This window comes from Miniopterus natalensis, chromosome 12 (assembly GCF_054644295.1).
Source record: "Miniopterus natalensis isolate mMinNat1 chromosome 12, mMinNat1.hap1, whole genome shotgun sequence".
NCBI classification, from domain to species: Eukaryota; Metazoa; Chordata; class Mammalia; order Chiroptera; family Miniopteridae; genus Miniopterus; species Miniopterus natalensis.
This window is the reverse complement of record NC_142092.1, coordinates 5769873-5913465: the sequence shown is the minus strand read 5'-3', so window position 1 is coordinate 5913465 and position 143593 is coordinate 5769873. Positions and strand designations below refer to the sequence as shown.

Here is a 143593-nt window from a genome sequence, read left to right as displayed (position 1 = left end):
CCCTTATGAAACCATAACTAGCCTGAAATTGGCTGAGGTGGAGCACTGACACCACAGACCCCGAAAACACTGCTGATCTGGGTTTGTTTGTTTGTTTGTTTGTTTTCCAGGAAGCTGACTGTTTAACAGTATCAGCATCCTGGGGCGCGCCGGCCACTTCCCAGGTGGCTTGTCACAGTCTCTTCGCCATCCCAAACTTTACTTCTCTCTACTCATAGAGTAGGAATCATAATTCCTATCCCACAAAACCGTTTTTTTCTAAATGATGACAGTGAACGTGAAAGTGCCGTGTAAACTACAAAGCAATGGACAGATGCCTGCATTTGTTTCACACACGCCCTCCTCCTTCCAACAGGCCCGGATGCCCTGCTCCCCTGTGTCTCCTGGACGCCAGAGTTTCCCTGCAATCTCTCTCTTTCTTTTCAAACATTCATAGCCCTAGTTTTAGAGTTAAACTGAGGACTGTAGAATTTCTGCTCTTTCCTTCATGAAGAGTGTCGGGGTGAGGAGACAGGTATTAAAAATCGCAGGACAGGCTCGAGCCCTCCTTCCATTTCCTGGGTTCTTTGCCAACGGGACTGAGTGGCCACCGAGCGTCACCGAGCAGAACTAGAGGAGGTCGCCATCCAGGGCCTTCGGGCAGAACAGCGGGGCAGGCATGAGTCCTCTCTGGGAAGGGGACCCACCACCACCAGGCCATCAGTCTTCCCCGCGTGGCCACCCCATCTTGCTCCAGGAAGGTTTTGCCCCCATTTGTTCACAAGTCCGAAGTTACTGCCATGAGATAATTACCACCAAAGAGAGGAGCCCTTGGAATTGTTAAACTCTGCTCTCCTTTCTGAAGTGTGTAGCCTCCCTTTGCGGAGCACAATGCTGCGTGCGGATGGGGTGTGCGTGGAGGCCATGGCCCCGCCTGTGGCCGTCTGGGCACGTGGCAGCACCAGCAGTCCCCTCCTTCCCTCCTTCCCCACAGCGATGTGTGCAAACCCCTCAGCCTCCGTGGGAGCACTTTCATCTCAAGGCCTTCACAGGCTTGGACAATGCCCGAATCTCTCCCGCGCTGGCACAGGGCTGCGACAGGCACTGCCGGTGGCGACCCAGGCCTTCCCCCGGCGCCCACGGCCCGTCTGGCTGAGGACTGCGGGGGGTGTGTGTATGTGCATATACGTACAGTTCAGCCCTTAAAAAGAAGGAAGCCCTGCCATTTATGACAAAACAATGACCCAGGAGGACATCATGCGAAGCGAAATAAGCCAAGCACAGAAAGCAAATGCTGCATGACCTTACTCACACGTGGAATCTAAAACAAAATAGATTTGGTGGTTGCCAGGGGCTGGGGGATGAGGGGGTCAGTCGGGGTTGGTTACGGGTACAGAGTTTCAGTTCTGCTGGGTGAACAGTTTCTGGAGATCAATGGACACCAATGTGACCGTAGTTAACAATTTGGTGTTGTTTACTTGAAATTCGCTAAGAGGATAGATTTTAAGTGTTCTCACTGGAAAAAAAATGGTTAGAAAGTAAATAAATTTAAAAAATAATAACACATCCCTGGCCAGGTGGCTTAGTTGGTTGGAGCGTCATCGCACACACTGAAAGGTTTCGGGTTCGATTCCCAGTCAGCTCACATTCCTAGGGTGCAGATTCAATCCCCCTTCAGGCCAGTATGGGAAGCAGCCGATGGATGTTTCTCTCTCACATTTACGTTTCTCTCTCTTTCCTTTCCTCTCTCTCTAAAAAAATCAATAAAAACATATCTTCAGGTAAGGATTTTTTCAAAAGAAAGAACACGTACACACAAAAATATGACTGGAAAATTCTTTGGAATCACGTAGCAAGAAGGATTCTAGAATACACTGTTGCCAGGTTGTCATTATTTAAATTACTCAGGACAAGCTGCACTATTTCTTTAAAGATTTGTGAGGATTAAGATTTCCAAAGATTCTGTAACTTCTTTTGTGACTTAAAAATTTTATTCTAAAATCATCTGTGGTCAAGAAATTTTTCCTGTAAAATTCTCATTGCCAACTTAATTTTATAACAATAGAAATTCACTTAAATAAACTATAGTGTATTCACATGCAATAATATTATACAATCTTTAAAAATTATGACAGCCATTGTTTAATATAATTTTATTAAATAAAAAAGCATGTTACAAAACATTACCTACTCTGATCTCAAACATTTAGAGCAGTATATACATAGACATGTGCACATAATGCATATTATAAATATGTAAAAATGTTAACAAATTTTTGCTACATGAAAAAAAAAACACGTTACAAAGCATGATAAACTATGCTCCTGAATATGTAAATGTTGTGCAGCATATATGTGGTGAGAGAGGCAGTTCTCTCTGGCTCCTACGTGTCTTTCCAGGTGTCCCCGGACTTCAAGTCCTCAGCTGCTCTTTGCCCAGCCCTGTCTCAGCAAACACACTGCAGGAGGAGGGGGTGCTCACCCCCGGGGCAAAGACCAGGCTTGTTAAAAAGCAGGGGCTCCTCCAAGCTCGCACTTCGCTCCTGCAGTGCAATCACCACCCGCGCCCGGGTGCCGCAGACCGGCTGACGCTGTGCTGAGTGACAGTGCTCTGTGTCTGCCCCCAGGGTCTCAGCCTTGTGTCCATCCGTGAAGAAGCGAATTGCAGAGGCCCACATCTGTCCGCATGGATCTCACGCAGTATGTATATACAAACGGACATGGCCATCTCCAAACTAGTGTCACAGGCGATAGCTCATTTCTGTAATAACATGTATATTTGCAACCAGAAACAAAGCAATAAATTCAGTTTTAAAACTATATGTAGAGTGATTTCAAGTACGTAACCTTCATTAAACGCATCTTACCGTTTTCTGCATTCGCTCCTCCGTCCCGGTGCAACCAGCATCGTCTCTGGTGGCTGAGATATCGTGGTGGGTAAGCTGATGTGAGTCTGTCTCATGAAACTCCCCGAGAACCTCCTAGAAGTTATATTGAAGGAAGGGGAAGCTGACATTTAAACAAATAGGGGAAGAAAAGACAAAGTTAGAAGGAAATATTTGCACACCACATATCCCGCAAAGGACTGGTATCTATAATATATAAAGAAATCACAAGGCTCAACAGTAAAAAAGCAAACCATACAATTCGAAAATGGGCAAAAAACACAGACATTTCACCAAATAAGATATACAGATGGCAAACTCACACACGAAAAGATGTTTGACGTTATTGGCCATTAGGAACGTGCAAATTAGAACCGCAGTGAGGAACTGGGCCACTCGCCCATCGCTGGGAGAGTGTAAAACGGTACAGCCCCTCGAGAAAACAGTCGGCCAGTTTCTTAAGATACTGCAGATGTAACTCTATGACCCAGCTGTGCACCCCCGAGCATTTTTCCAGGGGAAATGAAAACTTACGTACTCAAAACCCTACACCTGAATGTTTAAAGCAGCTTTATTTTTAACAATGGCCGAAAACTGGAAACAACCCAGATATGCTTCAGCAGGTGGGTAGTTAAGCAGACTTGGTTCATCCACACCTGGAACAAGGCTTGACAATAAAAACAGGTGAGCTATTGACCTACACAACAAGCCGGTGAACGGCCAGGTAACTGCTGGGTGGAAACGCCAGCCTCTAACGTTGTATATGATTCCACTTAGATAACGTTCTTGAAATGACAAGGTAATAGAAACAGAGCAGATTAGCACTTGCCAAGAGATGAGGAGGGACTGGAGGAGGGTTGTGGCCCCAAAAGGGCCACTGAGGGGTCCTGTGGAGCCAGCAATGCTCTGTGTCGGTGTTAATATGGGTGGAGGTGCCTCTTGCAGCTCTGCAGATGTTATGCTGGAGGAAACTGAGTGAAGGGTCCAGGGGATTTCTTAGTATTATTTCTTATGACTGTATGTGAGTCTACAATTATCCCAAAGCCAAAAACTTAATCAAAAAATTTAAAAATTAAACGTAGACAAAAATACAAATTAATTATTCAAAAAATGCAAGCTATGAAAGAGCGTATCTAGCACACCACATTTTGATTAACAAAAGAGAGGAAATAATTTAAAAATAAGTATGTGATTACAAATTACAACCGGGCTCTAAAGAACACAGAAGGTGCGAGTGGCCCGAGAGGACAACAGGCAGTGCTGAGCTTACATTGGGTGTCCGACGTCCTTTCTGAGGGCGTGACACTGTGTCTGGGCCCGGAGCCCACGAGCACTGCTGGGTGAGCGTGGAAGAAAAGGCATGGTAGGCGGCAGCCATGGGGCAGGGGGGTAAGGTACTGTACTGACCTGAGAGCTGAGCGAGAGAGGCGGGGGGGGTGGTCAGGGCGCAGGGCGGCTCGAGGGAAACCCTGCGGCCGGGCACTGATCTTGGACTTTATCCCGAGAGTCGAAGCAGCTGAGTGTGAAGCGGGAGCGGGAACATGCCAGGCTCCCACCTGCGTGCTGGGGCAGCCCTCTGAGTGCCGGGGGAGAAGGGACCGCTGGGGGGAGCCAGGGGCCGGGAGTGGCGCTGAGGCTGGACTGGGCAGCAGAGGAGGGGAGAAGGGGCCGTTTCCTCCCGTGCTGTGGGGCCAGAAGCGGGCCGGGTAAGATGAAAGGGTGGAGAGCTGTTGCGTTTACCAAGGTGAAAGTCGCAGGAAGAAAGGGCAGGGCAAGAAGATCAAAGTCGGGTGTGCGTTTCCCTGAGGCCTCCGCGTGCAGCTGCCCAGGGGACCTGGGACGCAGAAGAGAGGCCAGGCTGGGGTTGCCCGAATCACGGTGGTGTTTAAAGACCCCTGAAGAAGAGCAGTGTCCCCCTGAAATCTGTCACGGAGGGAGGACCACTGAGCCCACAGCCGAGGCTTGCGCAGAGGCGGAGGTGAGCAGAGGCCCCAGGCTGTTGCAGGGGTGCCTCGAACCCTATTTCTGCGGCTATAGGACAATGTTTTCAGCGGCGCTTTCCTTCTCTGCCTGGACCAGCACCATCCTGGGTACACGACTCCCCACAGCCACTGCAGTTTCCATTTCCCAAAACAACAGAGCTTTGCAGCCCAGAAGTTCCTGGAGGTTGTGACAAATCCCTTCCAGAATTTTCCAGGGACAATTGCCTAGGGTGACACCTGAACTTGACAATGCATAGCTTTCTCAGAAGACTCCAAGGGGTCCCTTTCTCTAAATGTTCACAATATTAGAGACCAAATGGCGCCCACACTGACCACAGGAGACACTAAGGAGCTGAGTAAGCCCGTCATTACTCCACCAGGCGTTCCCGGGGCCATGAGTCACAGTGGGGGCTGGGACCTGGACCTTTCCATCCCCGTGTGCTGCAGAGGGCACCCCATTTGGCTTTGGATTTTCACTTTCTCTTTGCCTGAAAGTTATACTTTTCTATACAAACACCTTTCTATTCCCAGTGTGGATTAACCGTCAGAAACTACGGTTTGCTGCCTGCCTCTCTGGTTCCGGAGAGCGAGGTAAAAAGGTGAAGGGGATGCCAGCCAGGAGAAGGGGGGAGGCCTCGCCAGCGGGCAGGTGACGGGGAGGGACACCCCACCCAGCGGGCACAGCTCCCAGCAGGAGGGAGAGCTGGTCCTGCGGTGAAGCCGCGCTGGCAGTGGGCTCTCCGCCGAGTCCCACGCCCCTCTCTGTGAATACTTCCTCTCCCGTGGGGTGGCTGCTCTCAAGAGCACAGGTGGACACTGATCCGCGTGGGTAAGGGTGCGGAGAACCGGAGTCCTCGCCCGGTGCCGGGGGGAGTGTAAAATGGTGCGGCTGCCATGGAAACAAGTGTGACAAGTCCTCAAAAAATTAAACATAGAATGACCAGGGACCCAGCAGTTCCACTTCTGGGTACATCCAAAATAACTAAAAGCGGAGACTCAAACAGACATTGTACACCCATAGCAGCAGTATCACAACAGCCAAAGGGTGGAAGCAGCCCAAGTGTCCATCAGCTGGCGAGTGGCCAAACAAACTGCGGTGTGTACACACCGCGGCGTCCCCATCGTAATTAGTTAGCCCCGATGGAGGCGAAACGGAACCTTTTCCTTGGGATGGAGGCAGATGGGACCTTGGAAACACAGGGGTTTAATTCCATGCAAATAAATATCGTTCATTCTGCCGCGTGAGTCTCAGAAAACTCCTTTTCTAGTGACATCGCAAGAAGCCCGCTTCCACCAGCAATAGGTGGGGACACAGAGACGCCCACTTCCACAGCAATAGGTATTCCACCGATAACAAGAAATACTATTCGACCTTAAAAAGGAAGAAAATTTTGACACATCCTACAACATGGACGAATTAGAGGACATCATGCTAAATGAAATCAACCAGTCACAAAAGGGCAAATACTGTATGATCCCACAATATGAGGTCCCTGGCATCACCAAATGCATAAGAAAGTAGAGTGGTGGCTGCCAGGGGCCGGGAGAGGGCGAAGTGAGAAACTGTTGTTTAATGGGCTGAAGGTTATGTTTGGGTCGATAAAAACATTTGCGGAATGGATGGTGGGGATGGATACAGAACATTACGAATGTACTTAATTGTACACGTAGATGGTTTAAATGACCAATTTTGTGGTATGTATATTTTACCACAATAAAAAGTTTTAAGAGTTATTCTCTTGCCCTGCTGCTGGCAGACATGCAGAAAAAAGAAATTGTCTCAAGCATCTTCTTTGCAGCCTAGAGTGATGTTTAACTGACCTTCTCTGTAACATGTCCATAGGCCTGCACCCAGCTTCCAGACTCCCTGAAGAAAGGGCTCCAGCCACTGACGAGTCCAGTGAAAATGCCATCACCACCTGATGACCAGGTCTTGACTCCAGGGCAGGCCTCGTTCCTAGAGCGAGGTCTCTGTGTTCTGTGCTCTGATGACAGAGCCCACAGGAGCTTCGGGAAGCCTGCGGACCCGCACCCTCGGCCCCGGCGCACCTGCCGTCATGGTCCTGGGCTTGGCTCTGCAGTGCTGTGCTCACTCCGCGAACAAAACCCCACACCCAGGGCCCCTAAATGTGCGATGGTTTCCATTTATTTGTATTTTCTGCACAGTGTGAACATGATGCTATAATCTGAAAGTTATATTTTTAGATGTTTTACTCATTACTGTCTTAACATAATGTATTGAGTCTAAGGTCCTGTGCCTTAGGAGGATCTGGACATAGTTACATCAAAATAGATGAAAATGATGACAGTAAACTAGAATGGCACTGTGTGGGGCTCTTCACTGGGTGCCCACCCAGGCACAGTGGAGCAGGGAATCCTGTCCCAGCCAAGTGGCTCTCCCTGCCACCACCTTCCAGGGCAAGGTCCCTGGAAAATTGCCTTCAGAACTTAACACCAGCATTGATTTTAAAATGGTGTTTTCATGGTGAGCACTGCAGTCTCCCATGGAGCACCACCCTTCTCGAGTTCAGAATTAGCCTCTCTGTGTGTCAGATGACCTGTATGGGTGGTGCTTTGGTTTTCCTCCTTCGCTCAGAACCCGCTTCTTTTGCTTTGTCTGTTGAATGCATGTCACCATCTACTGTCCCCACCATAATCACTAAAATGAAAACAAGGCACATGGCTAAAAATAAAGACATCAAGGGAGGTGCCAAGCCACTGACGAGCTCTCTGAGGGAGAATTCTGGGAATCTTTATATTTGTCTTTGTGCTTTTATATAATCTCTAAAAGTTCTACCAGGAACACATATACCAGAATGAAGGCCACTTTATAAAAATGAGGCCCTCACTAAAGAATCTTTAGAAGCAATTTACTGAATGCCGTTTCATTATTCTTTTAGCTCTGATTCAGGGAAGCACCTGATGTTTCCTACACAGAAACAAAATCTCTCGCAGCAGCCCCAGAATTCCTCACATGATCAGATATTCGGGAGGTGCAGTCTCAGTCACAGTGCTGACATAGCCCCCAAAAGTGATAATTTATCATCAATAATATTGAACAAAAGCATAAATGGCATATAGTCATTCAGTTAACAAGAAATCATATCCAATTTTTAGTGCACTTGTAATAAAAACGAGTTTCACACAGATCCTTTCTGCCTCTCACACACATAACCAGGACCCTCCTGGGACTTTCATATCTGGACAGACATTTAAATGCATAGGACACTCTGGATCCTAGAAGTAATAATTGATCACCAAGCATTTCCCAAAAGTGGCATTTTAAAAATACAATAGTATTTAGATTTAAAATAGTAAGCATTTGTGCTAAACTCATCGGATGCAAGACTGTCACGAACGTGCTTTGAAAAGGAAAATTAAGAAAGAACAGTCATGGTGCATTCATTTCTTAAGCATACTGAAAACTACTGTAATTATTTCAATGAGAAATTCCTGCAAACTCCTGCTCTTGCTTGCCTCCTCTTAGCCGGTTACAATGTGTTCCCATGGCAACCCTGTTGCTAAGGGGGACCCGTGAGCATCAGCGTGTTATCTGCACTTTGGGATGCTGTTAGCCTGAGCGGCTGGGCTGGCTGGAATATTGAGATTTAATTTAGGGCCATTTTTTTTTCCGTATTCTCACAGGGAATTTGGCAGAAACTGTCAGAGGTCGTCCCCGTGGGAGGGAGAAGTGTGGCTACTTCTGGGATGGCCTCTGAGATTCTGTGCCCTTTGGATTACAGCAGCCTTCCTCTTAAGACCTTCTCACCAGCCTCCTGTGACTTAAATGCTAGAATTCTAAGAAAAAACAATAATCACAAGTACCAACACTACTAAATGGCACTTGGGACAGGTTTTGTGAATGTTTATAAATGACAGATACAACCAAACATAAGTTGTTGGAAATAAACATCATTTTGAATCAATAATCTGAAAGACTTCAAACATTAAATATTTAGAAAACCCCAAATGAAGCAAATCAAAATATTTTTGAGGTTTCCCTCTGAATGTCTCCGAAATCATCTTCTGGCAAACAGATTGCAACATTTCATCAGAATCCTGATTGGAATCCAGAATCTCCCACCAACCCAATTGTTATTGAAGGTTTTATTTGCTGGGGATAAGTTGTATCATTGTAAGCAGCAATTCCTTGAAGTGGCCCAAGTTTCCTGATTGACTTTTTCAGCTCCTGATCTGTGCACCCTGGAGGGCCTTTCCAATGGCCCCAAGGGGATTGTCCTTGGCCAGAATGAGGACTGAAAACCTATGCACCTCTGGCCCAGCCCAAAGCGGGGAGCCGGGAGCCATTCTGCTGCCTGACACCCACTGCCCAGGAGCCGCCACGCTGAGTCCAGCCTCTAACTCCCCACCACTTGCTCCGGCAGGAGGGAGACTACGGCAGCCAGCTGCTCTAGGCCCGCTCCACACGCAGCACTCACCGCCCTGGGGAATCTCACCCAGGGGCCCTGCGTCGAGGCCACTGGTGAAAGCTGAGGCTGGGCTGGCGAGGCCAGGAGGGCGGCCGGGCTGGTGGGGGCCCGTCTGGGCGGCTGAGGAAATGCCAAGATGGGTGCAAGCACCAGGCCTGAAGCAGGCCCAGAAGGAACTCCACCTCCCGTGGGTCTGCCCCGCCCCAACTCCTGCCCAGGGGCTGTCTCGGCTCCAACACCAGCCTGCTCAAACCAGACATTTATTCCTCATGATTCTGGAGGCCAGCATAGTGTGGAGCTGGTGAGGGCATCCCAGGCCTGGAGAAGGCCATGTCCTCACAGGAAGGAGAGAGAGGAATAGCTCCAGGGCACTAACCCCATGGTGGGGCGCCTTCCTGACCACATCTAACCCTAACTACTTCCCCACCTCCAAACGCAATCCCATTGGGGGAGGCATACGTTCAGTCCACAGCTGGACCCGCACCCGCAGCCACAACACGTCAGGATAAGAAAGGCTGGCCTCGGGGTCAGCGGCCTTCCCAGTCTGCCTGAAGCTGATCCTCCGGAGGCACTTCTGATTTTATGCTGCTGAGCATGTTCCTGCCGGAGGTGACAACGTTATCAGGGCTGGCCTCACTTCTCAGCTCAGCCTCTCCTGTCCCTGTGCAGTCGCCCCTCAATTCCACTCAAGGAAGTCACCTCCAGACTCAGGTCCAACTTAACGTTCGTGCATTTTACAAAAGAAAAACGGGCATAGGTGGGAGTGGCAATGAATTGCCTGCGTATTTCCCTTGAATTCACTGTCCCTTTCTACCTGAAAGGAAAATACTTGACGGAGGAGAGAGGCGACCAAGTCCTGATGGGAAGAAAGGCTGTGTTGAGGGGCCCTCTCAGCCTATGTCACCAACCTTGAAAAGAAACCCCAAATTAGCCACTACTTGCCATGACTACCTCAGGGAGTTCTCACAGACCCAAAGGGCTGCCGCGACTCCAGGGCCCCAAGCAGACGCGGCTGACGGAAGCCAAGGAGCCCCGTGAGTGTGAAGCAGCTGGGGAGGGGGCCGCGGAGAGAACTGGGGCCTCTGACTCTCGCTGATGCTCTTGCCAGAGCACAGGACCCCTGAGCCCCTCCTTGTTACCTTGTCCCCAGGCACCGTCTCCATGTGCTGTGAATAGTAATTGTTAACCATCCTGTGCCCACCAATGTAAAGGAAGTATTTGTCTCTGCATTTTACTTTTTACCCAGTCTCAGAGGTTTCCCCACGTGGCTTTCTCCCGCCTCCCTAATCTGCACCATGAATTTCATGGAAGCCTCCTTATGCAGCCTCCCCTTATTGTAATCTATAAATAAGGTGCAGAACTACCCTTCTATGGAGCATTTTCTCAATCCATTGAGATTTTGCTTCCTGGCAATTGTCACTTTGGCTCAAATAAACTCATAAAATTTCAAAAAAAAAGGAATTAACTATCCTCTGTGACAGTCAGTCATTTATAATGTATATCATACATAATTACAGTGTTTCTCACCCTCCCCTTAGAGGCAGCCTTCACCTTTCACCGGGGCCTGCCTCCAGCTGCCTCCTCTCTCCCTCATTTTTTTTTTTTTTTAAATATATCTTTATTGACTTCAGAGAGAGGAAAGGAGAGGGAGAGAGAGAAATAGAAACATCAATGATGAGAGAGTCATTGATCGGCTGCAGCCCGCAACCCGGGCATGTGCCCTGACCAGGAATCGAACCCTGATCGCCTGGATCCGAGGTCGATGCTTAACCGCTGAGCCACGCCCGGCCGGCCGGGCTCTCCCTCACTTTTAATCCATTCGGCCTGAGGCTACCTAACCTGCCCAGCCAGGACTTCTCTGCATGTTGAATCCACATGCTCAGAAGGAAAGCCAAAGGGCCTCCCTACAGAGCAGAATAGAAGATGGCGCTATTTCTCTCTCCCTGGACCACCACTGTCCAGGCGGCGGGCAGGCACCGAGGTCCAGCGGAGCCCTCCTCCTGAGGTGGCCGGCGAGCAGTCCTGTGCAGGCGACCTGCCGCAGCTGATTCAGTCAGCCAACAGTGGTCCCAGCCCTGCTGGGCGGCTTCGTGACTTGGAACATGCACACAAAGCAAGCGGCCAACTGTCCATAGCCCTGGCCCCCCGCTTCCATCCTGCAGCGTGAGACAGACAAGGCAAGGGGGCCTCCCCAACCGCTGGAGCATCGTCTGCACGACAGGGCACAGCTGGTGTGCACCCTGCAGGCCCCAGCCTCCCTGCGCTGTCCTCCCCAAGTCTTCCTGGACCTCCGCCTTCCTGGGATGCTGGCCTTCCTCTGAGGGGCTCAGAACCAGGCGTGCGCTTCATCTACACGTAGCTTTTCAATTCTATAACCTTCAGCATGAGGGAGGGGCCTGCTGCCAGGGAAGCCTAGCAGGTGCCTGCCCAGCGCAGCCCACCTCCCGCTCTGGCTCTCATCACTCCTGCGGGCCTGAAAAGTCCACGTTTCGCCCTCCTCGCCTACCGTCTGCCTCAGCTCCTCTCCAAAGCCTGCTGACCTGCCGGCCTTTTTCTGAATCTGCTGGTGGCCCTTTCTGAGTTAACTTTGGAATATCTTTCCCTCCATCAGCACAGTGCATCCCCTTCGGATGTATGCTGCCTGGCTGAGACTGGCCCAGAACTTTCACGAGTATGAGTCCAATTAATTTAGTTCCATGCCTTTCTAACTAACGAAAGTCACCAAAATCTGACCTCTCTGTAAGAGGCTTACTGTGAGTCAAGCATTGCTAATAACAGCAGGGAAGGTTAAGGGATGAAACGATACCAGTGACAAGCATGTGCATAGGCACTCGCTGCCGCTTTTTCCTGAAATGTCAGAAAACGGGAGCCCCCGCTTCCAGAACCAGAGCATGCATCACACCCACGAGCACTCCTGGGGGCTCCAGGCCTCACACTTACCTGACCCCTGGCTTACCTTGAGCCTCGGGGTCAGCCCTGGTAGCCATTCTGAGAAATCCACTATCTTTTAAAAACTCCAAATCATTAACTAGAAAAACATGGGACACATATCATTGAAATGATTAATCCAAGTTTTTAAAACATCACTTGCAGACTTCCGGTTTTGGAATAGGATGAGCTAGACTCACTTTTCCCAGCTCCTCTCTTCTAAACACAACTAAAAAGTTGGGAAGTAATTCAACAGTCAATGAAAAAGGGCTCTGAAAGCAGGAATAGAGAAAGCCTCTGACTGTGGGCTTCAGGATTGAAGAATGACAATACAGGGAGTTCCATGGGTTTCCTTTTTATTTCCCACATGTCGCAGACTAGATGCCCAAGAAGTCTGCAAGCTGGACCAACAGTCCTAGACGAAAACAAAAGCAGGGAAAGCTCACTCTCTCTGGCCAAAGGACCAGGAAAGGAGAGGCCCAGCAGGGACCTCTGTGCCATCAGCGGGCTGATCTCTACAAAGTGGCCACCTCAAAGTCACAGCACAGCCATGCATGACCCACCTCCGTGGGCCCCTGGAGTTCCTGTAATTATACCTTGTGGACGGAGCACCACTCACCCCACCACCTGATGTAGCTCTTGGAGTCTGTGGAGAAATAAACACTCGAGACAACTTCACCTAGAAGGGGAGGGAAACTGTGCCCGCCTGCGCCCCTGGCAGCAGCCCACCCGCAGCCCAGGCTGCAGGCCCTTCATCCTCTGTTCTCACCTTGAGCATTTCCTCTGTGCCTTCCCTCCTATCTTTAGGGGGGTAGGGTCATGATGGGGTAAGGAGTGCGAGGTGGGCATCCAGCTGGGGCAGAGCTGTGGACAGGAGGCTCCTGGAGAGTCAGGGCCCCTCCAGGGGTGCCGCTGTGCTCCCTCTGTCCCAGAGGCCCCCTGCTCGTTCAAGTCTTAGCTGCCCATTTTCGCCTCTCCTAGCCTTGGTTGATTCCTCACTCCACGCGACTGATGATTAGGAAAAGAGTTATTAGTACCCTGGGCCAAGGCAACTTGGAAAAACGGCCGACTGGACGGCCAGAACCCGAGGCCAGGCAAACAGGGGGTGGCTGAGTGTCAGTCCCCATCTCTCCTTCTGCCAGGTGCCCTTGTGCGGTGGGCAATTAGCCGACAGCTCACGGGGGCTCTGTCCTCAGGAAGAGCCAGGTTTCCAGGCACCTTGTCCAGAGCAACCTCTGCCAAAGCTTGCATCCTGTGGCGAGGACCTGCCTTTGCACCCTGGTTCTCGCCCTGCATTCACCAGAGGAGGCCTTTGCAGGGCCTTGAGCACCTTGACGCCTGCCTGCCCGCCGTGCTCAGGTCCTGAGCTTAGCAGCTCCTTTAAGCCCCCCCAGTTGCTACATCAGTACCTGTTACTCCTAATGAAATTTCAAGGGGAAAAACAGGTCTTTACCCATACGAGTTCTCAGTATGGAATCTGGCTTTCAATATCACCACATACTTGAAGTGTATTTGTTTGTTTCTATCATGCGAATATTCTCCTAAGTTGTTTTTAATATCGGTCCTCCATCTTGCGAAAGGCCACGGGGTGCGTACATCCCAGCGCAGAGGAGGGTAGGGCCGAGAGGAAGCTGGGGCCTCCGGGACTTGTAGACTAGGTTCTTTCGTTTCATTGCTTGCACGGTGCCCTTGTGGCCATATGTTCTTAGTCATCTTGATTTAGTTCCCCTAACACACCTTACACCTCACTTAAGCATCTTCATGGGAAGCAGGTTCAAACCATTTGCTCTAAGATTCGGTCTACTCTCTGCAGGTGACAGGTCACCTGAGCCACCCACAGCTGCAGGACTGGAGGCACCACTACATTTCCACGGTGCAGTGTATTTTCTAAAAGCACTGTGAGTAAAACTTAAACCAACCCCAGAAAGGCAAGTGTTGGATTTCAAAAATTCTTACATATTTCCTAATAAATACTTTTTAAAATCTGTGTTTTGCCTCTGTTTTTAAGGGTGCTCTGGTTACCTGTACATAAAGGTCTCTGCACACACAAGTGTGTTTGCAAAGAAGCAGAACACTTTGGGGAAGGTTAGGCCAGGGTAGTATTGAAAAATTAAAGTTAGCTAAAATTTAACACATTTTTTCATATCACATTTAAAGACATTATAAATGTTTTTATCCAGATTTTAGAAAATGATCTATTATCTTATTTGAAAGATTTTTGTGAGATGAAGAATTTTTAAATCTTCTCGCATATGAATGAACAAAAAAAGCCACAAAAATTAAGAGAAAAGAATGGAAATTTCCATTCAATAGATGCTGATCCTAAACATAGAGGAAGGGCCCAGGCAAGGGAAGCCATGTGGCTTCCACATTCTACTCATACGGGTTCAATTTTATGTGAATTACACTCATTTTATTTAATCTATCACTTATTTTCTTTCAAATAAACTAGCTTCATGATTAAAGTGAAAATGTTCTTTAAAATTACAAATAATTCAAAAAGCTCTCTGCTGCAATGTATCCTAACACTGTTATATTGCACATGTTTTTAAATACATTCACTAAACAATTGTCTTGCATTTCAAATCATTGTTGAATAGGTTTTACAAACCTTCTCAGAAAAAAGTCTGAGGCTGCAAGATAGTGAAATTACTTGTAAGAAACTGACCTGCTTAGTCCGGCTCGAGGCTGCATTACTCCCTGTGTATAAATGTGCACTGGTTTCAGGATACTAATTACCCTTCAGTGCAGGGCAGGAGTGGGGAGGGAGCCAATGTCTATGTCTGTGCTATTTTTCCTAATCTTTGCTAATACGCACCACCCCATGGCAGCCAATTAAGGCCATACTGCATTGGAGAGACTTGACTTTTTTTTCATTGCTGTGCTGTTATCTTCTTGAGGTGTCACTGCTGGTGCGATAGTGCAAAGCGGGCTATGAAATGTTCCAGCTCTTGTCATTCCACCTTCACTGTCAGAGGATCAGATAAGTTTCGCTTTTGCAGAAAAAGGCTCACCCAGTTTTCAAAGGGTCCCAACTCGCCCGGTCCTTGTCACTTAAGTGGCAAACCTCCGCCACTTATACACACACCCAGTTCCCCAGACCCACTTTGATTGGGTTTTTATGGAAATTGAGCCTCCCAGGAAGGTTAGCCTGCTGAGTGGACCGTTAACCTGTGCAGTAGTCCCCAGGTACGTCCTGTGCCCAGGGTGCTCAGAGGGTGGGCGCACACGGCTGCTAGGGCGTGGGGAAATTTAAGGTGCCAGGCATTGCTCTGACTGCTGTCGTAGGAACCCCCAGCACCATAAATTTCATTAATTTTAAACACCTTAGGTACTTGACAAGTAAACAGTCAGTGCTTGAGGAATGGTGATAATGCATTACAAAATTAAGTATGCGGATCCTAAGAAACATCAGTTTTCCCTTGGGATTTTGAACCACAAAGGCGGGAATGTTGGGCGGGGGAGGAGAGGGGCGAGCAGGATGCTGCCAGGAGGGACAGCCCAGAGGGCAGGGGGGGGGCTGTGCTGACACACCGAGGCCTCGGTCTGAGGTTTCCATCTCCTGGATTTCTGGTCCCACCCACCTTGTCCCCACGTTGCCTGAGTTGGCCCTGTTCACCTTAATTCCACAAGACAGAGCAGGGATTTCTCAGAAGGAAGGTCAGGAAAGAGGAAGCGCAGTGGGGGAGTTTGGAGGGAGTCCTCTGGAAGCTTCACTCCAAAAGGGCGGCAGCCCTGCTGCAGCCTCCATGCTACCTCCGCAGCAGCCCCTGGGACCACCTCCCCTAAATATACTGCACCCCCCCCAGGGCCTCAGGGTCCAGCCTCCCAGGGAAAACGGCATTTTCCTGGGACTCACCTGGGTCACTTCCTCCTGTCTTCCTCGGAGGCCTCCTCAAATTGCTTGTCCACCCCTAAGGACATCTTCCCCAGTCCCCTTTAATGACCCACTGACCTGTCTGCACGCCCCTCCCCCGATGACAGGAACCGTCTCCCTGCATCCCATCACTGCAGATGTGCGCTGTCGAGTGAAAATAAAAACACTGCACATAGAGGGCAGTCACGGGGAACTGTCAGAGGGAAATCATTCTGACAGACACTGCTGGGCATCACTCTGCGAGCCCCAGGTAGACCGAAAACACCTGCCAGTGCTCCTTTGTGTGTGGAATACTAGGCACCCTTTTAAAATGTATGTTCTGCCCATGTTTATAAAGTACGACAGCCACAACAAGTTTCACATAAAACAAATGCAACTTTATTTTACCATGTAACACAAATGCAACTTTATTTGCATTCCGTTTGCTTAAAAATGTGCCCAGTGGGGGACTTACTCACAGAGGCCCAAAACTTGTCCAATTAAAAAAAAAAGAAATCTTATGTCATTCAAAGTGGTGATTCTCACTTGGAAGCTCCATGGCCTCCGGAGCTGGGCTGCGGGGAAGCCCACCCAGCCCCCTCTTTCTTGCTCACCCCCACCCCACGCTGTCTCTGGGCTCGGCGGCAGAAAGGAAATGAATGCACAGAGTCCTCGCCTGACAGAAATGGTTGCAGGATGCCTTGCCCTTTCTGGGACCCGGACTGACAGATGCCAGCTCCTCTCCCACGCACCGTGGCACTGCCCCCGCCAGGCTCCTCCTGCTGCAGCTCCCAGGTGGGGCAGCGCACCTCCCTGCCCAGGCCCAGGCCAAGCGCCCCAGGCTCCCGCGCTCCTGCCCGCAGCAGCCACTGCGTTGGCCTGCACCCTCACCTGGCTACTATTGCTGCAGAACAGAACACCCCAAAACTTAGTGGTATCAAATAACAACCATTTTATTATTATTATAACTTTGTAGGTTAGAAACAAATATCCCAATATAAAATGAGCAAAATATTAGAACTGACACTTAACCAAAGAAAATATAAAAGTGGAGGGACCAAGTCCTTCTGATCGAGACCCAAAGGTAGGGAAGGGAGAAAATATAAAAGTCGGAAATAAGCACATAACAAGATGTTCAATATTATTCATCCTTAGGGAAATGCAAATTAAAACTCCAATGAGATGTGCATACACACCTATTCAAATGTTTAAAATTAAAAAGAACAAGCACAGAAAGTGCTGGAGAGGACATGGAGAAACTGGAACGTGCAGCCCTGTTGCTGGCAGGGATGGAGGACAGGCAGCCACCCTGGCGTACAGTCCAGCAGGCATAGCCCGTGGGCCCAGACACTCCGCCCCAGGGATTCACGTGAAGGGAATGAGAGCAGGTGGCCGTACAAGCTTGCACAGGAGCGTGCACACTGGCCACACGCAGCACAGTCAGGGCGTGGTCAGGGAACGTGGCGTTGATCCCTCAGGGCGTGTCCAGCCTTTCCCTGTGGCCTGGCAGGTGCTCAGTTTCATCACTCCCCTACACATGCTAAAAACGGCACAACCACAACAGCACTTAGTACAGAAGTTGGTGAACCACAGCTATAGGCCACGTGCAGCCACCTGCCTGTTTTTTGCAGATAGAGGTCTCCTGGAGCACAGCCCTGCCCCTCATTTACATAGTGTGTGTTCCAAACTACAACTGCGGCTGTGTAGTCACGACAGAGATTGCATGGCCTGCAGAACCCCAAATATTTGCTACCTGGCCCTTGTTGGGATGGAACAAACTTTCCTCTACCCTCAAGGTTTTCTCGCTGGTCAGGGAATCAAATAGACATGAGACAGATTAGCAAGAGAAAAATAACCAAATTTAATACATACATATGCATGGGAACCCCACATGCAGGAGAGAGTCAGAGACCCCACATGCAAGAGAGAGTCAGAGACCCCACATGCAAGAGAGAGTCAGAGACCCCACATGCAAGAGAGAGTCAGAGACCCCACATGCAAGAGAGTCAGAGACCCCACATGCAGGAGAGAGTCAGAAACAGGAAAGGGGCATGGGTGTAGAAGACATCCTGAGCCAGGGACGAGGTGAGGGGCCTTCGGGGCTTCAGAGGGTCCTGCAGGATGATAGGAAGACAGACATTTCGTAAACAGAAGTTTGGATCAAAAGAAGTTATGTGATAACCTCTTGAAGGCAAGTCCTCTCACTCAAATTCTTCTAGACAGTTAAGTGGGGAGGGGGCAGCAAATGTTTCTCTTGAGCCTGCAGCTAAAGTTGCCTTTAGCTCAAAGCAATCTGCCTGCCACAGAGGCACATCTTGGGGCGACTCCTTCCGGACCTTCACACCCTTTATAGTAGAAATTTGCCAGCCCTTTGGTCAAGCAGAGAAGGGCTTGGGCTCCGACATCAGATGAGCTCAGGTTCCGCTCTGCCTCTTACAAGCTGAGTGATCCTGGACCAAATATTCAGGTCCTGGCCTCAGTTTCTTCATGGTCTGAATCAGCAGGGGGTAGTCGTGCCAAGCATTTAGAACGCTGCCTAGGACACAGCAAGCTCTCCACAAGTGCCAGGAGTGTTAAAAACAAAGCTCAGCTGAATAAATTTAAGGGCCTAATTGTGTTATATCACCTAGCAAACAGGACGGAGCTCCAAAGATCTGTCCAGCACAGAGGATTTCTGTCGGTAGAAGGTGGAAGAAGCAGGTTATTAGCAAAGAGCGCGTGTCTCGGGCAAGGTCACCTTCTCCCGGGGGACGGGAGGGGTCCGTCAGGTCCCTCACCTCACTAGTGCAGACCTGGTCTCTCTGGAGGGACGGGGTAAGGGTTGTGTCCTGGGAGCGGCTGGACTGCGGGAGGGTCAGGGACGGGCCTTGCTTTGCTGATGTGGGGCCGGGCGCTAGGGCCTGCATCTGGGGCCTGCTGTTTCTTCCCCAGCAGCAGTTACTATTACTGGTTTCGCACGGGAGCCTGGGAGTGAGCTTTCTTCCCTGCTTTTGGCTTTGCTCCCCCGTGCTTCTGTCCTTGCTGAGGTTAGTCCGTCCCACTGGCCTCCTGCCTCTGGAAGAGGCGCACTCGCCCCGCTGCCTCGCAGGTGCGCCCCACGGGGGAGCGTTGCCCGCCTCGCGGGGGAAGATCGGCGTTTCTTTATCATTAACTTAGTGGCCGTGTTTAATCTTAAAATTGTTTTTCAGAGCCTCGTTCATGGGAAAGGTGTCCCGCTACAGCATCTTCACCCTGGCCGCCGTGAGAAAACGCTGCCGATCGCATCCCCGCCTGCATTTCTTAGCTATTGTGTTGTAGGTCTCTCTCTTATCTCAAAACTTGGTTTCTTGTTCTAAATGAAAATTCCTGTCTTTTATTAGATGTATTTGATCTTTTCCCCTTTGTTGTGATTACAGGTCTATTTGGTTATTTCTTTTACCTGATTTAGTTGTCTGTTAACCCTACTTTCTATTAAATTGAGGTTTTCTTCAGATCCTTTTTCCTCTGTATTAATTTAGAGGTTATATTCTCATTTTGCTGAGACAGACACAGAGGAGACATATATATATATATTTTTTTTTAAATAGGTAACACACCTCAAAGATTGAAAAATTCGATCCTGAATCAGTGCCTCACCCCGCAGCCTCCCTCCGCAGAGGCGCCGGCTCTGAGCAGCTCCCTCTTGCTTCCCAGACACTCTGCGCTGTGGACGGTGATCTGAATCCTCACCCTGTCACCCTTCAGATCTACCTTCTCTCTCCCCCTTACAACAGTCCTCGTTATCCAGTCTTCCTCCCACCCTTCCAGCCTCCTGCCAGTCTCAGGAGAAAACAGGCAGAGGCGAGAGCAGAAAGCAGCGCTTGGAAGTGAGGGAAGGAGACGAGTTACCAAGGAAACTTAAAGCTCAGAAGGAAACGCTGACATCACTGCTCCAACCGAGTGCCTGTGGGATAACACAGTGTTCGGTCTTTGTCCCGGGTTCCAGGCAGAGCTCCTAAACCTCTGGAGCTTCCAGAGAGACAGGAGTGCCCTTTGTTATTCGTGAGAGCCCCATGAGCAGTCCTGAGTTTATGTTAACAAGGTGACCGGGTCTCAGGGCAGCTTCAGCATAAGGTTGGTGACCTGGTGACCGGAAAGACAAGCCATGTGGTTAGAGGGTGGGACTTTCCCAGACCTGAGGTGAACACGGGCAGCTGGAGGTTGGGTTGTAAAAACCCTTGAACAAGGTCTGCAGAGCTTCTGGGGTAGTGAACACATGGGTGTTGTGGGAGGGCGGTGCCCGAAGAGGGCCTGGGAGCTCCGCACCCCACCCCGCGCCTGGCCCTGGCCTCTCCTTCGTTTGCCTGTTCTGAGTTGTATGCTTTATAGTAACCAAGATATGTAAGTCTAGTGTTTTCCTGAGGAACCTGGGAGTCTTTGACCATAGCCGGTGGGTCAGGGCACAGGTGACGCCTGGGCCTTGGGACAGGTATCTGAAGTGGGGACAGTCTAGTGGGGCTGAGCCCTTAACCTGTGGGGTCTGTGCTACCTCCAAGAGCCAATGTCAGAATTGAATTAAATTGTGGGACACCCAGCTGGTGTGAGAATTGGAGAACCGGTTAGTGTCAAAAAACACTCCACATATGGTGTCAGAAATGAGGCACCACAGTTGGGGAAGAGGGAAATGGGAGTGACAGGCATGCAGGACGCCGAGCTGTCTGTGTTGCCCAGCGCACTGCGGTTACAGAGGTAACGGCCTCCAGGAGGACCTGGTGCTCCAGCCAGCCTGCAGCCTCCCCCAGGACCCTGCCGTCGGGGCCAACCTGATGGCAGGAGCAGAGAGCAGAGGGCGCTTCCCGGGGGCGAGCAGCAGGGTCCGATGTGAGAGGACCGCTGTCCACTTCATCACATGCATCCTGTGGTGCATTAATCCCGTGTGGAACGGACACTCATGATGTGCAGGGGTCTCCTATTTATTGGTGAGGTTTTCCTTCTGAGAAAGATCTTTTACTAGGATTTTAAAATCTGATCATCTAAACTTTGATTGACTGGGTTGTAAGAAGATTGTCAAAAGGAATATCTTTAAATTATGTAAATTTATTTGTTAAATGGGATAGGTTTTCCATTAATAAAAACAGAAAAAATATAGCATGCATACATTGATAGATATACACATATTCTTAAGCTACTCATGCTGCTAAACTACTTACAATCAAATATGGTATATTTTTCTGTTGCAAGTGGCAGAAAAGAATTCAAAACTAAAAAGCTTAAAAATCAAAGACCTCAACAAATGGAGACAGCCCGTGTTCATGGGTTGGAAGACTCTGGGCTGGGGGGATACTTTACCCTCAAGGTTCCTTCAGCTGGTCTAATAATCAGACAGACATGAGACAGATTAGCAAGAGAAATTAACCAAATTTAATACATATATGTGGAAATCTCACTTACGTGAGACAGTCAGAGACCCCACATGCAGGAGAGATTCAGTGGAAAAGGTAAACCACGTGACTGAGACATCCTGAGCTGGGAGGAGCTAACGCACCTCGGGCTTCAGAAGGTCACTGCAGGGAGAGCACGGATTCAGTCAGTAGTTCGCCCTGCCCCGTAAGGAGGCCAGGAAAGGCTACTGTTGGTAGTCTCTTATTGTGGGCAAGGCCCCTCGTTCAAGTTCTTCTAGGTAGTGACGGGAGGGGCGGAAATTTCTCTATAGCCCTCAGCTAAAGTGCCATTAGCTCAAAAAAATCCTCATACCACAGAGGCACATCTTAGGGTGACTTGTTCTGAACCCCCACAACCCACATGGTAAAGGTGTCACTTCTCGACTTGACCTATAGATTTAATGCAATCCTATCAACTTCCTAGGAAGGTTTTTTTGTGTACATGAGCAAGCTTATTCTTGTTAGGCTTGCTGAGGAGGTATACACAAGGCCAGATGAGAAGGTGAAGGCGATTTTACTAGGGCATCTGAATACAGGTGGGCTGAGCTCCGAGTGACATCAGCCCGGAGTGGTTGGGGAGGAAGTCCCTTTACAGGGGGTAGGGCAGGAACTTTTTGGCGCTCATGGTTTTTCTGAGCGGGAGTGGAAAGTTACCAAGCACAAGGAACAGGTTGCTGTTTGAGTTCATCCAAAAGTTACTTTCTCAAGCAGGGGAAGGGTGAGCCCTCAGGAACTTTAAGTTTTTATCCAAACCTAACAATTCTAAAATTTATATGGAAGAATAACCAAATAATTTTTATAAAAAATAAAGTGGCAGCCCGGCCGGTGTAGCTCAGTGGTTGAGCATCGACCTAGGATCCAGGAGATGGAGGTTCGATTCCAGGTAAGGGCACATGCCCGGGTTGCAGGCTCCATCCCCAGTGAGGGGCGTGCAGGAGGCAGCCGAGCAATGACTCTCATCACTGATGTTTCTCTCTCTCTCTCTCTCCCTCTCCCTTCCTCTCTCTGAAACCAATAAAGATATATTTAAAAAAAAAAAAAGAATAAAGTGTCACCCCTGGCTGGTGTGGCTCAGTTGGTTGAAGTGTCAGCTGGTGCACCAAAAGGCTGTGAGTTTGATTCCCCGCCAGGGTGTTACAGAGTAGTAAAAACTAGAAAAATCCCAGGACAAGTGGAACAGGGGAACTAAGACATAGTTAAACAGCAGTTTGCAGCCACCTAGTAAATCCTATCTTCCCTAAACCAAGGACACTGTCCAAAGTCTGTTTTTCCTGGGGTCAATAAATTCTTGCTTGCTTTTCTACACTGTCTCTTGATTGAAATCTTTCCTTCAAGAAGACAAGAACCAAGGTCTCGTCATCTCACCAGTAACAAGTGCACATGCCTAGGTGGGGGTTCAATCCCTGGTTCGGGTGCTTATGGGAGGCAATTGATCAATGTTTCTCACATCAATGTTTCTCTCTCTCTCAAGTACAGAGGTTGCTGAACCCAGGTCTGGCCTAACACTCCAGCATAACACCTGGTGCTGTTCCTGCCACCAGCAGCAGCGGAATCACTATTTCCAATTGTTATATCCTTCCAAACTCATATGTTGGAGTACTTTTTTTACTTCATTTTTTAAAATTTATCTTTATTGTTGAAAGTATTACAAATGTCTCCCCTTTCCCCCCATTGATTCCCTCCCCCCTGCACCCCTCCTCCAGGCCTTCACCACACTATTGTCTGTGTCCATGACTGATGTACATATGCATATAAGTTCTTAGGTTAATCTCTCCCCACCCACTCCTGCCTTCCCTCTGAGATCCCTCAGTCTGTTCCATGCTTCTATGTCTCTGGATCTATTTTGTTCATCAGTTTATTTTGTTCATTAGAGTTCACATATGAGTAAGATCACATGATACTTGTATTTCTCCAACTGGCTTATTTCGTTAGCATAATACTCTCCAGGTCCCACCATGCTGTCTCATAGGGTAAGCGATCCTTCTTTACAGCTGCATAGTATGATATGGTGTAAATGTCTGAGAAGATGCTTGATATGATTTCAATCTTCTTGAACTTGGAGAGACTTGTTTTGTGTCCTAACATGTGGTCTATCTTTGAGACTGTCCCACATGCACTTGAGGAGAATGTATGTTCTGCAGCTTTGGGAGGAAATGTTCTGTAAATGTCAATTTAATCCATCTGATCTAGCATGTCATTTAGAGTCACCATTTCCTTGTTGATTTTTTGACTGGAAGATCTATCCAGTAAAGCCAGTGGGGTATTAAAGTCCCCTACTGTGACAATTGCTGTCCATCTCTCCTTTAAAGGCCTCCAGAAGTTGTGGGGTTTTTTCAGCCTGTTCGAGTCTTTTGTTCTGAGGTGGGTTTCTTGTAGACAGCGTATATTTGGGTCATGTTTTCTTATCCATTCAGCTACCCTATGTATTTTGATTGGAGCATTTAATTCATCTATATTTAAGGTCATTATTGATAGGTACTTATCTATAGCCATTTTATTTCTTTATGCCAATGTTTTTTTCTCTCTCTATTTCAACTTCTTATTACAGCAGCCCCTTTAACATTTCTTGCAATGCTGGTTTGGTGATGATAAACTCCTTTAGCCATTTTTATGTCTGGGAAGCTTTTTATTTGCCATCTGTTTTGAATGATAGTCTTGCTGGATAGAGTAGTCTTGGTTTCAGATCCTTGTTTTGCATTACCTTGAAAACTTCATGCCATTCCCTTCTGGCCTGTAGAGTTTCTGATGAGAAGTCAGCTCACAGCTTTATGGGAGCTCCTTTGTAGGTAACAGATTGCTTTTCTCTTGCTGCCTTTAAAATTCTCTCTTTGTTTTGAATTTTTGGCATTTTAATTATGATGTGTCTGGGCGTGGACCTCTTTGGGTTCTTCTTGCTTGGGACTCTCTGTGCCTCCTGAACTTGTATGACTTTTTTCTTAACCAGATTACGGATGTTTTCTGCCATTATTTCTTCAAACAGGTTCTCTAACCCTTGCTTACTTTCTTCCCCTTCTGGCACTCCTATGATGCAAATATTGTTAAGTTTTATGTTGTCCCATAGCTCCCTTAAACTGTCCTCCTGTTTTTTATTTTCTTTTTGGTTTTCTGATTGAGTGGGGGTTTTTCTACCCTGTCTTCTAATTTGGTGTTCAAATCTTCAGCTTCTCCTAATCTTCTGTTCATTCCTTCCAATGTTTCGTGTGTGTTTTTAAATTCCTATTATGTCACTCTTAATTTCCTTCATAGTTTCCATTTCTTTCCTCATGCTGTTGAGCATCCTTATGATCAGTATTCTGAACTCTGTATCTGACAGACTGCTTATCTCCATTTCATTTAGCTCTTCTTCTGGAGAATTCTTTTGTTCTTTAATTTGGGGTTTGTTTTTTTTGTCTCCCCATTTTGGCTGCCTGTTTGGATTTGTTTCCATGTAGTAAGTAGATCTGCTAGGACTCTCAGTCTTTTGGGGTGAGAGGTTTTCCACAAAGTGGGGCAATTGCTTCCACCCCTCCACCCCCAGGCAAAAGCTGCTTGGACAGTAAATGTTTGCTTGAGAAAGATGTCCTCTGCTGTATGGGGAAATGACTCAGCACATGAATCCAGATGGCTACCCTCTGAGCTCTATTCCCCAAGCCAGCACCCCTAGGTTCTCCTCACACAGCTCTAGTCCACTCTGCCCTCCCTCTGCTGGAGCCCAAGGTGAGTGGCTGCACATGAAACTTTGTGCATTGGCCCTTTAAGAGAGTGCTTGCATTTCCAGCTGGCAAATAGAAACCATGCTGCTTTTCACAGCCAGATGTTATGTGGGCACCTTTCTCAGTTCTGGTGTTCTGGGCTGGGAAGCCCATCTTGGGGTTTAGACCCCAGAGTTCTCAGTGGGATCCCCCCACATCTGAGATATTCCTCCGTAACTTCAGCTGCTGCCTGTGGGAGCCCAGCCAGCCCTCTCATGCCTCCTCACTTCCTACCAGTCTCTATGTGGACTCCACTTTTCCTCCTTGGTTATGAGGGTGCTCTACAGCTAGTCTTCAGTTGCAGTTGATTGTTCAGGATGGTTTTTCTATGTTTTATTTGTAATTCCAGTTTGGTCCTGGGAGAGTGTCAGTGTAGCTTCCACTCAATCTGCTGCCATCTTGGAATTTCCCATATGTTGGAGTTCTAACCCCCAACACCTTAGAATTGACCTTATTTGCAGGGCCTTTAAAGTGGTAATTAAGTTAAAATGAGGTCAAGTAAATCATGAACTTAACTGTAAATCATAAACCTATAAAAATTTTAGGAAAAAAAATAAGACAAAATCTTTGGAATCCAGGACTAAGCAAAAAGTTCTTAGAAGACTTGATACCAAATATACAATCCATAAAAAAAAAAAAAAACAGTGATACATTGACCTCATCTAAATTAATTTTTTTTTTTTGCTCTATGAAAGGCCTGTTAAGAAGATAGATAAGCTACAGCCTAGGAGAAAATATTTGCAAAACACATATCCAACCAAGGACTACTATCTAGAATATATAACTCAACTCACAACTCAACAATAAAAAGTAATTTTGATTAGAAACTGAGCAAAAGGCATGAACAGACACTTCACAGAAGAGGACATACAGATAGTAGATAAGCATATGAAAAATGTTCAGTTTCATCAGTCATCAGAGAAATACACATTAAAACTTTAATGAAATATCTTTACACACCTATCAAAATAAAGATTAGTAACAATTCCAAATGCTGGCAAAGATACAGAGAAACTGATCCCTCACATATTGTTGGTGGGAATATAAAATGTACCTGGAAAACAGGTAGGCAGTTTCTTATAAAACTAAATTTGCAATCACTATGTGACCCTTAACTTACAGTCTCAGGCATTTATCCAAGAGAAATGAAAATGTGCATACAAATATTTATCACAGCTTTATTAGTAATGGCCAAAATCTCAAAAGAGCCTGGATGTTCTTATACTGTGGCACTTGTAGTGTATTGTGGGAATTTTTTTAATGAACTATTTTTTTAATGCACTACTGATACAAGCAACAACTTAGATGAATCTTCAGAGAATTATGATAAACTAAAAAGCCAATCCTAAGGAATATAACTGTATGGTTCCATTTTTATAACATTCTGGAACTGACACAATTATAGAAATGAAGACTAGACTAGTGGTTACCAGTCATTAAGGACGGTGGGAAGAGGGAGAAAGAGAGAGGGAAGTAGGCTGATGTGACAGCACGAGGGATCCCAGTGGTGAAATTTGACTGTGATGGTGGACACAAAAACCTACATATGTGATAACATTGCATAGAACTAACCACACACATGAACAACCAATGAGTATGTGTAAAACAGAAAATCTGGGTAAATCAATGGATTATATCAGTGTTAATATCCTGGCTGTGGTATTGTACTATAATTTTTGCAAGATGTTACCACTGGGAAAAACTGGGTGAAGGGCATATGTGATCTCTCTTTATTGTTTCTCACAATTGTATGTGAATCTACTATTATGGTAAAAAATGTGATAATACACCCATATTGGTAACAACACATTCAGAATAGCCAGAAAGTGGAAGCAACCCCAGTGTCCATCAACAGATGAATGGATAAACAAAATGTGGCATATACATACAATGCCATATTACTCAGCCTTTAAAAAGAAGGAAATTCTGCCCTGGCCAGAGTGGCTCAGTGGTTAGAGTGTCACGGGTTCAATTCTGGTCAAGGGCATGGACCTGAGTTGCAGGTTCAAACCCACTCCCCCCCTACCCCACCCCTGTCGGGGCAGGTGCTGGAGGCAACTGATAGATGTGTCTCTCTCACATCAATGTTTCTCTCTCTCCCTTCTTTCTCTCCCCCTCCCCCCTTCCCTTACACTTTCTCTAAAAAATAGTCAGCGGAAAAAATATCCCCACTCCTTGGGTGAGGGTTAAAAGAGAAGGAAATCCTGACACATGCTACAATGTGGATGAACCCTGAGAACATTATGCAAAGTAAAATAAGCAAATTATGAAAGAACATACACTGCATGATTCCATGTATATGAGGCCCTGGAACAAGCTCATGGAGACAGGAAGTGAATGGTGGTTTCTGGGAGGGGGGAGGGGAGGCTGGGGAGGGGGTAATGGCCCTGGAGTTCCAGTTTGGGGCTACAGCAGCCTGGAGAGGAATGGCAGCGATGGTTGCACAACACGAATGTACCTAACGTCACGGAACTGTACGCTTAAAAATTATTAAGATGGTAAATTTATGTTATGCGTATATTAACAGATGAAAAATTGTTACAGTTTAACTAAAAAAAAATGATGACTAGCTTAGGGAAGGCAAACGGGAAGTGATTCATTGGCTCACAGAGCTGAGAACCCCGGACATGAGCCTGGGCCCAGGAGGGGCTGGCCTCAGAGCTTCGCATGGGGCAGCAGGACCTATGGGCGCTGTGGTTGGGCCTGCCATCCTCTGTGGCATCCATCTCAGGCGGGCTCTCTCCACCTGAGAGCCAAGCTGGCCTGTGGCAAGAGTAGGCTGATGCTTTTTACAGTGAATGACAGCCAGAGAGAAGAGTGGAGCCTGTCCCCCAGGAGCCACATCAGCTGCAGAAAAGCCCGATTGGCCAGCCCAGGCTTCACGACCCTGCCCAGTGCTACCTGGCGCAGACTGGGGATCCCCTTCCAGAAGAAAGGTCTGCGGGCACGTCCACCGCAGTGAGAGTGCAAAATTCACAACCTTGAAGTTGTACAGTGACTTTTCCCTGAGTAACTAGATCCTGGGACGTCAGCACACAAAAACCAGCAAAATGGTACAAATTTATAGAAACTATTCTCTGATGATAACTAAATCACTAGAATTATGTAGTATTAAGATTTTATACTATGAAGAAAATGAGAACTTATAATCAGTGGAGATAAAGAATGGTTTAAAATTAGGAACAAAAGTTTTTTTGTGCTTTAATAGCATTTGGCAGGAAGCTTCATTTCAATTAAGTTTCTTTTAGTGTTTCTAGAAAACCCCTTGGAACAGGCTGCAGGGATCCCCGGGCAGGGACGCGGGGTGCCCACAGTGTGACACCATTTTAAGCCTACTTTACAAACGCGATTTAAGGTGCTGCTTTGCAAAGAAGGGGCTCCTGCTGAGCTGGCATGGGCTTCCCGGTGAGGGTAGAGATTAAACACAGTCAGGGGGCTTTCAGATGGCGGCGGAGCCGGGGGTCCTTCTTGCACCTCCTCCCAGAACCAAACTGGAAATAAAAATTATTGGGGAACATGCGCCCTGGATTCCCAACTGAAGACTAGCTGTTTACCTGGGAAGGGCGGAAACGCCCAGAGCCTGGTAGGAAGGAGGGGAGGGGCAGGCGGGGGTGGGGGTGGGGGTGGGGGGAGGCGGGGGTGGGGGTGGGGGTGGGGGTGGGGGGAGGGCGGGGGTGGGGGTGGGGGTGGGGGTGGGGGGAGGGCGGGGGTGGGGGTGGGGGGAGGGCGCGCAGACCCGAGCCGCCGGCCGGCTGGGGAGGGAGGCGGGAGGGAGACGCGGAGGGGGGGGGGCAATGCGCGGGTGGCCCGGCTCTGGGGCAGCAGCGCGTTTCCCCGGAGCCGGGACAGGCGAGTACCCGCGCCCAGGACCCCACCTGCCCGCTCCGCACCCCGACCCCGCGGAGGCCGCGCCTACTGGCCGGGCAGGGGCGGGGGGGGGAGGGGGCTCTGGGGCCGGGGCGGGGGGAGGGGGGCTCTGGCGGCCGGCCGGCCGGGGCCGCGTTCCTCCCGCGTCCTGAGCCTGCCCGCGCTGCCCCCTCTCCAGGAGCTGAAGAAACTCGCGGCGGAGCCCACGGGACTGCAGAGGGGGCTCCGCACGCCGAGGTCGGGAGACGCGCCGGAGCGGCCCCGCGTGGCTCGGGTGGGCGGGCACCGCACTGTCCCTGAAACCTGAGCAGCACCTCCGCTCGCAGGAGGCCCGGAGGTCTCACCCCCATTCTGCCAAAAGCCCGTTCAGAGGAGCCTTTCCGGCGACCGACAGCTGGCCACGGCGGAGGCGGCGGGGCGATCTCCAGGTGCCTGTTGCTGACTCGCCCATGGGCACCAAGCTGCTAACGAGCCTGCAGCCCCCCCCCCCCCATGCAGCGAGCCCTGGGGAGGCAGCTGCAAACTGTGGGTCCCTCCAAGCTTTGAAAAGGTTGCAGCAACCAAACGTGGACGGTTTCTGAGGGTAGCTGGCACCAAAGTACCTCCCAGGAGGCCCAGAGATGGCAGACCCAGCAGCCAGCCTCCGCCCCGAGAGAGCGGGCTCCAAAGGGGCTCCCAGGAGGCGCGAAACGCTGCTGGACAAACCCCACTTCACCTTTTGGTGTGTTTGTTGCATTATTTTCTTTATTGTTTTGTTGTTATTTTTGTCTCTTTTCTTTCATGTCTCTTATTTTTCCCTTTCCTTTCTTACTCCATTTTTTCTTTTATTTCTCCCTTTTTCTCTGCTTTTTCCTTTTCTTATTTTTATGCCTTTCTTGTTTCTCTTCTTTTTTCCTTGTAATGTTTTCCTTCCTCTTCTCTTTCATACTGGTTTCCTTTTCCTATTTTTTTTTTTTTAATAATTTGAGAGAGAGGAAAGAAGAGAGAAACATCGATTTGTTCAACTTAATTATAGTCATTGGTTGCTTTTTTTTTTAATTTATCTTTATTGTTGAAAGGTGTCCCACTTTTCCCCTTAGTAACCCCCTTCACCTTGCTCCCACCCCCTCCCCAGGCTTTCACCCCATTTTTGTCTGTGTCCATGGGTTATACATATAACTTCTTTGCTTAATCTCTTCCCACCCCGTACCCCATTTCCTTCTTCCCTGTGAGATACATCAGTCTGTTGCATGCTTCAGTGTCTCTGGGTCTATTTAGTTTGTCAGATTCTTTTGTTCATTAGCTTCTTCTTAAAGAAGACCCTTGTACATTTCCTGTAGTGCTGGGCTGCTGGTGATGAACTCCTTTAGCTTTTTCTTATCTATGAAGCTCTATCTGACCTTCAGTTCTAAATAATAGCTTTAAACCACTGCACCCAGTTCCCAGTTCCCAGTTTCCATGATTCCACCAGATTCAGCCCCACATCTCTGCCCTTCCTACCAGTCTTGGTGTGCTTCTTCAATTCCCTAGTTGTAGGACTTCTGCTCACCTAGATTTCAGGAGGTTCTGAATGATGGTTGTTCTGTATTTTAGTTGTAACTTTGATGTGGTTGTGGGAGGCAATGGGTAGCATGGTTACCTACACCCCCATCTTTTTGTCTTTCTCCAGTTGCTTCTTGTATGCACCCCAAACAGGGATCGAATCTGCAACCCCAGCACATTGGGAATACGCTCCAACCAACTAAGCTACCCAGCCAGAGCCCTTCTTCTATTCTTTATTCTTACTTTTTTTTTCTCTCCCTTCCCTCCTTTCATATATTTCCCCTTTTTTTCTTCTCATATTTTTTCTTTTCTTTCTTTTATTATTCTTGTTCTATTTTCTTTTTCCTAATTCTGTTTTCTTTTGTGGTGTTTTTGTTGTTGTTGTAAGGGTCCTTTGTATGTTTTTGTTCTGTTTCTTGTTTTGCTGTGTTTTGTTTTGTTCTGTCAGCACCAGCACAATAGCTCTAACAAAGTAGTAAGGATTGAGCCTCACAGTCAGCCAGCCTGAGGAGAGATCTCACTCATGAATGGGACAACAGCAATCACAACAGGAGAGCCCTAATAACTCACACAAGGTACATTCCTAGAGCATCCAGCTCAGGAGATCAAAGAGACTGCACCACTGGTCGCACAGGACACTTACTACATAAGGCCAACCTACAAAGAATGGGATGCATAGTAGTTCTATCTAATACATAGAAACAAATATAAAGGGACAAGAAAAGATGGGAAGACAAAGAAGCAAACCCAAAATGTAAGTAAAGAAAGAAGCTCCAGGAAAATTGCTAAATGAAATGGAGGCAAGCCATTTATTAGATATACAGTTCAAAGTAATTATCCTAAAGATACTCAAGGAACTTAGTGAGAATTACAAGAAAATTGCTGGGAACTACAACAGTACAAAAAAGAAAATAGAAACCATGAAATAGAAAACAGATATGAAGGATATCATGTCAGATATGATATCCTTCATATCTGACTGGTTTTTGTGATTTGAAATACAAAGTAGGAAAAAAACACTCAGAGCAGCAGAAGGAAGGAAGGGAGGGAGGGAGGGAGGGAAGGAAAGAGAGAGAGAGAGAAAGAGAGAGAGAGAAAAGGAAGGAAGGAAGGAAGGAAGGAAGGAAGGAAGGAAGGAAGGAAGGAAGGAAGGGAGGAAGGGGAGGGAGGGAGGAAGGAAGGAAGGAAGGAAGGAAGGAAGGAAGGAAGGAAGGAAGGAAGGAAGGAAGGAAGGAAGGAAGGAAGGAAGGAAGGAAGGAAGGAGAAAGAAATTAAATGCAAACTTTGGGACAACATGATACATAACAACATCTGCATCATAGGGGTACCAGAAGGGAAAGAAAGTGAGCAAGGAATAGAGAACCTGTTTTTAAAAATGACAGAAAACTTCCCTAACCTGGTAAGGAAAAAGTCACACAAGTCCAGGAAGCAAGAAAGTCCCAATCAAGCCCAGCCAGGCGTGGCTCAGTGGTTGAGCGTCGACCTAGGATCCAGGTGATCGGGGTTCAATTCCCTGTCAGGGCACATGCCCGGGTTGCAGGCTCGATCCCCAATGACTCTCTCATCATTGATGTTTTTGTCTGTCTCTGTTTCTCCTTTCCTCTCTCTGAAATCAATAAAGATATTTTTAAAAAAAGAAAATCCCAATCAAGATGAACCCAAAGAGACCAACACCAAGACACATCATAATTAAAATGACGAATGTTAAAGACAAAGAACCTTAAAGGGAACAAGAGAGAGAAAAAGTTACCTACAAGGGTGCTCCCATTAGACTCAGCTGATTTCCCAACAGAAACACTAGAGGCTAGAGGGATTGTCGTGAAGTATTCAAAGTAATAAAAAGCAAGGACCTGGATCCAGGACTAATCTATCCAGCAAGGCTATCATTTAAAATTGAAGGTGAACCAACCTGGTGTGGCTCAGTTGGTTGAGTGCTGTCACATGCACCAGGAGATCAGCAGTTCAATTCCCAGTCAGGGCACAAGCCTGGGTTTCGGACTCATTCCCCAGTAGGGGGCATGCAGGAGGCAGCTGATTAATGTTTCACTCTCATTGATGTTTCTCTCTCTCCCACTCCCTTCCTCTCTCTGAAAAAAAAATTTAAATAAATAAAATTGAAGGTGAAATAAACAGTTCCAAGACCAAAAAAAAAAAAAAAAAGGCTAAAGGAGTACATCACTACCAAACCAGCATTGCAAGAAATGTTAAAGGGACTGCTTTAAGAAGAAAAAAAGCCCCAGGCCGGTGGTGCTCAGTGGTTAGAACATTAACCCGCCCACCCAAGGGTCAAAGGGTTGATCCCAGTCAAGGACAGGTATCTGGGTTGCAGCCCCAGTCAGGGCATGAACAGGAGGCAACCCATCGATGTGTCTCTCTCACATCACTGCTCTCACTCACTCTCTCTCTCTCTCTCCCTCCCTCCCTCTCTACTTTGCACTCTTTCTAAAACTCAATGGGAAAAATATACTCAGGTGAGAATTAGTAAAATGAAGAAAAAAAAGGAGGAGGAATTGAGAGACAGAGAGATGAATAGAGGTGTAAAAATGGCAATAGATAAGTACCTATCAATAATAACCTTAAATGTAAATGGATTAAACACTCCAATCAAAAGACATAGGGCAGCTGAGTGGGTAAGAAAACATGACCCATATATATGCTGTCTACAAGAGACCCACCTCAGAACAAAAGGCTCACACAGGCTGAAAAAATTGAAGGGATGGGAAAAAATATTCTATGCAAATGGAAATGAAAGAAAAGCAGGGAAAGCAATACTTACAGCTGACAAAATAGACTTCAAAACAGAGGACACAACAGAAGAAAAAGAAGGTCACTACGTAATACTAGAGGGATGATTTCAACAAGAGGATATAACCCTGGTAAATATGTATGCACCCTATATAGGAGCACTTAAATATATTTTTTAAACTCCTGAGGGACTTTAAGGGAAAGATAGACAGCAATACAGTCATACTGAGGGAACTGAACACCCCACTGACCTCACTGGATAGATCTTTGAGACAAAAAATCAGCAAGGAAACAAGGGCCTTAAATGACACACTAAATCAGATGGATTTAATTGACATTTACAAAACATTTTACCCCAAAGCTGCAGAATATACATCCTTCTCAAGTTCACACAGGACATTCTCAAAGACAGACCACATGTTAGGACGAAAAATAAGTCTTAACAAATTCAGAAGAATGAAATTATATCAAGCATCTTCTTGGATCACAACAGCATGAAACTAGAAGTCAACTACAATTTTAAAAAAGGAAAGCATTCAGTCACATGGAGGCTAAGTAGCACGTAATTAAACAATGAATAGATTAAAAATGAGATCAAGGAAGAAATTTAAAAATTCTTGAAAACAAATGAAAATGAATACACAACCACCCACAATTGATGGGACACAGCAAAAACAGTCCTATGAGTGAAGTTCATAGCAAGAAACAAGAAAAAGCCCAAATAAAAAATTTAACCCCACAATTAAAAATATTAGAAGCAAAACAACAAGAAAACCCCAGAGTAAGTAGAAGGAAGACAATAATAAAGATCAGAGTGGAAATAAATGACATAGAGACTGGGAAAATAAATAAATAAAAACAATTAAACCAAAAAGCTGGTACTTTGAAAAGATAAACAATATTGATGAACCTTTAGTCAGACTTATCAAAAGACAAAGAGAGAGGACCCAAATAAATGAAATGAGAAATGAAAGACGCAAAGTACCAAACGACATCACAGAAATACAAAGGATTGTAAGAAAATACTATGAACATCTGTATGCAAACAAACCGGACAACCTGGGTGAAATGGACTAATTCCTAGAAACACAATCTTCCAAAACTCTACCAGAAGAATCAGAAAACCTGAATAGGCAGATAACAACTAATGAAATTGAAGCAGCAATAAAAAAACCTAAACTCCCAGCAAACAAAAGTCCCAGACCAGATGGCTTCATAGACAAGTTTTACCAAACATTCTAAGAAGAACTAATATCTAACCTCCTCAAACTATTCCAAAAAATTCAAGAGGAGGGAAGATTTCCAAGATCTTTTTGCAAGGCCAGCATTATCCTAATTCCTAAACCAGATAAAGACACTACAAAGAAAGAGAATTACAGTCCAGTATCCTCATGAACAGAGATGCTAAAATCCTCAACAAAATATTAGCAATCACATCCAGCAATACACTGAAAAGATCATACACCTTGACCAACTGGGATTTATTCTGGGGATGCAAGGCTGGTACAATATTTGCAAATCAATAAACGTGATACATCACATAAACATAATGAAGGACAAAAATCACATGATCATATCAATAGACGCAGAAAAAGCATTCGATAAAATCCAACACCCATTTTTGATAAAAACTCTCAGCAAAGTGAGAATAAAGGGGTTATACCTCAACATAATACAGGCCATATACAACAAACCTACAGCCAACATCGTACTCAATGGGCAAAAACTAAAACCATTTCCATTAAAAACAAGAACAAGACAGGGGTGTCCACCTTCACCACTCTTATTCAACATAGTACTGGAAGTCCTAGCCACAGTGGTCAGACAAGGAGAAGAAATAAAAGGCATCCAAACTGTAAAGGAAGAAATAAAGCTGTCATTATTCACAGATGATATGATATTGTACATAGAAAACCCTAAAGACCCCACAAAAAAACTACTAGATTTAATAAATGAATTCAGCAAAGTAGCAGGATTCAAAATCAACACCCAGAAATTGGTAGCATTTTTATACACCAATAATGAACTCTCAGAAAGAGAAACTAAAAAGACAATCCCATTTACCATTGCAACAACAAAAATAAGATACCTGGGAATAAACTTAATCAAGGAGGTGAAAGACCTGTACTCGGAAAACTATATGACATTGGAGAAGCAAATTCAGGAAGATACAAGCAAGTGGAAGCATATACTGTGTTCATGGATTGGAATAATTAACATAATTAAAATGTCCATACTACTCAAAGCAATCTACAGATTCAATACAATCCCTATTAAAATATGAATGGCATATTTAACAGATATAGGACAAATATTCCAAAAATTTATATGGAACCAAAAAAGGCTCCAAATAGCAGCAGCAATCTTAAGAAACAAGAACAAGATTGGAGGTATCACAATACCTGATATCAAACTATACTACAAAGCCACTGTAATCAAAACAACCTGGTACTGGCATAAGAACAGGCATGTAGAACAATGAAACAGAACAGAGACTCCAGAAATTGATCCACACCAATATGGTCAGTTAATATTTGACAGAGGAGGCAAGTGCATACAATGGAGTAAAGACAGTCTCTTCAATAAATGGTGCTGGGAAAATTGGACAGGTACATGCAAAAAAAAAAAAGAAGAAGAAGAAAGAAACTAGACCACCAACTTACTCCATACACAAGAATAAAGTCAAATGGATATAAGACTTAAATGTAAGTCATGAAACCATAAAAATTCTAGAAGAAAACATAGGCAGTAAAGTCACAGACATCTCACATAGCAGTATTTTCACCAGTACATCTCCTAGGGCAAGAGAAACAAAGGAAACAATAAACAAATGGGACTACATCAAACTACAAAGCTTTTTCACAGCAAAAGAAACCACCAACAACATGAAAAGGGAGCCCAATGAATGGGAGAACATATTCGCCAATGATACATCTGATAAGGGGCTAATTTCCAAAATATATAACTCATACAACTCAACACCAGGAAGACAAACAATCCAATTTAAAAATGGGCCAAGGACCCGAATAGACACTTCTCCAAAGAGGACACACAGATGCCAAGAGACATATGAAAAAATGCTCAACGTGGCTGATCATCAGAGATGCAAATTAAAACCACAATGAGGTTCTACCTCACACCTGTCAGAATGGCTCCATCAACAAATCAACAAAGGACAAGTGCTCTTGAGGGTGTGGAGAAAGGGGAGTCCCAGTGCACTTTTGGTGGGAACACAGACTGATGCAGCCACTCTGGAGAACAGTATGGAGTTTCCTAAAAAATTAAAAATGGAGCTGCCATTTGACCCAGTGATCCCACTCCTGGGAATATATCCTAAGAAACCTGAGACACTAATCAGAAAGAACATATGCACCCCTATGTTCATAGCAGCACAGTTTACAATAGCTAAGATCTGGAAACAGCCCAAGTGCCCATCAGTAGATGAGTGGATAAAAAGCTGTGGGACATTCACATCATGGAAAATGATGCAGCTGTAAAAAAGAAGGATCTCTCACCCTTTGGGACAGTACAGATGGACCCAGAGAGTATTATGTTAAGTGAAATAAGCCAGTCAGAGAAAGGCAAATATCACATGATCTCTCTTATATGTGAATCTACAAAGCAAAATAAACTGATGAACAAAATATGTCCAGAAGTATGGATGCCTTGAACAGACTGACAGACCTCAGAGGGGAGGGGTGTGGAGGTGACAGAAAGAGATTAACCAAAGAACATATCTTCGTATATGCATAGCCCATGTACACAGACAATAGTGTGGGGAAGGCCTGGAGTGGGGCAGGGGCTGGGAGAGGGGGGCAAAGGGAGGGGACATCTGATACTGTTTACAATAAATACTAATAATAACAATAATAATAATAATAAACAGAGTCAGGGACAAGGGCTGTGGCCTTGGCTGACTCTAGGACAGTTAGAAGGAGCTCACAGGGCTCATCCAGGGGCTGCTCCCTAACAACCTTCCCAGCCGTGTGCATTAAGCATATGCCTTCCCACCCCCAGCATGGACGTGAGCGAGGGGAAGGGCACTTGTCCAGGAAGGTGGGACCGCGCAGTCTAGGGTCTGCTCCTTGGTCCCGTGGGTGGTTCTCCCTCCAGAACTCTGCCTGATGCCCCGCCCTTACGCTGGCTGGAGTGGGTTCCTTGTCTAGAGGGTCAGTGTTCACACATGGTTGAAGCTGGCAGCGGCCGGGCAGCCCCGGGGCAAACCATGCGTTACACTTCCCTTAGATACAAAGACTGAGGCAGCTACATGGAAAATGACACGTATTCTGGAATCTGCTTTAAAATACTGCAGGAAACATAAAAGGAGTGGAGTGTAAAACAGTAGCATGTTGATAATTATTGATGCTAGTGCAGGATCTATGAGCACTTACTCTACTATTGTCTCTACGTTTTGTGTATGTTTGAAAGCCCCATATTCACAAATTTTAAAAGTTGTCACCATCTTTGACCACCCAGAGTTGTGTCCCCTTAGAGGGCTCTGGCAGGCCGAGCCGTCCAGCACGGAACATTCTGAAGGACAGAGCAGGGCTCTTGGCCAGTGAGCCGAGACATGGAAACACTTCTAAACCACTCTCCAGTGTCCCCAAGTCCCCTCCCTGCCACCAGAGTCACCCGCAGTCTAGTACAGAGGCCTCAGAGCCCCCATAATCCGGCAAATGAAGGAAGGGCTCAGAGGGGCTTTGCTGCCGCTCGGGGCCTGGCCTTTCTGACTGGTTGGTGCCGCTGGCAGACCAGTTACTGATGTTCCCGTGCCACCCGTCTGGAGAAGGAAGACAGAGGCATCACTGATGTGTGCACCGGATGAGCGAGTCGTCTGCTTCACGAGCTTGTGCCAGGCTGAGAGCAGCGCTGTTGTCCGGAGCTGACGTGTGTGCGGGAACAGTGTGGGTGGGATCGGGTGACCTTGCAGGTTGGCTCACGCAACCCCAGCCTCCTTCCAGCAGGCTTTCTGCATTGCAGTGACTGGAAAGCTAAGCTTGCATTTCCCAGAAGTCCTTGTCACCAAAACTCTGAGTCCCGTCCAGCAGGTCGGAGACAGCAGTGGTGACAGGTACTGTAGGGAGAATGTATCTCCTGGGACAGCTGTGACTGAGGTTCTGGAACCAGAGAGGGTCCATGGTGACGCTGGCGTCACAATCCTATCAGGAAAGTCTAACGCTTCCCCTTGGTTCCTCCAGGAATTTCTTTAAGCCAACTAATACTTCTAATGAATCTTTTTGCTTAAACCCACTTGAGTGGATTCTGTGCCCAGTAGGAATAATAGTAAACGCTAGAATGGCCAGATTTCTTACGAACTGGAGAGAGAGAAGAGCCCACTCAAAAGATAATAGATAAAAGCTACCCTGGAATGAGAGACCCCTCACCTTACAGGGCCTGTAACCTGACCCCAGCCTGTGACCCCCTTTCCCGCCAGCTCCACTCCCAAACCCCCTGAAGAAATTCCTCCTTCCTCCACAGCTGCCTGACTTGCTGGAGCATCTTATTTCTGCCCACTTCCTTTTTATACTGTACTTCACGAGGACTTAGGCTTAGTCCCAGGACTTGCCCTTTGCTGACCAGCATGTCTATGATGCCACCCTCAACTGGTCCTTACCAACTGGGATCCCATCAAGTCCAAGATCACCCCCCCCCCCCCCGGGCTCCCTCAGTCTTCATTTGCTTTATCACCTGTGGTTATGGGCCATGGCTGGGTGTTCTCGGCCAACCTGAGCTTCATGTCAGGACCCAGCCCTTACTATCACCTTTTCTAAGAAACCTTCTGCTACCATCAAGCCAGTGTTGTCACTTGGGTGCCTTGCACACCCTTCTGCAATGCACAGTCACACTGGTCTGGAAAGTCTTATCAATGCCTGTCCTTCCTGGCTAAGGGGAATGGCAGAGAAGAAAGGCAAGTTGTCAATAGATATGTTTTCTTAATATATTTTTATTGATTTCAGAGAGAGGAAGGGAGAGAGAGAGAGAGAAAAAACATCAATAGTGAGAGTCATTGTTGGGCTGCCTCCTACATGCCCCCTGCTGGGAATCGAGCCCATAACCCGTGCATGTGCCCTGACGGAATTGAACCTTGGTTTTCTGGATCCTAGGTCGATGCTCAACCCTGAGCCACACTGGCCGGGCTCAACAGATATTTTTTAATGGAATTGAATTTATTTGTTGTATTAGCCAGGATTTTCCAGAGAGACAGAACCAATCGAATGTGTGTGTGTATATATAGAATTATTTTAAAGAACTGGCACACATGATTGTGGGGCCTGTTAAGCCTGAAGTTCAAAGGGCAGGCTGGAGACCCAGGGAAAAACTGATGCTGCAGTCTTAGGTCTGGCAATCAAGGGGAGGAATAATTCCTTCTGCCTATAAGGAAGTCAGTCTTTGCTCTTAATGCCTCCAACTGATTGGATAAGGCCTGCCCACCTTATATAAGGTAATCCTATTTACTCAAAATCAACTGATGTAAATGTTAATCTCATCTACCAAAAACTTCACAGTGACATCTAGGCTGGTGTTTGACCAAACTCTGGGTACCATAGCTTAGCCAAAGTGACACATAAAATTAACCACATTGATATACCTTTTGCCCAATACTTGGTAGGTGTTCAATAAGTGAGGGAGGAGGGGAAGGAAGGAGAGAGAGAAGAAGAGAGGGGAGAGAAATGAAGGAAGGGACAGAAGAAAAAAGAAATTAGCTGATTCTAAAAATGTTTTCACAAATCACAAGAATTATTAAAATAAAAAGTAGTTTTTCTAATGCTTACTTTCAAAGTCAATACTATTGATTTTATACAAGTTTTGATGTAATCACAAAAACAGATCTCATTAAGTTATAACCACAATTTCATAAGAAGCAAGACTAGAGAATCAAATATACCCAGTGACATATGAAAGGATATAAGATAAAGTCCAAATTGCCCATTGTGGCAGGCAGTTAGACAGACGTGAGCAGAGCAAGGACCATGGACCAGGTACAAAAGGTCACCAAGGGGGAAGCCCTGGGTGCCTAGCAATGGACAATTATAGGGTGGGACCTCATCCCCAGGGTGACCTTTCCTCCCCTAGCATATTGCTGGTCTTTCAGTTTGGACCCCCCTGACCTTTCCTCCCTAGAGATAATATCTAGGCCTCAGTTGTATTCTAGCTCCTGGCCCAGAAGAGCAACAAAATCACCCACGGCTGACCTCTGTACCAGCTGCATTGGATAATGACACCCCTGCCCTGGCACCGACCAATCAATCAGTGGAGACTTAGACCCTGAAAGGATGCACCTGGAGAGCTGCTGAATATTTTACAGTATTAAGATCTTCCCCTGGGACCTCCCCTAAAATCTCCACCCTTAAAACCCTTAGAACAGAGGACCCCATGTGGAGGAACAGTGTGCTCTCCCTCCTGAGAGCACGCCCACTTTTTTCCCTTTCCCTTTCCCTCCCCCTCCTCCCCCACCCCCATTACCTTCCTCACTCCCAAGCTCCTAGGGCCCTTGCTTTGCCTCTATTACTTGTTTCCTAAGCCCACTTCTTCTATGAATTACTTCTTTTACCTCTGTGATTTTATAACTGAATGTTCTTACAGTTTGAGCCTTGACTGAATTCTTTCCTAGCCAGAACTCAAGTACCCAGGTTGCTGAACCCGGTCCAGTCTGACCCCACCAGTCTAACACCCTGTGCTGTTCCCACCGCCTACAACACCATGAGGCATTCAGGACCTTTCACTTGTTGGGTCCCCTCAACACTTTTTTAAGAAGCAAGACAAAGCAAGCCCAAGTGGAAGCTGAAGAAAACACTGATGATTTTTGTGAATTTGGTGTATGCCTTCTGAAGTTCTCAAATCTGGCATCAATCAGATACCTACTGGACTTACGTTGGGTAGCCAACTATTCTGGCTTACCTGGAACTGAGGGGCTATGAAGGACATGAAATTTTTGGTTTAAAAACTGGAGCATTCTTGGGAAAATGAGACCTGTTACCTACCAGGGGTTTAAGTCAGTTGACCATATGTCCAAGTGTGAAGGAAAGAAATGCCTAGCCCTGGCCAATGTGGCTGAGTTGGTTGAGTCTAATCCCATGCACCTGAAGGTCACTGGTTCAGTTCGGGGTCAGGGTACATGCCCGGGTTGTGGACTCAACCCCTGGTTGGGGACATACAGGAGGAAACAAATTGATGTTTCTCTCTCCCATCTATGTTTTTCTCCCTCTCTCTCCCTTCCTCTCTCTCTGAAGTCAATAAAAACATTTTTAAAAATACCTGAAGTCATGAGTGGAGGGTCAGAAATGCACTATGATTAAATGTGTTCTTCCACGATGTCTTGTTCTACTGTTGGATGTGGCTTGCTGAGAATGTGTGGCTACAGCTTTGACATTTGTGTATGTAGATGTAAGAATTTCTGGAAAAGCTTTGTGCATAAGATAATGGATATTTCTCCTCAGTGGTGGAGGTAAGAGGGGGGGCAGGACAGACCCCCTTGGCTGGTCCCTGAGCTTGAACTTGGCCTGAGCCACAGGGACCACTTACCTCAGGGCTCAGTTGCCCACCCAACTACACTGACACCTCCCAGGGTATTTCAGAGAAGGTATTCAGAACACATCTCCTTGCCTCCTTTTTTGATTGTTGTTGGTTTTGTTATTGTTAACCCTCACCCAAGGATATTTTTCCATTGATTTTTCTTAGGGAGAGTGGAGGTGGGGGCGGGGGGAGAGAGAAACATTAATGTGAGAGAGAAACATCAATTGGTTGCCTCCTACATGCTTCCCTAGGGGGCCGGGGATCAAGCCTGAAACTGAGGTATGTACCCTTGACCCTTCAGTCTGTGGGCTGATGCTCTAACCACTGAGTAAAACCAGCCAGGAACCTCTGATATTTTCTATCCTGGGAGCAAAGGCTTCTGCTGATGATGTGAGCCATGGGATTCAGATTCTCATTAGGAACATTACTGTATTGTTTTGCAGACACCTTTTGTGGGGAGCCGCTGTGGCCCTAGGCACGGAGGAGCTGCCTGGGTGAGCTGCAGAAGTGCTCCCCTGCTCCCTGGGAGATGTGGGTGAGCTGCTGTGGCCCCAGGCACAGAGGAGCTGCCTGGGTGAGCTGCTGATGTGCTCCCCTGCTCCCTGGGAGATGTGGGTGAGCTGCTGTGGCCCCAGGCACAGTGCCTGGGTGAGCTGCGGATGTGCTCCCCTGCTCCCTGGGAGATGTGGGTGAGCTGCTGTGGCCCCAGGCACAGAAGAGCTGCCTGGGTGAGCTGCGGATATGCTCCCCTGCTCCCAGGGAGATGTGGGTGAGCTGCTGTGGCCCCAGGCACAGTGCCTGGGTGAGCTGCGGATGTGCTCCCCTGCTCCCAGGGAGATGTGGGGAGCCGCTGTGGCCCCAGGCACAGAGGAGCTGCCTGGGTGAGCTGCGGATGTGCTCCCCTGCTCCCAGGGAGATGTGGGTGAGCTGCTGTGGCCCCAGGCACAGTGCCTGGGTGAGCTGCGGATGTGCTCCCCTGCTCCCGGGGAGATGTGGGTGAGCTGCTGTGGCCCCAGGCACAGAGGAGCTGCCTGGGTGAGCTGCAGAGGTGCTCTCCTGCTCCCTGACCCAGACCTTGAGGCACCAAAGCAATACTAAATTCTGGAAAGGCTAATTAGGAAGCTGGCCCCGGCCTGAAGGGTTAAAGGATAGTTAAGCCACATACCAAGCCAAGGACTCAATCCTCCCCAAAAGTTCCCATTAGAAGCCGAGATAAAGATACTTTCCAAGGCCTGAGCTCCTGCAGGAGGCAGGGTGTTTACTCTGAAAGAGCATTCGTAGGACCTTGGAGGAATTAGTTTGTATCGGGCAAAGGGAAGAAATGCGGGGCGGGGTGCTATTCAGCACAATCAACAGTGCCTGTATATACTGAGTTGAGAAAATAAACTCCGGGCTGCGGCAGTTACGAGCTGCAGTCCTCCCAATCCCATCTTTTTTGTGTCTGTCTTTTCTCCATCCTCACCCCTTCCTCAGGACCGTTCTACTCTGCCGGCAGGCTCCGGCAACCTTTCTTCTAAGAACAGGAAGCAAATTTAGAATAGGTCTAATCTAGGAGAATAAAGAGCATAATTAAGTGGCATGAATGGTGTAAAGTAGCTTCCAAATGAGAAAAATTTACAACATTTTAAAGGGAGGTAACTAGTCACAGAAAGTAAAAACTAAAACAACCTTGTTTTTCCTGATGCAATCTGTCACAACTAAATTGTTTTTTGTAGCTGTGTCATAAAGATGTGAGTTGATGTATTTTAAACTACATTCTGAGTATTTGGAATATGTTAAAATATAGACATTGTTGTATATTTGTAGGATACATTGGGCTGCAGTTGCCCTCATACAGCCCTCCCTCAGACACACAGCATGCAGTTACTGAAGCCCCCGGACTAGAGGAGTTAAGACATGGGGATCCAGTGTAACTGAACCCAGGTTTGGCTGCCTGCTGAGACAAAAGCCACACTTGTGAGACAGGTACCGGTGAGAAGGAAAGAGGCTTATTCAAGTGCCAGCCGCCTGAGAAGATGTGAGACTCTTGTACCAAAGCCCATCTTAACGTCTCAGATACTTTGGCCAGATTACATACGGGAATCATGGGAAAAGGGGTACTGTGGAATTTCTGGTGATGTGTAGTTCTTGCTCAGTCTCATTCTTTTTGTTCTGATGTTATCGTTCAACATGCATCAACTGGACATCTGCAGTCTTATTGCCAGTGTCAACGTTCCTTACTCCTGGAACAGGCTGTTCAACTGTAACAAGAACTCGGCCAGAAGCAAAAGCACAGGGTTCATTATATACTTTTATTTGTTACAGAATATATAACTCTGATTACTAGATGGGCAATGTTAAATCATGTTTACACCAGAAGAAAACATTGGTTTGAAAAATGGACCAAAATTTGAAGTTGACTGTGGGGGTTGGGTTTGCTGGATGGACAGGAGGCAGTGCTTTGCAGTCATGTGTCAGTGAGAAAAAGCTTTCCTCTATCCTCTGGTTTCTTCTGGCTGGACTAATAATCAAAGTGACAGGAGACAGATTATCAGGAGAAAAACAAATTAATGTTTACTAACATATATACCTCCTGGATACATGGGAAGGACCCAAGAATTCTGAGTGATTGACCAAAATGGTAGAAGGCTACCTTCAGTTAAATACAAAAGAAGATTTTTGGGGTGGGGTGTCAGATATGGGAAGTGACCAGGAAAAGCATAGTAACAGGATAAAAATGTTAGGCAGATTTAAGTCCATGACTTCTCCATTGATAGTGAAGGCAGCCCTGGTACAGTGAGGGAAACACCCTTACAGATGGAGATTTCCCTTACAAAGGTAAATGCTCTTTACTAAGGGGAACTTTTACTTGGATTTAACAGCTTCTCCCAGGTCTTCTGTTTCTTTAAATTAATCACTCTAAAATAATATTCCAAGGAAGCATATTTTGGGGTGGCAAACTGCTCCCCTTCAACTGTTCATCCTAAAGTCCAGTCCTCTAGTGGAGAACCTTGCAGTGCAACCAAGTGAGGCCATGCTAATTCCAGAGGAAGGAGGCTGGTGAGGTGTCAATTTACTCAGCACTAGGAAAGTCAGGAATTAAAGCTAGGAATAGGACACACCCTGTTTTTGAAATATTTCACCTAGCTACACACTTAGGTGGATTCAGTTGCCTGATTGTCTTTCCTGAGCTTGGCACACCAAGCTGGTGGGGGCAGGAGAGAGAAGCTGCCCTGACTTAGCTGGAGGCTACTCTGCAAGAACACTGACCACCTACTTGCTTCCAGTCACTGGCTGGAGGAAAGGTCGTGGGTGCCTTCTCTAATCGGACCAGCTATGTTTACATTATGAAATGCTTTCTTCCCTTATGAATTATCATAGCTTCGTAAGTTATATGAATCTATGAATATGTATGTGTGTGTTAGTAAAGATTAAAAAATGGTGAGTCAAAATAGTGTGAATTTAAAAGGGGCTCTGTAATGAATCTGACAAATTCAGGGACCGAAAATAACCTCACAAGGTAATCTGATCATAAATTCCTAAGTGGGAAGGTCGTGGTGACGTACACCCCAGGCCTATAAAAGGTTTAACTTCATCTTAAGCAAGCCCTGTCCATTGTTATTGTGCTTCTAGGTTAACACACCTTGGAAATGTCAGGAGTCATCCTCTTTTCCAGACCCTTCAGAGGCATAACCACCCTCAAGGGAGCACATAATCTAATTATTCACTACATTGCTTTCTCCCACTTTCATGAAATCTTTCTTATGTTCCCTCCTGGACTCCAAATATGTAAGAAGAAACCACAAAACTGTAATTTTCTGGAGCATTTGAGATCTTGTTTTCTGGCATGTCATCAGTTTGGCTCAAATCAACTCAAACTTGCATAAAAATTCTCCACATATTTGGACATTCTTACATTTGCAATAGTATGGAATAATGGAAGTTAAAATCCTCTACCTTAAAAGCCTAATACTGACATTTAAAGTAAAGGGAATTTTCTTCTTCTAGTAGAGCATTATTTATTTTGTGGGTGTTTCATGCCTAACCACAGGAGGGTCCAGTGACAAGATTATTTGTTCTTTTAAGTGGTTAGAACAGTAAGACTATTGATCTGTGGAGATAATTTTAGTGTTTAGTTTCTTATTATTTGATACTTAGCACTTTAGTATTCTTAATTTTAATTTCTTAAAAAGTTTCCTGACGGGATAAAAAATATTGCTACAAGTGATGTCTGAGATTTTACTGCCAATATCTTCTAGGATTTTTATGGTTTTGCAACTTATGATTAAGTCTTTTATCCATTTTGAGTTTATTCTTGTGTATGGTATAAGTTGGTAGTCTAGTTTCATTTTTTTGCATATACCTGTCCAATTTTCCAAACACCATTTATTACAAAGACCATCTTTACTCCATTGTATGTTCTTTCCTCCTTTGTCAAATATTAATTGACTAAAAAGGTGTGGGTTTATTTCTGGGCCCTCTGTAATATTCTATTGGCCTATATGGCTGTTCTTATGCCAATACTAGGCTGTTTTGATTACAATGGCCTTGTGGTATAGTTTGATATCAGGTATTGTGATACCACCAACTTTGTTCTTCTTTCTCAAGATTGCTGGGGCTATTTGGAGTCTTTTTTGATTCTATATAAGTTTTTGGAGTATTAGTTCTAGATCTGTGAAATACGTCATTAGTATTTTAATAGAAATTGTGTTGAATCAATGCATAGCTTTGCACAGCATGTACATTTTAATATTAATTCTTCCAACCCATGAACACAGTATATGCTTATTTGTATCTTCCTCTATTTCTTTCTTCAATGCCTGATAATTTTCTGGGTACAGATCTTTTACCTCCTTTGTTACATTTATTCCTAGGTAACTTACTTTTTTGGTTGCAGTAGTAAATTTCTCTTTTTAATAGTTCGTTACTGATGTATAAAAATGCCTCCAATTTCTGAATATTAATTTTGTATCTGGCTACTTTACAAAATTCATTTATTAGATATAGTAGGTTTGTGGAGTCTTTGGGATTTTCTATGTACCGTATCATGTCATTTGCAAAAAATGACAGTTTTACTTCCTCCTTTCCAATTTGGATTCCTTTTATTTCTTCTTGTCTGATTGCTGTGGCCTGGGACTCCCAGTACTATGTTGAATAAGAGTGGTGAAAGTGGACACCCCTATCTTGTTCATGTTCCTAAGGAAAATAGTTTTAACTTTTGCCCATTGAGGATGATATTGGCTGTAGGTCTGTCATATATGGCGTGTATTATGTTGAGATATGATTTCTCTATTTCCACTTTGCTGAGAGTTTTTTTCACAAATGAGTGCTGGATTTTGCTGAATGCTTTTTCTGTGTCTATTGATATGATCACGTGATTTTTGTCCTTCATTATGTTTATATGATGCATCGCATCTATTGATTTGCAAATATTGTACCAGCCTTGCATCCCTGGAATAAATCCCATTTGATCATGGTGTATGATCTTCTTAATGTATTGCTGGATCTCATTGGCTAATATTTTTGTTGAGGATTTTAGCACCTATGTTCACCAGGGATATTGGTCTATAATTTTCTTTCTTTGTAGTGTCTTTATCTGGTTTTGGGATTAGGATAATGCTGGCCTTGCAAAAAGAGCTTGGAAGTGTTCCATCCTCTTGAATTTTTTGGAATAAGGATAGATATTAGTTCTTCTTTGAATGTTTAGTAAAACTCATCTGTGAAGCCATTCCGTCTGGGAATTTTGTTTGTTGGGAGTTTTTTTTTAAATTTTTCATTACTCCTTCAATTTCATTAGTTGTTATCTGCCTATTCAGGTTTTCTAATTCTTCCTGATAGAGTTTTGGATGATTGCATGTTTCTAGAAATTTGTCCATTTCACCCAGGTTGCCCAGTTTGTTGGCATACAGATGTTCATAGTATTTTCTTACAATCCTTTGTATTTCTGTGATGTCAGTTGTTACTTCTCCTTTCATTTCTCATTTTATTTATTTGAGTCCTTGCTCTTTTTTTCTTGATGAGTCTGGTTAAAGGTTCATCAATCTTGTTTATCATTTCAAAGAACAAGCTTTTGGGTTAATTAATCTTTTGCATTGTTTTTTTAATCTCTATGTCATTTAATTTTGCTCTGATCTTTATTATTTCCTTCCTTCTACTTACTCTAGGCTTTTCTTGTTCTTTTTCTAGTTCATTTAGGTGCAGGGCTATATTATTTATTTGAGATTTTTCTTGCTTCTTGAGGAAGGCCTATAATGCTACGAACTTCCCACTCAGGACTGCTTTCACTGTGTCCCGTGGATTGTGGGTTGTTGTGTGTTCATTTTCATGTTTCCAGGTAATTTTTTGTTGTTGTTAATCCTCACCTGAGGATATTTTTTTCCATTGCCTTTTAGAGACAGAGTGGAAGGGAGTGGGGGGGAAAGAAACATCAATGTGTGAGACACATATGGACTGGTTACCTCTGCCACGTACCCCAACCAGGGCTGGGGGTTGAGCCTGCAACTGAGCTGCTTGCCCTTGACCAGGAATCAAATCCACAACCCTTCAGTGTGTGGGCCAGTGCTCTAACCATTGAGCTTCCCCAGCCAGGGCTCAGGTAAATTTTTATTTCTTCCATGCTCTCATTGTTAATCCAGTCATTGTTTAATAACATGCTCTTTAGCCTTCATGTGTTTGAATATTTTCCAGGGTTTTTTTGTTTATTTGTTTGTGGGTGTTTTTTTTTTATTGTAGCTGATTTCTAGCTTCAAACCATTGTGGTCAGAGAAAATACTTGATATGATTTCAATCTTTTTGAATTTGTTAAGATTTATTTTGTGTACTAATATGTGGTCTATCTTTGAGAATTTTCCATGTGCATTTGAGAAGAATATATATTCTGCTGCTTTGTGATGAAATGTTCTGTAAATACCAATTAAATCCATTTGATCTAGTGTGTCACTTAAGATCGTTGTTTCCTTGTTGGTTTTTTTTGTCTGTAAGATCCTTCCATTGGTGACTGTGTGGTGTTAAAAGCCCCTAGTATGACTGTATTGTTGTGGATTTTTCCCTTAATGTTCACCAACATTTTCTTTATATTTTTTCGGTGCTCCTACGTTTTTCTGTATCTTAGGGAAGATGGTGAAACAGCCTTAACTGTGTGGTGACACAGTCATATGATCACATGTAGCTGCAAGGGACACTGGGAAATGTAGCCTTTCTTTTGAGCAGCCACAAGCCTACCTAAATTTATTCTACCATGGGAGAATAGATTGTGAATAACAACAAACCCCTGACTTTATATCCAACCTTGTAATTTCCCAATGTTTAAAATACAAAGATAACAGATTTTAAGTACTGGTGATGATTTAGATGATCTCTGTTGATTCATTTAAACATTTTCAAAATGTTTCGGTAGTTTATAATTATCCACAGTGAATTCTAAATAAGTATCTGCATTTTATCTATCTCTATCCAACATTCTCCAAGATTAAAAATATCATTAATAAAATAAAAGACATTATAAACTAAATGCTTTTGCTAATTTTCTTGAAAATTTGCTAATTTTCAAGATATAATTATCAATTAAGAATGTTTAACACAATAATTAATACAGCACCAAACTGTTGGCAGTAATTCATGATAATTCTAAATGGTAGGACTTTTTGAAAAGTGTTTATTTTAGCCTTAACTCTGCTCCAAATGTCTGCACCGATAAGACACTTTCCTCTCAGGAACTCCATCTGCTAAATGAAATTTTTTAAGAAACCATAGTAACACAGGTTTTACCATAACACAGAGTGGAGGAATTAAGTCCAGGTTCTTTGGGCAAAATCAAGTCTTCTGTAGAGCACAAAAGCAATACAATTATTGGAAATATTTCTTAAGAACCTCATTCAGATATTTTTTCTTTTTTTTCCTTTTTAAAAAATATATCTTTATTGATTTCAGAGAGAAGAAGGGACAGAGAGAAACATCAATGATGAGTCATTGATCGGCTGCCTCCTGCACGCCCCCTGCTGGGGATCGAGCCCCCAACCCCTGGGATCCCAGGGCGATGCTCAGCCGCTGAGCCACGCCGCCGGGCAGACACCTTCCGATTGGTGGACTACCACAGAACAATAGCAACAAGATGGTGCACCTTTATAAAATGCATTTCCTTAGCCTTGGGTAAAGTGAATTAGGTTAATCACACCCTTTCGTTTGCTGCATGATTAGCACCGCTGTGTGTGAGAAACTCCCTTTGCTCCACTCACCCTTCAGCACCTCTTGCCTCTTCACGCCCTGCCGCCTGCCCCACGCTGGCGCCTTCTGGAGGAGCATGTATTGGGCCGCAGCGAACGTGTCCTGCTGCAGTGTTGTTTTCTGTGGGGGGGTATTTTAGGCCACATAAGGTTCAGCACTTTCTCCCTCTGTTTCTCCTGCACCGTGGTTTTAACCCCGCCTGTGTGTTTCTGAGCATGGGCCCACCTCACTTTAATGCTCATCTCCCCAGGATGAGCATGCTGGCGGCCCACTCCTCGCCACAGCCACGACGAGCACTGTGGAATTATGTTCCCTCGTCAGCCCCGTGGGGAATCCTGGGGCACACATCCTGAAGCGGGTCTCAGAGGCAAAGCCAACCACGGCCTTTCTTCCAGTGGTGTCCACTAAGGTCATTGGAGGAGAGTTTAATAAAGAGATTGTGTGAAAATATGGCAAGGGGGACCACAGAAGCTAATGACAATGGAGCTGTGACCACTCCTGGGCCCTGTGGTTCCAGGGCAAGGAATCCTGTGAAGAGAGCCACCTTGACAGGAGCATGGCCACCAGCAGAGGGACACAAGCAGCCTGTTCCACCTCCCCTGCCTCTCACCCCTCAGGGCTCCCTATTGAGGAACCCACCAGAAGGCACAGGGCAGGATTCCCCGAGCAGCTGTGTAGCCCCACACAGAAGGTGGGGTTCCCACTTGGAGCCAGTGTAAGGTCAGGGCACAGTGAACTCCAAGCTGTAGTAAATCCTGTCATTATAACTCAGTTCACCAAAAGGACAACACACACACAGTTAAGTGGGCTCCTGGGGGCCACTGCCACCAAAATTAATCTTTATATGTGTAGGGTCACCACTGAGCATGTGCAGGTCCACAGCCGGTAGATACTTCACTACCAATTTGATTCTGAAAAACCTTTGTAAACAATGTAAAACGTTGCTTGACATCTGGGTTTGATGGAGTATCCGTCACAAACGTGTGTCCATGGTTTTGAAGGGCTTAGTATGTTTAATTTTCAAAAATAATAATAGTGGGGCCCCACTCTATACCAACAAAATCTGCATCTCTGGGCTGAGGCCTGGCATTGGTGCGTGTGAGAGTGTAGTAGTGTACACATGCTGTGTTTGCATGGGTGTGTACTCATGTTTAAATCTCAAAGAAAACCATGTGATTTCTGGAAGCGTTCAGTGGCACCAAATTGTCATCAGAGGCTACCTGAAGAACAATGAGGGCAGAAAGACGGGACACCATGGCAGCCCCCTCTTTTCAGCCCTTCCCTACACCTAAGGTCTAGATGAGAGCAGCCGGATCCTGAATGAACACAGGACAGATGTGGCCACATGGTGAATGATTGGCCCACAATCCTAGGCTCTTCTGACAGCCAGCTGTCGCTTCCCCCTGAAGAGGAGCCTCTGGGACACACACAGCAGGGGGTAAAGCTGTGTTTCAATTACTATTCATCAATCTGTCCCATTAGGAATGTGGCTCAGTGCCAAAGCCCAAGAGGCTCCTACTTGCAGGAGCTCTGCCCACTCCGCACCCCATGGAGCTAACAGACCAGATGCAAAACTGAAATCCGTTATTTACACAGTTTTAATGGGTTTTCTAAAAGTGAGGTTATTAACTTGATCTTTTTGAAGTCACTGCATTTCACCCAAATCAACTTGCTTTCAAAACAAATACCCTTTTAAAAATCCTAAGTCTAGATTCTCCTCCATGAGCGGGCCTGTTCAATGTGCCACCAGAATAGCCCAGGTCTGAATGGCGTGTCCAGTTCTTAGAGCACTCTGGTATGTCATTCCAGCAGCTTCGAGAGTGTTTGTGGAGTGTGAGCTGGGCCATGCACTGGCCAGCAGCCCTCTCAGGCTCAGCATTTTAATTCTCTCAGTGTGACTGAGATTGTCGTGCTGCTGATTGTCATCTTACAACTAAGGAAATGAGGACAGGACTCCGCTGCCTTGGCCTGAGGTCCCACCTTGTGCCAGGGCTGGGCTGGAGTCCAGAACTTCACAGGCAAGCTATGCACCCCCCCTCCCCCCTAAGATGATCCCCAGAATGTGGGACTGTTACCTTACATGGCAAGTGTGAACCTTGAGATGGGGAGAGTGTCCTGCATTATCCAGGTGGGGGCGATTCTAGCCATGTGAGCCCTTAAAAGAGAGCATTTCCCACTGAGGGTGGAAGACAGGGTGGGTGTGACTGAGAAGACCCTGCTGCCCTGGCTCTGAAGATGCGGGAAGGAGGTCAAAGCCGAAGGAGACGGGCATCCTCCAGGGCCAGAGGAGGCAAGGAAACGGGTCCCCCCTGAGAGCTCCCAGAAGAGACGGCAGCCCTGCTCACACCTCATTTGGCTTGTGAGACGCATGCGGAATTCTCACCTAAGTGACTCTAAGATAAGTTTGTATTTGTTAAGCCACCGAACTTGAGGTAACTTGTCCCAGCAGTCACAGGAAACAGACATGCTGCACAGGGGCCAGAATCCACCTCGGGGCTTTAACTATCGTAACCTCAGAAGCCAGTTGAACTTCCCAATTATTTTTTCCAAGAACAGGCACTAAAAGGAGTTTTATCCCCTGAACCAAGTAATGGAGGGAAATGACTGAGAGCACGTTGGGTAGCAGGCAGGAGTGCGGCACACAAGACCTGAATCACGAAAGTCTTTCCATACACCTTTTCTTTACTCATGGACCTTGGAGACCTCTTGGGGACCTCTCTCCTAAGTTCCAGTGACCAGGACAGATGCACCTTGAATCCTGCAGTTCCTTTTAGCCTCTTCCTGGGGCCCTAGAAAACCAGCATCTAGTAGGGATCTCTCCTCTCCCTCTCGGTGGAGAAAGCCCAAGCTGACCCCACACTGGCTTTCTTCCGAAGGACCCTCTGGCTCTGACCAACCCCGAGAGTGAGGACCCATTCCTCCAGTCTCTCTGTCCTGCTCCCAGGGCCTCTTGATAGTTCCAGGCTGGGGGTAAGCTCCAGTCCCCGTGTCTCCCAACCTCAGGAAGCTGTGAGCTGCGCTCCCACCCTGGTTGATGGGAGTGGAGGGGCTGACTCACACTTAACCTCAGCTCTCAACAAAGGACTGTCTTCACAAACTGCCCTGTCCTGCTCCCTCTTCCACCTGCTACATCTTTGATTTGGCCGCGGGGTCCAAGAGTTGGTTCTCACATCCATGTGTTCTGTCAGTTCTAAACACAGGGTTCTGTCATCTGTTGTCTAGTTGTCTTGCAGAATGTCTGTTTTAACATCCTTGTAGATATGCTGCCTGGTCAAAAATATGTAAACACAATGTCGTTTAAAATTCACAATCCTGCAGCAGGAGCTGTGCTGCCTCACAGGAGGCTCTAATTTGAGCCAGTTCAATGTGCTCTTCTTGCACCCGGCATTGCAAATCACATCACCATCCTGCACACAATTCAAAATGCTGCCTACAGAATGGTGTCTTTTACCTTAGAGATGGTAGGTCACTTGGGGTTCAGACATATTTCTGGCAGCCCTTCTCCAGCCCCCACACCTAATTTTCCCTCCCCTTTATGCTACATGGTTTATTTGCAAAATAGGAAGTGATAAAAATTGAGGAGAAAGGATAAAGTCAGCAAGATGAGGATTTCAGCTCTTGCTTTTCTAGTTAACACTATTGCAGGTTCCAGCCAGAGTCGTAAGTCATAAATAAGTAAGTAAGGCAACCAAACTGGAAAGGAAGAAGAAAACGATCTCTATTTCCAGAAGACATGATCTTGTATACAGAAAATACTAAGGAATCCACACAAAAATCATTAAAGTTCAGCAAGGTTGCAGGATACAGGGTCAATTTAGAAAACTCGGTTGTAGTCTGTACACTAGAAGTGAGAAGGTCAAAAATTAAATTAAGAAAACCATTACATATACAATAGCATAAAAAGAATAAATACTTAGAAATAAATTGAACAAAAGAGTGCAAGACTTGTACACTGAAAACTACAAAACACCACTGAAAAAAAAGTAAAGACCAAAAAATAGGAAGACATCCTATGTTCATGGATTGAAACTTAATATTGTGAAGATACTTCCTAAACAAGCCCACAGATTCAACACAATCTTTATGAAAATTCCAGGTGATTTTTTTTTGATGTTGCAGAAATTGATAAACTAATCCTAAAATTCATATGAAAATGAAAAGAACCCAGGATATCCAAATTAATCTTGAAAACGGAACATGAAGGTAGAGGACTCATACTCCCAACTTAAAAATGTGTGATACTGGAATGCAGATAAATGGAATAAAATTGGCAGTCCAGATATAAAACCATATGTTCATAGCTAATTTATTTTTAACAGGAGTCCCAGGACAACTCGATGGGGAAAAGAATAGCCTTTTCAACAAATGTTGCTGGGGCAAATAGGTTTCCAAATAAAGGAATGAAGTTGGACTCCCCCTCACACCATGAACAATTTTCTCAGTATGGATCAAGGACCTAAATATAAGAGGTAGACTACAAAACTCTTAGAAGAAAACACAGGTGCATATCTTTGTAATGTGGGATTAGGAAATAGTTTCTTAAGTATGGTGAGAAAAATAAACAAGTTGACCTTTCCTAAAATTAAAAACTCTTGTGCTTCAAAAGACACTATCAAAAAAGTGAAAAGACACCTCACAGAATGGAAGAAAACATTTTCAAATCATGTATCTGACAAGGGTCTGATATCGACATAGAGAATATAGAGAGAATATATATAAAGAACTCATAACTCAATAATAAAATGTCAAAACCCAATTTTAAAAATAGGGAAAATAATTAAATAAACATTTCTCCAAAGATGATATAATCATTTGGAAAATCCAAGGCAAAACAAACATTAGATGCTACTTCCCACCCCCTGGAATAGCTACAATAAAAAAGGCAGCAGAGAAACGTGTGGGGCCCAGACACAGATGTGAGCACAGCTGTAAAAGTGCTTCGCAGGCTGGGCCCTTCTCCCTGGGGAAGGCTGGGTGGCAGCTACCGCAGAGCTCTGTGCCGCCCGCTCCCGCCTCGGCCTCACCGCTGCTCACTCCGAGAAACAGGTGGGGCAGCGATCGGAGCTGTTTGTGCCGCAGCTGTGGCTTTTAAAGACCTTGGAAAGACACCCGTGGAACCAGAGGTGGCCATTCACCGGATCAGAGTCACTCTGTGGATGAGAGAGAGGCCACATACTAGCTCAGGGGGGCCTGCGTGGTGACCTTACCAACTCAGAGACCTGAAGTAACCACACAGGATGGTCTAAAATTCAAACTTCCGAACTAAAAGCCGGTCACGGTGGGTAGTCCTGTCCTAGGCTGATATCTGCCTTGACATAGGTCAGTCTTTACCTTGACTGAGCCTGGCTATGGTCTCTTTACATCTGTGATAACATACCTTGGGGGATTTAAAAAGAGTGATTCCCTTTTCCCAGACCCCTCGGGGCACAATCTCCCACCAGAGCAGGAGACCCCGGAACCCCTCACTGTTACCTTGTCCCCCACATAGCATCTCCATGTGCCGTGAATGTTAATTGTTAGCTATCCTGTACCCACCAATGTGAATGAAGTATTTGTCTCTCCATTTTACTCTTTACCCAACCCCAGAGATCTCCCCGCCTTGCTGCCTCCCGCCTCCCTAATCTACCGTCAGGTTGATGCAGAGAGGAGCCAAGCCGAGCAGCGCTGTGAGAGGCTTAGAAGATTCTGCGGAAGCACCCCCTCCCAGTGGGCTGAGACCAGCAGTACGGGGTGAGCCCCGAAAGCAAGGTTAGGCTTCCTTTCATAGGGGCCTAAGATGGGGTACAATGCTGGCCGGGGCTGCACCCACCAGCCGGGAAGAATTGCCAGAGTAACAGGATGTCTTGGAGGATAGCAGGATGTTTCGCGGGTGCAGCCCTGGTCAAGCAGAGTGGCCGGGGCCTATCTTTGCTTGCAGAGGGGCTTGGTTGGGTCAGTGGCCCGAACTATGGAGAAAAACACGCTTGGACGGAAGATGTTAAGTAAAGCTTATTGGGCAGAACAGGCCATAGGTAAACCATCCTAACACTCCTCCCTCTTTGTACTTAAAGCCATAGAACTGTGTACTTAAAAATACTTAAGATGGTAAATTTGATGTCACGACACTTACACAGCCACAAGAACAAAAGGAATCGCAGGAAACAGCGAGGAGGGGACAGAGTCCTGGAGCATCACGCCCGGGGCCGCAGCTGGACCACCCGGCAGCACAGAACACGCTTCTCTCGCTGCGTCTGCAAGGACTTGGAGCATGTGCTCCTGTCTCACCCGGGCAAAGACACGGTCACTGATGAAAAGAAATAAACAGACAGGAGAGAAGGGCTGTCATTTCTGTAATTTTTCTCTGTGCCAGTCCCCTTGGTCTGCCCCTGCAGCTATGACAGGGCCTCTGTGCCTGCTGAGCTGGTTAAATCAAGGGCGCGAAATAAAAGGTAAGTTCCCCAAGCTAATCTACGAAAGAAAAAAATGCTTTCCCCGGAAACTAGCTACTGTAATGCTGAGTAACTGAGAGACTGAGCCAGGGAAAATATATCAGCACATCTGCATGGTGGCACTACCCGGGCCCGCTCAGTAACCATAGTAACTCCTGACGTGTGGGTAAAAATGAAACAAAGAGGCATTAACTTTTAATGCCGCGCAGCTAGTGTAATCCGTCCTTGCCTGAGCACCAGACACTTTTACAGAAGAAGGAAAAGGAGGGGCCGAGTCACGGGGTTGTGACGGGGACACTGTAATCACCTCGCAGCTGGGAGCTGCAGCTAACTGAAAGGAGCGCGCAGCCCGAGGCCAGCCACCACCCTGAGGCCAGCCACCACCCTGAGGCCAGCCACCACCCTGACTCCAGCCACTACCCTGATGCCAGCCACTACGGCCAGCGCACCGCTTACAGGAGTGAGAGGTGCTGGGAACTGCCTCAGGGCACAAGTTAGGGTAAGGACACTGCAAATGAGGACACATGGCGACGTGGTGGCCTAACCTAAAGTTACGGTTCATCTCTGAGACAGTTTAAGTCTAACTGATGCCACAGGCTCTGGAGAAATTAAAACGACATTAAAATAATAGCTCCTGCCCAGGGCCCGTCTCGGAGAGCAGCTGGCTTGCGGCGCAGGAGCTGTAAGGGCCTGGAGTGCTCTAGCTCCTGAGCTGAGCGCGCACCTAGTTCTCACGCTGACTTTGCATATGCCTTAAATATTGTCTTTTGCATGTAAGATTTAGTCCATAATGAAATTTTATATTTAAAAAAGAGTAAGTAGAAGAAGCCCCCCTTTCAAAGCAAGGCCTGGGCCTCAGGCCAATCCACAGGAGGGTAGAATAAACACCGGCTCAGGGGAAAAATTTCCAGAGACCCCAGTCGTTGTCAGACTCCCAGGAGGGCTTGTTAAAACAGGACTTTCTGGGCGGGCCCACCTCACAGTTTCTCATCCAGCAAGTCTGGGGAGGGCCTGAGAAGGTGCATTTCTAGTGAGTTCCGAGGGGTGGCTGCTGCTCTGGGCCCGCCCTGGAGCCTGCGCTCTGAACCAGTCACTGTGACCTCAGGCTGCCCCACCGTCTTACTCGTCCCACAATTTTATTACGCAGTCGCACTGCAGGTGCCACTCTGCTGACTTCTTTCAAAAGCACTATGCTGTTTTTTGACCAATAAAATGAATTATGTTTCTTTCCTTTTGTTTCAATACTCTTCCCTTCATTTCCATTCTTATTTTTGTTTTAACTTTTACATACAGCCAATTAACAGGAAAATCAAAGAATTAAAAGATTTTTCTTTTAAGATACATTATGCTCTGAGACCCATGAATAGACAGATTTGATCCATATAGTAAGTGTGGGCATTGAGGGGGAAGAAGTGCTGTGCTCCAGACAGAGGAGATAGGATGTAGGGAAACACAGGACACAGGGTTATGTATGGGGGTTACCTCTTTTTCATCTCTTTTATCTGATACTTACAGAAAAAAAAGAAATTGCTCACTTTTAATTTAATATAATAAAATAAGGCGTGCAAGCCGCTGATCCATTGATGTTTCTACCTCTCCCTCCCTCTCACTTCCTCTCTCTGAAATCAATAAAAAAATGTTAAAAAAATTTTTTAAAAAGATTTTTCTTTTCACCAAGCATGCTGAAAACGTTGTATTTACTCTGCAATACCAACTATATGTAATGTATCAGCATTAGACATTCTATTCGCTGAAGTTCTTCAGTGGATTAGCTACATATTGAACCACTGACACAAAATGTGAGATAAGCTAATGATGACAAGTTGAAAAACCGGAGCGTTTCCTTAGAAGTCGTGTGGAGCACCCATGGCCCAGGTCTTCAGTGGTCTTACTCCTGGGAAGGACACATTGTATTTCCTGGTAGGTGGGTTAAAAGAGGTGTTGTTTTATTTTCTACTTTCCAGCTGTTAGGTTTCGGGTTTTGCTTTTTTCTGTTTTACTTGCTAGATTAAAAGGTGAGAAAAGCCCACATTTCGGGTACCACTTTTCCAGTTACAGGCTCCTGGTCAGGTCTCCTGTCTCTGAGAGTGGCTGGTCTGCCCAAGCTCAGCCGATCCCTGCACCCTGCAACCAGCCACATGCTGCAGCTTAGCTACTAGAAACCCGGGCATTCTCTCGCTGAGCAGCTGGAGTTTGAAACCTGGCACAGGAGCATTTACACCAAAGAGATGGGCAAACATGCTGGGGTTTCCTCCACTCCAGAGCCGGTTGTTAACGTTTCCTTAGAACACCATTGCCTGCAAACCTGGCAAAAAGAAGTCGCCTCTGAAACCAGCGCTTATGCACAGAAGGGAAGGGCGAGCCCTCCCGTGGCTGTTGCGAGGATTGCAGGGGATCAGAGGGAAAGCTGACAAGATCCCAAAGGCATTTCTGAAAGACTTCAGAAGGCAGGTTTAGCTCAATGTCTCCTGCCCAGGGCCGACGTTCCTCAGGCCACCCAAGGACACTACTTCAGCGGCTCCTCGAGAGTTGAAGATGCCTTCTCGGGAAGAGCAGGCTTTTCTTTGCGTTAGTGTCGAAGGACTACATTATTTCTTTGGAAGAATAGGCATTTCCTGAGCATTGCTAAGGGCATGTCTCAGGCAAGGCGTGCTCTCTGAAACTGTCTGTCCCTCAGCTGTCCAATGAAGCCACGTGAGGAACGAAACTGCCCAACGCTGCCTAGTAAAACATAAACCCCACCAGGTCACCCCCCAGCGGTTTCCCATAGTATCTAAAATAAACGCAAACTCCTCACCAAGTCCCACAGTCCTGGGCCTCCTATGTCCCCCAGTTCCTTTTCTGCTCCCCTGCTGTCCCCTTTCTGTTATGCAAGTGTCAGCCCAAGGCCACCCCTCAGTAGAGCCTTCTCTGGGGTCCTCCTCTAAACCGACACCCACTCACCCATCTGTCCATCCACTGGTTTTCCTCTGACCACCTATCTCTCCCTGAAGCATCCCAACTATTTCTGTGTTCACCGTCTGACTGCCCAGTAGATGGAATACGGAAGCTCAGCGTGACTAAGGCCCCGGTCTGTCCCACTTACTTTCCCCCAAGGGAGGATCCTGACATGAATCACCGGGAGAGGCAACAGATGTCCACAGACCAAAGAAGTGGGAACCCAGCACCCACCCAGCCTCCCACCTGGGTGCAGGGTGACCAACTCTGAGCACCTGGCCCAGGGTTGGCCCCGATTTATCACTGAAAACCCCAGTCCTGGGAAACCCTCAGCTCTAGTCACCCCATAACTGGGTTATATACATATCTAGAATTACCTTCCTGAATAATTATGGAAAGTAACTTAAATGACACTAAAATATTTTTTTAATATAAAAGCTTCCTCCAAAAATAGAATAAACTTGCAGATTACCCTTTAACATGCTGCAAAATGTTACTTGAATTAGCAGAATTAACCTATCTTAGCATATCCATTTGTAATTGTCTTAGCACTCAAAATATAGATGTAACATATTGTAAAAAAAAAAAAAAAAGGGTGGGTCATATCACACTTTGCAGGTAGTTTTTAATTTTCAGTGTCACTGTAGGACTGTGTGTTACAAACACAGGGCTTGTCGTTGGCAGGTTAGAAACATCCAGCTTGAAGTCACTTTGCTTCCTACATTACAGCTTCCTGATGAGAACTCAAAATATTGGGTTTTTCATGTTTTCTTTTCTTTTTAAAAAAATAATTTTTATTTATGTCTATTTGATTTATTGAGTATGAACTTCTTTCTTTTACTTTTTTATTGACTTTATTGGAGTGACACTGGTTAATAAAATTATATGGTTTCAAGTGTACAGCTCCATGATACATCACCTGTATACTGTATTGTGCGTTCGCCATCCCAAGTTCATGTTTTACTTTTGAAAGAAATATTCTTCAACATTTCTCTTTCTCCTTGAAATTGGAGGGAAGAGCACAGTCAAGGGAGGTGATTGCACTGGCCTTGCTGGCTAAGCTATGGAAGCCACCTACTCAGGACCTACTACAAACCAGGCATTCTGTTGGCCCTGGAGAGGCAAAATGTGAGAAACTCTGATCTTGCCCTCGTGTTATACACAATCTCTGTATAAACAAACATATAAATTATTAACTCCCCCTCACACACACTTCTTGGGGACACTGCCACTCAACAACTTGGCTTCAGCTGCATTCAGTTCCTCCCAACATTCAGATGTCCAGAAGAGAGGACAGCTTGCTCAGATGGGGCCACCTGCTCTCCAGGTGGATGGGAGCTAGGGCCCCAGATTCCACGGCCAATGTGAATCAAATGGACAGCTCCCCACAGGAAGGGACCCTGGAGATCCAAAATGAAAGGTGTCCCTGTTTCTCAGTCAGCCCTGAGACGGTGATCAGAACCAGTTATGGTCAAGATCGCATGCCCACGTCTGTATGTCCCATAGGTGAATGTAGCTTGTAGACAGGGGACAAGTAGTTGACATGTTTGCAGGCAGCGCTGGCTCCCCTAGCCTGGGCCAGGTCCCTGCACTTCTCGCCTGGGCACCCACCTGGGGCTCTGGCAGTCAGGGTTACTAAGGATCCGCAGAGAGGTCCCCAAGATACAGGAAAGAGGGGACACACACCATTCTGTCCTGTGGCCTCCTCAGTTTTTATTAGATTTAAACTATTCAGAGGCAGCAGGGAGGTTTTTTGAGCTCTACCTTCAAGCATAAAAAGAGAGAGAAAGCGCAGCAGAATTTTTCAGCTGTCACTGATGAGGGAAGACAGGGCCTGCCGACGGGACCCTGTCCGGTATGACTGCCGAGGGCTGCCGTGGTGATTCCCCCAAATTTACTCCAGTTTTGATGCAGAAACTTCTAGCGGCACCTCCACTAACTTATATTTCTAACAGCACGCTTAAGTTTATCATTCAAACTGATCTTCTAAATGTTTTACTTCACAATAGTTCGAATTTATAAAAAAGTTGCAAGAATGATACAAAGAACTCCTGGGTACCCCTTTTCCCAGATTCACCCATCTTTACATTTGTTTAGTCGCTTTTCCTCACTGTGGCTCTCCAGGCAGGCACGAGTAAGAGCGTGCCCTCGCTCTGAGGGGGCACATCAGGCCTGAGCGCAGCGCCTTACATACGGTGTGCCCAGCGCGAGGCCCACAGGTTCAGGGCGCAGCGCGCGGCCTCCGAGCCCCGCGCGGGAGCTCAGGCTCCGCTCCTTCCCCGGGGGCGGGGCCGTCCTTCCCCCCGGAGCTCAGACTCCGCTCCTTCCCCGGGGGCGGGGCCGTCCTTCCCCCCGGAGCTCAGACTCCGCTCCTTCCCCGGGGGCGGGGCCGTCCTTCCCCCCGGAGCTCAGACTCCGCTCCTTCCCCGGGGGCGGGGCCGTCCTTCCCCGGGAGCTCAGACTCCGCTCCTTCCCCGGGAGCTCAGGCTCCGCTCCTTCCCCGGGGGCGGGGCCGTCCTTCCCCCCGGAGCTCAGACTCCGCTCCTTCCCCGGGGGCGGGGCCGTCCTTCCCCCCGGAGCTCAGACTCCGCTCCTTCCCCGGGGGCGGGGCCGTCCTTCCCCGGGAGCTCAGACTCCGCTCCTTCCCCGGGAGCTCAGGCTCCGCTCCTTCCCCGGGGGCGGGGCCGTCCTTCCCCCCGGAGCTCAGGCTCCGCTCCTTCCCCGGGGGCGGGGCCGTCCTTCCCCCCGGAGCTCAGACTCCGCTCCTTCCCCGGGGGCGGGGCCGTCCTTCCCCGGGAGCTCAGGCTCCGCTCCTTCCCCGGGAGCTCAGGCTCCGCTCCTTCCCCGGGGGCGGGGCCGTCCTTCCCCGGGAGCGGAGCCGTCCTTCCCCCGGAGCTCAGACTCCGCTCCTTCCCCGGGGGCGGGGCCGTCCTTCCCCGGGGGCGGGGCCGTCCTTCCCCGGGAGCTCAGACTCCGCTCCTTCCCCGGGGGCGGGGCCGTCCTTCCCCGGGGAGCGGGGCGGTCCATCTCCCGGGAGCGGGGCCGTCCTTCCCCCGGGAGCGGGGCCGTCCTCCTCCCGGCCGCAGAAGGGGCGGCGCTGTGCTCCGCGGCGCTTTAGACGGCTCGGCGTCCCACAGCCGCCCTTCCCCTGGTCCGGGCCGCGCGTTTTGCCGCCGTGCCCCGGCCCCCTTCGGCTGGGACTGCGCCCGGCCTGCCTTTCACGCTGCGGGCCCTGTCACTCCGCCGCCGTCGTTTGATAGACGAGCCCTCGCTCCCGCCCGCGGCTGTCTCAGCCTGGACCTGTCGGGCCGCGTCGGCTCCGGGGGCGCTGCGACCTGTCCCGAGGCGGCTTCCCGCGGGAGATGCGCATCCGACCCCTCGGGCAGTGGCGTCCAGCGTCTCCTCTCTAATCGCGAGGCCCCCCCTTTGGAATTCATAAGTAATTCGTGTGGCAAATCACCACACACGCCACCCGACTGCCAGGACGAGACAGAGCAGCCTCCCGCGCGTGGCTTGGCTGGGGAGCCCCTCCCTGAAGGCAGCGGAATCCACGCGGGGGCGCCGCCCCCGCCCAGATCTGCGCCGCCGCCGCCTCGCCCTCCCGGCTCCCGAGGCCCGCACAGGCCGGGCCGCGGCGGGGTCTGCGGGGCCGGGGTTCCCGTCCCGCAGACGGGTTCGCGCACCTCCCCCGGGACGCCCCAGACGCGCTGGCTGTGCGCACGAGGCTCCCCCGGAGCCCTCGCTCCGCCCCCGACGGGGTCTGCGCCCCGCCCCGCCCGCACCCGCCGTCAGGGCCCCTCCCGCGGGGCTTCTCCGAGGCCTCGGGACAGCTGTCTCACCAAAGGGACGGCGGCGCGGCCCGAGTGTCTGCGCGCTTCCAAACGTCACCTCTCCGCCAAATAAACCTCTGTTAGGACTGCGGGGGAGAGTTTCCCTCTGCAGAGAGGATATCCTGTGCGAGACCGCCAGGGGCAGCCGGGCCTGGGCCCAGGGCCTGGGCGCTGCGGGGACGCCAGGCTCCGGCCAGCGCCAGGGGGCGCCCTCGCTCTGCAGGGGGCACGGCGGGGGTGGGGGGCTCGGCGGGGGGCTCGGCGAGGGGCACGGCGGGGGGCACCGTAGGGGGCACTGCGGGGCACTGCGGGGCACTGCAGGGGCGGTCTGCCTTCCAAGGGAAATTAACCCCTCCGATCCCCGGGTTTAACTTTACATCCATAATCCTGGGGCGAACCCATATTTTTATTATAATTTTACTTAAATATATACAAAAACAGAATAAAGCTTATATGTTTTAAACAATTAAAAACAAAAATATTAAATACAAACGAAACTCACTAGTTTAAATGCAAATCAGGGGCCTGGGCCGGCGTCTGCGCGGGCAGGGAGACAGGGCTCTAGGGCGGGCGAGGCTGCGGGCGAGGCTGCACGTGGCTGTGGCTCCAGGACCCGCTCTGCCCCCCCCCCCCCGCCCCGCGCGGCACGTCCTCCGTCCAGCAGCGGGTGTCTCGTAACGCGTCTCTCAACGAGACCTTTTGGGAAAGTACCAACAAGATTTATAAAGATGACATTCCCAGTAGCTTTTTTGTGAATTGCCAAATGCGGATTTTCCTGGGCAAATGGACTTTTTTGACCCAACTTTTGACTCGGTGATCTTGCGGGGACCAGGAGACTCGCAGCCTCTGCACCGCCGAGCACGCGGGGCTTAAACAAGACTTGCCGTTACTGTTTCTGAAGCCTAGGGGGCTAACCCAGACGTGAACGTTCAGGTTTCTAGTCACCAAGCTGATGATCACAAAACAGAAACAGAGGGGGACACTCCCCAAGGCCAGTGACGACCTTGCAGGTGCTGGGCTGGAAAAACTCCACCCAAGCTCTTATTGACTACTGTCTGTGACCATTCAGCATCTGAAGCCGTTAGCATAAGTTGGTGAAGCTCATCCCACATCTGCCAACCTTGGAAAACCTATTAAATATTTTTATATCAAATTCAGATATTGGGATAGCTTTTTCTCTTCGATGTCGTCGGCAAAATCGGCAAGGCAACAGACAGCTCTGCCATGGACCTGCAGGCTTAGGAGCTCGCCTGGGACCTGGCTGAGGCTGTGACTGACCCCTCTTCCACCTGCGGGTTAAAGGGGGATGGCAGTGGAAGTCTCATGATAAAGAAGCTACGGCAGTTAAATACAACTGTCCTCTACCTAAAGGGAGTGACTGAATTTTGGGCACTAGTCTGCATTCTTAGGAAAGAACGTTTTGAATAAAAGGTTTAATAGCCTACAACTTCCATTGTTTCCGTAAAACTATTCGGGAGGTTTTGGAGGCGAGCCTGACGTCTCACAGGGGCTGGTGCCCCCTGTCTGAAAACATCCTGAGAAAGCCCATCTAGCCTGAATTCCAGTGGTCCAGGCTATGTGCCAGCTTGCTCTTCTCCCCAGGTCAGATGACGGAGCTACAGGACGTGGGAGTTGCCACTCGTGGGACTCTGGTGCCTGTTCCACTAGAGAGGAGGGGTAGAGTTTCTCATTTGGATGAAAACCCCTTCGACCAGTGTCGTACAACTGAAGCTACTGTTTCTTCTAGAATTTGAGAGACAACAGACTTGCGTGTTTCTCCTTTCTGGGGTACTACTTTCCTATCCTTACCAGGGAATGCTGCCATCATGTGCTAGTTGAAAATAATAGACAGAACTGAGTTTTGTGTGCTTCACTCAGGTTTTCAGTTGCATAGCCTCTAAAAACCCTGCCTTAAGCTCCGGCACTGCCTCTCAGATTTCAGTTTAGGCCACTGTACACCTAGGGCCTTTTAAATGCATTCACCGGCTTACTCAAGACTTGTGGTCTGACTGCAGCAAAGGACATTCCCGTATTGGTTCCTGAAGAAATGAGATTTCAAGCTGCCTCAGGTCAAAGGCTCAGCTCAACAGTGGAAATATCGAGGAAGAAATTTCAGAACAGAAGGCAATGTTTGCACGTGTTTGGGTACCAAATACCTGGGTTCTTTCTCCCACAAAACATAAATGATCAAAATCAATGTAGCAAAGGGAACTTTAAAAAATCATTTTTCCCACAATGCCCTCCTTCATTGAAATATTTAACCCGTTTTTCTTTAAACTTGATACCAGCCACTACATACCTTTGATCCTAAGCCATCGCGATTCTTTAAGTACTGCTGTTTTGTTGACGATGAATGACCCTAATGCTGGTGGACTGCCCACTGGGAGTTGGAGAGAGCACATGGCGCCACATGTGTTGTTCAACATATTTTGTCTCTAGTATTCTGACACCAAGTGTCAACTGTGGTACTTTCTTCCCCTAGGATATTAATTCATGATTGTTTCTTTTTGTTGTTGATTTAAAATTACATTATTCAGTTGATTTAAACTTACATTCTTTTTAGTCCACATGCCCAGGAGTCATATATTCCAAAGCCCTGGATCCCTTGAGTGCGTAAGTGCCACTGTTGAATGAAATACATATATGCAGGTCTGTAAACCTCCCAGTGTGACTTGGAGTGCTGCCTGCAGATGACTCTGCTGGGCATGTACACGGACCATGGTGATATCCGAAAGAAAAGTGCTTTTATATTTATAGATTATCTCATCGAACTATATAAAATGGGAATTAATGAATGTATTTACACACACACACACAAGAAAAGCAAATTAAATTGACTTAAATTTAATGTGATTGATAATGTTTTGCTGAAACCAATCTTCACTCTGTCAACACAAATATGATAGAGAGTATTAAAGATGGGCTTTTCTGGGGCCAGCATGACTTACCAACCCCACTGGGCTTTTTCCTACTTCAAATTGTGAAATTGTGATTTATAATAACACATATTTGGTCTCAGTCCTGTTTCTGGCATTGTGGTACTTTCTGGCACAGAGATCCTACAACCCTTGGAATTTCCTAAGTGATGATGTCATTTTTACGTTAATGAGGTAACTTTTGGAGCTTACCTAAGGATGGGGGCTGGTTGGCACGAGAACAACCTTGATTAGAGCATTGGAACTTTCGGTGTCACCCCCAGACCTCCTGGGAGGGGCGTGTGGCTGGAGGCTGACTCACTGGCCAGTGGCCAGTGGTTTAATCAATCACACTTATGTAATGAAGTCTCCACAAAAACCCAAAATGACGGGTTCAGAGGGCTCCAGGTTGGTGAGCATGTGGCGATTCAGGGAGTGGCTCCTGAGGAGAACATGGAAGCTCCAAGCCCTCGCCCCATATTTTGTTGTGTGCATCTTGTCAGCATCCAAAGTGCCCAAACCTGGAAAGAATTTTTATGAGTTTATTTGAACCAAACAATTGCCAGGAAGCAAAATCTCAATGAACAGAGAAAGTGCCCCAGAGAATGGGAGTTTTGCATCTTATTTTATACATCAGAATCAAAGGGGAGGACGCATGTAAGGGGGCGACATGACACCCAGTGCTAGCAGATTAAAGGGTTGGGAGAAGGCAAAGTGGGGGAATCTCTGAGATTAGATAAACAGTAAAATGGAGACAAATACTTCTTTCCCTTGGTTAGTAACTAACGCTCACAGCACAGAGACCGTATTCAGGGAACAAGACGACAGCGAGGAGTTCCGTGGTTCACGTTCTGGAGATTTTACTTCCCGGCAACTGTAGTCAGTTTGGCTCAAATAAACTCATAACAGTTCTCTCCCAGTTTCGATGTTTCTTCCGTCAACAGTATGTTATCTCATGTAAGGTAAAGATTGACTTTTGTAAAGGAAGCTACAGGCTTAGGACATGAGTACCCACCATGGCCCCCTTTTAGTTAGGAGTTTTTATGTTCAGACCATCCCATGTGATTAATTTCTGACTCCTGAGTTTGTAGAGCCTCCCGTGCCAGCCTCCCCCAAGCTTGTCAGGTTAGTGTGTGGCCCCTTTTTGAAAGGTTTAGGTCAGTGGTGTGCGGGCAGGCTAAATAGCCATCTCAGATGGATGAATAAAGAAAAACTAAATTTATTAAAAGGGGATGAGATAGCCAAAGGGAAGGGCTACACAGCACTGAGCCACATGGTATTGGGTCCATGATGGCAGCAAAAATAGACTTGGAGCAGTGAGACAAGGAAGGGCATAGAAGCATCAGGGGAGCCCAGGCTGGGCTGCTCTGGCCACTGAGGAGTCAGAGAGAGAAGGGGCCCTGGAGACAGGTTCAGGGGGTAAGTCCAAGGATGAGCTGCTGCTGTCCATTGCTCCCCCGGTTGCAAGTCTTGTGGGGTCCCCTCAGAAGGATGGAAATGCTGGCATGCTCCCCTGGTTGGGAGTGCCCACTGGGTCCTTTGTCCTAAGTGTATTTCTCTTTCTTGCAGGCAGGAATCTTAGGCGAGATCTCAGGGGAGGGTCTCAATAGAATGTTCATCAGCTTCCCAGTGGGCTCCTTCAGGATCGTGGTCTCCACTGATTAGTCTGCACCAGGGCAGGGGGTCATTAGTCAATGTAGTTGGTCCTGAGGCAGCCACAGGGCCACTTGTCTGGTTTCACTGTTTTTCTGGGCCTGGAGCTGAACTACAACTGAGACCTAGATGTTATCTTTAAGGAGGAATGCTCAGGGGGTCTAAACCGCATGACCAACGATATGTTAGGGGAGGATAAGTACCCTGAGGACAAGGTTCTAGTTTTCCCAGTTTCGCCCCTTGCTAGGCATCTGGGGTTTCTTGCCCATAGTTTCTGCACCCGAGTTTCTGTACCTGGCCCATCTAACATTTTTCATCCACAGCCTCTTCCTCTGGCTGTTCCTGAGTTATATCCTTTGTAATAAACTAGTGAGCTAGTGTGTAAAATATTTCTGAGATCTGTGGACCACTCTAGCAAATTATTCAACCCCGAGAAGGGGGTAGTGGGAACCTCTGATCTATAGCCTGTCTGAGTTGCAGTTGGCATCCTGAGTTGGAGGGGGGTGGTAGGAACCCTTCATTTGCAGCTGGTCGGTCAGAAATAACAGGTAATAACTCGGGCTTATGACTGGCATCTGAAGTGGGGGGGTGGGGAGCAGTCTTGTGGGACTGAGCCCTTAAACTGTAGGATCTGATGCCATCTCAGAATTGAGCTGAACTGTAGGACACCCAGCTGTGTCGCAGAATTACTTGGTGGTGTGAAGAATTCTCCTCCCCCCTGCACACACATACTGGAATCAGTGACCAGGAACAAAAGACAAATCCTTTACTTCATTCTGTTAAAAAACAAAATTAGACCTAGTAAATGAATCTGGTAGCATCTCATTTAGCAACTAGAAGGGTGCTCCAAGGAGTTGTACAAAATGAGAGGATTTTATAGGGAGAAGGGTGGAGCAAGGCAGCTATCAGCAAAACACAAGGAATTATTTGGGGGCCAAGACATCTCTTCTTTGGGGGAAGGACTTTTATATGTACATTACCTCTTCTTTCTATAGGAAATGGAGAGAGCCTACGTGACAGATTACCTCGCTGGTGCTTGACCAGAAAATTCCTGGCTGGTCAAAGTTAATTAAGATTACATTTCTGGAAGAGGTTGAAACTGCAATTAGAGCAGGTATCAGATCTAGGCTTGGTATTATGGACTTTTTGCACGAGCGATGGCATTTTGGGTTTGCAGTTTTTTTATTTAACAATTCTAAGGACTGCAAAATCTTTTGTTTTCATTTGGCATATTAAGTCTGTTGACATAAGAAATATCCATATCTGTGGAGAATTTTTATGAGTTTATTTGAGTCAAACTAATGACAATTTCTGGGAAACAAAATCTCAACAGATTGAGAAAATACTCCAGAGAATGGAAGTTTTATCACTTATTTTATACCTTGCAGTCAAAGGGGAAGACATAAGGGGTTATGTGGTAGAAAAAGAAGGCCGGAGAAAGCAAGGCAGGGAAATCTCTGGGACTGGATAGAGTAAAACAGAGAGATACATACTTCCTTTACATTGGTGGATACAGGATACCTGTCAATTAACATTCACAGCATATGGAGATGGTATGTGGGGGACAAGGTAACAATGAGGGGTTCCAGGGTCTCCTGCTCTGGTGGGAGATTGTGCCCTGAGGGGTCTGGGAAAGGGGGATCACTCTGACATCTTCAAGGTATGTTATCATAGATGCAAAAAGATAATAGGCTCACTTCAGGTAAGGACTGACCTTTCTCAAGGCAGACACCAGCCTAGGACAGGACGACCCACCATGGCTCGCTCTCAGTTAGTAAGTGTTCGTGTCAGACCATCCTGTGTGGTTACTTTAGGTCTCTGAGTTTGCAAGGCCGCCACGCAGGCCCCCCTGAGCTTGTCAGGTTAGCATGTGGCCCCTTTTCGTCCACATATCTAACTCTGTTCATTTTCATGGACCTACAACAATTAAATGAGGACTAGTAGAAACAAAAACCAAGGTTGGCTCTGCAGTTAAGACGTTGCATAGTCCTGGACAGTGTGGCTCAGTAAGTTGGAGGGTCGTCCTGTACACCAAAAGGTGGCGGGTTCGCCCTGGTCGATTGGGCTCAGTGGTTAGAACGTCGGCCTTTGCACCGAGGGTCCTGGGCTTGATTCCTGGTCAAGGACACATACCTCAGTTGCAGGCTCTATCCCCGGCCCCTGGTCGGGCGAATGAGGGAGGCAACCATTCGATGTGTCTCTGTTACATTGATGTTTCTCGCTCCCCCTTCCGCTCTCTCTTTGAAAGGCAATGGAAAAATTATTCTCAGGTGAGGATTAAAAAAAAAAAAAAGAGTGGCATTTTGATCCCCAGTTAGGGAACACACCCAGGTTTTGGGTTCCATCCCCAGTAGGGACACATGCGGGAGGCAACTGATCAATGTTTCCCTCTCACATCGATGTTTCTGTTTCTCTTCCTCGCTCTGAAATCAAGCAATTAAAAAAAAAATCACACAGATGGCCCTGGCCAGTGTGGCTCAGTTGGTTGGGCCGTTGTCCCATACACCAAAAGGTGTCAGGTTCCATCCCTGGTCAGCACACATACCTGAGTTTCAGGTTCAATTCCTAGTTGGGACGAGTGCGGGGGGGAGCCAATCTCTCACACTGATGTTTCTCTCTCTCTAAATCAACACGCATGTCCTCAGGTGAGGATTAAAAATAAAATAAAAAGAAGTCAAACAAATGATGCAGAATGAATTTGTTCATAGACTTAAAATGCAAAATCTTAGCAGTCTGGCAGAGAATTTGAGGATCCTTTGGGTCTATGTGACCTAACTTGAGAAACAGTGCTCTTATAAGTGATTTTCTTTCACAGCTTTCCTTCTCCTATTCACATCTCTTGGTTACTTTTTAAAAAAATATATTTTATTGATTTCAGAGAGAGGAAGGGAGAGACAGAAACATCAATGATGAGAGAGGGTCACTGATTGGCTGCCTCCTGCACGCCCCCTGCTGGGGATCGAGCCCGAAACCTGGGCATGCGCCCTGACTGGGAATCGAACAACAATCTCCTGGATCCTCGGTCGATGCTCAACTGCTGAGCCATGCTGGCCAGGCTCTTGGTAACTTTTATAAGAACCATTCCACAGTCATATAATTAATTAATTAAAATTGCTAGCAGAACCCAATTTTTCACCTATGAAAAATTAACAGAAAACATTTCAATAAGTAGTTAAAATCTGATCAAGTAAATTTGTGGTAGGCAGTTAGACAGACAGGAGCAGAGCAAGGATGGGCCAGGTACAGGTCAGCAGAGCCCATGGGTGCCTAGCAATGGGTCAAACTGGGAAAACAAGGACCTGCTCCCAGGATAACATTTCCTCCCCTAGCTAGTCATTTGGTTAGGACCCTCCCCTGACCTTTCCCTCCCTGGCATGTCACTGGTCCTGTGGTAGACCGCCTTAGAGGAGGAACAAGGGGCAGAAGAGTGCCCTCATGAACTCCCATGCAGGCCCTTGCACTACCACTCCCTTAAGCATTAACCCTTAGGGATAACACCTAGGCTTCAGTTGTATTTCAGCTCTAGAACCAGAAAAGCAGCAAAACCAGACAAGTGATGTCCTGGCTGACATCAGAACCAGCTGCATGGATTGACTCTGTGCTCTGGTGCCAACTAATCAATGGAGACCCTGACCCTGACAGGACACACCTGGAAAGCTGGTGAATACTGAGATCCTCCCCTGGGACCTCTCCTAAAATCCCCACCCTTAAAAGCCCTAGGACAGAGGAGCCAGAGCATTCTACCTCCCAGGAGCCCACATGTGCCTTTACCTTCCCCTCTTCTTCACCTGGGCCTTTCCTTTATCTTTCTCTCTCCTAAGCTCAAAGGGCACTTCTTTTGCCTCTATAACTTGTTTCCTGAGCCCATTTCATCTACTGCTCACTTCTACCTCTGTAACTTTCTAAATAAACTTTTTCTTATAGTTTGAGTCTTGACTCTGAATTCTTTCCTAGCCAGAACTCCAGTACCAAGGTTGCTGATTCCACAGGTCTAACACCTGGTGCTGTTTTTGCCGCCACCAACCAATTCAGTGGAATTTTACATAGCCAGACCCTCCGTTTATGGAAAAAAATAAATTGTATGGACCAGATGGGTAGGGAATTGAATTAGTCACAATTCTCAGTTCATGGAACAGTGTTATCATTCATGCCCGTAAATCATGTTTTTTCTACTTTTTTCTTTTAAATTAAATTTATTGGGGTGACATTGGTTAATAAAATAATATAGGTTTCCCCCTGGCTGGTGTGGCTCAGTTGCCTGGGCATTGTCCAGTGCACTGAAAGGTTGCTGGTTCCATTCCCCGTCAGGGCACATGCCCAGTTTCTGGCTTGATCCCCAGTGGGGGGGCATGCAGGAAGCAGCGAACCCATGCTTCGCTCTCACATCAATGTTTCTCTCTACCTCTGCCTTCCTCTCTCTCTCTAAAAAGTAATTTAAAATTATGTAGGTTTCAGGTGTGCAATTCTGTAACCCATCATCTGTATACTGGATTGTGTGTTCACCGCCCCAAGTCTCCTTCCATCACTATTGATGCCCCCTTTACCCTCTACTACCTCCCTAGACACCCCTTTAATTCACCTCTATTGCATTTGTTCTCCATCACCCACTACCTCTATTCCAATTTCATTTATCCATACAGGTACCCATGACCAGGTGTTATATATAGATCTTGGGGATATGAATATACATGTTTGTAAAATACAAAATGTTATTTTCCATATATTTTCTGTATGAGATATACATAAATATTGTTATAAATTTAACTATTTTTAAACTTTTTTGCCTTATACTTTCTAGACCTAATCATGTTGATACAGATATAAATATACATAACTATAGATATGTGAACCTTATGAATCTGTAAGCTAGTTTTGGTTTTTTTAAATCCTCACATGAGGGTATTTTTTTCCACTGCCTTTCAGACAGTGGAAGGGAGGGAGCAGTGGGGGGAGAGAAACATCAGTATGAGAGACACACTGACTGGCTGCCTCCCGAATTCGCTCCAACAGGGGCAGGGATCAAACCAGCAAACCAGGTACCTGCCTTTGACCGGGAATTGAACCCAAGACCCTTCAGTGCATGGGCCGATGCTCCAGCAACTCAGTAACATCGGCCAGGGCTGTGTGAGCTGTTTTTGAGGATATAGAACCACTAGTAGGTTGCTGTGCCATAGGGAATAGACACACTTAATTTCACTACAAACTGCCAGATTGCTCCCAGAGGGATGTAACAGCTTATACTCTATCAATTGACCTGAGGATTCCATGCCCTCATGTCCTCGCTAACACTTGATAATATTTGACTTCCTAATTTTGGCCAATCTGATGGGTTATAAAAAAGCAGCTAATAGTTGTTGTAATTTTATTTCTCTGTTTACAAATGAGTTTGACCATCACTTCACATAGCCTTTTAGATTTTCCTCCTTCTGTGAATTACTTACATATTTTGCCAAATTTCTGTTGGATTTCTGGGTTTTCTTACTGTCCTGTATTAGTTCTTGGTAAAATCTTAATATTAGCTTCATGTTGAAATTATTGCAAATATCTTGTGTGAGGCATCTGAGTTGATTGCAAATATTTTTTGTCTTTCCTCTGATATGGTGGTCTAGGGTAGGTGTCCTGTTGAACAGAAATATGTACTCTTCTTGTAATTAAAACCATTAATTGTTTGCTTTATGGTCATGTCACATAAATATTCTGCCTCTTGTGATCCCAAGTTCACAAAAATAGTCCCCAACATTTTCATCATTAGCCTCATAGTTAATTTTTTTCACATTTTCCATATATTGGAACAATCTTCTCACATTCATACCTGTACTATCCCACTGATATTTGGTGCCCTACTTACTAAATATCAACTCCACATACACATGGATCTATTTCTTATCCTGTTCCAGTGTTTTGCTGTTCCCAGGTTCCCTTCTCATTTCGAAGTTGACTTAGCTATTTGTGGGTCTTTATTCCTCCATTTAAATTTTAGAGTTTTTCAACTTCCTCAAAACACTCTCTGGAATTTTTATTGGGATTGCAAAGAAGTTACAAATTTATTTGGGGAGCACTAACTTCTCACAATGTTACAGGGACAGTACCGTAGCTGTTACATCATTCCCTTTGTATAGATCTCTCAATGTCTTCACATGGTGCAGTCACTGTCAGGTGAAGTCTTAGATTCTCTGAAACAGTGCTTGCAATCTTTTTCACATCACAGCACACATAGGATATGGTCATATTTCCACGTGGTGACAGCAGGCACTTTGGTCCCATTCCAAATATTAAAGGGGATGTGTGTGTCTAAAGTTGCTCCATTAAGTATGTGTCTGCTGTAGGACTTTGATATGTAGCCTCTATTGGGTAAAACAGTTCTCTGCGATTCTGTTAATTTTTATTATACATCAGCGTTCGACTTTATGTTTTCGACATATTGACATTCTATTTCTTTTTCCTTTTGTCCATCATGTGTGATTACACTGACAGACTGGTTGACTGCCATTAAACTCACTGCCATGGAGCTTTTGAAACAAACTCTACTTGATGCAATTTTTAATAAAATGTTGGGTTTACTTAGCCAAATTCACATCCACATTTAAATTGAAATGACTCTAATTTTGCTTCCCTTGTTCTTTTATCCCCTCTCTGATTCTGGTGCCAAGGTTATGTTCGCCTCATAAATGAGTTAAGACTGTTTTTCCTCCTTTTCCAGTTTCTAGAACAACTGGCTTAAAGCTCTAGCTTATCTAGGTTTTCAAGTTTGTTCAAAACTGTGTCTTGTTTATAATCTACTCCAGCACCCTTCCAGGGCAGCAGAGGTTGGAAAGCTAAAAACATTTCATGGATTTCATTACAGCTGTGGTTCTGGATGTAGACTTGAGTTTAGAACAACGCTGACAGGGGACTGCAGCAGTTGTCCATTGCTGTATAACAAATCACCCACTGCCCCCACCCAAAATTTGTTTTTTTTGTTGGTTTTTAAATTTAAATATATCTTTATTGATTTCAGAGAGAAGGAGAGGGAGAGAGAGAGAAACATCAATGATGAGAGAGTCATTGATTGACCCACAACCTGGGCATGTGCCCTGACTGGGAATCGAATCCTGATCGCCTGGATCCCAGGTCGACCCTCAACGGCTGAGCCACCCCTGACCGGGCCCCACCCAAAATTTGTGACTTAAGAGCGCTATGTTTTCCTCATGATCCTGAGGGCTGTTTGGGCAGTTCCTTTTTCATTCTATTTTTATTTAAAGTCTGAGGATTCACCATTGTATTTAAGATTTTTTTTTTTTAATTTATTGATTTTCTAGAGAGTAAGGAAGGGGAAGGGAGGAGGGGGAGGGGGAGAGCAAGGGCAGGGTGATGCTGACCTGTTATTCCACCCATCCATGCCACTCCCTGGTTGCTCCTTTTATGCGCCCTGACTGGAGATCAAACCTGCAACCCTGGTGTATCGGGGACAGTGCTCCAACTAACTGAGCTGCCCCGCCAGGGCCCTCTCCTCATTCCTCTGGGTCTCCTTCAGATGTTGCATTCAACACCTCACGCATATGTTTCGCAACTAGTGCCGATGGCTAGGCAACTTCGTTCTCCCTCTCCATGGCCTCTTTAAGAACCTGCCTCAGCCCCAATAAACTCAACAAAATAATAGTAATAAAACTAGCCTCAGCAGTCACGTCACTTAAGTCACATTCTGCTTGTGAAAGCAAGTCACAAGACCAGATGAAGGGTGGAGAAACAGACTTTACCTATTGATGGAAGGAGTGCGGAAGTCCCTTTGCAAAGGGTATGCATACTAGGATGGGAGGCATTTGTGACAAGTTAAAGCTTACCCCACGGAGAGATGTGGAATCATTCTAACTTCCCTGCTGCAGAAGGTAGCAGGAACAAAGTGATTGTAGCCAATATCCTGGGGATGGAGTCCTAATCTCTCAACTTCCTAAAGCTGTCAACAGCGACACAGACAACGCCTGAGCATGCACTCACTTCCCTCTGGTGCTCCCTATTTAAGTCATGTCGGTTTGTGAATTGTTAACATTTTTTTTAATCCTTGCTTTTTTGGACAATAAATGTACTAAGTTACTTACTTTGTTTTGTTTTCGATATATAGCAGGGCTTAGAATGCCGGTTTGGTCCTGGCCAGAGCACTACCTCTTTGGGGTTTGGACATTCTTCCCACGTCTGCATTGGTCCCTCCCACATCCCAAAGATGAGCAGGGCAGGTGAACTGGCGTTTCCACATTTTCCCAGTGTGAGCATGGGTTTGGGTGCTCCCTGGGATGGGAGTCCTGTCCAGGGTTGGTCCATTTTGTGCCCTGAGGAGCTGGGACAGCCCCCTACAACTCTGACTGGAATAAGTGGGTTGGAAAAGAATGATCTTACTTTTACTCATCTTTCTTAAATGTATGTATAGCCCATATCTATTTCAATGTTTAATATTAAAAGTGTTTTCAGGCTTTATTTAGAAATTTGGTAATGTTTTTGTGACCAGAAATATGCTGTAGGAACTCAGCTCTTGTTTATATCAATTAGCCTGTGGCCAAATTGGTTTCATTATACGTGGTTTTGCTTAATGTCACAGCTTCCAAGAACCTATCAGTGATGTCAAGTGAGGACTTACTATAATACTGTGAAACGTTGTCTTGAATTTATTTCTGCTCTTTCATTCAACCCCTTGTGAACAGTAACCAATTTTCCCTGAGTCAAGTGCTGTTTTGGAGATTGCCATTGTCAATCTGTTCTTGTTGCTTTGTAGGTGTGATCTGCAATAGGTCTCCCTGGAAGCTTTTACAACTTTGTTTGATGTTCTTAAATTGCATTATAATCTCTATATTTTTCTTATCTATACAATTAGCATTCTACTGTAGTCTTTTATCTTTCCTTAAAGCTGGGGAATTTACAACCCTTATTTGTACAAGTACTTCCTCTCCTGTTTTTTCTCTCTCCCTTTGGGACTCTTGTAATGACAGTTGTCACTTCTAACCTCCTTGAGTCCATCTCTTTACCCCTATTATTAAACTCTATCCTCAGGCTCACTAATGTGTTCTTCCTTTGTATCAGTTTACCTGTTGAGTTTTTTATTTCAACTAGTTTTTTTTAATTAAAAGAATTTTTTTAAATTTTAAATATTATTTGACTCATTCTTACAACTGCAGTTCCTAATATCCTTTCATCTCTTTATAGTATTTATAACTTATAGTCACAATTCTAAAAAAATTAATCAAGTATAAAAAAATAAAAACTTTAGATGTATGCAAGGACATACAATATCTATTTATGATAAAAATTTAGCAAACTAGGAATGAAAGAGTACATCCTCAAAATGACCTAAAGGGTATCTACAACAATAACAAAGCTTCAGCGAACAGTATACTGGGCTGGCTATTACATCCCCAAATCAGTTTGTCTATCCAGCACCATGTTATCTTAATATTTATTAGACACTACTACTGTTTTAGTATCTATAGCTTGATAAATTGTGATCTCTAATAAATCATTAGAGTCCACTGAAGTGTCTTTGCTATTCTTGGCCCTTTTCTTATCCATATATATTTAGAGTCAGTTAAATGTTTCTTGAAAGTGGTATTTTTTATTAGAATGACTCTATGTCCAGTTTGAAGAGAATTTATCTCTTTACCATACAAAGTCTTCCTAAGCTTAAACATAGTATGTCTCTCCCTTTATTCGTCTTTTGTCTCTCAAAATTTCATAATTGTGCTTGTCATGTCTTTGTGTATCTTTTGTTAGGTTTACTCCTAGATATGTGACATTTGATGACAATGTAGTATTTCTTTTTCGGGTGTATTTTCTAATTGTATTTCTGGTATACAGGAATGCAATTAACTTTTGCATGCTGAGCTTATTCCCAGATACATGAATAATTACATCAGTTGTGAATGAGTTTTTATTTTTCCCTTTCCAATTATTATGCGTCAAATTTCTTCTCTTTAAGAGTGCACTGTTACACATAACTGGCGGGAATAGGAAATTTTAAAGAGAATGCTTATGTTTCCCCATAAGAATTGTTAGATATGTTTTATAGATACTTTTACAAGTTTAACAAAGTTCCCTCCTACTCCTAATTAGTAAGAGTAGTGGATTTACTAAGAGTTTGTCTATAAAAGAGGGGTGAATTTTATCAAATGTTTTTTCCTGCATCTATAGAGTCATTTTTTTCTCCTTTATACTGTTAATGTCATAAATGACATTATAGATTTTCTAATATTATGCTGTTTGCATTTATAGGATGGTATAAACATATTATCAATCTTTTATAAAAATACAATTAGTTGGCCAGCATATTACTTAGGATATTTACATTCACCTGTTTGAATGAAAGGGGACATGAACTTTCCTGTGTTCTATGGTCCTTACTTGGCTTTCGAAACATTCTTGTCTAACAGGATGAGTTGGTGAATACACCACAGCTCTTTTCCCCCTTTGTGGCATGTGGAACATTTGTGACAGGACCACATGGTTTTTTTTCTCATACAATATAGGGGGGACAAATAGGCTCTTTCAGTAAGCTGGCATATTGCAATAGAAGCAGGGGCCTTTGAAAGCATTTAATGTATTTTGTTTTCTCTTTAGATTTAAAAAATCCCCCTTAATATGAAGCTTTTCTAGTCATTTTGAGTCTAAAATCAACACTACAGCCTTATTTTAGGCTTCTTTTTTTTTAGTTCTGTGGGGGGTACATGCCAACCCTCCCCATACCCAGATCCCCAATGGTGGCAAAGGTGGGGTGTAGGGAGAAGGGTGAAGGGCAGACTGGGCCAGGCAGGGATGGAGGGTTGCCTGAGAACCCACCTGGGGAAAGTGGGAGGCAGGGCTACATGTGAACTGAGGCTCCCAACCCTCAGACTTCACTTACAAAACACAAATTTAAAGATAAAACTATTAAGAATTACCAGACATCAGAGCAGAGCATTAAGTCCCAAGTGCAGGGTCCTGTGTGACTGTACTAGCTGCACACCATGGGTTGGAACCAACTCTTTTTTTTTAATCAACATTATTCTTGCATTAATAAACTCTTTGTAAAACTTGAAAGCCTGGTAAAACTCTTCAGAAGAATACTTTTAATTACTGCTTCAATTTAATAGACATAGGACTCATCAGTCTTCTGACTTCTTGAGCCAGTGCAGGAAGACAGTAAAGGGCAGCACATGAAGTAAAAACAGAGATGAAGCAAGAACAAGTAATAAAACGGCAGACTTTAGTAAAGCCCAACATCAACAATTACATTAAGTGTAAATGGTCTTAACCACCAATTAAAAGATAAAGATTAGAAAAATGGATAAAAAACTTACCTAACTAGATGGTGCCTACAAGAAATTCACTTCAAATATAATGATATGGGTAGGTTAAAGGTAAAAGAATGGAAAAAGCTATAGGACACAAACCCTTATCAAAAGAAAGGTGGAATGGCTATATTAATATCAGACTTCAGAGCAAAGAACATTACCAGGACAAAGAAGGACATTTCATAATGATAAAATGGTCTATTCACCAAGAAGACATAGCATTCTTAAATACACCAAATAACAGAGCTCCAAAATCCATGACTCCGTGACGCAAAAACTGACAGACCTAAAAGGAGAAGCAGTCTGAGGACTAAGCCCTATGGTACTTCCACATTTACAAGAACCAACAAGAGACCAGGAATGTCCAGTATAGGCATAAAGAGACATTCTGGAATACCCCTTTAAAAATATATATATCTTTTATTGATTTTGGAGAGAGGAAAGAGGGGGAGAGAGAGAGATGGAAACATCAATGATGAGAGAGTCGTCATTGATCAGCTGCCTCCTGCACGCCCTCGACTGGGGATCAAGCCCACAACCCGGACATGTGCCCTGACTGGGAATTGAACCATGATCTCCTGGATCCTAGGTTGATGCTCAACTGCTGAGCCACGCCTATCCGGGCTGGAACACCCTGTGAACAAAACACAAAGATCTCTCTAAGAGCTATAAAATGACCATTCACATCAGTGGAGTCCCGGAAGGAGTGTAAAATAGCAAACTGTAGAATATTTTATAAAGTAAATATGCATAGGAACCCCTACTTCTGATACTGATACATCTGAGTTAAGTATAGGAAAAAGTCTGTGTATAACACACTACATTGTTATCAGTGGCTAAATTTGTGATATGGGGTTGTTGGGTAAGAAGCAAGAAGGCACCTTACTTCTGATAACGTAAATTTCTTTTAAATTAGTAAGAACACGAGTAATTTTATTTCTGTAATTTTCAAACACAAATTGGATAAAACATACTAGAAGAGTGTTATGAGTTTGGTAGGAATTAAAATTTTTAGTTAAGAATTATATACAAAAGAACACTAACAGCCCTGGCCGTGTTGTTCAGTGGTCAGAATATCAGCCTACAGCGAAGGATTGCAGGTTCGATCCCCAGCCTCTCTTGGGGCGCATGCAGGAGGCAGCTAATTGATGTGTCTCTCTCACATCAATGTTTCTCTCTCTCTCCCCTCCCTTCTGCTCTCTCTAAATATCAATGGAAAAAATATCCTTGGGTGAGGATTAACCAAAAAAAAAAGTACACTAACAATGGGTGTGGTCATTGAAATAGCATGCACAATCTGGTTTCTCCTTGTGCATAATTACTAGCAGAAAATCAAAATATGATGGGGAGTTAAGTATTTGGAGCTGTAACTTTAAGCACCAATCTGTGTTCTTGGTTCTGAATTAGTTCATGACCTTGTGCCCATATTAGTAGGAAGAGATAAATGCATATTTTAAATTACATACTTGGTCATATTTCTTACACATAGAATTCAGTTATAACTCTCTTCTCTTGACATAATAAATAAGGTGTTTTAAATAAATACACATATTTTAAATTTTATTTAGATTGGGAAATTTTAGTCGAGGGCTTTGTAGTTGAACTTCTTTTATTCACCCTGCCTACTTTGCATGATTAATGTGGAGGTTGAGTTGGGACAAAGAAAAAAGTTTATGCAAATTTTAAAGTGCCTTCTAGACAGGTAATATTATTAGGAGCAGCAGAATCAATGCTCTCCCCAACAGTGAGGGTTTCTTAGCACACTGACTAGAACTCAATAAGTATTTGCTGGGTGAGTGAATATGGACCAACTGGGACAACTTTTGCCATTGACCTTTGTCACTGAACAAATAATCTGTTAGTGGGGTAGAGAAGTTCCAGGTGCATGTTGGAGATTTGTGATAACTAGAGCATGCTACCACATGCTCCAATTATCACATGCCTTTTTATCATGTAAACATCAATCAAAAACTGAACTCCCATTTCAACGTAAAAACAGGGCCTCTTTGAAAGACCCACTTAAAAAAAAGAAGCAGAAATCCCATTTCTCTTGGTTCTAGCTTTGAAATTTCAGGTCTGTCCCTTCCTACTCAAACTCATCCTATCAAATGCAATAACTTTCTTTAAAAAAAAAGCTTTTATTGATTTTAGAGATAGAAAAACATGTATTGGTAGTCTCCCATACCCATCCCAACCAGGGATCGAATTGGCAACCTGGGTATGTGCCCTGATCCAGAATGAAACTGGAGACCTTTGGGTGCACAGGAGGACACTCAACTGAGCCACACCAGCCAGGGCCTGCAATAGCTTTCTAATAGGGAATCCCTGTGAAGGCAATTCCTTCAAGTCCCATCCTCCACTTTCCTCTCATTACCTTTGTCCCATCTAATCTGATTGTGCTACTTCCTTGCTGAGAACATTAACTAGCACTACAGTAATCAAAATGACCAACCTTCTTAGCAAGGAGTCCAAAAATCCTGTCCCAGTCTGGCCCAATTCACAATGCTAGTTTCCTACTGCTGATTTAACAAATTACCACAAATTTAGAGACTTAAAGCAACACAAATTACAGGACAGTTCCTGAGGTCAAAAGTCTGAAATAGGCTTTACTAGGCTAAAATCAAGGTGTTGGTAGAGCTAAACTCTAGAGGATAATCCATTCCTTGCCTTTTCTAGCTTCTAGAGGCTGCCTCCATTCCTTGGTCACTGGTCATACCACTGACTTTAGCAACTGTTTCAGCTGCTTCTCTGACCCTCCTGCCCCCCTTCTGAGCCTTGTGATGCCATTGGGTCCACTCATATAATCCAGGATAATCTGTCTCAAGATCCTTAACTTAATCACATCTGCAAAATTCCCTGGCCATGTAAGGTAACACATTTGTTGTATGTTCCAGGGATTAGGCTATGGACATTTTAGGGGGCCATTTTCCTTTTATCACATCTATCCTCCCAGATTTACTTCCCACAACCTTCCTTTCCATGACACCTCTGCACTTTAAGCCAAATCTATTTAGCATTCTCTGCATACACCAGTGGTACCTGTTTTCCACAGAATGTAATGCAAAATGGATTAATCCACCCCAGACCTTTAAAATCAACCCCTAAAACAGCAATTTAACATGAATCTTACTACTTAATGATACCACAGACCCATAAAATGATACACAATGAAAGCAATAAAAATAATATTCTGTACTCTAAAAGCAATAATGAATAAACACAATGTAAAAACAGTACTGTAGGTGATAAAAATGAAAGTTAATTTTTTCTTACCTGCAATGATGATAGTCATGGTTTGAATGGGGGGGGGTCCCCTTCAATAATCACAATAGGTGACTGTTGTTCAGGTATTCTGTAGCCCTCTTCCAGAATCACTGTAGGTGACTCCTCTCCTGCCATTCCTTCCCTTGATTTTTTACATGGACACATAGTTCAGACTCACTGGATCTTTTCCTCACTAAAAATTTTTCAATTGACATTTGCTTTTCCAACATTCTAAAATTTGTCTAAAGTGAGGCAAAGCATTATTATTGAAAGTGTTAGTGGCATGACTTACAGCAGCTATATCAGGGTGGTATTTTTCAACAAAAATTTGCACTTCAATCCATTTTGCACACATTTCTTTGATCAGTGCAATAGAAACACTTTATCTTCCCTCCTCCTCCTCTGAAGACATTTTCTCAGTTGCCACCTGTTGCTGCTCCATCAGAATTTTTGGAAGTTCTTCTGTGGTGAGTTTAGTCTTGTGGTCCTCCACTAATTCCTCTACATCATCACTACTCACTTCCAAGCCCATGGACTTTCCCAGAGACACAAGATCCTCAACAACAGGAGCATCCTCAAATACACGTTCAGGGACAGCTTCTAGCCACAATTTCTTCCATGCTGGCTTCATTGTTCTGTGAGACACATCCCTCCATGCTTTGTCTATGAGATGTAAGCAATGTAGGATACTGAAATAATTCTTCCATAACTCTGAAAGTTAGCTCTGTGTCTGAGGTCATCTCAAAGCACCTTTGGAACAGTGCTTTGGTGTAAAACTTCTTAAAATTAGATATGATCTGCTGCTCCATGGGCTGGATGAGTAGAGTTGTGTTGGGGGGGCAAAGGGTTTACATTGATAAAACTGAACTCGTCCATCAACTCGTCCTCCAAGCCTGGAAGGTGAACTGGAGCATTATCCATAACAAGCAGGCACTTCATTGGAAGATTTTTGTTTTGGAGGTATTTTTTTACACTTGGCCTGAACATTTCATGAACCCACTCAATAGAAAATTGCCTGGTTACCCAAGCTTTGCTGTTTGCCCTCCACATTACATGTAACTTGCTTTTTCTGACATTGTTTTTCTTAAATACCCAGGGGTTCTCAGAATGGTAGACTAGCAAAGGCTTCAACTTAAAATCTCCACTTGCATTCCCACAAAATAAAAGGGTTAGCCTTTCATGGGATTGTGTCCTGGCAATGATTTCTCCTCCTTTCTTACATAGATCCTATTTGGCATTTTCTTCCAAAAGAGGCCTGTCTCACCACAATTGAAAACTTGTTGGGGAAGGAAACCCTCTACCTCTACATAATCTTTAAATTCCAAAACAAATTGGTCAGCATCTTCTTTATTGGCACTGGCAGCTTCACCATGTATCACCATACTGTGTATGCCACTTCTCCTCTTAAACTTTTCAAACCACCCTCTACTTGCCTTGAAAATATCACGCTCAGCACTTGTTCCAGGGGTGTTTTTGATGAGGTCAGCATGCAAATGTAAAGCTTTTTTCACAAGTCATGCTCAGAAATGCTGTCACCAGCCAACTGTTTTTCATTTAGCCATATGAAAAGCAATTTTTCCACTTCTTTAATTGTCTGTGTTCTTTGTCTTGTGTTTTAACACCTCTTTCAACATTGGCTCCTTTAACGGCTTCTTTATTTTTTAAGATGGTACAAACTGTTGATTTGGCCATACCAAACTGCATTGCCAGATCACATACACGGACACCACTATCATGTTTGGAAATAATTTCCTTCTTCACCTCTATTGTTCTATAAATGATTCTCTTGGCTTTGCAGCTTTTATCCATTACTCACAGCAAGGGGTGATTGGCAAAGCGCCCCTGAGATGACACGAACACAGATTGATTGCATACAGTCACCAAATAAGCCCAAATATCACCTCTGTGTTGCATGGGTGCTCAGGACTCAACAGCCGACAGCTAGGCCTCAGGACCTTGCACTCAGCAGAAGCGATGTCACATGTTCAACTTCCGAGGCATGTTCGAAAACCAAAATGTTCATCAACGGAGATGATCAAAAACCACAGTACCACTGTACCACATTTCCTCACGCCTTCATAGTGCCAATCTCTCTACTGAAAAGACAAGAGACAGCAGGTTAAAATAGGTTAAGAGGCCTAACTCTGGAGTCAGGACTGTTTGGGCTCAAATCTGAGTGTTACTTAGTTGCTAAATGGATTTGGACAAACTGTTGTTATATTAACCTAGATCTAAATACCAGATTATAGGAAAAACGAAGTAAATTACATAAGAAAGCAGTTACTCAAATATAGATTGTGGAATGTTCCACAGGCAAAAATGACCTGGTTTCTCTGATAAATCCTTATTTGAAAAGGTGCTGTCAGGGGGGATTGTTTAGACTAAGAGACAAAAAAAACAAAAGACAAATTCAGTGTGTAGGCCCAAGTTTGGATGTGGATCCAAACCAACCAACCACAAAAAGGCATCTGTGTTCAGCGACTCAAATCTAAAACAGGTGTCAGAATAATGAGTAATTAAAACTGTAAGGACATGGTGCTAAATATTTTTTAAAAATTGAGATGTACACCGTAAGGACAGAGATAGACACAAAGTACCATCTCGGAGTAAAATGGCATTATATTTGGGATCTCTTTAAAGATATTCTAGCAAAAAAGAGAGAAAGAGATGAAACAAGATAGGCAAAACATTTACAGCTGAACTGAGTAATTGTTACACAGAGATTTGGTCCTACTACTTTACTTTTCTGTGTTTGATTTGTTCCACAATACACCTCTGTAAAAATACATCTCCTAGGAAGCTTTTCTTTCCCAGCTTCTATCTAAAAGTTAGTGATTCCTTTAATCTTCTCCCTTAACAGTTTATTCACATCTTTACCATCACAGGCCATAATCACGCCCCACTGTTTAGGTATACATTAATCCTAATTATGCTCATCACGCAAGGGACTCTGCTATATTCTGGGTACACAGTGGTGGGCAAGGGACATGCCCTCTCCCCCGGTTTACACGCAACAGCCCCTGTGCGGGGGCAGACAAAAGCCCAGCAAGCCTGCAGCCAAGTCCAGGAGGCGGCTGGAAAACGCAAGGGCGCTGAGGAGGGAGAGGGGTGGGGAGAGCGGGCCAGGGGCACGGGGCTCAGGAAGCCCGGGGAGAAGACGGACGGGAGGCCCGCGGCGGGGGCCCAGCCAGCGCTCGCCTGCGCTCTGCGGACGGGCCCGAGTCACACTCGTTACTACAGAAGTAACAGTCATTTCGGGAAATGTGAAAAATACTAAAATGACCACTTTTGTCACCTAAAAAGAACCACTATACCTCAGCTTTTTTTTTTTTCTTCCAGCAACTTTTAGGGTTTCAATACTAAGACCCAAAAGAAGCTTTAAGAAAATCCACTTTTAATCCCATTGTCCGGTAGTGAGCGCTATTATTTTAGGAAACTTTTTACGTTTCTCCATAGGGAAAAGCACGCCCATACACGCGTACCCACGGGCCGCGCTCCGAGACCCCCGGCTGGTTTCCGAAACGTTCCGCGCCGCGCTCCCTTGGCTTCCCCGCGCCCCTACTCCCGCACCCCGACCTCGTCCCTCACCCTTCCCAAACCTGCGTTCCCCCGTCCAACGCGACCCTTCCCCTCCCCACCTCCCAGAGACCTGGGGCGCGCCCCGCGGCCAGGTGCGCCAGCCCCGCGCCAGCCCACAGCGACCGCTCCGCGAGCAGCCCCGCCCCGCCTCGCCAAACCCCGCGATATCTCACCCGCGCCGCAGGTCCGTCGCCCAACGGCACTGCAGACCTCGAACCTTCTAAACCCCTACGCACGCGCTCTGCGGCCCCTAACGTCCCCGGCTCCGCCCCGCCATTGCACTCCCCTGACGTCAGGGAGCTCCCCGCCTTCACGCCATGCCAATCACCCACTTCTTCCCTCTGCCAACCTCGCAACAGGCCTCTGAATGGCTGATCTTGGGAGTGAACGTCGCGGAGGAGTGGTCGCGATAGGTCGGCAGGCGGCCCCGCCTTACCGCATTTTGCGCTAAAGGTGATTGGCCGGCGTCTCCTTCCAATCAGGGGAGGGCTGTCGGATTCAAATCGAGAGCGTTCTGCTTGCGGTCGGTTGGTCGCAGTCGAGTCGTTTGCTTGGCCGGACGTGGACGGTTGGTTCGCTGCGCCCGCTCTGCCCGCGCCGTCGCTTCTCCGCGCCGCTCACCTGCTGGCAGGATGGCCCACAAGCAGATCTACTACTCCGACAAATACTTCGACGAGCACTACGAGTACCGGTGAGCGGGCGGGCCTGCGGGCTCCCTCAGCGGGGGGCGGCCGGGGTTCGGCTGGGCCGGAAGTCGGGGGAGGGCGGCCGCCGGGACTCGGAGTGGGCCGGTCGGGGTCAGAGCGCTTCGCTCTCGCCTGTGCAGGACCGGACAGGTCTCCGTTCTTTGTTCCGTCTGTGAGAAGGTGGAGGCAGGGGCGGGGATGGGGCTGGGGCCGCGTCTGGTATTAAGCTGCTGCCTTGAAGGGTGCGGGCGAAAGGGCAGCGGCTGGCCGGGGCCGAAAGCCCGCGGCCGCAGCGACTCCTCCCTGGGTGCCCGTCCCCGAGACTGAGGAGCTAGTTGGCGTTCTTACTGCCGTTTCCCTCGGCCAGCCACTGCGGGCTGGAGGGTGGAAGGGTAATTTTGGTTTGTTAACATAACACTTTTTTTTTTTTTTTTTTTAGCTTTTGAAGTTAGTGATACTGAAAATGACCTTGAGGGGGAACCCCCGAAAACTTGGCATATTGATTGGGGTTTAAAAGTGTTTATTGGGTGACCTACGTAAACTTTTGTACGGTAACCATGATGACCGAGGGCATTATTTAAAGGGGTTTCCTTTTAAGACTAAATTGAGAACTCGAGTGGACATTGGGCACTTTTCCTGCTGGTGTGTACTGGCCAGATAATCTTGACTTTGAGGAGTTTTTGGCTTCTGAGTTCTGGTGTGATGCACCAGAACGTAGTTGCTAAAACTGATCTGTAAAATTAGCAACCGGTATTGTGGGAGGGAAGCAGCCGGTCAGTCGTTGGTCTTATTGTCCGCGGGAGACTTCCGGGGGGCGTGGCTTCCGGGCCCGCTCGGCCCTGTCCTCCGGCGGTCACTGGGAAGCCGCGTTCGGGCGCCCAGGAGCCACCTTGTCTGCTGCCCTTCCAAGTCTAACAGTGCACTTGAGCAAGGAAGGACGTTGTGCTTGGCGCATCTCTCTATTTCTCCTTGGAAATATATATTCTTAGAAGAAAAACTGAGGGTTTTAGAGATTAGTAATACCTGCATTGTTTCATATTCCAACCAGAAAATTTTTTTCCCCTGGATATAAATTTGAAGTGGATCATCTTATTTTTACACAGTAACTACATTATTACACAGCCCCAATCCTGTAATATGATGGCGTAATGTTGTTATGTGTTGACCAAGAGCCCAGCTGGGGATAGAAAATAATGGATAGAGTGTAAACCATATTACCTCTCTAAAATCTGGGAAAATAATTAATTCTGAAACATGGCTCCAAGTAAATTAATACACCTTTCAGGTCTTCTGGCAGTAGTTTCATTTTTTAATTTCAATAAACCAACAGTCACTGATGAGCACTAAGTAACTAGACTGTGCTAAATTTTAGCCGAATTTACTTAGTGGTTTGTGTGTGTTAGTGTATAGAAGAAAATCCTGTCATATTTAAAGTGATCTTTTCTAAACCATTATTAATTAAAGATGATTGTCTTTCTTAAGCCACTTGCCTTTATAGGAACAGAACAGTGATTAATCTTCAGAGATACTTCTAAAGTCAAATCAATAATTCATAAAAAAAAATCAGACGTGAGATTCTAGGAAGGTTTGTATATAGTGGTGCAGCATGCAATGTGAATTTCAGAAGTGTTTATTTTTGCCAGTATGCAATTATCTGTATCTTTGTAAATGCAAATTTAATTTCCTATTCCTTTTACTTAAGCTTAGGTTCTTTTATAAATGAATTGCAAGACTTAGTTCCGTTAAATAACATCTGGAATGAGTATTATAGGATTGTATGGCTTTAAATTTATAAATGCTGTATATTGGTATCTTTTAAATCCTGTCCACAACTGCTAATTGCATCTTGTAGCTCCTTTGTTGCTTATAATTGTTTTTACTTCCTCCCCTCCATGAGAAGCTCATAGTACTGAAGTAAACATTGAGTTTTGGAAATAATTTTTCTTACACATAGTTAGAAGACTATCTCCATGCAGTGGAATTTCCTTGTGAGCTTGAGGCTACTTAATAAATTTTCCTTTATATCAAACACCTTGATGTGTGAACCTATTTACATAGTTTCTGGAAAAGGTAGGGGTTGTGACTTCTATCTAAATAACATGTTGGTACATTTATGCAGGCATACTTAGTAAGAGTACAAATCTAGTTAGCACGACATTTCTCTTTGAGACTCATCAATATGTAAAATGAGGTAACAGGTTATTTGTAGAACCTTAAAGTAGATGTTAGAGCAGCATTTCAAGAATGAATGAGGTAGCTGGTAAGTATTAAGAATCACCATGTAGTTCACGGGCGTTCGTGAAATTTTAACCAAGTATGATAGTAAGCATAATTTGACTTGGCCTCATGGCAATCTAGCAACATAGTAGAATTGTTCTACGGGTCACCTTCATTCTGCAAATAATATGAAATTGGTACTTAACTAACCAGCCACAGACTAGGTTGATGACAGATTAGTCTTATGATGGGTGGTTGGTTCACTTTTCCTGAGTGCCAGGAAGTAACCAGATTGTCCCTTTCTCACCCCCAGCCAGTGATTCACAGGTACAGAAATCCTATACTGGTCAAAAAATTTGGTTGGTGGTTATGGATCACTATAAAACTAATACTCCTAACTGAAAATGGTAGAATGGGGCTGGGAACTGTGATTTTTATAAAGATCTTTCTTTTGTAATTAAATGAGAAGGGGGGTGACAGATTAATGTTTAAGAATTTAACAAAGCTATAATTATATGCATTCATGTGTTTTGACATTGAAGAATATTGAATGCCTTCAAAAAAATACAACAAAAACAAGTTTTGTGTATAGGTCAGTAACTTACTGGAAAACCGAAGGTTGCAGATACATGTATATGTGTTATTAGCGGCTTTTTTGCTTTTGATTCTGAACAAAATATAAAGCAACTTCGGGAGTATACAGGATTTGTATCTACTACAAATCTACAATGTTCAGTAATAGGGAACCCAAATTAATTGTTAACAAATGAGATTTTTCTCTCTATATAAAAGGCTACATGAGGCTCAGGTGACATCTCCAATCAGGGACCATCCTCTATTTACAACAGCATCTGTGGTCTTAGCTTATCTAGCTCCCTGATCAGGTCAATCTGCTTCCCAATCAACGAGGAGGAGAAAAAGAATTGGGCATGTTCTTTACTTTTGAGGACACTTTCCATAAATTACCTATTTTCTGCTTATGTACTATTGCCTAGGTTTTAGTCACATGATCAAAGGTAGCTGCAGGGAAGTCTGGGTGCTTTTTGGATAATTGTGTGTCCAACTTAGTTTTGGGGGTCCTATTCCTGAAGAACATTCAGACAACTAGCAAAACCTCTGTTAGGAAAACAATTAATCCTAAATAAAATGCTTTCTGGGTTTGGATTGCATATTTTTACCTCCCTAATTTGAACATAGGCCATTGAAAATCAGAATTAAAGGTAGCGGAGATTGTACTCAAAAGAGACACCAATTCATGTAATATGGCAATTGCTTTAAAGAACTTTGAGGACAAAAAAACCCACAAATATTAAGTATCTTAAAGATGCATGTGTAAAGATAATAACTAGAAAACGCATATTTACACACAGAACACTAATAGTTGGTTATGTCTTTCACAGGCATGTCATGTTACCCAGAGAACTTTCCAAACAAGTACCCAAAACCCATCTGATGTCAGAAGAGGAGTGGAGGAGACTTGGTGTCCAACAGAGTCTAGGCTGGGTTCATTACATGATTCATGAGCCAGGTAAGTTTTGCTATTTGGGAAAGCATTAACTGAATTAAAATAGTAGCAGGTGTGTTGAGTTTTTTTTAAAGTAATACTGACATTCAGAGATATCCTAAAGTAACTGATAAGTTTCACTATTTTTGAATTTCTTTTCCTCCCTAGAGAGGGTTCCAATTTTATAGTAAGTAAAATACCACACAAGTAAAACCAATGCATTTTTCTCCCATGCAAAAAAATATCGAGTCAAAAAAATAGCCTGTTCTATTTTTCAATTTGTCATTGTTAATAATATCTTAAAAGTATTTTACCATAAATATATTTAGAATTATGGTATCCCTTCTTTGAAAACGAAGAACTTTAAGACAACTTAAGTTTTATGTATAGAAATGTATGCAGTGTATTTAAAGTGCTTTGTCTTTTCCTTTAGCCTTCTCTTAAAGGTTAATTGGTGTCAGCCACATTTAAGATTAAATGAGATAACAGCCACTGAACTCAAATGTGCTGCCTTAATGTGTTGTGCATTATGAGTGCTTATGTTAAGTGGTATTTACCAGAGTTTTCTAGATACTAAACAGTAAACTAAACTAAAACTCTGGGGTTAAATTCTACTTACGGGTAATCAATAAATCTAACTTCAAGGATTTATAATGCTTTGAACAAAATTTGAAGGTGTACGGCAGAAGCTGCATTAGGTGGAACTAAAGCTATTTTGCTTTCCACTTGTGTTAAAGAAAAGCAGCATCAAAAACTTTTTAAGACTGGCAACTGTCTTGGGATTTACACATGTAATCATGTTAGAGTTCAAGAGATGATTCTCCAGGTAATACAAAAGCAGTTGAACTTAATTGTAGATTCCTGCCTCTGCCCCCCCCCCCAGTGGATCCTTGGGACCTGCAGATTTATAAGCTGGTGGTTTTGAATGAGGTGTGTATTAGGTGTCTTTGCCCCAAGAGATAACTTGTCTCTTTATTTTTCACTGGAATTGAGGTTCTAAAGGTAGAAACCATTCTCCCCAAAGGAATGTCTCTATTTACCATCCCTTTTCTCCAGGGTGGTAAAACTAAAATAGTGGGGAAATACTCTCATTGTCAGGTTTTCTTCTGTTTACTGTGGACAGTGACTTTGAAGTAAAATTCATTTCAGATACCTCAATACGTAACTTTAATTGACCATGGATTTGTTACAATTTTGGTTCAGTTGAGAATTCTTTGAATTTTGTTTGAGTGAAAATTAACGATGTTATATTAAAATGGTTTAAAACATTTTCTTTTCACAGAACCACATATTCTTCTCTTTAGACGACCTCTTCCAAAAGATCAACAAAAATGAAGTATATCTGGGGATCGTCAATTAAATCTTTTTCAAATTTAATGTATATGTGTATATAAGGTAGTATTCAGTGAATACTTGAAAAATGTACAAATCATTCATCCAAACCTGTGCATGAGCTGTATTCTTCACAGCAACAGAGCTCAGTTAAATGCAACTGCAAGTAGGTTACTGTAAGGTGTTTAAGGTAAAATTTCTTCTAGTTACTTTTCCTCTTAATATAAGTGCCTGTTTGACTTTACCTGTTATTTTTGTTAAATAAAGTTTGTATGTTGCATTTATCACTGTGTGAAATTATTGAAGTTTATTTTAAGGTTAATTCATGAGTAGAGGTTGGATGGTTTCAGTTTTACGATTTTAGTCCTTAGGAAATTTACTTTAAGTGGGTTTCAAATAGCTTGGTGTGATGAGGGTGCCATTTAATTTACTTACAAAGAAACCAAGAAACAGGGATAAATTTACTAGAGCTAAAGCTGGTTTTATAGCTCTAATTATTAGTTTAGTTCATAGAGAATTGTCTAGAATCTCCACTTGAACAGAAAAACGCCAAACTTAATACTCTCCGGGTTGCTTCCACTTAAGAACTGCCACATCTAGTCGCCTTGGGAGAAACTACTTAATCCTGTTTCTCCCTTTCTCCAATGTCCCTGGGGGTGTTTCCTACAAAATATCACAGCATTCAGGAGCACTGGAAAAACAAAAACACCCCACCTTCATGTCCTATATATTTTGTCTGTAAATTGCCTTTTTTGCTGCTAGGGACATTTTAAAGATGCAAACAGTCTATCTTCATTGGTATGCTGGAGAATCCTTTGAAATGAGCTTAAGGTAAACCTAACACCTAAGTTCGGTGGTCCTCTATGTCTCTGGCAAGGGGGTGCTTTTACACATAATGAGCACAGTAAATAGGGAAGCGGCCTAGAACTTTCACTCCCAGGAAACCATCCAATAGAGGTCTAGGGTTAGCAAGCCAAAAGGAAGATGCCAGAATTACTAAGTAAACATTTCATTTAGGGCAGACCAAAGAATAGGCACAGGCTGTGGAGACGTCCCCCTCCCCAACCTCCAGCATTGATGACTACTGCCAAACCCTAGGCCTTTCCAGACTGGAGGTTTGCGTGTGTCCAGGCATGTTTAACCTGTGGGGCCCACCGTAAGAACGAGCTACCTGCGTTTTTCCTGCTTGAAATACCTGGTAGTCACTCAACCCCTCTCAGTGCAAGGCACAGGTTTCCTAGCATTAACCTTTAGCCTACGATTTTGAACCTAATCAACTCTAAGGGTCAAACAGCATACACTGGGCAAGCCTTAAATCTAATGCCTGCAGCTTCCCCCTAGCTGTGGTGCAAACCAAGTTCCTTCTGGTCTCCGCCCCGAGGCCCCCACTCCGCAGCCACCTCCACCCCCGCGTGCCCGTGGCCCAGAGTCTTCTTACCCCTACCTAAGCTTCCCTTTGGATGGCACTGTCCTCCCACGTGAACCAGACTACTACTCACCTACCTTTTCCAGCACTTTAAAAAATGGTAACTGTTGGAAAGAATGGAGCGCTTTTCAAATTCTTTTCTGTGGTTACTTCCAAAGTGCTTTAAGTTCCTGGACTTGACACCGTGCCTTACTGGTTTCCTAGGTCTGTAGGACTACGGGGATGCGCCTCCCCTAGTCCCAATCCCCTCACGTCACCGCCCCGCGCCAGGTGCCTCCCACCAGCGTGGATTCCTCAGCCGGGTCTGGCCCAGCCACACCCCGAGCGCCCCCCGGGATCTTGGCGGACTGCGGCACGCGCGGAGCCCGCCACCTCCGCGTAGGGGCTTGATCAGGCATTCCCGCCGGAAGCAGGGCTGGCCGCGGCGCGTTTCTGTGACGCACTTCCTGGCGTCCGCCTGGAGGTTGGAAAGGGGTGGGGGAGCGCTCGGCGCAGGTTCAGCGAGCCTACGGGGCGGCCGCTGGCCTCCCGGCCGGGCCCCGTGTCAGCCGCGGGCCATGGCGTCGGAGGGGCCGCGGGAGCCGGGCGAGGTGAGGCCGGCGCCCCCGGGATGTGGGCGGCGCGGGAGGCGGGGACTGGCGGCCGGCTCCCCAGCGCCGTCGCCACACTCCGCGGCCGCCCGGGGTGGGGAAGGGCGCGGCGGGACCCCGCCGAGGCCGCGGAGGGGCTGCGCCGCCGCCGGCTCCCGCCAGCTCCCGGAGGGGCTTGTTCGAGGCGCCCCGGCTTGCGTGGTTTTGAAACGGCGTCTCCGCGCGAGGTGCGCAGCACGACCGCCAGTGGAGCCCGGCGGCCGCTGGTGCGGCTTCCGGACGACCCGGACGCGCCGCCGACTGGCCAGTGAAAGTCCGTCTCGGCCCGAGAGCCAAAGTCCAGCGTTTCACTTGCATGTTCCAGTGGCGATAGATTTTCCCCTCAAAACTTTTGCTTATCCGCAGAACAACTCTTAGTGGTTCACTGAGTGAAATCAAAGGGTTTGTGTAACTTGTTTAGAAATTCGATGGAAATAAACCTCCGCGGCGTGTTCTGCGCGCCGCGGGGGAGGGTCCGCGGGTGCGTCACCGCCCGCCCGGCGCTCGCGCTCCCGAGCTGCGCCCAGAGGTGACTACCCCTGTCCCGAGGTCAAGCGGAGGCAACGTCCGTAGTGGTCCTACTGTGTGATCTGGGTTGGATTTTACATCCGCTTTACTTGGTATCCTTGTTTTTCACCCTTGATATTTGGTAGACCGGTTTTTCTAGTTAGAGCAGTGGGCCCTGGCCGGGGGCGCTGCCCCGGACGCGGAAGGCCTGCGGTTGGACTCCCGGGCGGCGGGGCAGATGCCCACCTGCAGGTTCCATCCCGGGCCGCGGGGCGGGGCGCCGCCGAAGCTCTTCCACATCGACTTCTCTCTCCTTTCCCCTCCTTCCTTCCCTTCGCTCTAAAATCAATAAGCATGTCCTTGGGTGAGGATTTAAAAAATAAGTTTGTTTTTTTTAAAGCATTGGGGGAGAAATTGTTGGCAAATGGCTTGTCTTTAGTAGGCAGAGATATCTGAACAGCAGCGCTGGGATTAGCATTTCCAGGCGCTGCTAGAACCCAGCCACTCTGGGTTTTTTGTTTATTTACATTTGGTTGATTGTATAAGGTACATAGCTAAAACCTCCGTTTTTCCCCTCAGGGCATCAAGTTGTCAGCAGATGTCAAACCGTTTGTGCCCAAATTTGCTGGGCTCAGTGTGGCATGGTTAGAGTCTTCAGAAACACACCTGTTTCCTGGCTGTGCGGCCACCTACTACCCCTGTGTCCAGGAACTGCCAGTGCCTGAGTATGTATTCTTATAAATGTCTCGCCTTACCTGAGGACTTTGTTTCTTGGCTTTAATGGTGATTAGCTTTAAAATATGCTGTAGCTAACACATTGAAGTTCTCAGTGTGTGAAAGAAGATGACCCTTCACCAAGAAGGGTCTGAGCTGGTAGCACAACTTAAGTGTGTCCTGCCACAGAAACTGAAGCTTCGGCTGGCCTTTTGTCTCTTTACTCACGCAGATGTTTTGGGTAAAGAAAGTGTGTAGATTGCATTGCACTGTATTTTTAAGGCATGGATCACCTTTTTGCTGTGTAAGAATCCTTGTCTTTATGTTTCTTTGATATGCATCAAACTCATTTCTCTTTTTTTTCTTTTTCCACACCTGCATGGTGTGATTGAAAATAGTTTATACTTCATATAAATTCTAGAATTACATCTGCAAGAATGAAAATTGGGATGAATAAGAAAATCATTGAGTTGTCTGGTGTGTGTTTAGGAAATGTTAAAAGTTGTATTTTTTGACGAAAGTTGAAGACCTGCCTGTGTTTGCTGAAGGTCTCAGGTAGGAATACCCAAGTTTTCCACTGTAATTGCATCGTTTGTAAAAGGGACGTTGGCATGGGTCTCATTTGAGTTGTTTCCTACCTTGGGTGGTTCATAATAAAATACAAACTACATCTCAGTGATGACACTAAGCCATCTACTGGGTGGGATTTTAGTAACTCAAAGTAAAGGTGGAAAACATTCATATAGCTAAAGCAATGTAACTTGAACCGTGGCTAATCAGAGGCTCAAGGTTGTGCAGCACTTAATTTGAAATTATGTTTCTTAATCCCTTATCCTTTTTAGTTTTGATTTAGTTTTTTAATTGTTTATAACCAAGGAAAAGATTGTCTGACAATATTCCTGACTGGCAAGAAAACAGTTAGGGACAAAGGAGACATGAAATCAAAGGGGCAAGGTTAGGAAGAGTAAGAGACTTTTAAAGTGGGGATGAAATGGGGAGACTTGACACAGTTGAGAATGGAGTGTCTGGTCAATTCTAATGTAGGTTAAGAAGTGCATTGCTCTGGTCAGATTTCATCAAAATGGAGATCTCTTGCTGCCATGAAAAAAAGGAGTAGCCTTTTCATAACAAACATACTTCCTCTTTCCTATTAGTTCCACTGTTACAACCGAATTCTGTATGTCCCCTTAAAGGAGGGGAGTAATCTTTTACAGAATTTGTCTGCCTCCCATGTCTCTAACAGTGCACTCAAAGGGACTTCATGTATTCAGTTGAGGGTGATTATTGAAAGGCTACTGTATGAAAAATGCTAGATGCTGAGGGGGAATGACTGTGTCACGAACTGTACCCTCTTTTTCAATTTTTTTATAGACTTGAATGGATAGAGATGAAAGAAAATGTACCAATCTAATACAAATTTATATTATAGATAAGACAAATATCAGTAGAAGTATTCTGGTGTATAGAACTGCCCATTTGGAAAGTACTAATGATTTACTGGTGTAATAAACAAATAGAGGCTATGCAGACACAATAAGTTCTCTGTTGCATTTTGTTTGGGTATTGTTGTATATGTTGTGTTGTGTGTTTTTTTCGTATTTGTCAGGTCCATGAGGTTGACAGGGAGTACATACAGTGTTATTTTTACACATTTTTACAGGCTAGAATTGCTTGTCCAAAGTTATTCGTGTAGGTAACACTAGAATCAAACTTAGCATTCAGTTCTTTTAACCTGAGTTCAGTTGTATTCCCCAAAGCTGCTGTTGCTGTTGGCAAGAGTTTATTGAGCATTTTCAGCATCTTACAATATACTGTGAAATGCACAATGCACAAATGGATGCTTTTAAGTTAAAGCCTCTCAGCTTTAAGAACTAGCAGTGCTGACAGTGTGGCTCAGATCAGTTTGGTGAGTAGAGGAGTGTCAGGATCCCTTGCAGGTGCTGGCCTGACTGAAGGGCCCAGGTAAAAGATATATTGGGAAGACAGTAGAGGAGTAAGTTCCTGTTGTTAAGGGGGAGCCATTAGGCAATTAAAAGCCTACATAGTGCCCTGCCTGTGTGACTCAGTTGGTTGACCATGATCCCATGCACCAAAAGGTTGTCAGTTCAATTCCTGGTCAGGGCACATGCCCAGGTTACAGGCTCGATTCCTTGTTTGGGTGTTTGCAGGAGGCATCCTGTTGATGTTTTCTCTCTCGCTCTTGTTTCCTCTTTCTCTAAAAAATAATCAATAAAAACATATTAATAAATAAGTAAATAAAAGCCTATGTAGTACAGCTGAAAGTTTAGGTTTACTGGGTGCGAAAAGGGAGCTTCTGGATTCACTCTTGGATTCTGGTTTGACTGTAAGGGAGAGGAGCTTGAAGGCTTTGACTGGGTTCCAGGTACTGGAAACAGAAGAAAATACATGGAGACCTGGTATAAGAAGAAAGTTCTGTGGCTGTCCATGTGGGTGTTGGTAGGAAAGGTGTACAGCAGTTTCCAGGTGAATACATAGGAAGAATCGTATCATTCATGAGAACATGAGTTGGAAGCAGGGCTGATTTGGAGACCAGATGTTAAATTTTAGATTTATATGTGCCAGGTGGGGGAAAAGTGAACTATTAAGTGGAAATGATGCTTAAGTTGGAATTAGAGGACTGGGGGTGATGAAGATACTAGATTGCAGGGATGTATGTGAAGTCCTGAGCAGAGTGCTGAGAGGTTTTGGACTCAGTGACTCTGACAGGTTAGATAGCCTGGAGGAGCTTTTGGGAGGTGGGTAAGAACAAGAAGAGGGCAGAGCTTGCAAGTCCAGGCCAGAGGAGTTTTTCTAGTGATGTGATAGAAGGGCCAGACCTAGCCATGTCTTGCAGAAGAGGTGACAGCGTGGGAGGAAGGAAGCCCCGGAGACTCAGCATTGTTGGTAGGGGTGAGGCAAGGAGAAGTGGAGCTGAGGATCAGCAGGTATTGCACAAAACGTCGTGGAGCTGAGCTGCTGAATCCAGGGGAGTGCAGGAAGAGATGGTGGGCATGAGAGAGGCAGTGTTGCTGTGGTGCAGGGTCATCTGGTGGTTTGTGAAAACTAGAATTTTACAGAAAGCCATTTGAAGAACCAGCAGACGCTGTGAGTCGTCTCTGTGAGATTTTGTATTTTGTGGTGTTCTCTACCTATAATTGTATTTACTTTGGATGGAAAGAAAAAATACCAGCTTTCCAGAGGAAGGACCAGTGATGACATGTCCAAAGTGGACAACTAGATTGCAATAGAGCCCGGATCCAAACCAAGGTCATCTGACTCATAGGTGAAAATTTCCTGGATGACAACAGCCTTCAAAACCCACCCTGGCCAAGTGGATCAATTGGTTAGAGCATCGTCCTGATATCGCCATAGTTGCGGGTTCAATCCCTGGTCATGGCACCTATAAGAATTAACCAGTGAATGCATAAAGAAATGGGACAACAAATAGATGTTTCTCTCTTTCTTCCTCTGTTTCATAAATAAATAAATTAACCCACCACTGGATCTACCCTCCTTTTCCTGTTTACCTAAATTTCCTTGGTCTGTTCATTTATCTAGTTTTTGGGCTTGGGATAGTCTTTCTTTCTTTTTTTTATCAACCCATCTTCTTGGCCCATCTTGTGACGATTCCTCTCTTTCATTTGACCCCCATTAGATTTTCTGAACATCAAACAAAATAAAATGGGGAGTCACATCTAGGGTTAGCAGCTTTAGTCTCCCTCTTCTCTTCAAAGAGCAGCACTAGCCAGGTGGTCTGTGGAGCAGAAAAAGGTCAGTTTTGGTTAATTAGGAATGCTTCATTACTAGAATAGAGTGCCGGTAAGTAAAAGACTTTACAAGATCTAAACTTATGTCATGAATTAATAGGCAGTGATACCAGAGGCAGCCTGATTAAGTACTGCATGGAAACCAGAGCAATGAATGTTCTCACGGGTGTCCTCTAGGTGCGGCCTGTAGACAGGGACTCCCTTTCTGCTTCCGTGCAGGCTCTTACTGGCAGCAGAGTAGAGATAGGACTTCTAATAGGGGTGCTGGTATCTTGGCCTGTATCTCCTGACGGTCGCACAGTTGGAAGTTCATATAGAATGTCCCATTATTAGCTTTGGATTTTCCTGCCTTTCAATGGACCAGCACACTGGGATTTCATTGATTTGCTACAAGAAAATTTTCAGTTGTGGAAATTCACAGAAACATCTAGTGCTTATTTTTGGGAATAAAAAGGTTGTGATTTGTGCTTTAAGTCAGCTCTTTAACATTTTGTCAGTGTATCAGCTTTCATTTCAAAATGGTTGAGTCCTCTGGCCGTATACCAAATTTGCTAAAAAAAAAAAAAAAATCAGTGTTACATTGTATTTTGGTTTCGCCTAGCAGCTCAAGCAAGTTAGAGCAATGGCACTGTTCACATATGGCATCCATATGGTCAGCAGGGTGTGTAATTCCTGGGCCACCACGCACACAGTGTCCCTTTGGCAGCTCTGGCCCTGCAAGTCAGTGGAGCGCAGGTGGTGGGCTTGGAGCAGGAAAGCACTGCAGCAGGATGTCTCCGGTACCCAGAGGCCTCAGGAGGCAGGCCGTGCAGGTCTTCGGGATGGAGGTTAGATTTGGGCCATGGGGGCCTCTGTAGAGAGGATGGTCTGGATGGCCCTTTGGCCAGGGTCGCTGAGACGCTTTCCCAAATATTTGACATCTTGAGAGGGGAAAGCTCCTGAGGCATCCTCAGGCTCTCCTGTCAAGGATGTTCCAGCTCAGTAGTGAAAAAATAAAATTAGGTCAGCATCTGTCTTTGCAGGTTAAGAAAGAAAGGCTCAGAGGTTTTATTTGACTTTTAATTATGGTTATTTCAGTGTAGAATGAATGGCCTCAAAAGTAATAAAAATTGAAAATTTTTTATGACAAAATATTAAGCTCCTTGTATGAAATCTGTAACTAAAATTTACCCTTTTTATTTAGGCAGAAACTCTATCCTGAAGATCTGGCCTTTGGAGCCTCAACATTTCCACATCAGTATTTGTCTTCCGAGATGGCTCTTCATCCATACACCCATCCTCCTTACCCTCTGGAGTCCACACACAGTGTTTGCCCAGTGCCTGGCTCCCAGTATGATTACAGCCAACCCAGTCGTTACCGCGGGTCTCAAACGGCGAAGCCTCGGTATGAGCATGGGTGCCCTCTCCCACAAGACACAAAAGCTCCGTTTAAGGTCAGTAAGTGCTGTGGTTTTGTTGGTCACTCTACCATTTAAAATGTAAAGAATTGGTCAATTCTTGCATTAACTTACGCATTGCTTATCTTTTTTAAGAATTTATTTGGCTTAACCTTTTTTAAAATGATTGAGTTGTATTTACATATTTGCCATTTTAAACCTGTTTTATAGTGGTATAGGTGGCCCTTGGACAATGTGAGATTGAGATGCATCACTGGGTCCACTTATGTGGATTTTTTTCAGTAAATATATTAGAAAATTTTTAGGACATTTGAAACAATTTGAAAAAACATGCAGACAAACCCTGTTATTTTCTTAACATTTTTTCCTCTCCAGTGCACTTTATTATAAAAATATAGTATATAATACATATAACATACAAAATATGTGTTCATTATTTACGTTATCGGTAAGGCTTCTGGTCAGCAGTAGACTGTTAGTTAAGTTTTGGTGGGTCAGAAGTTATACACAGATTATCTGCTCCTCGGGAGGTGGTCATTCAAGGGTCAACCGTAGTTTTCCTAATTCATGTTACTTTTTACTCTTTCCTGCAGAAAAAAACATATGATGAGCAAAAGTTTGCCAATAAGAAAGCTGATGGAACTATATCATCTGATATAAAACCAGTGAAAGGCTCACATTATATGTCCTATCGTGCTGACACTAATTTGAAATCAGGTAAAAATAACGAACTCTGTGTTTCGTCTTATGTCAACCTACTCCACCCACCCCAGAAGCATTGCTATTGCTGTTCTTTGAACAGCTGTTTTTGTGTGCTTATTGTGAAAAGATGAGGCCATTGGGCTTCCTGTGGGATCCTGGAGGCCTTTCCTCCTGGGATGGAGATTGTTGCTTGTGGGTTCTGATGTGTCCTTAATGTGTTATTACCTTATTTTATACACAATCTTGTCTAAGATCACATAACAAAAAGGTATTGACCACACACCTCAAAACACGTCCTTAAATAAAAGCAGATCACAACCACACCTCTTGTACTATGTTTGGCCATGCTCATTTCTGACACAGCTTCTCTGGTCTTGTGTTGTGACACTTGTTAATAGGTGGGACAGTTTGTCTATGACTTCAGTTCTGTCTTAATACCAAACCCGGGGCAGTGTAGTTACTCAGAGGATACTGATTTTATTCACGCCAGAGGCCATTTCCGCTCTGGTGTTGAAAGCTACCATTCTGGGCTGTAGCAGAAAGTTAGTGATTTAACTCTGGCCTTATAATTAAATACAAGGACGTTGTGGCATTGCAACCTTCATGTCATTCATTTGCATCTGAAGGAGAAAGATAGGAGAGAGGTTATAAATTCAGTTCTACTTGCTTCTCTCCAGTTTGTTCTAGCAAAGTAAAATAGGGACCATTTATTACTTAAAGGAAATTTGTTAATGTCTCTTTAAATTTGCAGAACTCTAAAATGTGTATTAAGAATAATCAAAACGCCCAGATAAACAATCAGGTCAAGGTAACTATTTCAACATTAGCGTTACTCTTAAAATTTGCAGTGTGTTTTGGTTATTTTGCTTTGTGGTTAACCAGAGCAATTGCTACCTCTGGTCATATGTGTTTACACTGTTACACAGATGATTAACATTAGCAAAAGTTAGGCTGTTTGGATAATAATGTTGTTGCATCAGTAGCAATACATTTTCTGTTCTGCAACTCAAGCTTGAGTACAGATCATGAAACATCTAAATTTTCCCCCCTGCTTTTAATTCTGTGCATACAGATGGTTATCATAAACGAACAGACAAGAAACCCAGAATCAGTGAAAAATGCGGACCTCCCTCCAAACCTGGGTTTGAATTTACCAGGTTGGATTTTCCTAAACTTCAGGGTGCAGAGAACAGTGAGATATTAGAGACACCAAAACAGCCCAAGTGGGGGCCTTCACACTCTGCCTCCACGGACACTTCCCTCGGGAGAGGAGTGGGGAAGCCTGCTCCACAGTCAGCAGAGGTGAGTGCAGGCTCCTCTCCCTTGTTTCCCTCTTTCTCTCTTATTGTGTGAACTGTTTACAGTGAGGCTATGAAAACAGCTACTGCTGTTTTCAAAGAATCACCCAATATATTAATTTTCATCTGATGGGTGAAAGGTCCAGAAGATTCTAGCATGAATTCGGCTGGCTAGACATCTCACTTCTCGTATTGTGTGCTAACAGCACTTTTTCAGCACAGACAAGCAGATTTTATTTACCTAAATAGTAGTACTTAAAACTGCATAGGGTGGTTTCTGATTTTCTAGGCTTTTTATCTGCACCTCTCTTGTTAATGATACAGCGAATGATTCAGTGAGAGTAGCTGCAGTGAAGAGTGTGCAGTTTGCCACTTAGTAATTTTAAATTTGCTCTCAAAGTTTCACCATTTGCTCTCAAAGTTTTAGAGACTTCCAGGAAAAACCGTTATTGGGTTACTAGTCCCTAAAATCACTTCTGACCAATTTCTGATAAAGAAAGGGTGGAGCACTTCCCAGTGTGATGGCCAGGACAAAGACAAAGCTGCGAGAAAACTGCTCACCCAATTGATTGCTCACCTCCTGAGTAGAGAGAGGACTTTGCTTCCTGTCCTTGTCTTGGGTGCTTGAACACTAAAGCCCTGGCTTGTGTGCAGAAGATATGCCATTCCCATGGCATTTCCTGTCACACGATGAGGCGGATTGGTATAGAGGAGGGTCAGTCTCATTTGGCTTGTGCGTGACCCTTCTGGGCCCCAGTGGAGTATGTGGAATAGCTGAGCAGTCAAGGGGCTCCATGCTTTGGTCACGGCTGGCAGTGGATAATTCCAAGCCCATGAGCGCCATACAGAAGTAGAACAGATGTGAGTTAGAGGCGAGTGCTGTGCGTGTGGACCTGAAGTGAGGTGCATCATGCTGTGAAGAGAGTTACGTACTTGTTCCCTTACTATTACACTCGTGAATTGTGTGTGCAGTTGTTTTTTCATTTTCCCTTTAAAAAAACTTTTTTTCCTGATTATCCTGGTATTATCTTTGAACAGCAAAGAAATATGAAGAGAAAAAGGAAATGTAGTGTCTGAAGTGTAGCCAAGAGAAACCATGTTTCGCACTTACTCTTTTGTTAATGGTACACTGTGGAAATTGTACATATCAGGGGTCGTACACACACACGGACTTGTGTTAGAAGTTTTCAAAACTTCTTTGGCATTTTTTCCATGTCTTTAAATACTCTTTGAAAACAAACTGTTGCACTGGATCTTTGATGTTGATGTACATAATTGACCTAACCATTTTTGAATAGATGAGCCACTTCTAGCCTTCCATTGGCCGTGGTGAGTATAAAAAGTTACATTTACTAAAAGAACAGGCTGTGTTTTAATAATTCTATTTTTTATTACTTGATTCATGTATAATGAAATGGCAAAATGGGTAAGGTTATGAAATATATCAGCTTCAGAATTTATTTTCAAACAATTTGCATTTGAATTTGTCAGTTTCCTTTTACCTTCTGTTTGGTCAGTCACTTTGAGATGTCTCTTAGTGTTCTCACCCGCCCCACAGTGTCTTTGGGGCTTCATGTTCCATGTGTGCGGCAGCTTTCTGTTTTTATAAAAGTGGGCACATGTTACAAAGCTTATGTTTGTCATCTCTGGACGTTTTGAGGGACTTTGGAAGGTGTGTAGGCTTGGTGAGCGATGCTCTAGCATTTCTGTGGGGCACTGAGGTTAAGAATGGTATCAGCACGTCTGCACTGATATGAAAGTCTGTGATAGGTCAATTTTTCAAAGGTTGCATGAAACGTGTGTTGTGATCCCATTGTTAGGGTCTGTATAAAAATGATGCATAGGTGTTTCTCTCCTACGCAGAGGAATAGAGGGATGCCAGGTAAGCTGTGGGTGACTTCTAGGGAGAGAGATTTGACAGAAGGAAGTAACTTAACTTTTCAGGTTACATACTTAGGTATTTGGAATTTTTAATTAGCATATATTTTGAAGATTTTAAGAATGTCAAGGGAAGCTATATTTAAAAATTAAATGATTACTTTCAATTTGAAATAGTGAGAAAATAACTGGTTTGCTTTTTAGGGTGAAACAGTGGTGGAAAAAAATAAGCTGACTGACTCTGTAACTGATAATGCTGCTACCAGTCCCTCTTCATGTACAAGAGGTAAGAGTGGCTACCAGATAATATTTTCAAAAATCAGTTGTCTATTTTTTAAGTTCGTTTTTAGTCTGGTACAACTTAAATGTTTTTGTCTTAAAGCCTTCTTTGAGGCAGCTGAAGGGTTGTTGATAAACTGAAATTGTTTTTGGGAGATTGAAGTAGACAAGAGCCCACGTGTATGTGTAAGGGGTGTAAGACAGCAAAGAATTCTAAATGAAATATTTACTCAGTTCAGTGAGAAAGTCGATCGTCTCCAAAATGACAAGCTTCTGTAAGTATTACCTGTACCAGAGGTCCTCAAAGATTTTGGTCTCAGGACCCCTTGATAGCTTTTAAACAGCTCCACAGACCTTCTGTTTATTTAGACAACTGCTAGTATTTGCAATATTTGAAGTTAAACAGAGTAACTTCAGAAATACTTATTAATTCACTTGAAAGTAGCAGTAATGTACCATTACATGTCAACATAGCATTTTTATGAAAAATAACTATTTTCCAAAATTAGGTCAGTAAAGAGAGCAGCCTTGTTTTACATTTTTGCGACTCTTCAACGCTGGCTCAGTGGGTCTGCCTTTGCATTTGGCTTTTTCACTGTCCTACCTTTGCAGTCTTTGGGTAAATAATACATTCCTAGTGTCAGGAAAACAGTTTTGACTTCAAGGGTTCTGGGAGCCTGAGGCCACACCTTGAGAACTGCTACTCTGTCCTGTCCTGGCCAAGAAGTAATATATTCAGAGAGAGTTCAATAGACTATACTTTTGAAATTTTTATAAGTAGCTTGTCCTAACAGAAGACATTTTTACAAAATTATTCCTGACTTATTCACAGGTATGTTTTCTTGTGCATTCTTATGTTCGATACAAAGATCATGTTAGAGGCTTCCCTAAGGATGTGTAGCTCTGTGGTGACAAGAATAGTCTGTCTTACTGTCTGGGGCAGCCACAAGCTGCTGACATGACCTGCCATGTCCTGATGGCTGTCCTTTTGTTTTGTCTATATGTAGTTTCATGGGCATCTAAGGAGTAGTGTGGCTGTGCTTATGCCTGTGTTCTAAAAAGAAATAAATTTCCAGTTATTGTGATAGCTGAAGTCTAGTGACCTTTGACTTCTGCTGATAAAGATATACATCAAGGTTAGTAGGGCAAAAATTTGATCTTTAGCTCATTAATTCTGTGTGTTTGCCACATGAACATAATTGAGGATTGCTGTTTTTTAACTGAACAACCCCAAGTGAAAACCAGTTTCTAGGAAGATCAGTGAACCTAACAAGTTAATTCAGCATGCATGTTCCAAGGAAAACATGTTTGGTGAATGTTGTAGATTCCAAGAGAATGTTTTGAACAACAGCCTAAATTTAATTATCTCTGAGTAATTATCTCACATGATGCATGTTTGGAATTTCTAAGGATTTTGTGTTTCCTGTTGATACTGTCTCCAACTGTGGTTCTCTCTGAGCAGAGTTATCCTGGACGCCAATGGGTTATGTTGTCCGTCAGACATTACCTACAGAACCGCCACCAGTCCCTAGAAATGTTACTTCCGTGATAAACCTAAAGACGGTTGTTTCATCAGCAGATCCTAAAAATAGTAGCATATCATCTTCTCAAGCTTTATTTTCGGGTCCTCCCTACCATCGAGAGAAACCCATCGTCTGCTCAACTAAAAAGGTATGCGTCACATTCGGATAACGTGGGTCTCCTATACCACTGGAATGTCGTTTATTTTTTTCTCAAATCCTTACTGAAAATGTTTCATTCTGTACTGTGGTCAGTCATCTGAGTTGGTTGTGCTTCAACCTTGAAAAAAAGAACAGGACCTCAGTCAAGGAATACAAGTGGTAGCTTGGTACACGAGGTGAGGATGCACGTTTCAGACCAGTGGTCTTAACGTGTGTGGGCCATTTTGAATTCTTTAGAGGAGAGATGCTGGCAGAAATGTATACTCTGATGCTGCATTCTATCTCCCAGTCTTCTGTTTATTGAATGTAAGTTAAATTACTTTTACTTGCTAGGGTACTAAGAGCACAATCATTCAGTTCCACATTTTTGCATTCATTTGGTGTATGTTACTGACTCTTGGTTGATTGCAGCTTACATACTGTAAGATAGCATTTCAGATCCATTTTCCCTTTCAGTTCAAATCATTGTAAGCTGTCATTTTTATTGATACGTAGATTTGTATCTTGAAGAGCCCTTTTCATTGGTCTAGCTTTTGTTCTTGATTTTCAGTATGCTGAAATAGTCTTGTAGGTTGAAATTGGTTGTATTTCTTGAGTGCATGGTTTCCAGTTTTTGGAGTGTGAGGCTGCTTTTTGACATCCAGTGTCACCAGTGTCCTGCACAAGCAGGCGCTGTGTGTTGGTGCTGGTTGACAGGAAATGTGTGCAGGCGACAGGCAGAGCGAGACAGACCTGTGTGCTGTTCTGCACAGCTTCGCGCACCCATTTGAGAACACAGGTGCGGGTGAGACCCCGTCATACTCACAGACCACTGGCTCTGAGACCCCGCTGTCCTCTGGGCACTGGCCACAGCCGACAAGTTGCTGTCCGAAGTGGTTTTCCTAACAGGTTGTTAACATTAAGAATTAGCAGATTTTTTCTTTTTCTTTTTTTTAATCCTCACCTGAGGATATTTTTTCCATTGGTTTTCAGAGAGAGTGGGGGGTGGGGGGAGGGAGAGAAACATTGATGTGAAAGAGACACATTGATTGGTTGCCTCCTGCACGCAGCGTGACCAGGGCCGGGAATCCATCCTGCAACAGAGGTGCGTGCCCTTGGCCGGAATCAAACCCAGGACCCTTCAGTCCGTGGGCCGACACACACACCACTGAGCCAAACTGGCCATGGCAGATTTTTTATTTTCTATGAATCATTTTTAAAAGGTGATAAAATGAAGATCCCCTATAATCTTAGAACCTAGATTGCTTTGCATTGTACACAGCAGAGATGAAAGCGATCTTAATGGCTTTTCCCTTTAAAAGTTTCGGGGTTGTAAATTTTTATTACCAAAATAACAAATGTAATGCTGCAAGGATCTAATTGTGGAAGGTCATCTTTCCTACACCCCTTTGGTGCTTCCCCACATTGGGGAGCCTGCATTAGCAACCTGTCATGCACGTCCCACCTCAGGTTCCTGAAAACACAAACAAATAGGTTTGCCTTGTTTTTTAACTTTTTTTTTGTTGTTAACAAAAATGTGGTCATTCTATATATATTAAAAGTTGCGTTTTCGACTTAACAAAATATCACGAACAGCCCTCCAGGTCAGTAGATAAACACGCTTTTTAATGGCCACTGAGGCTTTTAGCTGTGAAGGGTAAGCTCCCATTGAGGATGAAGCAGGGCCCTAAAAGCTTTGCCCTCTTAGAGCCCCATTCTGATGCAGAGAGATAGTGCTGTGCAGACACATGCAGAAGCCTTCAGGTAGCAAGTGCTTAGCACCAGAGGCAGGTGAAGAGGGAGAGGCCAGACAGAAATGGTAGGGCTCTGGAGGTGAAATGAGGGTGCAGTCCTGGCCTCATCCAGCTGAGTGTAAGTGCGGGGGCCCTGAGGCCGCAGTGTGTTGGACCTGGTTGGGGAAAGGCCCGCCTGAGTGATGGGTGGGCATGGTGAAGTCAGATTCAGGGTGTCTGATTTGAATGCTCTACAGGTGGTTGTGATGGGCCCTGGTAATAGAAATGGCATACTTGGGCTTATGAAGAGACTTTAGGTCGGAATTAGTAGAATTATTAACGTGGCCTCCTCAGGCTGGAAACTGGGTTATGTCTAAATCTACCAGTTTCAAAATACTGAACACAGGCTTTCACAGGTTTTTTTCCCTTCAGGATTATTCTCCTGAATGCTGGCTCTTTAGAAACTGAAGATGAGGGGGTGAACCATGAATAAAGTTGCCATGTGGTCATACAACCTTTTTTAAAATATGTTTTTATTGATTTCAGAGAAGAAGGAAGAGGGAGGGGGAGAGAGAAACATCAGTGGTGAGAATCATTGATCAGATCCCCTGCCTGGGGTTGAGCCCACAGCCCAGCCCTGTGCCCTGACTGGGAATAGAGCCGGTAGCCTCCTGGTTCATGGCTCAATGCTTAACTACTGAGCCACACCGCTGAGCCTGGTTATATCACTTAATAACTTAATTTTGCTCTAATACATGGAGTTAAACATTCTATTGAATCTCCTAAAAACCCATGGTTTTTTTTTGTTCTAGTCCAAAGCATCACAAAGTGGTGATTCTGAGCAAAATGAAGCCTCAAGAAAAACTAAGAAAAAGAAAGAAAAGTTTAAATCTAAATATGAAGTCCAGACAGCTCCAGAGCCACCGAGGATCGAAGTACCTATTTGTTTCCCCTTGTGTGATCCATGGGTCTGTCTGCATAGGGATGTGGGTTCATACTGGTTTTCTAAGTGAGAATCTCCACCATGTTCTTTAACAGCTGTCCTAGTGCTAAAGAAAATAACTATTGTCCATTTTCTCCATGTCTTCTCATTGGCGTCCGGCCAGCGCCAGCCTCGTGGCAGGCACTCGGTAAACGTGGGAGCAAGTGTGTGACTGTCTAGAGACAGAACTACTTGTATTGGAATTTAATAGTTTATACACCATAGTACTAGACTTACCCCTCAGGAGCTTCTCTACCTGCTTTTTCCTTGGCTTTGGCATGCTGGCTTTTCCAGGGCCTCCTTTTCTATCCAGAAATCTTATCATGTGATTCACTAGAGAGAGAAATTTAGAATACCAGAGAGCCATCATGGGCCCTGGTCACGATGTCGGGGACTTGCAAAAGCACTCTTTAAATTATTGACCTGTGGTACTCCAGGAGCGTCCCTGTCCTTCAGGGAGCCATTCTGGGCTCTTACTACGTTTCTCATGGGTCTGCAGTTCTAGATTCTTCAGCATGTCTCCTGGCGCCTGCAGAAGGGTCAGCGGTATTGCCCAGGTGGTCAGCTCTGGGTCAAGCCGAGGTTTTCCCACAAAACTGGGGGTTCCCAAGGCTCTTGGAACATTCCCTTGAGAATAGTGAGGTTGCGTTTGAAGACCTATGACCATCGCATAGCATTATGGTTTGGCCAATAAATAATTCATATTTCTGCCCCTATTTATCGCATAACTTCTCCAAGGCACCTAAAATGTTGACAGAAGCACCCAAGACATTTTAAATGATTTAAACATTGTCTAGAGATCTGTTGCCCCTCTCTAGTTTTTAGCCTGGGATCAGCACACACAATAGGACACTTACCTACCCAGAGTCTGGATTGATGGTTTCCCTAATGCACAATGTAGTCAGAGGATGGCTGCTCGAACACTCTCATGCCGTGGTCCTTAGGGCAGTTCTGTGGACTCCTTGGGGCCCCCACTCTTGCTTTGTGGAGCAGGAGATTAGAACTGTGGTCTTTAAATTGGTTCTAAGAGTGAAATTAAGCTGAAGCCCTTACGATATAGTTTTTGGGCTCTTTTGTATCACCTCTGAGCAGTTCTGTGGGAGCTTATCATATGGCATATAAGCAAGGAAGAGCTTTCACTTGCGCACATTTGAGTCTTGTGATTTGTGAGGCCCTAAAGGGTGTGTGGTTTACTTAGGATGTCGAAGAGTTTCCCAATCTGGCGGTCGCATCTGAAAGAAGAGACAGAGACAGAGTAGAGTCACCAACATTTCGATCTAAGGAGCAGCCACAGGTAAATTTCGGATTGAAACCACAGTCGCTTTAGGCTTTAACTTTTCTTGCTCAACTGACGTGTGTGTGAAGACAGGTGGTTTTGGTTTGATCTCTTTGTTGGAGGAGCGCGTCTATATGTTGAAGCAGAATTGCTTTTCAGCTAAAACACCGTCACTTTCGTAGTAAGCCTGTTGGTAATCATTCAGGACCAGGGAATTCCTTTGTGAGGCGGTAATGTCTGACGGCAGGAAAACAGCAGCTACCCCAGTTTCACTCTGAGAAGTCAGCACAGGCGGAAGAGGTGATTCTCTTGTCCTGCAGCCCTGCCGTGCATTCAAGAGTAAGCTTACAATTCATAACCTAAGCGGGGAACGTGTGCGCTTTGGGCATGTTCGTTGTCATTTTGCCTTTCAGAGTGGGGTAATTATTTTCGCATGTGTGGAAGGTAAGGCTCTAAACCCCGTGTGAGTGATTTTGCATCACCAGGTTAGAATTTGGAAGTTCCGCCCTGGAGGACAGCCTCTGCAGCCCGCCGGCGCTTGCGTCTTGATGCGAGCCCCGGCCAGTGGGGCTCTGGTGGCAGGGAAGGAACAGTGGGCAGGCGAGCAGGAGGGAAGGAGCTGAAGCATGTGCAGCAGCTGCCTATAAACCTCTTACACCGTCTCAAACCCAGGTCACAGCTGTGTCAGAAGCAACATTTGTTTAGAGTACATCAGACTTTGTGTCTAAATGTAGTACCTACCTGCTGAGTGTGGTTGGACTTGGGTAAATTTGTTTCATGGCAGTTGATTCACTCACTTAGCGATTGGAGAATGATCCGGGCTAAGGAGGCCCTGATCCTGACCAGTTAGCCTCACGTACAATAGACCTTTCTGCCCAAGACTTTATACAAGTGTTGGTTTCTTGTTTGTAGATGTGCACTGTTCCTCACAGTGGAGATGTAGACGGAATTATAGGTGGCTTACCATAAGCCCAGTGTTCTGAGAGAAAAGGGAGGAACAAATAACCATAGTGGTCATATTGGCAGATAATGTGGGACTGCTTGAGTATTTCTCTTTATTTAAGATTTTTATAGTCTCTAAATCTATTTCATTTTATCTTTAATGATATGATTTTTTTTTGGTCATAAGGTGAAAAGCACAGTAAGATATATTATTGTAAATAAACTTCTGATTTTTGAACTTTTTAGAATAATTTTAAAAGCAGTGGAAAGAAGAGTCAAATTCCAGTACAGCTGGATTTGGGGGGGATGCTGACAGCACTGGAGAAGCAGCAGCGCTCCCAGAATGCAAAGCAGTCCTCCAGACCAGTGGTGTTTTCAGGTAAGAGAGTCTTTTAATCTCAAATGATTGAAAGTGTTTTTCAGATAGACTGTTTTGTGACTGTTTTCTTTTATAATCAAAAGTTATTTATAATCAAAACAGTATGTTACTGGAATAAGGGTAGACATAGACCAATGAAATAGAAATGATAGTCCAGAAATAAACTCACAGATGTATGGTCAGTGGATTTTTGACAGGGATGCTGAGTTCATTAAAAGAACAGAGAACAGTCTCTTAAAAATTGGTTCTGGGACAACTGGATTTCTATATGCTAAAGAATAAAGTTGGCCCCTTACATAAACAAAAATGAACTCAAAATGGATCAGTCACCTAATTGTGAAAGCTAAAACTACAACACTCTCTTAGAAGAAAACAGAGGTAAATTTTCATGATCTTGAATTAGACAATGAATTTTTAGATAGTACACCAAAAGGATAGGCAGCAAAAGCATTAAAAATAAGTGAATTGGATTTTATTAAAATTAAAAACATTTGTGTACCAAAGGACATTATGAAGAAAGTGAAAAGACAGCTTACGGAATGGGAGAAAATATTTGAAAATCATGCCTGATAAGGGTTTAATCTCCACTATATAAGAACTATATATACCTCAATAACAAACTCATACAATGGGCAGCAACACCTGAGAAGGCATTTCTCCACAGGAAGATCACAGATGGCCACTGGGGCATGAAAAGATGCTTATCATTAGTAGTCACTGGAGAAATACAAGTCAGAGACCCTCAGTGAGGTAGTTCTTCATGCCTGCTCTGGGATCTATAAGCAAAACCACGAAAATAACCAGGGCTGCTGAGGATGTGGAGAGATTGGACCCCTGTACACTGCTGGTGGAAATGTAAAATGATGCAGCTACTTTTGAAAACAGCCTGGTGGGTCTTCAGAATGGTAAATACAGAGTTGCCATGTGACTGAGCAGTTCTACTCCTCTATATTTATCCAGAATAATTAGAAACAGAGACTCAGACACTTGTATGAATACACCAGTATTCATAGCAGCAGTATTTGTAATAGCCAAAAGATGGAAACACCCCAAAAGTCTATCGACAGATGAATGGGTAAACAGTGTGGTCTATACACACAATGGGAGGGACATTCTGACATATACTACAGCGTGGATAAACTTGAAGGCATTATGCTAAGTGAAGTAAGGCAGTCACAAAAGGAAAAATACTGTATGATTCCGCTACATGAAATTTCTAGAATAAGCAAATCCACAGAAACTAGAGTAGAGGTTACCAGGGGTTGGGGGAGGGGGAATGGGGAGTTATGTTTAAGGGGAGCAGATTTGTCAGTTTGGGGCATAAAAAGTTATGGAAATGGATAGTGGTGATGGTTGCGCAAGACTGAACATAATTGATGCCACTGAATTCTGCACTCAAAAACAGTTAAAGTAGTAGATTTTATGTTACATGTATTTTACCATAACAGTTTAAAAAGTTATTTAAATATGATTTTAAAAAACAGTGACTGTACCTGAAAATCTCATGATACATAAGTGCCCTGCACAGGTTCCAAAGCAGACTCTGATAGAAATGAATTACCTGCCTGTCCATGGGACATGGCTCATAACTTTTGGCTCCATTCTGGAAACATCACTCTCTCCTCTGAAGCATCTTTTCATGGAGCCATGACTGTTAAAACGGGCAGCATGCCAGAGAAAGAGATACGAACACTTGCCCTATAGTGTTTTAAGTATGTTTCCTCCTCCTGAGGCTGTTTGTTAATTTATTTTAAAAAGAAAAATGTAGCCAAGGAAGTGGTTAAAGAGCCTTTATCCTGAAGTATTTTAAAGTAGCTCATAGGCATGATTTCATTTTACCTTAAGTACCCCATTAGCATCTTCAATAGTGATTGCATTTTTAACTGACCCACCCTACCATCCTCCCATCTGATATTAATGATTGTTTCTTGTTAGTGTCTTGTATCCAGTCTGTTTGAGTTCCCTTCATTATCTCAACAATTTTGGTAATTTTATTCATATCAGGATTCACAGTTCCATGCATTGCTTGTCTGAGTAATTCTTATATAGTAGTTCCCCTTTCTCTGTGGGGGATACATTCCAAGACCCTCTCCCCCCAGTGGAGGCCTGACACCACAGACTGAGCCCTCTGTATACTCTGTTTTTCCTATATCATGCATACCAATGATACAGTTTAAACTACTCTGGTGCTTTGGGGCCATTAAGTAAAATAAGGGTTGCTTGAACGCAAACACGGCAATACTGCCATAATTATCTGAGACAATTACTAAGCGACTAATGGGCGGGTAACAATTACTAAGTGACTAGCCGGCGGGTAGTATATACAGTGTGGATATAACTGGGCCGAGGGATGATTCACGGCCCAGGCAGGAAGGAGCAGGACAGCAAGAGATTTCATCACGCTGCTCAGAAGGGCATGCAATTTAAAACATGAATTGTTTCTGGAATTTCCTATTTAATATTTTTGGACCTCAGTTGACGACAGGTAACTGAAACTACAGAAAGCAAAATTACTTTTAACAGAGGACTGCTGTATACCAAAGCTTGGGACCACTGCCCTCTTTGTGTCTCCTCAAATTGCTTTTCTCAACTACTGTTTGGTAAGGGGCTGCAGGGCTGTTACTGTGCATTGGTGGAAGTTGAACCATCTTCCTGTCCCTGTAATGATACACCCAACTAAGGAAGTACTAATAACTTAAATGCTGCACTTAAGGAGTGTGGGTAAATACACTTGGGAAAATCTGGATGTTGTGGAGGCTGGGCAGTGGGAACATGGTTTTGTTGTTACACTGTTCTCTTTTCTTTGGTGTATGTTGGAAATTTTTCTAATTAAAAAGTAGGGGGTCAGCATACTCAGGTGAACTGTTTCCTGGGAGGAGGAATGCAGTGTAGGAAGTAGAGCCGCCATAAGGACAAACCACCAGAAATGTTCTCAGAAAATGGGGCCACATATCCATAGACTCGCCTGAGAGTAGGAGGCTTGATATCGGGGCAGGAAGAGGGTTCTTCATAAACTAACCAGGAAGTTTTTGGATCCCTACCAAAAGATACCAAGTTTCACTGACAGTCACTGCCAATTAGAGGACTGTCCAGGGGAGTTTGATGAGGACGAGTAAGGCTGTGGGGCCGGGCGGGGTGTCGTGGGGACCCCTCCTGAGGCAGGCGTCCTCCCTGTGTTGCAGTCGGGGCAGTTCCTGTTCTCTCCAAAGAGGCCACGTCGGGGACGAAGGGCCACCGCTTCAGCCAGGCAAAGACCCCGCACAACCCCTTGGACTCCAGTGCCCCCCTGATAAAGAAGGGGAAGCAGAGGGAGGTCCCCAAGGCCAAGAAGCCGACCTCCTTGAAGAAGGTACGTGGTGCTGTGTTTGAAAGCAGCACTGGAGAGCCCACGGTGTTCCCAGCTCAGCTCTGAGGCTTCAGGCTTCCATGCTCCAGCCAGAGGATGTGTCTGGTTCTGAGAGATGAGAGTGATGTCAGGCATGCCAGGTGGGGTGGCCTCACCTGCTAAAAAGGGAAGCCAGGGTTTTTTGTTTTTAATTTTCACCTGAGGACATGCTCAGGGTGAGAGAGGGGAAGGGGGCGGGGAGAGAGACATCGATGTGAGAGAGAAACAACGATCTGTTGCCATATGTGCCCCGACCAGGGGTCGAACCCGTAACCTTTTGGTGAGTAGGACGATGCTCAGCCGACTGAGCCACTCCGGCCGGGCACTGGGAAGCCGTTTTAAAAATGCTTTGCAGTGACATGGGCTTTGCAGAAAATGAGAAGTGGGAGCTGTGCTCTCCTTATTCACTTGGTGCCCTCACCCCCTCGAGGGGCCTCTGCTGTGCAGATCGGGGAATATTGGCACCTCCTGGCCGGCACTCAGGGCTGTTGCACCGGTTTCTTCGTTTAGCTCTCAGCAGCTGTGTAGTCAGCCTTGTCCTGCTCAGGCGCCTGTGTAGGGAGGGACGTGCCGCTCTGGGCCAGCCCCCAGCGGGGGGGGGTCGGGTGCAGTGTAGGGCACGGTGCACACACTGTGGTCAGCCAACCTCGGTGTTTTATTTTGCAGAAGAGCTTCTTTGTAAGCACATGTATTTAGGTGCTCTAATCATTTATTCAATTTTAAAGATTATTTTGAAAGAACGGGAGGAGAGAAAGCAGCAGCGTCTCCAAGAAAACGCCACGAGCCCAGCTTTTGCCAGTGACGATGTGCAGGATGTAGGGAGTGGTGCTGACCGCCTGACTCTGGAGCAGGGTGAGCCCTTAGGTACCCAGTTCTGTTGGTGGCATCTTAAGGAAGTCTTCAGTTGGGGCAACCATGTGCAGCAACCCCCCAGATTCTGCCCACCTCTGCCCCTTTGTGGTGAAAGCACATCAGTGCTGGACCCCGAGATGCAGAAGTTCTCAGATTTCCTACTTGACAGGAAGAGGCTGACCCCATGGACAGTGGGCTTGTGGTGCCCCTAGTTCTGGGAGTCTGTGAGGGACAGCGATTGAGGCCCGAGTTTGATCTGTGTGGCATTGGATGGTCCTCACGATCTGAAGTGGCTTTGAGAATTAGCCCCACTAACTGCAAAGCTCTTTTCCCATGAGTGTGCGAGACACGGTGCCATGAAAGGAATGGATGTGTTTAGTAAGCTTTTTACTGAACAATAAGCTCAGAAAAGGGTGCACCGTAAGCAGACAGCTTGAGAACTTCACACACGGGCACAGCACCAGCTCCAGGGACAGAGCCGCCTCATGCTCCCACATCCCGGCCTGAGGCCTGGCCTCAGCTACAGCCCACTGATGAGCACTTGCCTTCCTTCGCAGGGAATCTTACCTTGGGGTCCCTCTGGCCAGCAGAGTGTCTGTGGCTCAGGGGCAGTTCTGACTGTCACTGTGGCAGTGTGGTGAGTGTGTGCAGAGGGCACGAGCACCCCTTCCTGCTGGCATTTCCCCAGGCAGATGGCAGGCTCGGGTCCACTGCCCTCCAACCTTGGAGGCTCTGCCCCACAGGCTTCCAGGTGTTACCAGTTCTGTCCACAGTGGGGAGAGGCCACTGGCAGGATGGTGCATTGGTTGTGTCTGTCATCCTGGCTGGTGTGTTCCTCCCTGGTGAGCTGGAACCTCACATGCACTCTGGAAATGTCTAGAAGGGACATTTGGGGACCGTAGCAGTTGTGGAATCCCATCTCCCATGTTTAAGCACCCCTCAAGGCCCTCTGTCTAGATACTTGAGTTCAGCTCTGATTTAAGGATTATTTAATAAAGGAATAGTCTCAAGCATATAAGTGCAAAAAATTCAGATCTAAAAACCTTTTAAAACTACCTAATAGGAACTTCAGGTTAAATTTCAAAATTAAAATATAAATTTGGCCACTGAACTATGCACTTAAAAATGGTTAAAACTGGTAAGTTATATAAATACTTGGCCACAATAAAAATAACTAAATTGGGATCAGGAAGGCACCTCCAGGCAGAACAGAAAGTTGCCGGGTTCTTTTGTCTTTCCCAAGCCAGTCCCATGGCTCTGCTGCCAGCTGGTGCTCAGCAGCCCTGTTGGCTTGCGGCAGGTGTGGTTGCCTCTGGCTGCCCTGGTGACACTGCCCTGCGAGTCGTGTGGGCATCCCCTGCCCCAGCCCCACAGATGCTGAGCCATGACTTGTTTTTCTGTGAAGCTCCAGGGGGAGCCTCAGCGTCAGTGTGCTCCATCCCTGCGGTAGACAGCGAGTCAGAAGAACAGCCAGGAGCTGAGATCCATAAGGAGGCGGCGACCTGCTCCCTGGCCCCTGAAGGTGCCAGCTGCCCCAAGATCCACAGCAGGAGATTCAGGGAGTGAGTGACCCCGTGGGGGATGGGGTGGGCTGTGCTTGTTCTGGCCTTGGGCATGGAGCTCTCCCACCCTGACATGCTCTCAAACTAGAAAGCCAAGAGCTGGGCCGAGTGTTTTTATTCTTCTGGTAGAGGTGGCCAGGAACCGAGTCATACCCTACGTCAGGGCTGCTGCATATGCTGCTACAAGGGCTCTCGTCCCGCCAACGTGATGGCAGAGGTGCCCAGGTTTTCAGCTGGGAATGGCTAATGAGCGACAGTAGATGACATTTAGACTCCCTTTGGTTTGGTTTCTCTGCATAATTTCTTAAGGAGCTCTGCCCCCCCACCCCAGTTTTCTTCAGAGCAGACTCCAGATGTTTTCAGTAGAGGCGCACAGGGAATGGCCAGATACAGGGACACTTGGCAGAAGCTATGGTGGAGTGCAGAGGTTCTGTCCCTTGGTGGCGGATGATTCGATCCTTCGCTTTCGTTAAATCCAGTCAGGCAGGAGCTCCACTTCTGATGAGTATTGCATATCAGTGTGACTTCTGAGGGGCTGTGCCACCCACATCCTCCTGGGGTGTGATGGGCAGCGCTGCATGTCGCAACTGGTAGGAAGCTGGTGGCATCTGATGTTTTTCAGTTACTGCAGCCAGGTGCTCAGTAAAGAGGTTGATGCCTGTGTCACGGATCTGCTGAAAGAGCTGGTCCGTTTCCAAGACCGTATGTACCAGAAGGATCCTGTCAAGGCCAAGACCAAACGCCGGCTTGTGCTGGGGCTGAGGGAGGTACTGAAGCACCTGAAGCTCCGGAAGCTTAAGTGCGTCATCATCTCTCCCAACTGTGAGAAGATCCAGTCTAAAGGTAGGGTGCCTCGGCATCCCCAGCGCCTGGCCCACGACGCCCCAGTCAGTGGCTGAGCATGGGCAGAGTGATTGGTTTCCTTTTTTTTTAATTGAGTAATTTGTTTCTGGGGTTTATTTGCCCACCTCGTTCCTTACTCCGAGGCAGCCAGGCTTATGTCTTCATGGCGTGGTCTTGGCCAGCCCCGCAGGCCTCTGGTGGCAAGAGAGGACACGTCTCCACCATGTAGCACGCTGGGCGGCGTTGGTTTGCTCTGGAGCTAGGGTCACCGCTCCCAGGTTTGTATGTGTTGTCACTAGTCCGAGGGTGTGTGAACCCCATGCGCCTTGTTCTGTAGCTTCAGTCTTAGCACCCTTCCATCACACTGGTTCACACAGGCTGCTGCTCCTGAAGGCCGTGCTGTCCCACGTGGAGGGCGTGCTGGTTTGTTGTGTGAACGTCTCTATAGGTCCCACGTGGAGAATGGGAGGGCATGTGCATGTGTAATTCTTACACCTCCAGGGACCCCATGGCCCCCACAGGCCCGGTGCTTCTCCCTGCGCTCTGACGTGGGTGGGAAGTTGAGCATCTTCTCACTTGGTTCAGAGCTTGGTATTTTCTGTGAACTATTGGTTCACATTCTTTGCTGATTTATCTTTTAGATGTTGGTCTTTTTTGTATCAACATTACTTTTTTTTGTATAATAATAAAGTGAGCCCTTCAATTAAGACTGGTCAGTGTTTTCTGGTTTGTCAGTGGCCTGTTTTCACCTTTTGACCATGCAGGGAGTGGGTGTGTATATAGGTAGCTTTTATTCCTACGTTTTTATCACACCTAGATTTTATGTCAGTCCTCGACCTTTGCCTCCAAGGTGATGACAGTTTTTAATTGTTCTCCCTGTTCTCCGTGTTTTCATGTGTGTCTCTGTAGCATGTATCTCAGTCTAGATGGACCTTTCCAAAGGCTGACCAGTTGTCCCTTCTCCCCGGCTTTGAAATGCTCTTCCCCATGTGTTCAAGCTCCACATACTCGGCTCATTTCTGGACCCTCTCTTATCCCTCTGTGTCCCCTTATTTATGTTCTTACAGCTTTACAGCATGTTTTTAATGCTGATGACGCTAGCCTGTAGTTTCCTTTTTTGAAATGCTATTTTCACTCGTGTATTTGTTTCATATTTTTTATTTTTTTAAAAATGCCATTTGTAGTAAGTCACAGTGTTTCAAAGTTTTAGGCTAATGTAAAATCGACATGTTATAAATTTGGATCATCTTGTCCGAGAGCAGGATGTCTTTTATTTGTTTAAATTTTCTATAGTGTTTTTATTTTAACCCTCACCTGAGGATATTTCCTCATTGCTTTCCAGAGAGCGGGGGAGGGGTGAGGAGAGACATTGATCGGTTGCCTCCTGCATGCGCCCTGACCTGGGCCGGGGATCAAGCCTGCAACCATGGTATGTGCCCTTGGCCAGAACTGAACCCGGGACCCTTCAGTCCATGGGCCAATGCTCTGGCCACTGAGCCAAACCAGCTAGGGCTCCACAGTGTTTCAATAGCATGTGGAAGTCGCTCTGTTTCCTGATAAATGGACTCTTGCCCGTTGCGATGTTTGGCTGCTGTTACCACTGTAGTTCTTTCTCCGTCATGCAGCTCAGCCGGCTCCAGCGGCGTGCAGACGAGTGGTTTCTGTGTCGTTTCTGCACAGACACTGTGTTGTAATGCTCTTTCCTGTTCGTGGTAATTGTTCGGTGCTGCTGGATTTCTGGCTTGTCAGGCATATCCCTGCAGACACAGCTCTTCGCCCTCCTGAAGCTCATGCTGCCTCTCACCGCTCTCCCTGTGCACCAGCTTTAGCCGGTGCGTTCCCGGGAGGCAGGCAGAAGTGGAGGGTGGTGAGCCCAAATGTGGTCATGGCAGAAGGGCTGGTGATGCAGGATAGGTGCCTAGTGACCTCTCTGTTTCGATTCCCATCTGTGAGCAGGGCATAGCCTCCCTCTTTGGTGTTTTTGTGAGGCTTTGGGAGCTCCACGTGGGAGGCAGTTAAAGCAGTGGCCGGCATTGGTGAGTGTTTAATGTTCGCTAGACTTTGTTAGGGGTGACGCAGCTCTTGGCTCAGTGTACACACATTTCATTGCACAAAGTAGTAGTCCTTGGAGGGTGATTTCTTCCATGTGGCTGTACTGACAGGTCAAGAAGGGAGCTGGGCAGTGTTGCTGTCTATAGCCAAAAGTCCTCACAACCTGTGTCTCCACGTGCCCCATGTGACGTACCTCCTGTCCTCTCCCATGTCCTCGGACAGGTGGGTTGGATGACACCCTGCACACCATCATAGATTACGCCTGTGAACAGAACATCCCCTTCGTGTTCGCTCTCAACCGCAAAGCTCTGGGGCGCAGCCTGAACAAGGCCGTGCCTGTCAGTGTGGTCGGCATCTTCAGCTACGACGGGGCCCAGGTAAAGCGGGGAGCAGGCTCCAGCCTGTCAGCGCTGCTCCTGGGAGGGAGGCCTCAGTGACCTTTGTTTCCTTCATAGTACGAAGGAAGTGTGTTTCAGCATTTAGCTCTGGGTTTGCTGCTGCCACACAAGTACCCCAGGCACCCCATTCTTCTCTTGGGGTGGCACCCTAGGCTGGTGGCACCCTTCTCTTGGAGGGCAGCATTGTGGTTTGCAGGAGACCCGTCTCTTCTGTAGTCGGGGCATCACCTGTGCCCTCACTCTGTCCAAGGACCAGTTCCACAGGATGGTTGAGCTGACAGTGGCGGCGCGGGAGGCGTACAAGACCATGCTAGAGAACGTGCATCAGGAACTGGCGGTAGAGCCTGGGCCCTGGACCCCTGCTGGCCAACCTGCGCTGGGCCCCAGCTGCTCTGCAGAAGATGGCCCCCCGGCTTCTCCCAGGACAGAAGAGCCACACTACAGTGAGTGCTGGAGAGGGTCTGAGTCTGGGCAGGGTGTCCTTGATCTTCAAGGACTTGGATTAAAAAGTCCGAGTGCCTGGGGCAGCAGTGCAGCCACTCTGGCAGCACTGGCTGGGGAAGGCCCGGCTAGTCCTGGCCATTGTCTGGGAGGTGTTCTCAGACCCGGGGATTTGCAAGGACTTGTCAGTGAGTGTCTCAAACAGACCCCTGGTCAGACGGACCCCGGACAGAGGGTGGCTGCCAGGACAGCTGTGTCCTTGGCAGAAGGTTGTCAAGGTCAGCGAGCGCCCGAGGTGTCATTGGTGCTGCTCACAAACGGGTTGGGGTAGGGGGGTTGGTGCACTGGAGATGGTGGGGTTGAGCCTGTGACAGCCTGTCCAGGGGACTGTGTGCTGAGCAGTGTGCACTTCCCAGTAGATCCTGTCCTGTCTTTCCCTGCCTGTTCAGCAGCTGTGCTGCTCTCTCGTTCCAGTTGAAATCTGGAGAAAACACCTGGAAGCCTACAGTCAGTGTGCCGTGGAGCTGGAAGGATCACTGGAGGCTTCAACCTCTCAGATGATGCGCTTGAATTTATAAGGAGGCTTCTTCTGTGTTTGTGTGTTTGGGGTAAAGAGGGGCGGTTGGAACTACTTTGTGGCCCACCCTTCGTAGTTCTTCAACCCGATGCATTTGTAATGCATTTGTTGGCAGCATGGAGGGCACAGGAAGCAGCCCTGTGGCATCCAGAGCTGCAGATCCCATGGTGGGTACTGGGGCTTGCTGATAGAGGCCTTTCTAGAAGCCTCTGAGCACACTGTGAATCTGGAAGACACTGGAAAACGTCCTCAAGGCCCCTGCTGCTGGAACCGTCCTTCCATTGCAGAAAGCTGACCAGGTTAGTCAGTCTGTGAACACAGGAGCAATGTGGGTGCTGTCCTCTGCATCGTGGTAACTCGGCCCAGTCCTGGGGACCCAGCCTCAGAGCAGGAGGGGAGGGATGGTTTTCTTGGGACATGGCCTTTCAGCAGGAAGACCTGCTGAAAGGGGAGACCCACAGGATTTGCTAAAGTGAGCCTTAAGAAAAACTGGTTTTCTAACTTGTGACCTTTGACATGAATTGTTTTAGTCTTTACCCTTTGGGAAAACAATGTATATTAAAATTCCTAAATTTCAAACTTACAAATCCTTTTGTAAGTCAATATATTCTGAATATGGTTTATGTCTCATAGGCCAAGAGGGAAAATGTTTACTCTATTTTCTTGTAAGAAAGATTATTTATTTTGAATAAACTGACCACTTAATGTCCCTGGAGACTGATTATCTGGTCATTTAGTTTATCCTTGGTCTCTTCCTTACTAGGTCTTCCTTTGTCTTGACCTGTGCCTTTCAGCCTTTGAATTTCAAGAACGTAGGGACTGAGCAGGGAGAGGTGTTATGTCCATACCTCCTGGGGCTGGAAGTAGCCGCTGCTGAGGTCCCAGACCCTCAGAGACCTGCCGTCACCAAACCCTGCCTCAGTCCCCTGCTTGCATGTTTGTCACAGAGGAGATGGTAGGATTGGAGTTTCACTGGTCTGTGCTTGTCAGGCAGACAAAGTTTGCTGTTGGCTTTGAAATACCGTTAGTTGAATTCAGTCTTGCCAAGTACTGTATCTCAGAGGTAAGTGGCCTGTGATGCGCAAACAGAAGTGGAGTAACGAGTCAGAAATGGTACACTGTGTGGACAGAGCTGACAGTTTGACCAGAGGTTCTGTGTATAAAGCACCTGCCTCTCCAAACACACCCCGAGCTGTTTAAATGGGGACATAGCACCTTGTTAACCAGCTACTACCTCCCAAGCCCTGAGTCCTGTTCACAAGTTTTTCTCTCTGAGCTGCCAGGAAGAGCAGCATCAGGAAGGTCTTTCCTGCCCTCCCCATGTCAACAGGTAGCAAGTCAACTGTACTAGGCTTGAAAACAGGAGATTATTTGATAATAGAGTTTCCAAAATTAATTTGGGAGAAAATGAAATAGCCTTTCAGCTGCAGTAAGCAGCCTAGAATTCTAAAACTGATAAATCAGAAATTCATTAAACAGATCTCTGGTCAAGATGGCATGTAGTTAAACTCTGAGATTGCCTCCTCCGTGATCAAAATTACAACTAAATGATGAACTATCATCACCGACAGCCACCTGAAGTCTGTCCTTGTAACTGAGGCTACAGAGAAGAAGCCCCGTCAAGACAGGCCATAGGTGTGGATATATGGATTGGGGAGGTGATTAGGAAATAGGAGGGATGTATCTACTGCAGAGGTATCCCTGAGGAGCAAGGGGTCCCACCCCCAGCCCAGAGCACTACAGCCAGGAAGAGAAGTCCCCATAATTTCTGGCTGTGAAAACCAGCAGGGATTCTGTCCCCAAAAAAAGAGCTGCTAATGCATGAGGTGCTGCTCTTAAAGTGCCCATGCACAGATACACTTGCTCACAACTCACTCCCTCTAAGCGCCGGCGCAGGGCAGCATCTTGAGAAGTGCCAGGGACACAAGAGGAACTAAAGAGACATACTTCAAGGGCAGTGGTTGGGGGATAGGGATTGGGCACCTCTCTCCGAGGATAGAAATATTGGCAGGTACCATTGTTTCTTTGTTGAGCTTTCCCACCCAGCTGGCCTGGTGCAGGCAGACACTGAATCTGTGCTGTCCACTAGCCTGGCTAACACTGTTCACCCCTCACTGGTGATTCCCTGAGACCTTGTTCTACCCAACCTGCTTGCCTGGACCAAACCTCTTCCAGTGGCTACTCCACAAAAGCTCACCCCAGCTTATGCTGTGGACTTGCCCCAAAATCTGCAAACCTTACGGAGTGCTCTAGTCTTGTGCTGCAGATTTTCTCAAATGTCAACAAATCCCACACAAGTGGCAGCTGCTCTACCTAGACTTGTACTAGACTCTCTCAAAGTTCCACAAATCCTATACACACAGTGGCCAGCCTCAACGTGCACTGTAGCTCCTGACAAGTGGCCCCAAGCCCAGCACAAGTGTTGACTCAGCTTGCACTGTAACTCCCAGCAGTTGGCCCCAAGCCTGGCATAAGTGGTGGCCAATCTTAGCCAGGAACGTATCTCCAACTAAGCAGCCAAAAGCTGGCTCAAGTGGCGGCAGACTTCATCTCACATCACAGTGCCCATCAGAGTCCCAAGCCCGGTACAAGTGGCACCTGGTTGGTTCTCAGCGTAGCCACTCTCAAGCACCTCCAAGCGCAAATCAAGTGGAAGTCAAACACAGATCACTGTTGCTTATACCAAGCAACCCCAAGTCTGACATAAGCAGTGGCCAACTTTGCTCCCAAGAGGCTCCAGACTATACCAGAGCCCTATTCAACCAGTTCCACAACTGACACACCTGAAAGGCTGCCTTGGCTGGCATCAGAAGCCTCAGTAAAATGACTCCTACTCCATGGGGACAGCCCCTGCATAACAGTTGGTCTACTGTAGTCATAGCCAGCCCTCACAGCCAGTCAGCCTGAGGGCCAACCACACCCAGTGATGTGCTAGCAGCAGTCAAGGTTCATCTACAACAGGAGACCCAACAAAACCTACACAGGGGACACCCCTGGAGCATCCAGCTCAGGTGACCAGGGAGTCTGCCATTGAGCCTTACAGGACACCTACATAAGGCCACTCTGTCAAGACTGAGAGATGTAGCCCTAGCTGGTTTTGCTCAGTGGTTAGAGTGTCAGTCCATGGACTGAAGGGCCCTGGGTTCAATTCCAGCCAAGGGCACGTACCACCACGGTTGCAGGCTCAATCCCCGGCCCCAGTCAGGGTGCATGCAGGAGGCAACCAATTAATGTGTCTCTCTCACATCAATGTTTCTCTCCCACTCTCTGTAAAGCAATGGGAAAAAATACCATTGGGTGAGGGTTAAAAAAAGATATACTTTATGAGGCAGAGGATGGAATCAGTGGTCTGGAAGACAAGGTAGCAGAAAACACCCAATTGGACAGCAAAAGAAAATTTTTTTTTAATGAGGCTAGTTTAAGGGAACTCTGGGACAACATCAGGACTATCACCTTACATAATAGGGGTTCCAGAAGGAGAAAAGGGAAAGGGACTGAAAACATTTTTGAAGAAATAATCACTGAAAACTTACTTCACTTGCTGAAGAAAACATACAAGTGCAGGAAGTGCAGAGAGTCCCAAACAAGATAAAGGCAAAGAGGCCCACAGTAAGATACATCATGATTAAAATGCCAAAAGTTACGGTATCTTAAAAGCAGCGAGAGAGAAAAGCAGCTAGTTCCGTTCACAGGGGCTCCCATTAGACTATCAGCTGATTTTCCAATAGGGAAATTGAAGGCCAGAAGGGAATGGCATGAAATGTTCAAAGTGATGAAAGGGAAAACTTATGACCAAGATTGCTCTACCCAGTAAGGCTATGGTTTAGAATCAAACAAGGGATCAAGAGTTTCCCAGGCAAGAAATGAGTTTATCACCACTAAACTAGTATTACAAGACATGTTAAAGGGACTTTAAGTAGAAAAGTAAAGATTAAAAATATGAATAAAATATAGGAAAGAAAAAATTTTCACCAACAAAGGCAAACGGTAAATGCAGTAGTACAAAGGTTAAAGACAAACATAGGAAGATCATGTGTATTTACAACAATATATTAAGGTATACATACAAAAGAGGTTTAAAAACGTGACAAAAACATAGTGTGGGTTGGTGAGTAAAAACATTTCAGAATGTGTTCAATCTTAAGAGAAAATCAACTTAGAGTGCTATAAATATAGTTTGGTATATATGCAGTACATGGTAACCACAAACCAAAAATCTCTAAGAGACAAGAGATAAAAAGAAAGGAATCCAAACATAGCACTATAGAAAGTCATCAACATACAAGAGAAAAGAGCAAGAGAATATAAAAGGAACAGAAGAAATACAAAAAATCAGAAAACAGTTATGAAATGGCAATAACTACATACCTATCAATAATTACTTTAAATGGATTAGATACTCCAATCAAAAGACATGGAGTGGCTGGATGGATAAAAAACAAGACAAAAACCAATACACATGCTGCCTAGAAGGGACCTACTCCAGATAGAAAGACATACAAACTGAAAATAAAGAATGAAGAGATAGTTCATGCAAATGGAAACAAGGTGGAATACCAATACTTATGTCAGACAAAAGAGACTTTAAAACAAAGGCTACAGTCATCAAAACAGCATCATACTGGCATAAAAACAGACAAATAGATTATTGGAATAGAAAATCCCAGAAATAAATTCACACTTACATGGTCAATCTATGACAGAGGAGGCAAGAATATAAAATGGAGTAAAGACAGTCTCTTCAAAAACAGTGCTGGGGAAACTGGACAGATAAATGTGAAAAATGAAATTAGACCACTTTCTTACACTATATACAAAAATAAACTGAATGAATTAGAGACTTAAATATAAGAACTGAAACTATGAAACTCCTAGAAGAAAACATAGGCAATAAACTCTGACATTTGTCTTAACAATACTTTTTTGGGGTATTTCTCCTAGGGAAAAGACAAGAGCAAGCATAAACAAATGGGACTACATCAAACAAAAGCTTTTGCACAGCAAAGGAAGCCATCAATAAAACAAAAAGGCAGCCTGTTGAATGGGAAAAGTGATATATCTGATAAAGGATTAATATCCAAAATATATAAAGAACTCATACAGCTCAACATCATAAAAATAATCTGATTTATAAATGGGCAGAGGTGGGTGGAGGGGGGCAAATGGGGAGGGAATGGGGTACATCTGCAATACCCTCAACAATAAAAATTTAAAAATATATATTAAAAACAAAAATTAAATAAAAATGGGCAGAGGACCTGAATAGGTATTTGGCCGAAGAGAGCATATAGATGGCCAACAGACACATGAAATGATGCTCAACATCACTAATCATCAGGGAAATGCAAATCAAAACCCAGTGAGCTATCACCTCACACCTGTCAGAATGGCCTATTAATAAACCAACAAAAAGCAAGTGTTGGGGAGGATGTTGAGAAAAGGAACCTCTTAGGATTTGTGGGATTGTAAATTGGTGCTGTAACGGAGAATGGATATTATACTTACATAAAGCTATCCATATTAATCTTAGTAGATGTTAAACCCGGTTTGTTACTCTAACCTGGTTTTTCTCTCAAAACTAGAGCTTGCATGTTTAAAGTTTTGCTTTTAGTATACTTTACATACAATTCAGGAGTTTCAGTTTCTGTGTGACCCTAAGGAGCAGCCTGACCTTCAAGGCCATGGCGAGGCTGACCGCCCAGATATAGAAATTCAACCAGATGGCCAACTCAAGGACACTGACCAGGAGAATCCATATCAGACCAGCAAGGACTCTGCCTGCATGTCCATAGCCCCTCTGCCTGATCACTTTGTTCTGCTTTCCCTCTCCATCCTTATCCAAACTTCTGCCTGTGCTGAGATCTTAAGATGGGTTTTTGAGGACTGGGAAAAGTCCCCCATCTTCTTGAGATGTGGGCACTGAAACAAACCTCTTTCCTTTTCTTCATCATCTGTCTCACAAGTTTGGCTTTCTTTGTGGCAGGCAGCCGAACCTGGGTTCATTCAGTTACAGTGCAGCCACTATGAAAAACAGTATGGAGTGTCCTCAAAAAATTAAAAATAGAACTACCTTATGACCCAACAATTCTACTTCTGGGTATTCAAAGAAAAAAAAACTAATTAGAAAAGATATATGCATCTCTATGTTCATTTCAGCATTATTTACAATAGCCAAGATGTGGAAGCAACCTAAGTATCTATTGATAGATGAGTGGATAAAAAAGATGTGGTACTGTATACAATGGAATATTACTCAGCCATAAAAATGTAATCAGTGATCTTCCTTGATCTCAGGCTCTCACTGCTGGATTACCCGGCTCGCTCTCCACCTGTGAAGCTTATGCCAGCTACACCTCCTCCTTCCCTTCGCCTCCAGTCGCATTGTTGTGACTCCACCACCATGTTCGAAGTGTGCCTGGTCCAGGACTCCATCTTGAAAAAGGTGCTGGAGGTGTATAAGGACGTCATCAGTGAGGCCTGCTGGGACATGAGCTCATGTGGTGTGAACCTGCAGAGCATGGACTCGTCCCACCTCTCTGTTGCAGCTCACCCTGCGCTCCGAGGGCTCCAACACCTACCACTGCGACCATCGCCTGGCTGTGGGTGTGGACCTCACCAGCATGTCCAAAATACTAAAATGTTCTGGCACTGAAAACATCATTACCCTAATGGCTGAAGACAATGCAGACACCTTGGCACTAGTATTTGAAGCTCCAAATCAAGAAAAGGATTCAAACTATGAAATGAAGTTAATGGATTTAGATGTTGAACAACTTGGAATTCCAGAACAAGAGTGTAGCTGTGTAGTAGACACCTTCTAGTGAATCTGCACGTGAAGGCTGAGATCTCAGTCATATCGGAGACGCTGGTGAAGTGCCTGTGCAAAAGACAGAGTGAAATTTTCTACAGGTGGGAAACTTGGAAATGGAAATACTAAGTTGTCACAAACAAGTAATGTGGATAAAGAAAAGGAAGCTGTTACCATAGAGATGAATGAACCAGTTCAGCTAACTTTTGCACTGAGGTATCTGAACTTTACAAAAGCTACTCCGCTCTCTCCTACAGTAACACTCCATGTGCCTGCAGACGTGCCCCTTGTAGGGTATGAAGTTGCTGATATGGGACATTTAAAGTGCTATCTGGCTCCCAAGATCGAGGATAAACAAGGATCTTAGGCATTTTTAAAATCCGAGAAAATAAAACTAAGCTCTTTGAAAACTGCTTCTGAGATTCCAATATGCCCTAAAAGTCACTTCTGTCACCAGATTTGTACCTCTGAGTACATATGTAAATAATGTTGTCTGTAAATAACCTATTTTTTTCCCCCATTCTCTACAATTTAAAGGATAATCTCAAGTCAAATCCAGTCTTATTAACCTAGAACTACTTCTGCCTTATCTAGAAATACTCTTTAGGATTTTTGTAACATAGGGTTTTGACTATTAATGTAGTTTCAAGAATTGTGCTTGCAATTTAAATAAAAGTTGTTTGAATTTCAAACATCACTGGACAGTGCACCATGGCTGTCATGAGTATCCCAGGGAATTCACAGCTAATGCTACCTTTTTGTGTAAATGTGTTTTATTTTTTCAGTCTAGAGCAGCCAGATATAAATACATTGGATATAGCCATAGAAAGTGCTCCAAATGCAGTAGGTGACAAGATATTTTGGGGGATTTGTTTGCCACACTTATTTTTATATTATTCTTTTTTTATTGATTAATTGATTTTAGAGAGAGGGAGTGAGAGAGAAACATCGATTTGCTGCTCCACTTATTTATGCATCTTTAGTTGATTCTTGTATGTGCCCTGACTGGGGATTGAACCTGCAACCTTGGTGTGTTGGGATAATGCTCTAACCATCTGAGCCATCTGGCCAGGGCCATATAATTCTAACTGGAGCTCAAGAAATGAAGAGGGGAAAATAGAACAAGTTCTATATATTTCACCATTTTGTCATTTCTGTTAGCAAAAACTAACGCTTTTTCAGAAGCTTAGTGTACTCAGAGTTGTGTGGGCACTGTAAGACTAGCATTGTCATGGGGCAGTGTTTTCTTTAGCCTCAGGAACCTTTTACAAGAGTCTTAGAAGTTTTACTAGACCTGTGATAGGGCCCAGGGAGTATGTTTGTGCAAAAAAAAAATTCTCCAGGATAAATAGCCTTATTTGGGATTTATTCCCTTAAGCCTTAACGGATGAAAATGGCTTAAATCCCATGGATGCTGGATTCAACCAAGAAAGTGAAAAGTCCCAGCAGGTGTGACAAAGGCCGTCTAAAAGTTACCAGTAATTTTGCTACGAGGTCGCAAATTGGCATCCTGCATGCTGAGAGTTGCTTTATTACAGTCCTTTTTCCCGTTGTCTTTTGTGTTTGGTGGATTAAGTGACTGGCTCTGTTATTTTCCTGGACTGAGTCTAGTTACTGGACTGCAGAACTTCTGGGCGTAGAGGAGGGAGACTGGCAGCAAATTGGCCTGAGGGAACTTTTTGGGGTGATAAAAAATGTTTTATCTAGACTGGTGATGGTTCCGACACTATGCATTTGTTAAAACTCATCCAATTGTACTTTGTATGCAAATTATACCTTAATAAATCTGATATTTAAGAAAAAGAATAAAATCTTGCCATTGTCAACCACATGGATAGACCTAGAGGGTGTTGTGCTAAGTGAAATAAGTCAGAGAAAAACAAGTACCATATGATTTCATTTATATGTGGAATCTAAAGAACAAAATAAATGAACAAACCAAACAAACTCATAGATACAGAGAACAAATTGATGGTTGCCAGATGGGTTGGGGGTGGGTGGCAAAGGGGAGGGGATTAGTACAAATTGCCTGTTAGAAGAACAGTCGCACAGATGTAAAGTACAGCACAGGGAATATAGTCAATCATATTGTGATACCTGTGTGGTGCCAGGTGGGTACTACACTTATTGGGGTGATCACGTCGTAAGTTATGTAAATGTCTAATTAATCACTATGTTGTACACCTGAAATTAATATAATATTGTATGTTAACTGTAATTGAACAATAAATTTTTAAAAGTCTAAAAGACAAAATGATATTTTAAAAAATTTGTTAAAAATATCTGCTGGCAGTGCAGGTCCTCTGTTTGGAGTCCCTGGGGTCTGTGGCCGTGGTGCCCGTCAGTAAGGGCGGGGTCTGAGGCCGAGGCCGAGGCCGAGGGGTGGGCTTCCACCGCGCTCCCCCCCCTGAGCCCGCGCCCTGGCTGGGGTGCCTTCTCCTGGCAGAGGCCACTCCTGCACATGGCGCCCAGTGACCTTCGCTGCTGCTGGCGCTGCTGTCCACCGGGCAGGCCCCCCGGGGCCTCCGCAGCCCCGGCTGCCCTGAGCAGACGGGGAACTTCTGCCTTTATTTTTCTGAACGGTGTGGAGTCCACATTCATCCCCGACCACGTCTCCCGGCGAACACTCCTGTCGCAGCAACCGAAGGGCCCGAATGCTGAGCATGACCTGCTCCACTGCCCAGACGTGGGGGAGCAGCTCAGAGGGCGCAGCGCCAGCAGAGGCCCCCGGCACCCCAGCCTCCGCGGCCCGAGCGGGGCCCACACCAACCCCCCGAAAGCCGATGTCTCCCACCTGCGGCGCAGCGCGTGGCCGGGCTGGGCCGGTCCTCTGGCGGGGCCCGGGGGAGGCTGAAGGACGAAGGGCCGATTGGGTGACTGTCGCCCGCAGGCCAGCGCTCCGGGAAGCCTGTCCGCAGGGGATGCTGCAGTAAGTGGCTGGACGCTGCTCTCTGGGGGAGGCGGCTGGAAGCGGCCCGGGAGGACGGTCCCAACGCGGCGGTCCTCGGGCGAGGAGAGCCACTCGCTCGGGGGCTCAGCTTTATTTCCAGGGGCCTGGCTTTCGGACGGGCTGGCGAGACCTTCAGAGCTTCCTTCGCAAACAGCGTGTCTGTGGCCACAGGCTGCGCAGCATTGGGCCGGGCGCCGTCCTCACACGCGTGGGAGACTCTCGGGCTGCGGCTTTGACAGCTGGACTGGGAAGCAGGTGTGAGAGCTCGCAGGCCCCCACTGCGCAGAAATGACAGGCCGCCAGGAGACGCTGCAGACAAGCCGGGAGCTTCATGGAAACGGCGACACCCCGAGCTTAGTGAGATGAGCACAGCGCAAATCCATGCAGCTCCCGCTGTGCGCCAGCGTCACCAGGGTCTGGGCGGTGTTTCTGTCTGGAGTCACCTCCCGGCTGCAGCCCACCTTAGGGTACTCGGCTGAACTGGAAGGCGGGACCAGCTGCAGGCTCGGCTCACAGCAGTGAAGCCCAGAGGAGGGGTCTGCTGATGCCGTTGGCGGTTGTGGGGGGGCCACTTGTATAAGGTGCAATGACTCAGGCCACAGCAAGTGGCCTGTGGAGGACGCAGCAGTGCTCCTGGGGGGAGTGCCACACGCTGCCATCTTAACCAGTTTCTCCTTGCAGCCCATTAACCGGCCTGGTTTCCTGCTTCTGCCAAACAGACCCTCTGTCACAGGTAAGCACCTAATTAAAACTAAAGTTCCCGCTGGTGTCGCACAGGTCCGGCCGGGGCTCTTCGCTCCCCAGTGCCCAGCCCGGGGCTGCATCTGAGCAGGCAAGGTGACAGCTCCCTGCCACAGGGCCTCTCCAGGGGGCGTGGCAGGTGGCACGGAGCGGCACTGCCTCCTGGTGGCTAAAAGGTGTCCTTGTTACAGCTTTCCTGAAAGAACAACACCTTTGAATTCCTGGCAGCACAGCTGGCCTCCCGGCCTCTCGCTCCCTTTCCCCACAGGCTGTCTCAGGCGTGCTCAGAGGCCCCAACTCCTGCTCTGTGTGCTCCCCTGGGGTCTAGGGGGGACCCTGTGGGGCATCTTGCCTGCTGGCAAGAAGGACCCGGGGCAGCCCTCCAGCCCAGGACACTGTAAGCACTGGGGATGAACTGTCACAGCTGACTGCTCCTCCACCTGATACATCTGCTCTGGCCCTGAGGTGGTGCCAGGAAGGGACAGGGCCGGATGCCTCTGCCTCGCTGGGGCCTGTCTGCCGCCTCGGTGCTCGGATGGGCACGCTGCTTGCCCACGTGCCTGCCACCTCTGGGCTCCCCCAGCAGACACCCAGCCAAGTGCTGAGGCCACAGCAACTGCTCTCACCAGCACCCAGCATCCCACCTGCCTGGGGGGTGAGGATGGCCATGGGGACACATCTACCAGAAGCAGCTGGCCCTGCCTTTGCACCCACGTCCCTCCTGTGAGGGCCTCGCCCACTGACAGAAAGGGTCCGAACATCCCACCGAGGGCGCTGCCCTGGGCCACATACCCACGCCTTCCTCCAGCTCTGCATCACGCGGCCGTGTTCCCCAGCCACAGCCCTCCAGGCGGCCAGCTCTCGGGTCCACTTCTCCTGGGGGGGCACCTCTGCAAGAGAGAAGGGGCTCCGGGTCCCAACTTTGCAGGTCTTTGTAGCTCCTTGGTGCCCACCATCCACTGAGGCCACACTGTGAGCCAGCCTGTGGCAGGTGACCATGTCCCGGCTGAGGCCCCACTGCGGGACTGAGCCCAGAGGGCCTCGCCTTCCTGGCTGTGGGAGCTTCTATAGTGAGCTATCCCCCCGCCCTTCCCCAGGCACCAGCTGTGTTGGCAGTTGCTCCCCAAGGTACACTGGCCCTGTCCTCCACATGTTGCTGGCACTTTCTGCCCAGGCAGGAGGGGGCTAACCTCCCACATCTCTTGGGGAAATGCAGAGACCCTGGGCCTCGGGTGGGCAGCATTAAGGCTCAGAAATCAATTTGGCCGACCCAGGCTGGTGGCCTCCCAGGAGGTTGCAGGCACTGCACTCTGGGGACATCACATCGCCCGTGACCGGCTCCTGGCAGCCTGCCCAGGGTTTGTCCTGGATTATGAAAACAGTCACTAGCAGGACTGTCATGACGGCACAGCCCTGGGTCCGTGTTCCCTTGCAAACACGAAAATGCACTATGTCGTTGCTGCGGACAACAGCGCATGCCACTGTTTTCAGAAACGGGATCCAAGAACCTGAGCCCTTGAGACGGAGCAGAGCTCACAGCCCGAGCAGGCAGAGGCCCGGGGTCGTGGCCCCCACATGGCCCTGCAGGGGTCCTGACCCAGCACACCAGGGCAGGACCCCACGCCTGTACAGAGCACCATTTCTAACACCTTAACCTGCCTGCTCCCGCACCACCCGCACCACCCATGCCTGCAGTAGGGCTCGGGGAGCGAGAGCAGGCCGAGCTGTCTCCACTGTGGGTGCCCCGAGCTTCTCCCCGACCCCGAGTCTCCCGTCCGCAGTGACGTATCCGCAGGAGCCCGCCATCAGACCGGGGCCTGCTCCGGGCTGGCTGGGGAGCAAGTGGCCTCAGGCAGGCCCTCCATTTTCACCAGCTGCCCACCAGGGATAACAGTTCCTATCTCGTGGGACAACCACCTGCCTCAGGTGCGGGAAAGCACAACGGGCCTCTCTCGCTGTTACCACAGAGCGATTTGCTGACGGCACCGCTCGCCCAACCCGAGGCATCACAGTTTATACTTCAGTTGACACGACTGTTCCATTTTATCCTGACAGCAGCAGGCAGGACATTGGACAGAAATGAGAAGAACAGAGGTTTGGGGGGCTGGGAGGGGGCAGAGAAATATTTATAATTACTTTTTCTGTCTCCCAACCCCTGACTAAAATAACAAAAAAGAACTGTCTAAACACCTGTCTTGTCTCTATCTACATACACATCTACACTATTAAAAACAGAACAGGAGAGAAACGCACACACGAGGCAGGTGCAGCACAGGGACCAGTGGAAGCCGCCTGGGCGGAGGACAGGCAGAATTACAGGCTGGCACTGGGCGCACCCTGCAGCGCCTCAAAGGAGGCCCTGGGACCTGGTGGCAGCGGTGCTAACAGCGGCTGCTTCAAAGCCCTGTAGAAGTGGAAGCATGTCCCCAGCCAGCGCCCTTTCCCACTCCACCCAGCCGGGGACGCTTCCTTTGCTCCAGAAGAACTAGTCCCTCTCAGGTTGCACAGGACAGGCGGCCTCTGAAAGCACTGCCAAGGGCGGGCCCACACGGAAAGCAGACAGGCTCGCTGGCCTTCCCACCAAATGAGGAGGCCACGTCCTCCTGCCTGACCTAAGTCCCCGCCAACAGCTCACCTAAAATTCTGGAGGGCCCGCTGCTCCAGTGTGGTTGCAGGCAGACAAACGGAAACTCGGAGAGGTGCTGGGCAGGCCAGCTACTCTGACGTTGGTGCACACAGGAACTGCCTGGGGATCTCCTTTTTTATTTTTTTAAATTTATATTGTTGAAAGTATTACAGATTTCCCCTTTTCCTCCCATTGACCCCCTCTACCCTGTACCCTTCCGCCCAGGCCTTCGCCACACTATTGTCTGTGTCCATGGGTTATGCATATATGCATATAAATTCTTAGGTTAATCTCTGCCCCACTCCCCCACCCCACATTCCTTTGAGATCCCTGTCTGTTTTCTGCTTCCATATCTCTGGGTCTATTTTGTTCATCAGTTTATTTTGTTCCTTAGATTCCACATATGAGTGAGATCATGTGATATTTGTCTTCCTCTGCCTGGCTTATTTCACTCAGCATAATACTCTCCAGGTCCCTCCATGCTGTCCCAAAGGATACGAGATCCTTCTTCTTTACAGCTGCGTAGTATTCCATGGTGTGAATGTCCCACAGCTTTTTATCCCCTCAGCTACTGATGGGCACTTGGGCTGTTTCCAGATCTTAGCTATTGTAAATTGCACTGCTATGATGACATAGGGGTGCACATATTCTTTCTGATTCGTGTTCTGATTTTTTTAGGATATATTCCTAGAAGTGGGACCACTGGGTCAAATGACAGTTCCAGTTTTAATTTTTTGAGGAAACTCCACACTGTTTTCCATAGTGGCTGCACCAGTCTGCATTCCCACCAGAAGTATATCTGAGGAGATGCTTGATATGATTTCAATCTTCTTGAACTTGTAGAGACTTGTTTTGTGTCCTAACGTGGTCTATCTTTGAGAATGTCCCATGTGCACTTGAGAAGAATGTATATTCTGTAGCTTTGGGGTGGAATGTTCTGTAAATGTCAATTAAATCCGTCTGATCTAGTGTGACATTTAGTCACTGTTTCCTTGTTGATTTTTTGTCTGGAAGATCTATCCAGTGAAGTCAGTGGGGTGTTAGAGTCCCCCACTATGATTGTGTTGCTGTCAGTCTCTCCTTTAAAGTCCTCCCGGAGTTTTTTTTATATATTTAGGTGCCCCTATATTGGGTGCATATATGTTTACCAGGGTTATAGCCTCTTGTTGGATCGATCCCTTTAGTGTTATATAGTGACTTTTCTTGTCTCTTGTCATGGCTTACAGATGAAAACATTTTTTTCTACCCCTTCACTTTAAGCCTGTGTGAGTCTTTTGTTCTGAGGTGGGTCTCTTATAGACAGCATATATTTGGGTCATGTTTTCTTATCCATTCAGCTACCTTATGCCTTTTAATTGGAGCATTTCATCCATTTATATTTAAGGTTATTTTTGATAGGTGCTTATCTATTTCCATTTTAATTCTTTATGCCTATGTTTCTCTATTTCTACTTCTTATTACAGCAGTCCCTTTAACATTTCTTCTAGTGCTGGTTTGGTGGTGATAAACTCCTTTAGCTTTTTTTTAACTGGAAAGCTCTTCATTTCACCATCTATTTTGAATGATAGCCTTGCTGGGTAGAATAGTCTTGGTTTCAGATCCTTGTTTTGCATTCCCTTGAATACTTCATGCCATTCCCTTCTGGCCTGTAGAGTTTCTTTTCTTTTCTTTTTTCCAATATATCTTTATTGATTTCAGAGAGAGGAAAGGAGAGGGGGAGAGAGAGAGGTGGAAACATCAATGATGAGAGAGTCATTGATTGGCTACCTCCTGCACACCCCTGACTGGGGATCAAGACCGCCACCCAGATATGTGCCCTGACAGGGAATCAAACCCGATTGCCTGGATCCTAGGTCGATGCTCAACTGCTGAGCCACGCCCAGGTGGGATGACCTGTAGAGTTTCTGATGAGAACTCAGCTGACAGCCTCATGGAAGCTCCTTTGTAGGTAACAAGTTGCTTTTCTCTTGCTGCCTTTAAGATTCTCTTTAATTTTTGGCATTTTAATTCAGATATGTCTGGGTGCGGGCCTCTTTGGGTTCTTGCTCGGGATTCTGTGCCTCCTGAACTTGTGTGACTTCGTTCACTAGGTTGGGGAAGTATTCTGTCCCTTGCTCACTTTCTTACCCTTCTGGTAGTCCTATAATGTGAATATTGTTAAGTTTCATGTTGTCCCACAGCTCCCTTAAACTGTCCTCCATTTTTTGTTGTTGTTTGTTTATATTAAAAAATGTCCTTACCCAAGGATATTTTTTTCCATTGCTTTTCAGAGAGAGTGGACAGGAGAGAGAGGAAGAGAGAGAAAGATCTATGTGAGACACATTGATTGGTTTCCTCCTACACAGGGATCGAGCCTGCAACCAAGGTTCGTGTCTTGGCTGGAACTGAACTGGAACCCTGCAGCCTGAAGGCCAATGCTCTAACCACTAAGCCAAACCAGCAAGGGCTCCTCCTGTTTTTTAATTGTTTTTTCTTTTTGGATCTCTGATTGATTTTTACTATCTTGTCTTCTAATTCGCTGATCCGATCCTCAGCTTCCCCTAATTTGCTGTTTATTCCTTCCAATGTATTCTTTTTTAAAAAAAAAAAAAAAAAAAAGTATCTTTATTGATTTCAGAGAGAGGAAGGGAGAGAAAGAGAGACAGAAACATCAATGATGACAGAGTTGTCATCGATCTGCTGCCCCTGACCAAGGATCAAGCCTGCAACCCAGGCACATTCCCTGACCAGGAATTGAACTGCGATCTCCTGGATCCTAGGTTGATGCTCAATTGCTGAACCATGCATGGCCAGGCCCAATGTATTCTTTATTTCTGCTATGTCATTCTTAATTTCTTTCATAGTTTCCATATCTTTTCTCATGCTGCTGAACATCCTTACAATTGTTATTCTGAATTCCATATCTGATAGATTGCTTATTTCCATTTCATTTATCTCTTCTTCTGGAGAATTCTTTTGTTCTTTTATTTGCGGCTTGTTTTTTGTTTCCCCATTTTGGCTGCCTGTTTTGGTGTTTCTATGCATTAGGTAGATTTTCTAGGACTTCCAGTCATTTTGGATAGTTTCTGGTGCAGGCCAGTATCAGACACTGTTGATGACTGGCCTTGATACACTATTTGAAGTTTTCCGCACTCCACAGCTTGTGGCTCCCTCTGTTGGGGCTGGGTGTGTTTGGAAAGGACCAAGAAGCACACCAAGGTCTGCTTTTCCAAACCCTTGGTCTAGAAGCAGATCAGGCAAAGACTCAAAGCATACAAGGATAGGGCTCTGCCTGCAGGCTGATAGTTACTCTCAGTCTCTTAATGAGCCTCAGGCTGTAGACCACAGCAAGGTGTCAACTCCACAGGGTGGGGTGAGAGGTTTTCAGCTGGTGGGGCAATTGCTTCTCCCACTCCAGGCAAAAGCTGCTTGGAAGGCAAATGTCTGCCTGAGAGAGATGTCCTCTGCCTATGGGGGGAATGACTCAGCACAGGAATCCAGACAGGTTCCCTGTGAGCTCTATCCCCAGAGCCCACAACCCTAGGTTCTCCTCACACAGCTCCAGTCCACTCTGCCCTCCCTCTGCTGGAGTCCAAGGTGAGTGGCTGCACAAGAAACTTTGTGTGTTAGCTCTTTAAGAGGGTGCCTGCATTCCCAGCCACTTCTCCCTGGCAGACAGAAACCCAGCTGCTTTTCACAGCCAGATGTTATGTGGGCACCTTTCTCAGTTCTGTTGCTCTGGATTGGGAAGCCCAGCCTGAGTTTTAGGCCCCAGAGTTCTCAGTGGGAACCCCCACAACTGAAATCTCCCTCTGGACCTTCAGCTGCTGCCTGTGGGAGCCCAGCCAGGTCTCCTGCACCTCTGCACTTTCTACCAGTCTCTATGTGGTCTCCACTTCTCCTCCTTGGTCATGAGGGTGCTCTCCAGCTAGTCTTCAGTTGCAGTTGATTATTCAGGATGGTTTTTCTATATTGTAGTTGTAATTCCAGTTTGGTCCTGGGAGAGTGTCAGCGTCCACTTAATCTGCTGCCATCTTGGATTCTCCCACCTGGGGAACTTCTTAACACAAGTTGTTCCCCGCCCCAGGGCTCCTGATTCAGCTGCTCCACGCTGGCCTGATGCTCTGCATTACTAACATGCTTCCTAAGGAGCTCCCAGGTGATGTGATGCTGCAGGGCACAGACCACACCTTAGGTAGAAAGGGTCTCAACAGGAGGCATCTTTGTGTCTGTGTCTTAAATGTAAGCAGACACTCGAGGGCCACGAGACTGAAGGGAAGAGAAACAGCCAAAACAAGTAGAACAGGCAACTTGGAGGGAAAAGAAAACAGAATAAACCTATCCACATCCTCAGAGTGTAGAGAGACCACTGCACCCCTGAAACAAGAACAGAATTTAAGGAGAAAAGAACAGAATACAAAGCTCTTACTAATAAAAATGTGATAGTGAGATGAAAACTAAGTAACAGGTGTGCATGACAAAGTTAGGAAAAGCTACTAGAAGTAGAGGGACAACAGAGAGAGACTACAGGTATCGAGGAGATGATGGACAGGTAGAGGGGCCATCCCGGGTGGCCCAGCGTCTTGGAAATAGTTTCAGAAAGAGAACAGACAGTGAAGTGGGGGACAGTGAACGAATGTTCAAGAAAACCTCCTGGAATTGAAGGGCGGGGCTTCTACAGGTAACGAGCCCACAAGCATGAAAACGTGAATTGCTCGGTGCTCACAAAGACAGTGGTATATAGGGTCATAGGCAAGGTTTGGGGAGTTAGAGGTTGGTGGAGCAAGTGTTCAGACACTAAGGGAACGACTTTAGGCCTGAACGGTTTACCCAGCCAAATTCTCATGTGAAGCGGGAAGACAGAGGAAGACATAGGCTCTGGAAACACTGACTTCCCAGGTGGGCTGGAGTAGATTTCACAGAAAAATGGAAGTGTGTCCAGGACACAGGACACACAGTCCAAAGTCGGAGGAACGGACCCCAGCCTCCAGGTGCTGGCCTAGGTGGCCTCGGCCCCTGGTGCAGAGGTTTGGGGAGGTTGAGGACAGGACACCACTATGTGTTGAGTGGGGACTTAAGACAATGGCAGAGTGTGGTGTGAGTTGATAACTCAGACCCAAGCGAGGGAGCTCAGCACAGTGGTACCTACATGGGAAACAAAAGCACGGGAAGGGCCATCGTACAGACCCGTGGGGCTTAGCCCCTGAACAACGTCACCCACACTCTGGGGGGTGGGAGGCAGGCACCTGTGCCCCGGGGAGGCAGACGTCTTTCTTAGTGAGGGCCAGGTTGAGCGTCTTGCACAGGCCTGCTGCTGGGGAGACAGGGCCTGCGGGAGAGCTGGAGGGTGCTTACCTGGCTTCAGCACGGTGACCCGCACCTGTGAGGTCTGGCTTCCCGCTGAGGAGAGGACGGTGCAGCGGTACTCAGCACTCTCCCGGGTGGCATCCTGCAGCCAGCTGAGCACGTGGGCCCCGCCGCCCGGCAGCACGTGGGTCTGCACCGGGACACATGCCTCTAGCTCCCGGCCGTCCTTCTCCCAGACAACGTGAACATCCGCAGGACCTGGGGGTGCACAAGCCAGCTCCACCTGCGTCCAGGACCCATGGGGACCACGGGCAGGGGCAGGGGCAGGGAGTGGGCTGCCCGGTGGGGGCTTCTGTGGTCCCAGCTGGACCTGAAGTGACAGATATGCTCAGCGCAGTCCACAGTCTGCCCTGGAGCAGGCGCAGGGCAGTGCCCCCTGTAGGCCTCAGTGACCCCGGAGGAGACAGGCACATGAGCTCTCACTGCCCCATGGGCCCTGCTCCTCAGCCTCCCTCAGATGCCTTTCTCAAAACCATCTGCACGGCCATGTCCCCCAGAACACGCATGCAGGGCAGCTGGGCCGCACCCCCTCTCCTTTCTCACCGGCTGGGCACCCAGAGCAGGGCCTGGTGGTGGCGCTTGGGACTGGGGTCTGTTCCACATGGGGGTCTGGGCCTGGGAACTTCAAACTCCCATCCTCAGCCCTGCTGCCGCCACCTTCTGCCAAAGGCTCTACCTCCTCAGGGCCACACCCACTGTCCCCACTCAAGGAGTCGGCAGAGCTCCTGCCCTTGACAGGGCCTGGCTGGGCCTTGATAATGAGTGGGTGTGACTGCCCCCGAGAGCCCCTGGGTGGGCCAGGAGTGCTGAAGGTCCATCCTATGGAAATGAGGACTTGGAGAAGAAAGGAGAGTGGGCCCCAGCACCTTTCTCCCACCCCCAGCCCTGGCCCTGGTGGAGGTGTTAGCTCTGCCAAGCCAGACTGGAGCCAGGAGCATAGCACCAGGGCTCCCTGCCTCACGCGGGGCCGCCTATTGGGGCCGCTTCCTCACCCACGAAGAGCGGCTGGACGAGCCTGTGGTTTGAAGCTTCAGCCTGGGGCCCCAGGGTCGTGCTGAGACAGACCCACTCACCCTCCGTACTGAACAACAAAGGAGCCAGGACACAGCCGCTGTGACTTGTGTACACACTGGCTTCCACTTGGGTCTGCTGAAGAGAGGACTGAGCACCATGAGGCTCCTGCCCAGAGTGTGTGCAGACTCGCTGAGAGGGGACAGTGACAAAGGCCAGGCTGGGCCCAGACAGGCTCTGCAGTCCAGTCTGCCCAGGGGCCCAGGCCAGTCACAGCTCAATGGGAGCGGAGTGGTGCTGTTCCCAGTCACAGCGCCCTGCTGCTCCCCCTCACTTCTGCTTGGGCCAGGCAGGCACCCCAACAGCATGAACTAGGGGACAGCCTCCAGCCTCTTTGCCCAGGGACCTGGCTCTCTGACAAATGCCCCGATAGTCCATATGGATGCCACCCACTGCAGGGAGCTGGGTGGGGGAGTGGGGGTGGGGAGCTCAAGGTGGCTGCGGTGACCTGGCTCAGAGCTGGCTCACCTGATCCCCACACTACCTGAGCCTCGGTTTTTAAAGGCCAGATTCTTCCCAGACGCCCACCAACCTGGAATAAAAGGGGCGTCGGGGAGGACGTCAGCAGAGGGCCGGCTGCACCTGCCTCGCTGTGGCTAAGTCAACTGAGCAGCAACAAATCAGAGCCAAGGGCAACCCAGCAGCGCAGACAGCAGCAGGCGCTTGGGCGTGGAGCGCGAGGGGGCGCGAGGGGGCGCGAACCCGCCAGACGCTGGGGAAGGTGGAGGGGCCTGCACACTAGCTCCAGAGGGCGAGGGTGGGCAGGGGCACTCGTGTGCTGGGTGCTTTAGGTCGAAGGGAGCCTTGGACTTTCACTGGGATTCCTTTCCATGCTCCCCAGCATCACCCGTCCCCCGTGGCACCTCTTCACCTGTGCAGTCCCTTCACCAGTCATCCACCATGGTCAGGGCCCTCGGGGAAGCTTCCTCCCAGGGAAGCTCGGGCCTCAACCAGACAGTCCTGAGAACAGTTCCTGAGACGACGATCGGACCCCACGGGGGAGTGCGGACGCTGTGCGTGTCTGCGCGAGGCGCTGGGAAATGCCCGGCAGCCGCTGTGTCATTCAGTGGGAATCACATTTAAGAAAGAGATTCAGCAACACAGAGAGAAGCTAACATTACGTTGCATGGAAGAACACACGTGCCTTGTGCATGTACATATGTGCATAAATGGGTAAACGTGTGCGTGTGTGTGTAGACGTTCATATAACGCACAGAGAAAGGGCCTAAAAATGGTCCTAATGCTGGTGGGGACACCTTTGGGTGACTTCATTTTAGGTTATTTAAATTTTGCTCTTTATACTTTCCTGGAGTTTCCAAATTCACTGCAACAAACAGTGATTTTATAATAAAAATAAAATGCTATCTTGAGAAAAGAAATGTGCACGGACTCTGAGGGGAACTCCAAACGTGTCCGGAGTGCTCTGCGTGGCAGCCCGCCGGCTTCGTGACCGTGGCGTGCTTGCTTCCCTTGCAGGATTTTCATTTTCACTCCATCACTGTAATTCTTTGTGGCTCTGTACTCCGCCCACAGCTCTCCCCGCATGTGCACGTCCATGCACACGCACACACCGGGGCACGCGCGCTCCCTCCCTCTGCATGCGCATGCTCACATCTGCACACGCAGCCAGATGCTCCCCAGCTGCACAGTGGGCCTCCCACCGCCACCCCGGCGCCCTGGCTGCTGAGCATCTCAGTGGACTCGAACTTTAAAAGCTGCTTTTTGTGAGGCGTTATGGTCAAGAATGCGAGACTTTTCTTTGCCTGGACACTGGAGTCAGTTCTAAAAAAGCCCAGTCTCCTTCCTCGTCCCAGGGCACCGCCTGCTGACGCCACCCACTGGCCTGGAGCCCCCGGGATGGGTGCCGTAGCTTCTGGAAGGCGGTATGACCAGCGCTGGGACGAGGAGATGGGTAGCCTGAGCTGAGGACCACATGGGCGGGGAGCTTTCAGAGACAAAGTTCCCCAAAGACATGGCTCCTGGGTGTGAACGGTTCCGAGAACACCGACCACGAGCACCTCCACTGAGGACATTCCTAAGCCTCCTGCAGTATTCTTTAAATGTCTACTTAACCGTAGCAACACATTAAAAAAAGAAGTACTTACGTTCCACTTATTCTTTTAAAAAACTATCCAACTCATTCTGAATGCACAGGAAATTAGAGAGAGAGAGGGAAAGGGAAAGTTAAAACTGGTCAGCAGCCCCCACGCTCTGACATCGGCGGGGACCCCGCAGCCCAAACTCATCTAGCCACAGGGGCCTGCTCCTCGGAAATTCAGCACGAGGGCCTGTCCCCCACGGCCGCCTGGGCTGGCCTCTGTCGGGGGGTTGCCAGGAGTCTGCGGTTCTGGCACCTACTTCAGGGTCAGTGCCCTCCTGCCCACCGGCCCCACATCGTCTGAGGAGAACATGGTGCAGAACTGATTCTACTTTTCAACAAAGCCAGAGGCCCTGGGAGCAATGGTCTCTCCCCAAGGAGGGGGGACGCCCACCCTGGAGATAGGGGGCCCGACAGCCCCAGATGAGATCCACGCCAAGCGCTGGGGCTGCGTCCCCCAGGTGCCCCCGCCCCCTGTGCAGCTCCACACAAGCACGTCCTCCAGGCGCCCCGTGCGTGTGGTCCACTCTGACCCCAAGGCCAGCTGCCAGTGAGCTAGCCCATCTCCCATTCTCATGCCCAGGGTCCTGCCAGCAAC

The 143593-nt window shown here is 46.3% G+C and overlaps 2 protein-coding genes and 2 pseudogenes across 6 annotated transcripts; all 4 read left to right on the top strand.

The window, feature by feature from the left end:
• The first annotated feature begins 54236 nt into the window (after positions 1 to 54236).
• Positions 54237 to 64787, top strand: LOC107529163 (ras-related GTP-binding protein C pseudogene; annotated as a pseudogene).
• Positions 64788 to 86462: 21675 nt separating this feature from the next.
• On the top strand, positions 86463 to 91959 carry CKS2 (CDC28 protein kinase regulatory subunit 2). Its single transcript, XM_016202483.2, has 3 exons — positions 86463 to 86627; positions 90240 to 90367; positions 91626 to 91959. Exons 1-3 carry the CDS (start codon positions 86569 to 86571, stop codon positions 91676 to 91678), a joined length of 240 nt encoding a protein of 79 aa, XP_016057969.1. The 5' UTR covers positions 86463 to 86568; the 3' UTR covers positions 91679 to 91959.
• A 1677-nt stretch (positions 91960 to 93636) lies between these two features.
• Positions 93637 to 130417, top strand: SECISBP2 (SECIS binding protein 2). 5 transcript variants are annotated; one of them, XR_015715394.1, is made up of 17 exons: positions 93637 to 93691; positions 94817 to 94962; positions 99902 to 100151; positions 100709 to 100832; positions 101890 to 102119; positions 104198 to 104279; positions 105735 to 105943; positions 111113 to 111245; positions 114428 to 114594; positions 115356 to 115482; positions 116888 to 117044; positions 117667 to 117887; positions 120162 to 120316; positions 120588 to 120780; positions 121253 to 121654; positions 122119 to 122418; positions 127650 to 130417. XR_015715394.1 is itself a non-coding variant. In XM_087822526.1 (17 exons), exons 1-17 carry the CDS (start codon positions 93659 to 93661, stop codon positions 121354 to 121356), a joined length of 2550 nt encoding a protein of 849 aa, XP_087678652.1. In that variant the 5' UTR covers positions 93637 to 93658; the 3' UTR covers positions 121357 to 121360. The 5 variants fall into 5 exon arrangements, 3 of the variants coding, with proteins under 3 accessions (XP_087678652.1, XP_087678651.1, XP_087678650.1); XM_087822526.1 differs by lacking the exons at positions 122119 to 122418; positions 127650 to 130417 and adding exons at positions 108479 to 108601; positions 109847 to 109942 and having other exon boundaries at positions 121253 to 121360; XR_015715395.1 differs by lacking the exon at positions 122119 to 122418.
• On the top strand, positions 127696 to 130417 carry LOC107529176 (DNA sliding clamp PCNA pseudogene; annotated as a pseudogene).
• Positions 130418 to 143593: the final 13176 nt, after the last annotated feature.

Bases quoted from the DNA above. Each gene is read 5' to 3' on its own strand.
- CKS2 (XM_016202483.2), top strand. From the start codon at position 86,569: ATGGCCCACAAGCAGATCTACTACTCCGACAAATACTTCGACGAGCAC. The intron at 86,628-90,239 runs GTGAGCGGGCGG...TGTCTTTCACAG, and splicing joins GACGAGCACTACGAGTACCG to GCATGTCATGTTACCCAGAG. The intron at 90,368-91,625 runs GTAAGTTTTGCT...TTCTTTTCACAG, and splicing joins TTACATGATTCATGAGCCAG to AACCACATATTCTTCTCTTT.
- SECISBP2 (XM_087822526.1), top strand. From the start codon at position 93,659: ATGGCGTCGGAGGGGCCGCGGGAGCCGGGCGAG. The intron at 94,963-99,901 runs GTATGTATTCTT...CTTTTTATTTAG, and splicing joins CAGGAACTGCCAGTGCCTGA to GCAGAAACTCTATCCTGAAG. The intron at 117,045-117,666 runs GTGAGTGACCCC...GATGTTTTTCAG, and splicing joins CACAGCAGGAGATTCAGGGA to TTACTGCAGCCAGGTGCTCA.